A 128,462-nucleotide genomic window follows, 5' to 3' on the forward strand; every position below is an offset into this window, starting at 1 on the left:
GACATGAAATGCAGACTGGCAGGCAGAGGGAGGGAGACCTGAATGGAATATCCTGGGAAGGGAATGGCTGGTTGAAGACAAGCACTTGGCACTGAAACATTTTGATGCAATTTGGATATATCTAAGAGGGCGCTGTTGGGGAGGAATTGTTCCCTTTCATGGCTGGTGTATGAGCTTCTCAGGCATATTTTAAGGACCACCTGAGGCTCAGTCTCTGAGAGAATCCAGATGAGTGTTGCTCGTTGTCCTGTGTGTTACAGCAGACTAACTGGCCTCTGCTAGAAGCTGGGCCCCTAGTCCTCCTGGTCCCATGCTGTGGAACACACTTCCAGCAAAGATGCAGCAATAATAACACAGTGGTACCTTGGGTTACATACGCTTCAGGTTACAGACTCCGCTAACCCAGAAATAGTGCTTCAGGTTAAGAACTTTGCTTCAGGATGAGAACAGAAATTGTGCTCCGGCAGCGCGGCAGCAGCAGGAGGCCCCATTAGCTAAAGTGGTGCTTCAGGTTAAGAACAGTTTCGGGTTAAGAACGGACCTCCAGAACGAATTAAGCACTTAACCCAAGGTACCACTGTAATAATAATAATAATAATAATAATAATAATAATAATAATACTTTATTATTTGTACCCCGCCCATCTGGCTGGGTTTCCCCAGCCACTCTGGGGGGCTTCCAACAAAGATTAAAAATACATTAAAATGTCACACATTAAAAACTTCCCTGAACAGGGCTGCCTTCAGATGTCTTCTAAATGTCAGATTTATCTCTTTGACATCTGATGGGAGGGCCTTCCACAGGGCGGGCGCCACTACCGAGAAGGTCCTCTGCCTGGTTCCCTGTAGCATCCTCGTTTTTGCTCACTGGGGAAATATGCTTTACACCAATCCTGACCTGACTGCACCAGCTGCCGATTCATTTCTGGGCCCAATTGAAAGTGCTGGTTTTGACCTATAAAGCCTTAGACGGCTCAGGACTGCAATACCTCAAGCACCACCTCTCTCCACATGAGACCTGGACCCTGAGATCATCTTCTGAGGCCCTTCTTCTTGTGCCTCCTCCTATCTATTTGGGGTTTATTGTCTGCCTGTCTGTTGTTTGTAAGTCACTTTGAGTTAAAAGGTAAAGGTAAAGGGACCCCTGACCATTAGGTCCAGTCGTGACCGACTCTGGGGTTGCGGCGCTCATCTCGCTTTACTGGCCGAGGGAGCCGGCGTACAACTTCCGGGTCATGTGGCCAGCATGACTAAGCCGCTTCTGGCGAACCAGAGCAGCACATGGAAACGCCGTTTACCTTCCCGCTGGAGCGGTACCTATTTATCTACTTGCACTTTGATGTGCTTTCGAACTGCTAGGTTGGCAGGAACAGGGACCGAGTAACGGGAGCTCACCCTGTCACGGGGATTCGAACTGCCGACCTTCTGATTGGCAAGTCCTAGGCTCTGTGGTTTAACCCACAGCGCCACCCGTGTCCCTTTGAGTTACCTTGGGCAAAATAAAGCAATTAATTTAATCAGTGGTTTTCCCCCCCTTTTTTTAAAAAATGTTTAGGGGCACTCTCATTTTGGCTCAAGAAAACCACCATTTTATAGTTCAAATCGGGGGAAATAAATACCATCAATGGGCAAAAGTACAAAGAACATGCCTTGCCTCATATTACACAGCTTGACAGCTCACAGTGATTTTCCTACTCATATTGAAATACTGCCCCTCAATGAGGCCAAACTTTCATCAGCAAAACACCACACATCCACATTCCACACTGCTTCACACATTAAACGCTCGCTTCCGTCTGAGACTCAGGAAATGCCATGAGAGGAAATGAGGACGCCATCGGGGGTAGCGACGGAACTGACGATTCACCGTGCTAGCGAAGAAACTAAAAATGTTTAAAATTTTAGATTCACAAAATGTTTAGGGGTATGCGTACCCCTGTGTCCCCCCAGAAAAAGCACTGAATTATTATTATTATTATTAATAATAATAATAATAATAATAGACTGTCAGACACTCCTTGAATTATGTCTTTCTATGTCCACAGGTCTATGCAGCTATATAAATTGATGAGCCGATACAGATGGAATAATCTATCAATTTCAGTCTCTCTCTCGGGTCGCTGGGAAAAGAGACAACTCTGGAAATTATAGCTCTGTGAACGAATGGAGGGGGCCTCCTGTCAACTCTCAGCACCCTTAACAAATGACAGCTTCCAGGATACTTTAGGGGAAGCCATGACTGCTGAATGTGTTAGTCTACTGCTTTAGATGCACAGGGAAGATGGGGCCTGATTCTCATTTTCCAGTTCTCCACATTTCCACATCAGTTTGCAAATTCTTTTCTTAAAATAACATGAAAATTCACCAGCATTTTAATGCAAATTTTGCCTAATTTGTGCAAGACAAGTTTTTTGCAAGCCACCCCCCCAAAACATAATGCATTTTCATACATTCTTTTAATAAAAGTATGCATTTCCCAACATGCAAACTTTACCCAGCGTATACATTTTCATACCTACAACTTGGTTGAAGAACTGCGTTGCAAAATTCAGGGCAGTTTGGATTTTGAAGGATGGCTGAGTTTCGCTTCGTGTTTTGCTTCAGGAAGTGCAAATGAGAGCAGCTGGCCTTTGAATGCAAACTGAATTGGATTTTGCCTCTGTCCCTATTTGACCGGTCACTTTTATGATTATTTGTATTATATTTCATGGTGGTTGCTTCGTTTGCATTGTTATGACTGTTTATTAAATTTATTCGCTGCTTTTTTTTGCCACAGCAATTTTACACTAACATTTATATCCCACCTTTCCTACTCAAGGGTGGCTTACATACCATATTTTTCCGTGTATAAGATCCCCCCCGTGTATAAGTTGATCCCTATCATTTTTAACCCAAATAAAGAAATCAATAATTATTGATCTTTTGAGGGGTTTTTAAAAGTTTTTTTGGGGGAGGTCCCCCACTGCCAATCTCTCACCTGCCTGCCCAATTGTCGCCACTGATCACCTGCCCCCCCTGCATTCACAATCTGTGAATAAGATGGCCCCCATTTTTTGCCTAACAAATTTAAGCAAAAAACATTGTCTTATACACGAAAAAATACGACAGCCCTCCTCCTCACTGTTTTGACCTCGCAATAACCTGGTGAGATAGTTTAAGCTGAGCAAAAACTATAAATTATTAAGCTACCACTTGCCACCTGCCGCTATACTTCAAATCCTGCCTACGTTTGAACACAACCATGATATTTCTTTTTCAAATATTCTACAAAAAACTAACCAATTTGAACTGGATTTCGAATAAATGTGCAATGAATCAGGGGGTTGCGCAAACCGCTATTCTGAACAATGCTTTTATAGGTAAGAGTAAAGGGTAAAGGACCCCTGGACGGTTAAAAGGTAAAGGTACCCCTGCCCGTACGGGCCAGTCGTGTCCAACTCTGGGGTTGCGCACCCATCTCGCTTAAGAGGCCTGGGGCCAGCGCTGTCCGAAGACACTTCCGGGTCACGTGGCCAGCGTGACAAGCTGCATCTGGCGAGCCAGCGCAGCACACGGAAACGCCGTTTACCTTCCCGCTCGTAAGCGGTCCCTATTTATCTACTTGCACCTGGGTGTGCTTTCGAACTGCTAGGTTGGCAGGCGCTGGGACCGAGCAACGGGAGCGCACCCCGCCGCGGGGATTCGAACCGCCCACCTGACGATCGGCAAGTCCTAGGCGCTGAGGTTTTACCCACAGCGCCACCCGCGTCCCCACCACCACCCACGTCCCCCCCTGGACAGTTAAGTCCAGTCAAAGGCGCCTATGGGGTTGTGGCGCTCATCTCACTTTCAGGCCGAGGGAGCCAGCGTTTGTCCGCAGACAGTTTTCCAGGTCATGTGGCCAGCAGGACTAAACCACTTCTGGCACAACGGAACACCATGACAGAAACCAGAGTGCATGGAAACACTTTTTACCTTCCCGCCGGAGCAGTACCTATTTATCTACTTGCACTGGTGTGCTTTCGAACTGCTAGGTTGGCAGGAGCTGGGACAGAGCGACGGGAGCTCACTCCATCGCGGGGATTCAAACTGCCGACCTTCCGATCAGCAAGCCCAAGAGGCTCAGTGGTTTAGACCACAGTGCCACCCACACCCCTTCTTTTAGAGGGGGGTGCTGGAGATGAGTTTATGGAATCCATAAGGTGTGGCAGCAAAAAAATTGGGAGCCACGGATGTACATTCTTAGATCCTTAATGTTTGGCGATCACTGGGATAGAGCACGAGATGAGGAAAGCCGGCGAGTTTGATAAACTGGAGGGGGCGGGGAGGGGAAAGAAGAGTCACGTAAACTGGCCTCCTGTCATACCAATTGCTCACCCGCCACACCGTGACTAAAAAATTAGGAAATGGGTGGCGCTGGAGTTCCACGCTGGCAGGATGCCAGGCGTCGCAGGGAGATGCCTTGCGCCACCACCGCCTCCTGGTATCTCCCGAAGGTGTCTCTTACACCCGCCTTCTTGAGATATAAAACCGTGGCAGGAGAGGCAGTTCTATCCAGCACAGCTGATCCCTTCGAGCAGGTAAGCAGGACTTCTCTCCTTTGTGACTCCTCCGGGACTCCCATCCCAAAACAGAAGGGGTGCAAGGGGTGTTTGCTGTTTGGGATAGTAGTGGCAATGGGCTTTTCCCTTCTTCCGGACTCCCACCCCTTCCCCATGAACTCCAATCCTTTTCTCGCTCAGCGGCGTGCCTCGTCGCTCAGGACACGTTCAGGCAGAGCTCAACAATTTGCCTTCCCAAACATGCTCAGACTAGGGTGGGGGAGTGGGGAAATAAAAGAGGCAGGATCTGATGGAAAGCTAAAAGTCTCCGTTCTTCCCTTCTGTTGGCCGCACGTAGGAAAAACAGCCGTTTGTTGGATTTCTAAGAGCCTCTTTGTGGGAACTACCCAGCGGATCTCAAGGAACCAACTCTCCACAACTTGCTCCGGAAAAGGGGATTTTTGCCGAACCGAACGAACCAAACCGAATCAACAATGGGCTTTGGTTGCTGCAAGAAGAGAAAGGTCAATTGGAGTGGGGAAATGGGACTGTCTTTCGGTTTTCTGGGGAAGGGAGAGGAGAAATTGTGGATTCATTCTGTGTTGGAAGGGGGGATGCGCGTAGGGTTTTTGGGGGGTGTGTGTGTGGAAAGGATGCCCTCTTGGAACATCTGTGGATCTTAAACTCAGCAAAGCTTCTGGGAGAAACAGAGAAACCCAGGTCATAGGGAGCCAGATTGGGTTGGCTAAAATACAGGAGTCAGTTTCCTCCATTAATATTCCAGGGATCATAGGAAGCTGTCATACGCTGTGTCAAACCATTGCTCCATCTACTTCAATGTGGCCTGCACTGACTGGCAGCAGCTCTCCTGCATACGGAGTGTGTACTTTGTAACTTGGCTACATATCTTGCCCATAGCTGTCAAGTGTCCCTTATTTGGCGGGACAGTCCCTTAACCCAGCGCCATGTCCCGCTGCTGTCACTTATTGATGAGGCTTCATTTGGCTGCTGGCTGGGCTTTCTTCCTTTGGCTCAGAGGGGCTCAGAAGTTGAGCATACCTGTGCCCGGGAAATCCCTTATTTTGGCTGCTGATCCCTTATTTTCAAGGCTGCTGATCCCTTATTTTCAAATCTGTAAGTTGACAGCTATGATCTTGCCCCATAGCTAATGTCCTCATGATTCTGGAGAAAGGGTTGATGTGGTTAGGAACAGTGGCGTAGCGTGGGTTGTCAGCACCCGGGGCAAGGCAAGTAATTTGCGCCCCCTAACCCGTGGATTTGCGCCCCCTAACCCGTGGATTTGTGCCCCCTAACCCGTGGATTTGCGCCCCTAACCCTAACCCCCAGATGTTGCGCCCGGTGCGTCCGGCCCCCCCTGCACCCCCACGCTACGCCACTGGTTAGGAACACTCTGCCACCGAGACCCAGTCCTTCCCCAGGAGAGAGGGAGAGATCCTCTTGCGCAACCAACTCCCTCTAAGGAAATTTCGGGATCTCCTCGGCCAAACCAGCTCTTTCTAGTTGTGTGAGACACTGACTTTCTGGGGCCTAGAATAGACTTGTCTACCACCTTGGCAACGTTCTCATCTCCTCTGGAATGGTCCTCCTCGTGGGACACGTTGAAATGTTTTAAGGAAAAATGTCCTAATGAGAGGGGTTTGGTAGGTGGGGTGGGGGGGTTTTGGGGTGGGGGAGAATATCTTGGCAATATTTTTATTAGAAGCGGAGATGGTTGCCAAGTCTAGTGCTGAGTCAGAGTTCATTGTCCTCGCCTAGGATGCTGTTGGCTAGAAATGAGGAGAGAAGGTGGAAAATTTCATAGAAACATAGAGTTGGAAGGAACCCTGGGGTCATCTAGTCCAACCCCCTGAAATGCAGGAGTCTTTTGCCCAACGTGGGGCTCGTACCCACGACCCTGACATAAAGAGTCTCGTGCTCTGCCAACTGAGCATGGGCCATGGTTTGTGAAAGGGGAAATCAGATGGCAAAATTTGCAGACAGGGAATGCATAATCCAGCTTTCTCCCAAGCTGGTGCCCTCCGGGTGTTGCTGGACTACAACTCCCATCATTATCTCGGACCACTGGGCCATCCTGGCTGGGACTGATGGAGGTTGTAGTCCAACAAACAACCGGAGGTCAACAGGCTCCCCATTCTGCTCTATACCTCTGCAAGTGCGTTTAATATGTGGTCCCTGATTGGTTGGGACATGTGTATACAGCAGGGGTGGGAAGACCTGTGGCTCTCCAAATATTACTGGGCTACAGTTCCTATCACCCCTGCCTGTTGGCCATGTTGGCTGGGTGTGATGAGAGTTGGGACCCAACAACATCTGGAGAATCACAGGTTCCCTGTCCCTGAACTAAATCGTCATTTGCCTTCCTTCTAAAGCAGGGAAGGGGAATCCCTCCAGAGGTTGTTGGACTGCAACTCCCATTACCCCTGGTCTTGACCAGTACTGACTGGGGCTGATGGGAGTTGTAGTCCAACAACATAGGGGCTCCTCATCCCTGCTCTAGACCTCTGTAAGTGCATTTGATATGTGATCCCTGATTGGCTGGGACATTTGTCTAGGAAAGGGGCAGGCGGGCAGGCTTGTGGCCCTCCAAATGTTGCTGGACTACAACTCCCATCAGCCCTGACCGTTGTCCCATTTGGCTGGGGCTGATGGGAATTGCAGTCCACAAACATCTGGAGGTCACCAGACTGGGGAAGATTGGTGCAAACCCCGTATGTGCGTGTGCATGAAGGTGAAATAGCAGCAGAAGACGCAGATTAGAAAAGCAACCAAGGAGGTTCAGATCACCTCCTATCCCAGCAGCCCTGAATACGAATAGCACATTGGGTCCAGAATGACGTCAGCAGCCTCCACAAGTGACTTCTGTCATGGAGACCAGATCCCTCAGCTGATTTTAAATATATATTCTGGATCAACTAGCTTTGCGGTCGGAGAAAGACGTTCATCCAGGGAAACGCCCGAATGCTCTGGCTTCTCTCGACGTTCAAACAGGTTTTCCCTGCTGATTTTAAAACTATATATATTTTAACAAAACATTCAGTAAGCTCTCGACAGAATGCAGCACGGTGTAGAAGGAAGATTTCATATGGATTTTCAGGATTCAAAACGGGATTTCCTTTCATTTCATTAAAAAAGATGCTGGCGCAGCACAGTCCTATACAGGTCTACTCGGAAGTTGCTTCCAATGACTTCAGTGGGACTCAGTCCCCAAGTAAGGGTGGCAGTCGCAGGAAGCAAGAACCTTTTGTTATTTATGGGCTGTTGTCCTGCGCACACTTACTCAAGAGTAAGACCTATTGGACTGGGAATGCTCCTTGCCTGAAACCACTGGTGGTCAGCGCAGGCAATATCAGACAAGATCAGTGTTTCCCAAACTTGGGTCTCCAACTTGGACTACAGTCCCCATCATCCCTGATGGCTGGTCCTGCTAGCTAGGGACGATGGGAGTTGTAGTCCAAAAACAGTTTGGAGAACACTGATCTAGATGGACCGTGAGGTCTGACTCAATGCAGAACAGGCTCCCTCCATTCCTGTCTTAATCAGGGCCTTCTTCCAAACAATGAGGACTAGGGCCTTACTTTATTTATAGGGCAAAATAGCAGCACATCTGCTTTCCATGCCAAAGGTCTGGGGTTCAGTCCCTGGCACCCACAGTTAAAAGTATATCCGACAGCAGGGGAGGGCGATAGCTCAAGGGTAGAGAGTCTGCTTTGAATGCCAAAGGTCGCAGGTTCGATTCCCGGCAACTCCAGGTAGGGCTGGGAGAGGCCCCTGCCTGCAATCCTAGAGAGCAGCAGCTGCCAGTCCGTGTAAACAACACTGAGCTACATGGACCAGGGGTCTGACTCAGTACAAGGCAACTTCCTGTGTAATAAGTAGGAAAGGCAAGGGGTGGGAATGTTAAGGTGAGAGGCCACAAACTCTCTCTCAGGCTGGGTCTTGGTGGGCCTGGTGGTATGGTGCTCTTATGGCTGAAAACTGAGGGTCAGGATATGTCCCTAGACACCATGGTGTAAAAAGAGGCCCTGGGTCTTTCCCACTCCACTGTTAATCCTGTTTGCAGCTCACATGATCAGATGGATCAGTTGGCTTTGGAGATTTTTTTGAGCATCAAATAATCGTGGCTGTCAGGATGGGCAAATCATTTCCGTTTCTCTCTGTTCCTCATTTTCCCAGTCTGAAATTCAGCTCTCTGCATTTCCAGATCAGCTTGCAGGGTTTTTCCTTTTTTAAAAGTCCTCACAAAAATTCGTCAGCACCTCAGTGCGAATTTCTCTAACTATACAATTCTTTTTGAATGCAATTTCGCTGCGACCGACACATTTCTGCAAAGTCTCCAATATGAGACTTTTCTGCACACGATTTTTACCAATACCTGTGTTTTTGTACACCTTTACTTGGCCAGAAAAATGTGTTGCAAAATTCAGAATAGTGCGAAATTAGGAGGATGGCTGTCTTTCATGCTTGTATTTTGTTTCGTAATGCATCAGTTTGATCAATTTGCCTTTAAATGTGAACAGAATCAGATTTCTCATCCATCCTTTGAGGCTATAGAATGCCCACCTGACGCACATCTGACACCCACAGTATCATATCAGAGTGCTGATACCCCTCCAAATGTCATTGGACTGCAATTCCCATCATCCATTGCCATTAGCCTTGCTGGCTGGGGCTTATGGGAACTGGAGTGCAACTTTGGGGGAAGTACCCTTTGAGAATCTCAGTCCTCAACACAGACTCTCCATGCCCTTTTGACTTATTCTGCTTTAAACAGTCATGTCCCTCCTCCCAATGAATTCTGGGAACTGTAGTTTGTGAAATAGGATGACAGTTGTTAGGAGAATCCTGCACAGAACTACGATTCCCAGAGTTCCTTGGGAAGAGGGATTGATTGTTAAGCCACTCCTGGAATTGTTGCTCTGAGGGGGGAATAGGGGGTTGTCCTAACTACTCTCAGCAGCACCCTTAACAAACTAGAACTCCCAGGATTCCTTTTGGGGGAAGCCATGACTGTATAAATTGGGATCATGGTGCTTTAAATGTATGGTGCAGCTGTGGTAAAAAAACAACAACAACCAGGTCTTAAAATGATTTGGAATATGTCCAGCGGTTGAAGAAAGACTCTGGATATCTCCTGAAGTTTCAGAAGATTTGGGATGGATTTGACTTCAGTTTTCATTCATTCTAATGCAGGCAGAATGTGAGTCAGGAAATGAATGAGTTTCAACACAGGATACGGTAAACAAGGATATGATTCGTTCTGGACTGATATGTTTGTGGACAAGGGACACATCTTATCTAGTCTAGCACAGAAGAGGATGGGTGTTGTGGTTTCCTCTGTAATGGAGCTGAGCTGTTTGGTGCAAATGGAATGGATAATCATCTCCAGATTGCTCACCAGAGATGGTATGCAATCTTGGGAGTCTTAATGGAGTTTCGGGGAGGGTGTAACTGCGTAGGAGGGAGTCGGGCCGGTCTGACTGCCTTCTTTTGAGATCACAGACTTGTGCTGATGCTTTGCGTCTCGCAATAACTCCACCCCTTGTCTTTCTCCTTCCCCAGAACTCTCAAGAGCTCACTGATGTGGAAAGGGCCATCGAAATCGTCATCAACAACTTCCACTGCTACGCCGTCAAGGGCCGTAAAGAGTGCATCACCCCCAACGAGCTGAGGGACCTGGTGGGACAGAGGTTGCCACATTTAGCAGAGGTGAAGAGAATCTAGACCTAGAATCTAAGACAGGCGTCCGCCGGGGGGTGGCAGAGTTTTTTTTTGGGGGGGTGTTTCTGCGTTATGTCGGGGAACAATTCCAAACCAAAGGGATGCAATTCCTCTCTTCAGCCTAGATCAGCTTCCCTCAACCTGGGGCCTGACACGTGTCGTAGGGACTACAACTTCCACCAGCCCCTTCAGCTACAATGGCCAATGGCCAGGGATGATGGGAGTTGTAGTCCAACAATGTTCTTCGACGCCAGCTTCCATTAGACCTGGACAGCATGGCCAATTGTCAGGGGTGATGAGTGTTCAACAATACCTGCAGGGCCTCAGTTTGGGGTGGGGGGAGCAGAGGCCTAGATCCTTGTTGTGAGACACTCAGCTGTGGAAGTAATGGTAGGTCAATGTGTCCACATTCCTCCAACGTTGCTTTGATTGCAGCCTTGTTTCTCTTGTTCCATACAAGTTGGGAAGGAGGAATCTGTGCTCTTCCATGTTATTGGACTTCAGTTCCCACAGTACCTGGCTGTTGGCCTTGCTGGCTGGGGCTGATGGGAGTTAGAAGCTAATAATAATAATAATAATAATAATAATAATAATACCCATCTGGCTGGGTTGCCCCATTCCAACAATGTATGGAAGACTTGCTGCAGATTCCCCATCCCTGACACAAACGAATGGAACAGAAACATCCATTGAATGGAGCAGGGAAAGGGAGAGGTGCAGTTTTTCCAAGGAGTAGCGGAAAGGAGAAAGGACCCCCCCTCCAAAAAATAAAGGGGTACCGTATTTTTCACTCTATAAGATGCACCAGACCACAAGACGCACCTAGTTTTTGGAGGAGGAAAACAGGGGGGGAATTATTCTGAATCTCAGAAGCCAGAACAGCAAGAGAGATCACTACGCAGTGAAAGCAGTGATCCCTCTTGCTGTTCTGACTTCTGGGATAGCTGCGCAGCCTGCATTCGCTCCATAAGACGCACACAGATCCCCCCTTACTTTTTAGGAGGGAAAAAGTGAGTCTTATAGAGCAAAAAATACGGTATTTATCACTTGGCTAAAAATGAAAAAAGCAATGGAAGTGGTAGATTTCTAATGCAGGGCTAGAAAACCTCAGGTTCAGCCCTCCAGGCATCTCTAAGCCTTGCCCCTTCTCTCCAGGTCATGCCCTCTTCTTGCCCCTGCTTGGCATCCTCCCTGAGTGTTTTTGCCTGGCTGGAATATGTCCTTGAATTCTGACCATGCCTCTTAGCTTGCCAGGATACGGGGGGGGGGTGAGTACGGGCACAGAAACTGCCCTCCTGCGTGGAGGTGAAATTATTGACCTTTGCTGCCCCGCCCACTTTTCTCTCTGGGCCCCTCTAGTCCAACCCCCCAAGTCTGGAAAAGAATCCGCAAACTGTAGATCCAAGCTCCGGTTTCCCTGCTGGGTTTTGACAGCTTCTTCCTCTTCTTCAAACAGAGCGTTGGCACTTTGGACGATAAGATTGAATGCCATGGCGACGGCGACGAGGCCAAACTGCAATTCGGCGAGTACTGGAGCGTTATGGGAGACGCAGCAAAGGGGTGCCGAGTCACAAAGAGTAAGAAGTAACGCGCACCTCAGAGGATCAGAACCACAAGGCCTCGGACCGTTTACACAGGAAGAACGAGAGACTGTCCGCCATGATGTCAATGCGTTGTCAATGCAGTGTTAATATTTTGGGGTGCTCTCCATCCCCTCCCCTTGCTCGGTTCTGGGATATCAAAGTCTAGAGCTTGATCGCCTTTAAGTCGGGAACTTTTAATTCCCAGCCCAGGTTCCCACCCTAACCACTCCAGTCCACTCTAGAATGGCATTGTTGTAAGCTTTCTAGGTACACTGACGTTCTCGGTTCCTGACCGCTCAACTCGAGAACCTTCAAACGGAGGAGCTCTGGACCCTTAAGAGGTCATTTTAGCTCACCGTCTGCATGCTTTCTCGAATTTCCTATTTTCTGGTTTTGATAATTCAGGCCGACCCCCCCAAACTCCTCCATACTGTGGGGGAGGAAGGGAAAGGAGAATGTTAGCCGCTTTGAGACTCCTTCGGGTAGTGATAAAGCGGGATATCAAATCCAAACTCTTCTTCTTCTGCATGTCTGTTTGTTTGAGATCTTCCAGATTTGATCCAGAACTCTTTAGAGATTTACTTTTAAAATAAATTAGTAGCCCTTGCCTCTAGATTTGTTATGTTTCAGTTCTCTCACCCCTGGATCTAGAATGCCCAGAGCACCATGTTTCCCTCCTCTCTCTAGATCCGGAATCCAGAATACTATTTGCTCCAGACCTTGGAAATGTTATTATTATTTTTAAAAATAAACCTATACATTCAATCCAAAGTTTTGATCTCGGTGGTGGAATTCGTTCCCTGCGTGGCCAGTCCATCTTGGTTCGCCCGCTTCCATAGCATTGATGATGCTTCTTCCATTAGCTGTGTTTTCAAGCTCCTGGTCTCCTCCTTGGGTGTTATTTTAGTCTTCTAAATTCACAAAGCAAAGAAGCTATGGAGTTTGAATTAAATGGATTGGATTTGGCTAGATCAGGTGGGCGGAAGAAGATGAGAAGCTATGGAGATTGGACCTAGGCAAGCACTCAACCCGAATTTACGACCACTGGAGAAATGCAAATCTTGGCCCAACCAACTACAACTGTGGCAACATGGGTTGTGATTGAACCAGCTTGGAGAGACTGGATTTATATAGGCTCCGCCCATAACCCACCAATTCCTGCACTGGCTCCACCCCTTGATCTGCCAGAGTTCCAACGTGGCCCCATCCTCTAGCCTCCAACATCAGGTCTAGCTGTGTTGAATGCAGTCCTTAATCTCAATGCATTTGAAATACATGAGTGGTCTTCCCTTCACCTCCTGATAAGCCACCAGGGGGTGAATTCTTGGAAGATCCAGTTCCCTCTTCCCAATACTTACTGTGGCCCTTCAACTCGTCTCTGCACAATTTACTGGGGGCCTAAGGGAGAGGGTGCAAAGCTCAGGGGTAATGGCTTTCAATTTCCTGCCCTAGAAAGGGAAGCAGAGGCTAGCGGTTAGAGCAAGAGGCTAGGAGTTGGGTCTGTGTGTGATTCTTGAGTTGGAGAGAGCAGAGGTTGGGTAGCAAAGGGCATTCTGGGTTGGGGTTGACGTCGCCGCTGGACAAATAAAACAGGTCTGAGACCTAAACACTCGCCAAATGGGAACCGCCGTCAAATGCTTTGAAGAAACCCTTCCCTGCAGCCGAATCTGGTCCACTGTGGTCATCACGAAGCCATCCACCGAGTGTCCAAGTAAGGTCTGGATCCGTCCCATTCCTTTCCACCTCATCTGGCAAGAATTATCCTCGGTTTCCAAAGTCTGGGCTGGGCGGATGGCCAAACGTTTTGACCTCTTGTGTTGCTTGCCATATTATTATTATTATTATTATTATTTTGTATAAATCCATGAAATAAAGAAATAAGAAAAGAAAGATTGCAAGGGGCTTGTTGTCTTTCCTTCATCACATCTCGTTTAAGGGACAGGATCTTTAAGGACGGATCCATGTTGTTGCTAGCCTGGCAGGATCCTGCCTTGCTGAAATGATTCTAGATCTCTACTCTAACGGTAAAGGTAAAGGGACCCCTGACCATTAGGTCCAGTCGTGACCGACTCTGGGGTTGCGGCGCTCATCTCGCTTTATTGGCCAAGGGAGCTGGTGTACAGCTTCTGGGTCATGTGGCCAGCATGACTAAGACGCTTCTGGAGAACCAGAGCAGTGCACGGAAATGCCGTTTACCTTCCCACCAGAGCGGTACCTATTTCTCTACTTACACTTTGATGTTTTTTCAAACTGCTAGGTTGGCAGGAGCAGGGACCGAGCAACGGGAGCTCACACCGTCGCGGGGATTCGAACTGCCGACCTTCTGATCGGCAAGTCCTAGGCTCTGTGGTTTAACCCACAGCGCCACCCATGTCCCTACTGGACCTTTTATTTCCAGTCCAAGAGTCACATTCCCTTCTGAGCAATCTTTTGGGGGCTGCATGCTACAGGTGGGTGAGGCCACTGACAAAACTGGCAGAGCAACAGATATAGAGTTTACTGTTCTACAGCAAGCTAGTTTTTCCAACACACTCACCCTTCCTTCTGTATCCCGGGAAGCAAGAGGCATGATCAGAGGTCAGGGAGACATTCCAGCCAGCCAGAAACACCCAAGGGGGATGCAAAGCAGGGCCGGCTAGCGTTGCTACTTAGGGAGAGTTCTGAGGGCCATCTACAAAGCCTTGGAGGGCCACATTTTGTCCTACAGACTGAGGATTGCCACTTCGCTCTATTCGTCTAAGCAGTGATGTTTTGATGCCACGAGGAAGTCACTCTCCCTCGTGCTCAGTCAGCCTGTTAATGACCTCCCTCGCAGGGACACTGTGAGAGTGGAAATTACCATACATAGAATCGTAGAATCGTCGAGTCGGAAGGGACCTCGAGGGTCATCTAGTCCAACCCCCTGCGATTCAGGAATCTCAACTAAATCCAACCTCTGCTTAAAAAACTCCAGTATTCCAGGTCTCATATTCCAGATGGGAACTGAGTACAGTATTGGAAATAGAGATTTCCCCTCTTTCCTCCCCACACAAAGCTTTTCCTGATGTAGCCAAAGATGTCCTGTTACATTTTGTTATGTTACTGCTATGCATTGCTTGTAAGCTGCTTTGAGATTTGAGCAGCTCAGGAGTACATTAAATCAAATACAATGAATCAAATAAAGACAGGAAGCACCACTACAGACAAAGGCTACACACACACACACAGACACAATATGATAATCTTTATTGTCATTGTCCCATACAAATCAACGAAATTGAAAAAAATCTACATAAGACATTCAAAAACCAACAAGCCTGCTATCCCAGCTATCCCAACCTGGTTAGCCCCCTAAAAACTCTGATACCCCATTTTTAAATACAATATACTCCCATAGAGACTCCTTACACTGCATTTAAAACCAAAATCACATTTGGATAGAAACTGTTTCTTCTCAGGCGGCTAGTCTTAGTCTTTATAACCCTGTACCTTCTTCCAGAAGAACCATACTCTCTCTCTCTCTCTCTTTTTCCCTGGTTTTCACCTCTTGTCACAGCCCCTCAGAAATGATGAACAAAATCCATCCACCTTGAAAATTAGTGCAGCCAAGATTGTTAAAATCATACAAACGGATAACACAACAGTAACTACAAACACAGGAATATATCCATGCAACTCAGAGTTTAAAAACATAAACACACCATATCATGATGCAATCATTTTTCATGTTTTTACGGTATTGTAAAGTTACTTCCAATATAGGGGTGCCCTTTCTGTCTGGATGTTTACATTTTGAAATATGGTGACCCTATTCCCAAATGATTTCTACGAAATTAAGTCAGTTATAGGGAGTGAGTAGCTCCCTTGATACAACAGCTCCCTTGGCTTCTGGTCTGTTTCCGGGCATGATTCAAAGCGCTGGTTATGACTTCTAAGCCCTATACAGCTTAGGCCCATGTGAAAGACCTTCGGAGGAGGCCCCTCTCTTAGTCCCACTGCCCTCACAGCCCTGCTTGGTGGGGATGCAGGTCAGGGCCTTCTCGGTGGCTGCCTCCAAGCTGCGGAACTCCCTTCCTTGAGAAGCTAGACTGGCTCCCTCCTTGCTTGCTTTCTACTGGCAGGTGAAGACTGTCTTATTCTAGCAGACCTTTGGGAACTAACTGTTTTTAAAGGAAAGAGCTTTTAATGGCACTGTGCTGTTTATACTGCCTGTGTTTAATAAGATTTGTGGTTTTTTTATATATTGCTGTAATTTTATGAGAGTTTAATTGCTCTTTCATGATGATCTTTTATATGCTTTTAGCCTTTTCTACTTTGCCTGTGTTGTTTTTAATTTGTGTAAGCTGCCCTGAGTCCTGGTTCTGAGAGAAAGGCAGGGTAATAATAATAATAATAATAATAATAGTGATAAAAACAACAACAACAACAATAATAACTGATGAAACTAGGGGAACAATTCTGGCACAGCTCTGCCTTTCAGGCCACAACCTTCCCATCAATTTAAAACAGTTTTATACCACTTCAAGAGTCATGATGGAATCTTGGGAACTGTAGCTTGTTGAAGGTGCTGGGAATGGTCGTTTAGCAAGCTCAGCAGCCTTAAGAAACTACAGTTCCCAAGATTCTCTATGACTCTTAATGTGCTATTTTACTTTTAATGTATGGTGCACGAGTATCCTGCCTTGGCCCAGTATACCTGAAGGAGCGTCTCCACCCCCATCGTTCTGCCCGGACACTGAGGTCCAGCGCCAAGGGCCTTCTGGCGGTTCCCTCCCTGTGAGAAGCCAAGTTACAGGGAACCAGGCAAAGGGCCTTCTCGGCAGTGGCACCCGCCCTGTGGAATGCCCTGCCATCAGATGTCAAAGAAATAAACAACTATCAGACTTTTAGAAGACATTTGAAGGCAGCCCTGTTTAGGGAAGCTTTTAATATTTGATGAATCATTGTATTTTAATATTCCGCTGGAAGCCGCCCAGAGTGGCTGGAGAAACCCAGCCAGATGGGCAGGGCATAAATAATAAATTATTCTTATTCTTATTCTGTCTGAAAACACTTAAGAAGAGCCTGTTGGGCCAACCAGCTGTCTCAACAGGAAACTCTCAAGCTGAGCACCAGAGCAACTTTTTCCTCCTGAGGTTTCCAGCAAGTGGTATAAATGTCCCAACCTATCAGGGATCACATATTAAATTGGACTTAAAGAGGTGTAAAGCCTGTGAGCTTTGAGAGAATGTTTGAGAACATAAGAAGAGCCCAATGGATCAGGCCAATGACCCATCTGGTCCAGCTTTCTGTTCTCACTGTGGCCATCTAGACACCTGTGGGAAATTTGCAAGCAGGACCCGAGTTCAAGATCCCCGTACAATTCACTGGGAGTTGGTTCGCATACGCGGCCAAGAGCCAAGGAACCAGATGGCCTCAGCCGAGCTTCGGAGGCAGGGCTGCGTCGTCACCTGCCGAGGTTCTTCTGCCCGAGGGGCGGTTTCATAATGGAGTTGCCAAGTTGCTCAGCCTCCATGGGAACTGGTAAATAGACATTGCGATGCAAAGGTGTGGAGTGTGACTAATTAGATGGGCAGGGAGTGTGTCACAGGATGAGAGGAGGTGAGGGGGCTGGGAACCTGGTTGGGAGAAAAGGTTGTCGAGGGACCCATCTGAGCGGAACAAGGTCTCTGGAAGGGGCTCGGAAGGAGAGGGCATTGCATCCATGAGGCAGACGGAGGTAGCCATCTTGGGTGGTGGAATTTAAGGGCAAGCACCTCACCAGCAAGGACACGGGTGGCGCTGTGGGTTAAACCACAGAGCCTAGGACTTGCTGATCAGAAGGTCGGTGGTTCGAATCCCTGCGACAGGGTGAGCTCCCGTTGCTTGGTCCCTGCTCCTGCCAACCTAGCAGTTCGAAAGCACCTCAAAGTGCAAGTAGGTAAATAGGTACCGCTCTGACGGGAAGGTAAACGGCGTTTCCGTGCACTGCTCTGGTTCGCCAGAAGCGACTTAGTCATGCTGGCCACATGACCCAGAAGCTGTACGCCAGCTCTCTCGGCCAATAAAGCGAGATGAGCACCACAACCCCAGAATCGGCCATGACTGGGCCTAATGGTCAGCGGTCCCTTTACCCTTTACCTCACCAGCAACCAGAGAAGCAAGGAGAAGTGTCCGTTTCCAGGTTCTGGCGAGATCCAGTGAGAGCCCCACCTGAGATCTTGCAAGGCTCTTTCTGAAAGCCGCCTCTGCTTCTGTTTTTCCTCACTTCTCCAGAGTAGCCAGGGGTCCCCTCCACCCCGTGATAAGTGAGAAGAGGCGGCTGAGGATGTCAGAGAGATCTCGTGTTGTTGTTGTTTAGTCGTTTAATTGGGTCCGACTCTTCATGGCCCCCTGGACCAGAGCACGCCAAGCACTCCTGTCTTCCACTGCTTCCCGCAGTTTGGTCAAACTCATGCTAGTAGCTTCGAGAACACTGTCCAACCATCTCATCCTCTGTCGTCCCCTTCTCCTTGTGCCCTCCATCTTTCTCAACATCAGGGTCTTTTCCAGGGAGTCTTCTCTTCTCATGAGGTGGCCAAACTCTATGGACAAGGACAACAGAGATCTCGTGCGAATCTTGCAAAAATCTCACAGGGGAAAAGCAGCCGCTTCTCCCCGCTTCTCTGCTGCCACCAGAAAAGCCAGAAGAAGCAGTGGCTTCTGGGTTCTGGCGAGATCTCGCAGACCTCTGGAGAGATCTTCTCCCTGGAAGTCACAGGCACAGCCGCACAAGACTGGCAAGTGAGTCTTTGAGCCCACAGCCATGAGCTGACTTCAGGCCAGTCACTCACTCTCAGACTAGCCTACCCCAAAGGGTTGTTGTGGGGCTCAAACGGGGAGAAGGAGAACTATGTACGCCACCTTGACCTTCTTGGAGAAATGTGGGATATAAACGTAAGAAACAAATAATAAAAATTGTCCTTCACTCAGCCCACTTGAAAAGATGGCCTTAAAATGTTGTTTTGGCCCAATTGGATGGCATTTGATGAAACCCAGTGTTTAAAACAGTGGCCAGCCACCTGTTTGTTGTTGTTGTTGTTGTTGTTGTTGTTGTTGTTGTTGTTGTTGTTACTACTACTGCTATTACTTACCTACCTTTCTCCCTAAGGCTCCAGGGCAGGTTGCAACATTAAAGTCCAATATTAAGAACAGCTTAAAACAACCTACAATCACAGAAACAAATGGGTTCTCAAAATATGCACCAAGGGGTTGGACTAGATGATCCTATGCCCCCCCCCTCCAATTCTGTGATCCTGTGATTCTATTATCAAGCCAGCGTCAAGGTCTAAAGGGAAAGAATGCTTTTGACCAGGGGTCAGCAACCTTTTTCAGCCGTGGGCCGGTCCACCGTCCCTCAGAGCATGTGGGGGGCTGGACCATATTTTGGGGGAAAAATTGAACGAATTCTTATGCCCCACAAATAACCCAGAGAGGCATTTTAAATAAAAGCACACATTCTGCTCATGTAAAAACACCAGGCAGGCCCCACAAATAACCAAAAGATGCATTTTAAATAAAAGGACACATTCTACTCGTGTAAAAACACGTTGATTCCTGGACCGTCCGAGGGCCAGATCAAGAAGGCGATTGGGCCGCATCCGGCCCATGGGTCTTAGGTTGCCTACCCCTGCTTTTGACTGTATTGAAGATCGGCACTTGGAAAATGGTACTCAACAGTCACACAATAATCGTCGAGCCTCAATGTTCAGGGGCAGTTTACCTCTGACTTCCACCTGCTGGAGGCAAAACAACAGGGAAGGGCTGGTGCCTCCATGTCTCGCCCGCAGGCTTCCCAGAGGCTGTCCTATTTCGGAATCGGGGATGGCAAAAGAGTGGGAGGGAATTGGTTTGTCACCAGCCTATGTGTCAGAACAGGGAAGCCCGGACTCAGGAGGAGACAACAATCCTTTTATGGTGCTTCATTCCTTGTATCAACACACACGCACACACAATGTGAAAACTCCTGGAGGAAAAAAAGAAAACATTCCAAGGCAATACTGATGCATATTGATGAGCTAGGATAACGAGGGTGTGCCGTGATACTTTGCTTAGATATTTTGTGTTAGCCAGCTGAGTCGTTTGAGTTTTAGTTCATTGGCTTTGTTGCTTTTTCTTGTGCTTTGCCTGGCTGGGGCCACTCAGGGCGGCTTCCAAAGTATATACAGTGGTCCCTCGGGTTAAGAACTTAATTCGTTCTGGAGGTCTGTTCTTAACCTGAAACGGTTCTTAACCTGAAGCACCACTTTAGCTAATGGGGCCTCCCGCTGCCACAGGGCGATTTCTGTTCTCATCCTGAAGCAAAGTTCTTAACCCGAGGTACTATTTCTGGGTTAGCGGAGTCTGTAACCTGAAGCGTCTGTAACCTGAAGCGTATGTAACCCAAGGCACCACTGTAATAGGGATGCCCTACATCTGGAATTTCCTGGACATCTGGGAGTCGGAAACAGTGTCCGGACGGATTTCATTAAAAATAGCTCAGAGAAGTTCGACAACTTTGGGCAAAACTATGAAAAGCTCAACAACATTTGAAATATGGCAACCAAAATATATAAAAACATGTTAAAATTTCAAACATTAAAAAATTCCTTAAACAGGGCTGCATTCCAAAGTCTTCTAAAAGTCAGATAGTTGTTTATTTCCTTGACATCTGATGGGAGGCCGTTCCACAGGGCGGGTGCCACTACCGAGAAGGCCTTCTTCCTGTTTCCCTGTGCCTTCACTTCTCGCAGTGAGGGAATTGCCAGAAGGCCCTTGGAGCTGGACCTCAGTGTCTGCACAAAGGCGCAGTTCAATACATTGTATAAATTGCACAAAGTTGGCGGTTGTTGCCCTGCCCACTGTTTCCCCTGGCCCCGCCCAAGTAGTCCCCAGGAAGTTGAGAAGCAGGGAATGCTCCCCTCAGGTTGAAAAAGGTTCCCTGTCCTTGTCTTAGCAACCCTTGTGTCATCCTTATGCAATGAAAAGCTGGATCGGTTGTCTGCTTCTAAGAAATGATGTAGCCACTCAGATATGTGACCAGAAACTAGGACGAAGGAACTCTGGAATTCCTCGCATGAAGGCAATGACTTGTTCTACGGCTGAGCCAACCGTTCCCTAATCCCTGCAACTAGTTTCTCCCTTTATCATCAAGGCATCCCGCTCCATCATTGTTGAGGAGGGGATGGAAACATTCCAGGAATGTTTACCGAAGATTCTCGCCATGTCACAGGAGAAGGACAGAGGATAAAATATTGCGGTGGTGATGAATCTTTTCGGATTGTTGCACATTCCAAGGAGTTTGGGGCAACATCTTCCCTGCCATGCCTTCGCTCTTAAGGGAGCATCTCCATCCCCATCGTTCTGCCCGGACACTGAGGTCCAGCGCCGAGGGCCTTCTGGTGGTTCCCTCACTGTGAGAAGCAAAGTTACTAGGAACCAGGCAGAGGGCCTTCTCGGTGGTGGCGCCCGCCCTGTGGAACGCCCTCCCACCAGATGTCAAAGAGAACAACAACTACCAGACTTTTAGAAAACATCTGAAGGCAGCCCTGTTTAGGGAAGCTTTTAATGTTTAATAGATTATTGTATTGCTGGCCACATGACCCAGAAGCTGTACGCTGGCTCCCTCGGCCAGTAAAGCGAGATGAGCGCCGCAACTCCAGTCTCATCCACGACTGGACCTAATGGTCAGGGGTCCCTTTACCTTTACCTTTAGTCATGAGAAGAAAAGTGTCATTAATTTTGCTTTCACATAAAGAATATTAGCCTTTTCTGGTTACCAAGTCTAGTTCAAGATCAGCCAGGCCTGTGGCGAGGATTGTCTAAAACAGGCCTGTGCAACCGGTCGATCACGGGCTGTCCCTGGTCGATCCTGGTCGATCGCATGATCTTCAGCGATCGAGCGCACCACCCCCGAAAAAAGAAGAAAGCACAACCACTTTGTTCTCTCCCCCTAAAAAAAGCTTAACAACGGTGGCCAACCCAATGGGTAGATCACTGCCAGGTTATTTATAGTAGGAGTAGATCTCTTGGACGTTGGACACCCCTGGTCTAAAACATGGTGACATGTGATAAAGGAATGCCAAATCATATAAAAAGTGTCTGGGTGGTTCTAGCCCTTGTCAAAATCTCAGGTTGCGAGTAATTTTATCCATTATAGTGAAATTTGTGGATTTATTTATTTTTAATTAAAAGTCTGCAACAAAATTCTACTGCATTTCAGTCATATTTCTCCCAATATATACATGCTTGCATGCAGGTTGTGCCTAATATATGCATTTCGCAAAGCGATCTCCCCTAAAATACTACTCTTTTGTATTTTAGGGTTAGGGTTCGCTTCGCCCTCTCTCACACACATACACACACATCTGTATATACTGAACACTTTTCACAGAAATTCCAGTATGTTTAATATTTTGCTGCTCCTTTCAGATCATCCCTTCCTTTTGTGTCGCTGAATGTAAATCTCACCAGGGAGTGGTTTTAGTAAACTTTCCATTTTGTTACTTGTGCCTGGAGTCTTTTAGTATGACGCAATTATTAGTAATTATCACTGTGATGATTCTCTGTTTTGATTAGTACTATTTTATATATTTGAACAACGCGTCTTTTCGAATATTGGCCGTTGACCATAATAAAGAGATACATAGAAAGAAAGCCAAGAATGTTACTTGCCCAAATATGGAAAGAAGTAGAAGTCCCAGCAAATGAAGAATGGATACAAAAACTTATGGAATATGCAGAAATGGCAAAACTTACCAGAAGAATAAGAAATCAATATAACAATCTTTTCACAAAAGAATGGAAATGGTTTATTGAATATTTACAGATAAGTTGTAAACAGATAAGAACATTGGCAGGATTATTGTAATCACCTGCAGTTTTATAAGAGTATATATTGAATAAATGAGCAAATTAAGTTAATTTGGATATGCAGAAGATATTTTTTAAAAAATAAATGGACCACAGAAAGAGGGGGAAGGAAGCCAAGTTTTGAAATGTTAAAATGATTGTAAAATTAGTGAAATGTATAAAACTGAAAAGCACAAAAAAAGATACATAGAAAGGTACATTTCAGAATAAGTAAAGGTAAAGGGACCCCTGACCATTAGGTCCAGTCGTGGCCGACTCTGGGGTTGCGGCGCTCATCTCGCTTTATTGGCTGAGGGAGCCGGCGTACAGCTTCCGGGTCATGTGGCCAGCATGACTAAGCCATTTCTGGCGAACCAGAGCAGCGCACAGAAACGCCGTTTACCTTCCCGCTGGAGCGGTACCTATTTATCTACTTGCACTTTGATGTGCTTTTGAACTGCTAGGTTGGCAGGAGCAGGGACCGAGCAACGGGACCTCACCCCGTCGCGGGGATTCGAACCGCCGACCTTCTGATCGGCAATTCCTAGGCTCTGTGGTTTAACCCACAGCGCCACCCTACATTTCAGAATACTGCAGCACAATTGTTGAAAGGAGTGAAGCCTTGTCAGCACAAAAATCCTGCTCTCAGAGATCTGTACTGGTTGCCCATTTGCCACTGGGCCAAGTTCAAGTTGTTACTATTACTATACCAAGCCCTTAGCAACTTGGGGCCAGCTGACCTGCAAGATCGCCTTATTCCATTGATGCCTACTCAACCGCGAAACACCCATTCCGCATTTGTAAGAAAACAATCTTTTAGTGTGGCTGCACCCACACTTTGGAACTCCCTGGCTATTGACATCATACGGGCACCTTCGCTGAACTCTTTTTTTTGGCACCTGATAAAAACATGTTTGTTTAGGCAACACCTACTCAGACGTGGGTGGCGCTTTGGGTTAAACCACAGAGCCTAGGACTTGCCGATCAGAAGGTCAGCGGTTTGAATCCCCGCGACGGGGTGAGCTCCCGTTGCTCGGTCCCTGCTCCTGCCAACCTAGCAGTTCGAAAGCACGCCAAAGTGCAAGTAGATAAATAGGTACCGCTCCAGCGGGAAGGTAAACGGCGTTTCCGTGCGCTGCTCTGGTTCACCAGAAGTGGCTTAGTCATGCTGGCCACATGACCCGGAAGCTGTTCCCCGGCTCCCTCGGCCAATAAAGCGAGATGAGCACCGCAACCCCAGAGTCGGCCACGACTGGACCTAACGGTCAGGGGTCCCTTTACTTTTATCTTACTTACACGCATAGGGCACTGATGTGCGCTTTGATCTCTTTTTAGTGTATCACTGATTTTATTTGTTTTAAATATTTGTTTTTGACTGTTTTTAAATTTTATTTTGACAAAGTAATAATAATAAATGAATAAGAATAAAAACGTGCACCCCACCATTCCGTTGTAACTATCCAGCCTCCCAAAATTTCAACACCTCTTGCGATGGCTTGACCCCTTCCCGTTTTAACAGTACAAATTCAACAAACACCCTCCATAACTCCTTAAAATCATTTCTCCTGCATATTCCCCCTCTTACCTTAATGGCACATGTTAATTTATCATTAATAGTTATATCCCACACCTCTTTATACCATTTTCCCATTTTATATTCTGCTTGCCCCTTCCGCTTCCTAGCTATCATAATTTGTGCAGCTGTCAATACATTTGTGAGCAAGTCCTTCATAGCCTGTGATCCTTCCACCCCATCGTAAATTGATAATAACGCTACCTCTGGACTTTCGGTCAACTTTAACCCGGTGATTTCTGTTATATCCTTAAACACCCTTTGCCCCCACTCCCAAAGTACATATTTACACCCTCACCACATGTGAACATAACCCCCTGTTTCCTGGCATCCTTGACTGGTTTTCTTGATCGTTTTTTAATTCTTTTTTCCGGAAATAGCTTTGAGTTTGTTTGTTTGTTTGTTTGTTTGTTTGTTTGTTTGTTTACAATAAAGCAGTGTATAAATCTTATGATATAAATAGATACAGTGGTACCTCGTGTTAAGTACTTAATTCGTTCCGGAGGTCTGTTCTTAACCTGAAACTGTTCTTAACTGAAGCACCACTTTGGCTAATGGGGCCTCCTGCTGCTACCACGCCGCCGAAGCGCAATTTCTGTTCTCATCCTGAAGCAAAGTTCTTAACCCGAGGTACTATTTCTGGGTTAGCGGAGTCTGTAACCTGAAGCGTCTGTAACCTGAAGTGTCTGTAACCTGAGGTACCACTGTATATGATTAACAAAACAGTGTTGTTTTTTAAAATAATAATAATAATAATAATAATAATAATAATAATAATAATGTGGCAAAATGTTTCCTTCACCAGCTGCTCTGATCAAAACGAGGGAATGCTGTTTCCAAGGGGACATTTATAGAACGTTGAGGATGGAATGTTCAGAAGGGCTTCATTCATTCACAGGGTCATTCATTCACAGAAGCTCTATCATCTAGGCTGAGGCCATGTGGTGTTACTACACCCGATGTCAACATGCTGTTTCCCTTTCTCGCTTATTTTCTTTCTTTGTTTTCATCAGCTCATTTCCTGCTAATTAAAAACCCACCTTTCCATCCCCATCAAGGTGATGTCATCTGTTGTCTGCTACTAATGATGAGAGGGTTGATGGGACCACATTCCAGACTTACGAAAAGGAAGTGCTTTTTTTTTTTTAATCAGACAAACGTGACAATTACACTGTGGAACTCTCCGCCACAGGATGTGGGTGCCTGAGAGGCCAGGAATCTGGGAAGCCTCCAGATGGAGACATGCCAAGGTGACGCCAGAAATATTTCATGCCTTGAATAGTTTCAAAGATGGAATGCAAAGGATCCAATTTTCTGAGGCTCAAACCAAAGGCTGTTTATCACCAGCTGCCATCATTCGGCATGCAAAGTGCTTTATTATTCTAATCTTATTTATCTGCGCTGTGATAATTTGGCTGAGATCTGGAACCTACCTAAGGCCATCCAGGGAGCCTTGCAAGTGACAAAGCTCTTCCCTCGTATGCACTCTAACCACTGCTCAATACTGCCCTCCAGCTCATCTTGACACTCTTTAGGGCTACATAGGAATGAAGCAGTTTGTTATAATGAAGTTCACTGGGCTAGTTTAAAAAAGATCCCTAGTCCTGGGAAGACTGAATTGATTGGCAGTGATTATAGGGTACAAGAAGGCATCCTTCTCCATTCTGCCCTGCATTTTCCACACGCAGCCTTGCTTCTCTTCTGCCGCAGTTCGTCTTCCACCAAAAACGACATTACAGTGGTACCTTGGGTTACATACGCTTCAGGTTACAGACTCCGCTAACCCAGAAATAGTACCTCAGGTTAAGAACTTTGCTTCAGGATGAGAACAGAAATCGTGCTCCGGCAGCAGCAGGAGGCCCCATTAGCTAAAGTGGTGCTTCAGGTTAAGAACAGTTTCAGGTTAAGAATGGACCTCCAGAACGAATTAAGTTCTTAACCAGAGGTACCACTGTATTTGTCTTGCTGTTCTGTGATACAAAATCATGTGACTTATCTAACCTACGCAATTTAAATACATACAGAAGTATCCAAGAAAGTCGAAAGCAAGGATTCCTGCTGAATCTTGGAACTTCTGGACTCTGAAACATGGGGGACAACTAGCCATTCCCCATATAAGAACTCATTATTTTAGTGTGGCAGCACCTTGGGAACTCCCTGCCTCTTGACATCAAGCAAATGCCTTCACTGAACTCTTTTCAGCACCTGCTATAAACATTTTTGGTTAGTCGAGTCTATCCAGACAGTCAGGTTTCCGGTTCCTATCTGCCTTAATGGAGGCAGCCCCCACGACATCGCGGGGATCGAAGGAGGAGAAAAACAAGAACGACAGAGGGTAAATCATTCTTGGAAATTCCTCCCAGGGAAGGGGGGAACGGGCTTCACTCGCAGACCATCTTGGTACCTGGCTCTCGCTCTGGCATGGACTGCGCGGGGCAGGGAGGCGCTGAGTGCAAAAGCACTTTGCCTGGCGAAAACCCTCCAACGCTACCATTAAGAAGCAGAGGTTCTCCTGTTAACTGGATCTTTAATTGGCCCTAAAGTCAGGCAGTCTCCTAGAGAAGATGCGGTCTACCCTCTCCTCTGTATCACCCTGGTGTGACGCTGGTGTTAACCTTTGGACAGCTTCCCACACACTATGTTAAAAGGATTTCCTGATGCGCTTGGAATAAGGGCATTTCCCCCCCCTTTCCTTCTGTTGACAGCAATGAGTCTGATTAGGTTCAGACAAGGACTGGGATCCCTGTTATACAAAGGAGGCTTGTCTCACAGGTGCCACACCTGCCCAACCTTGAGCTCCTTGTCAGAATTGCAGACTGAAGCACAGAAGCTCAACGCGGTCATGACAGCAAGGCCTTCCTTGCCAGCCAAACTGGAGTGATGACACACACATCCCATAATGATCCAGGGTGTGAGCTGTTCCCCGGAGGGTGGCTTGATCGGAAATATCCCACACTCCCCCCTCACACTTTCTTTTTTTTACAATAGGATAGTTTCATGTTTTGATCCTGCGTTTTATTCTGTGAACCGCCCTGAGGATCTTATAATGGAGGGCGGGATGTGAATCTCATAAATAAGCAAAATAAGCAAATAAATAAAAATAAATATTTAAGGCTCAGAGCTGATAAATCGGGGAAACTCCTGCATTAAGAACCTCGGGAAGGACATCCTCATGGACTGGGCGGCGAGTCCTTTGATTCCCTTGAAAACACAAGACATGAATTATTTAACCTTTCATTTGTTGCATTTCAGTTCTGACTTTTCCTCCTCACCATTGACTCCCCCCAAACAACCCTGTGAGGTACATCAGGCTGAGAGTGAGAGACTGCCCCAAGGTCACCCAGTCCGCTCCATGGCCAAGTGGGAGGGATTTGAACCCTGGTCTCCCAGATCATGGTCCTGGGAACTGTAGTTTACCCCTAACAGAACTAAAGCCAAGACCTACACTGGCTCCCAGTACGTTTCCGAGCACAATTCAAAGTGTTGGTGCTGACCTTTAAAGCCCTAAACGGCTTCAATCCAGTATACCTGAAGGAGCGTCTCCACGTCCATTGTTCTGCCCAGACACTGAGGTCCAGTGCCAAGGGCCTTCTGGCTGTTCCCTCACTGCGAGAAGCCAAGTTACAGGGAACCAGGCAGAGGGCCTTCTAGGTGGTGGCACCTGCCCTGTGGAATGCCCTCCCACCAGATGTCAAAGAGAACAACAACTACCAGACTTTTAGAAGACTTCCGAAGGCAGCCCTGTTTAGGGAAGCTTTTAATGTTTAACAGACCACTGTACTTTAATACTTTGTTGGAAGCCGCCCAGGGTGGCTGGGGAGACCCAGCCAGATGAACGGGGTATAAAAAATAAATTATTATTATTATTATTATTATTATTATTGTTATTATTATTATTATTATTATACCAGGCACTCTAATCACTACAATACATTAACCCTCTACCATATCTCTTAATCCAACGTCGTCATCCAGAGTTGTCTTCCCCAGCCTGGTGTCCTCTGATTGTTGCAGGAACTCTGACTCCCATCAGCCCTTGCTGCCAGAATGGTCAATGCTCAATGACGATGGAAGTCGTAGTTCCACAATGTTCTTGAACTCCGAACTCACATCAGGCTGAATGAGCATGCCCAGTGGACGGGGATTATGGGAGGTGTAGTTCAGCGATGTCCTCGGGCTCCAGCTCCTATCAGACTCAGTCAGCATGGCCAAAGGGCAGAGATGATGGAAGTTGTAGCTCCAGTAGGGAACATCTGGTTTCCTGTAGCTTAAAGCACATAAGTTCTCTTAAATGTACAGGGATTTAGTATAGGTCAATAAAAGTAAAATTGATTCTAATTCTATTTGTACCTGGGTTATTTTTTTCATTCCATCTTTTATTTGTGTTCTGAAACGTCCCTGCCATTTTTATTTTTATTTTGCGCTTTTCACACGAGGAAAATAAAATCTATGGCTTCATTCATACCCTCAGTGCTGGCGTCTAAATTTATACTGATCTTGTGGAGCCTTTCTGCTGCCCTGAACCATTTGGTCATTACAGTGGTACCTCGGGTTAAGTACTTAATTTGTTCTGGAGGTCCGTTCTTAACCTGAAACTGTTCTTAACCTGAAGCACCACTTTAGCTAATGGGGCCTCCTGATGCCGCTGTGCCGCCACTGCATGATTTATGTTCTCATCCTGAAGCAAAGTTCTTAACCCGAGGTACTATTTCTGGGTTAGCAGAGTCTGTAACCTGAAGCATCTGTAACCTGAAGTGTATGTAACCCGAGGTACCACTGTACTTCAGAATGGTTTTCTCATGTATGAAAAGCTATGCCTCACATCCCATAAACTCCCAGATGCCAAGCATCATTCAAAAATCCAAGAGGAACATCTCTCCTAAAATGGTACAGACTGTAATCTGTCTATTTACTTATTTTTTTATTCAGAGCATTCCTGCTCTTTGGCCAGAGAAGCTCCCGGAACAGCTTACAGATCAATAAAAAGAACAGAGTCCCTGCTCTGGGGCTTGCCTGTTAAAAAGACACAACACAAAAGGAAAATGCAATGGGAAGGGAAAAGGAAAACATGTGAAGCCAGGCACCGAATACTTACATTGCAAGGTTCTTAGATATGCGTACCTTGATTTAAAAGCAAAACCTCAAATTCTTCTCCGACCTCAGGATTAATTTAGCATTCCTCTTTCTTTCTCACACACAGCAGGAAATGCCTCTTCTATTAAAGATAAGGCCTTCAGCGATGCATACTTAATCACCTTTAAAAATGAAGGGAAATCCTTCTTGCTTCAGCACTATTGCAATATTCCTACTCTATGACAATGCTTTAATTGATTGATCAATTCAGACGATGTCGACTCTACAAAGATTTCTTTAATTGCAATGTCACATCTAGACAGCCAAACACTGTGGGGCACTGCCCCCCCCCCCAGTATGTAAACTAGCAAACATGTACATAAAATACATATCGTTTTAAGTCTAGGAAAACTGCGGAAAGTGGGGGGGAGCTGATTGAAATGCAAGGCTGTTCCCCACAACCAGTGCCGGATTTATGTATAAGCTAAACAAGCTATAGCTTAATGCCCCACTCTCTTGGTGCCCCCCCAAAAAAAATTAAAGGAAAAAAACCCTGGATTTACATTTCCAAAATATAAGATAAAAAACAAATAAAATAAAACCTACATACAGCAACAGTGTTTTGTTTTGTGTTGTGTTGTTGTTTAGTCGCTTAGTCGTGTCCGACTCTTCGTGACCCCCTGGACCAGAGCACGCCAGGCACTCCTGTCTTCCACTGCCTCCCGCAGTTTGGTCAAACTCATGTTTGTAGCTTCGAGAACACTGTCCAACCATCTCCTCCTCTGTCGTCCCCTTCTCCTTGTGCCCTCCATCTTTCCCAACATCAGAGTCTTTTCCAGGGAGTCTTCTCTTCTCATGAGGTGGCCAAAGTATTGGAGCCTCAGCTTCAGGATCTGTCCTTCCAGTGAGCACTCAGGGCTGATTTCCTTCAGAATGGAGAGGTTTGATCTTCTTGCAGTCCATGGGACTCTCCAGAGTCTCCTTCAGCACCATAATTCAAAAGCATCAATTCTTCGGCGATCAGCCTTCTTTATGGTCCAGCTCTCACTTCCATACATCACTACTGGGAAAACAAAACTACGGACCTTTGTTGGCAAGGTGATATCTCTGCTTTTTAAGATGCTGTGTTGTGTAGGCTCCTATTTTGTTATGTGCAAATGGCTTTAGATACCTATCAGGTCCATAAATTACCATATAGCATATATTCAACACAAAAAAACAGTGGCAATTTGTTGTTGACAAAGGACAGCTGGACATAAAAAGGGCCCCATTTGCTTCAGTAGCTTAGGGCCTCATCGAACCTAAATCCGGCACTGCCCACAATATAATGCATTTTTGTATGTCGTGTTCCTGAACGTAAGCATTTTGGGGGCATAATTTTCCCCCAGCAGAAGCATTTTTTGTAGACAAAAATTGGCTGCACTCCAGAAATCTGGAGAAGTGTGGATATCTGTGCAAAATTAAGGCGGTTCGCCTACAGATCAAGGTAAACAATAATACCACTCTAATCACCATGAAGGTGATTTATCAAGTCACCATCATCTGTGGCCTTGATAATGTCAGGTAACTGATAGTTGGATGGCCGCACCTCCCTGCCAGATTTCCCCCACAGGAAGTGCACCACCCTGCAGGATTGAACTCTCTGCTCATCAGCTGATGAGTGGGGGTTAAGTCTTGCTGCTTTAGTTGCATACCAGTTTTCTGGGGAAGGAGGAGGAAGGGGCAATTTCAGCCCATGCCCAATCTAATTCTTCCCCCTGTGCGTCAAGTTGATATCGATGCCAGTGACGTCAAATGATTGACATGGGGATGTGGTCTGGGGATGTGGTCTGGGGGAAGGTGCCACTGGAATTATTAAAAAAGATTTTTCCATCTTTCACCTTGTTATTTTTATGACTATGACAGATCAACACACTGCTATCCACCTGTATATCTAATATACCCAGTTTGGCCTAAAAGGCCATTTCCCCCAATCCACACCCCCATGTCAATCATTTGGCGTCACTGGCATCGATATCAACTTGATGGACAGGGGGAAGGATTAGATTGTGCATGGACTGAAATTGCACCTTTTGCCTCCCTCCCCAGAAATCGCACGACGGTGGCGCGGTGACAGCGGGAGGCCCCATTAGCTAAAGTGGTACCTCAGGTTAAGAACAGTTTCAGGTTAAGAACGGACCTTCAGAACGAATTAAGTTCTTAACCTGAGGTACCACTGTATCTTGGTTCAGACCAGAGGTCCATCTATGCCAAACATCCTCTTTGCACCCAGCTGTCTCCCAAAAGCCCATCAGCCCTGGCAGTGCAATGAATCACCAAGACCGTGGTTCAGATCAACGGTCCAGTTATACTCAGCAATTTTGTTCCCACCAGAGGTCCATCTATATACTAACATCCCTCTTTTTCTGCTCGCCAAATGTCTCCACTGACAATGGAGTTAACCATTGAGGCTTTGGCACCGCTGTGCACTTTGTAATATCTGGTACTGCTGCCCCCTCTTGGAGGCAAGATACTGGGTTAATGCTTTTTTGTTTAAAGTATAGTTGGTGTGTAAGGTTTTTTTTAATACACCCTGGCCGCTCTGGCTGCCCATACCTTGGGCCTTACACACCAGCGCAGAGCGTGGGCGATGCTTTGCATCACCAGCAGGAAGAACGAGAAGGACCATGAGGCGCATCCTCTGGTTTTGCAATGGCTTGCCTGCTGATGCCAGGTGAGTTGCAGAGGAGGAACGCCCCAAAAAGAGCGTCTGAGCCACAGGAGGGGAGGGAATGTTTCTCTCTAAAAGGAAGTTGGGACTGGCCTCGTGACACAGGCATTGGGCGGATTCAAGAGGTGGGTGGTGTCTAATCTCATATAGCCCAACTCCTGCCAGCGCCAGGACGAAACAGGCAGACGGACTCAGAAGTCTTTGGTCGACGAGAGACACACAGCCCACAACACAGCCATGCCAGGTAAGGAATATCCCAACACATCACCGTCTGTTTGTTTATCGCATGGGGGAAAGGGCTTCTTTCTAAGGACCCTACGGCGAGACGCTGGTCTTCTTTCAACCTGGAATGTAGCTAGGAAGTTTCTGAGGACATGTCTCTACAGGTCTTGGTGGAGCAAGTGCCGTCGTCTGACTGGCGTGCCAACGAAATGTCCCTGGGAAGCAAAAAGATCTGGGATGAAAGAGATGTGGGGGTTGGGGGGTTGGGATCAGAATCGGGGAAAGGAATAAAGAACCCAGAGGTGGTATTAGGGTCTCACCAAACCACTGGGTCTTGACTTGGGTTGGGCTACGCTGAAAGTCTTGTGCGATCTCCTTCGTTTACTGGATTCCAGAAGCCCACCCATGTGTGCTAAAGTTATGCAGAGCTCGGATCTAAATCCTAACCAATCTGCGTCTGATGATACCTTCGGACTATAGGGAGATGTCTTCTACTGAGTCAGACCAAAGGTCCATCTAGGACCAAAACTGTCCACAGTTCCCAGCTTGGGGAAGGGAATCTGTTCCTCCCATCCCTTCCTGGAGATGTCTGCGATTAAATTGAGGACATTCTCCATGAAAATCATCCCATCTACCCCTTAGCTACAGCCTTTCCCCTGAACAAGTGCGCAAGTCCTGTTTGTGAGCACCTCTTGGCTGGATCACGTCACGTCCAGCATTCTTAGCAAGAATCCATCCACTATGTGGTCAGCCGATGGCCCATGAGTGATGTGCTCTGGTACAAGGCAGCTTCCTAACTTTTAAAGCTTTGGTATAAGAGAGACTGAGCAGCTTCTGAATACCAGTTACTGGGATCCACAGGTGGGGCTTGTGTTCGAATCCTGGTTGTGGGTTACCTGCAGGCCTCTGGCCGGCCACTGTTTGAACAGGATGCTGGACTAGATGGGCTCTTGGCCTGATCCAGCAACCGGCTCTTAAGGACAGGCGTTCTGCGCAGAGAACTTGCACTTCTCCACATTTTGCGGTGCAGCGATGTGTCTGAAAAACACACCCGTCAGGGTGAAGCAAGTATATAAATGTGCATAGCACATCTGCGAAGCTGGCTTGACAAAGATGGCTTGACGAAAAAAAATGTGTGTATTGGGAGAAATCTTTAGGAAATGGCTGGTGAGTTTTCAAGAGGATTTTAAAAGGAAGCTTCAACCACATGTGGAAATATGGAGAACTTTAATACTGGGGAAATGAGAAATTGAGAAACAGTGAAGCCGACATGTTTGCTTATCCATGGCTAACCGCTTTTTGAAAACATGGATTTCCATAGGGTCTAAGTGCAACTTGTTTGGTCTGAGCCCAACCCATTGCTCTTGACCACCTGTCTGAGATGATGATGATGATGATGATTGAAAGGGCACGTTGGTTTAGGTGCCCCCTTCCCAAGGATGAAAGGCAGCTGCCTGTCTATATCAGATTAGGTTTAATGGTCCTAGTAAAGGTAAAGGGACCCCTGACCATTGTGTCCAGTCGTGGCTGACTCTGGGGTTGCAGCGCTCATCTCGCTTTAGTGGCCGAGGGAGCCGGCGTACAGTTTCCGGGTCATGTGGCCAGCATGACTAAGCCGCTTCTGGCGAACCAGAGCAGTGCACGGAAATGCCGTTTACCTTCCCGCCAGAGCGGTACCTATTTATCTACTTGCACTGGTGTGCTTTCGAATTGCTAGGTTGGCAGGAGCAGGGACTGAGCAACGGGAGCTCACCTCGTCACAGGGATTCAAACCGCCAACCTTCTGATCAGCAAGTCCTAGGCTCTGTGGTTTAACCCACAGCGCCACCCGCGTCCCTTAATGGTCCTAGGACAGCTTAAAAAAGGAATGACTTTTAAGCCACTTGGATGACTTTTAAGACATCTGAAGGCAGCCCTGTGTGGAGAAGTCTTTCAATGTGTACTGTTTTATTATGTTTTTATGTATGTTGGAAGCCACCCAGAGTGGCTGGGACAACCCAGTCAGACAGGCAGGGTATTATTATTATTATTATTATTATTATTATTATTATTACACATTGACCTAAGTCCCACAGAACAGAGCTGGATTTTTTCCCAAGTAAGCATGCCCAGAATCGTTGCAGAATAATTGAATTGGTCCATCTAGCTGAGGGCTTTCCCCACCATGGTGGCCTTCAGACATTTTGGACTACAACTCCCATTAGCCTCAGACAACAGTCAGGACAGATGATAGCGGAAGTTCAACACCACCTGGAGGATGCAGTCCGACCTTAAGATGCCAGATTTTGAACTCGGGACCTTCGACATGCAAGGCAGATGTCCGACTACTGGGTACAACTCTCTTGCCCACAAAAGGTGCCAGGATCAATACCCCATGGCTTTTTCAGGTGGGGCTGGGAATGTCTCCTCCCCGAAGCCTTGGTGGGCAATTGCCAGACAATACTGAACAAGATAGATCAATGGTCTGCCTCTGTATGAACATACCATCCTATGTTCAAAGGAGCACACACTTTTCAGAAAGAGCCTCAGATCGTGACGAACTGTCGAAACAGCCAACGGGAGGGAAGGAAGGGTAAAAAACTACGACAAGTTTCAGCTTGATTGACCAAATACGAACAATCACAGCCCAGCAATAATACTTAGAGACTTCTCTGTGGAGGGTGTGTCTGAAGGACACAGCCTCTCCTCTAAGAAAGTTTGCCCACCCCTCTGTACTGAATGAATCTGTTTCAATGTGGGTCTGCCAATAGCTCTGTGGGACATTTCATGTAAGTTCTGAAAGCTGACGTCTTTACGGCCAGGAAGGAAGCTTCTATGCAGATGTCCACATCTGGATATGCATCCGACCATCCTAAAATAAATAGCCAACACCATCTAGAGATCCCCATGTTTCAGGAAGCAGTGTCAGAAGTATAGCTTCCATAAGCGAGTTTGTTTCTCAGCTCTTGACCATCTCCAAATTGGGATTTTCAAAAAGACAGGGCAAAGGCGTGGGAAAGGTCCACTGGGAAAACAAGGAGCTTCCATAACTCAGTGGAAGAGGATGTTCTTTGGAACTGGAATGATGAGGAGTAGACATGGGTGGTGGTGGTGGTTTCCAATTCAGTTCAAGTTTAAAGGCAAGCTGATCAGGTTTGCGGCTGCTGAAATGATCTGAGAATTGAAATGGAGCCATCTTTCGCAATTGAAGTTTCTCTGAATTTTGCAACGCAGTTCTCCCAAAAACCAAGGTTGACAAAAAGAAATCTTCTATTAGGGCAAAGTGTGCATGAAAGTTGACGCCTTGATGAAAATAACTTAGAAGAATGCATTCTATTAGGGGAAAGGCTTACAAAAATATGTAGCATTGTCAAAACTGTATATGGGGAAAAATGTAATTATTAGGTGAAATCCACTCTGAAATGCTGGTGGGTTTTCACGTGGGTTTTTTAAAAACTGAAAATTGCTGCAGAAATGTGGAGGCTCAAATTTCAAATTGGAAAAATGAGGATTCCAAAAATGAGTAACTTAAACTGATAAATCCTTCCGTTCCTAGTTGGGCAAAAGTATCAATTTCAGTTCTTGCTTTCTCCCATTTCCAATAGCTACTGCCCTTCCTCTCATTAATTCATTGATTTTTTTCCACGATCATTTATTACCCCAGAAAGTTGCCTTGAGCCCCAATCATGAAGATGTGGTGTACAAATATTTAAAATAAATGAATTCTCATTTTAAAAAAAGAATGAGTCAGGGACGGATAAGTGCGTAGGCAGCCACCAAATTTGCGATGGGTCTTCAGCCACAGAATAAAAAGCCAGGATGACACAACTTTGGGGGGTCTATTATTATTTATTTTTAAAAATGATTGCTTTTATCATCAGGCAGTACACCCCCAAAAGTAAGGTTAAGGGTTCGGGTTGGAACACAGCCCATTTGCTCCTAGCTGGGATGAATTGGAAGCAGTAATTAAAACGTTCCCAGGCCCGCAGGAATCCAGCCTGTTATACTGCCTCAGCAACCTGGTTAAAATTGCTGATGAGCTCTAAATAATAAACTGGAATTTGGAAGAGGGCTTCCCTGGCATGCTGTGACTTAGACCGGGCAGCAACGTGCCAGGAAATACAGATTCATAGGAAAGAGGAAGGCACCTTTAAGCATGTGCAGAGTGCTGAACCCTCTTCCTTTGAGGAGAGAGGACTCCCACCCATCACAGGTAGCGATGGCAGGAAGCTTCCAGGTTAGGAAGAACTCTTGCTATGTTCAGAAGAGAACCTCCATGTTCTAAGGCAGTCTACCGCTGAACGCTAAACACTGGAAACAACCAAGGCTCCAACACATGTGTCCTTTGGAATTGCAAGCGGGGAGCATTGCTGTCATGCGCCCTGCATTGGCTTCCCATCTGGTTGGCTGCTTCGAGGACAGGGTGCTGTTCTAGATGGGCCTTTGGCCTGATCCTGCTGCCAGGCTCTCCTGGTGTTCTTGAAAATCAAATCAACCTTGTGAGAGCTTGCCAGACCAGGTGGGAAGGAACGGAGAAACCCATCGAGGGTGTGACATGGGCAAGCCCTTTCTTGCTCAGTCTGCTAGGTACAAAATGCCTTTGAAACCTCACACACCTGGGCTTCACCTCCTCACCCGGCTTATCTGTGGGAGAAAACATTTCCTGCGTCTCTCTGATCCATTTGAAATGTCGGTGTACCAAATTCTGCCCTAAGCAGGTGCTTTTGTGCCAGCAGCCGGTGCCCAGAGACATCCAGGCGGTTCCATGTTGGCTAACCCCCCTGTTGCTAGAATTAAAGGAGACAACTTGTTTCTGTTTCCTCTCGCGCATGTGCGGCTAATTTGCAGGATGCCGTCATCTGCATCGAAACATTCCTCCGCCGAGTCAGGATGGGCCGGAGAGACCAGATCCCTGGCAGTTGGGCAAGAGTTTTAGGAACCTGTCCTGGTTCCCTATCGTGGTGGGTGGGGACGGCCTCCCACGCTTTCCTGCCTTATCACCCCAGAGCAATGCTGCTGGCAGTGACGTGTCACATATATGCACTTGCAAGTGGGGTGGCATCTAAGGACAGGAGGAATTCCAAGGATGGGGCAGAAAGGGCTGCAAGGCACCTGTTGTTGTTGTTGTTTAGTCGCTTAGTCGTGTCCGACTCTTTGTGACCCCCTGGACCAGAGCACGCCAGGCACTCCTGTCTTCCACTACCTCCCGCAGTTTAGTCAAACTCATGCTGGTAGCTTCAAGAACACTATCCAACCATCTCGTCCTCTGTCGTCCCCTTCTCCTTGTGCCCTCCATCTTTCCCAACATCAGGGTCTCTTCCAGGGAGTCTTCTCTTCTCATGAGGTGGCCAAAGTATTGGAGCCTCAGCTTCAGGATCTGTCCTTCCAGTGAGCACTCAGGGCTTTCCTTAAGAATGGATAGGTTTGATCTTCTTGCAGTCCATGGGACTCTCAAGAGTCTCCTCCGGCACCATAATTCAAAAGCATCAATTCTTCGGCGATCAGCCTTCTATATGGTCCAGCTTTCAGCCTTTTTATGGTCCAGGACACCTGGATGGGGTCAATTTGACGGCGAAAAATCTCCATGAGAAGCTTGGCCAATAGGGTGGAATACCCACCCCAAAGCAGAACATCCCTGCCAGGGAGACGAGTGGGAAATGATCGCATTCAGAATTTCTGCCATGTTTTGCAATGGTTATTTTATGAATGCATCCCAGGTTATTTTATGAATGAATCGCCGTGGTCATTATGTGAACGAATCCCTGTGGCTCATTTATGAATGAATCCCTACAATGTCCTAGGATACTTTTTTGTAATGGTAACAAAAATGCTGGAGAGACCTGCTAAGAGTTCTTCGCTCACCCCTTCTTCAGGTTATTCTGCTGATGGGACCTTTGGGACGGAGTGATATTGAAATCTTCCGCAAATGTCTAAGCATTGTTTTGGATTGGAACTGTAGGCCGGAAGAGTTTAATTTGAGGAGGGCGGGGGACCAAATTGCTAAACAGGTGGTGACCCAGAAATGTCATCCCGCCTTTAATTTAATCAGCATTTTGTTACTTTTAAAATAATAATAATAAGATAAGAATCATATCCCAAGAAACATCTGATTAAGACTGTTCCTGCCACCAGGCCAGGACCTTTTTCAAAGCCTGAGGGCCACCTTCACTTCTGGGCAACTTTTGAGGGGCCACATGTCAGTGTTGGGTGGAGCCACAGGCAAAGTGGGTGGAGCAATGGGTGCAAATTTTACCTCTGTAAAATAGACTAGAATCTACTCAATTTTCTATCTGGGCAAGCAAGAAGCAATTGCTGTTTTTATGATGTTTATATTAATGCTTTTAAAATGTAATTCACTTGAAGACCTCTGGGTAACAATAACTATCACGTCTAATTAATACTAATACTTTTAGTACTATACTATATTAATACTATGCCTGGATTGCTCTGGTCCATGGGGTCGCGAAGAGTCGGACACGGCTAAATGACTAAATACTATACTATACTATACTATACTATACTATACTATACTATACTATACTGGTACCTTGGAAGCTGAATGCCTTAGCTCCCAAACAAATCAGCTCCCGAATGATCAAAACCTGGAAGTGAGTGTTCCAGTTTTTGAACGATTTTCGGAAGCCTAACGTCCGGCGTGGCTTCCGTGGCTTCTGATTGGCTGCAGGACACTCCTGCAGCCAATCGGAAGCCATGCTTTGGTTTTAGAACAGTTCCGGGAGTCGAACAGACTCTCAGAACACATTCTGTTCGAGAACCAAATACGACTGTACAATACAATACAATACAATACAATACAATACAATACAATACAGCTGCTGTTGTATTACTGCTATTACTGCTAATAGGAATATACCGTATTTTTCGCTCTATAAGACGCACCAAACCATAGGACGCACCTAGTTTTTGGAGGAGGAAAACAAGAAAAAAAATATTCTGAATCCCAGAAGCCAGAACAGCAAGAGGGATCTGGCTTCTGGGATAGCCGCGCAGCCTGCACTCGCTCCATAAGACACACACACATTTCCCCTTACTTTTTAGGAGGGAAAAAGTGCGTCTTATAGAGCGAAAAATACGGTAAGTATCAGAGTTCAAGGACTGATTCCAGCCAGGAAAAGACACTCAGGGTGTGAGACAATGAGGGACGTGGCTTGGATCGAAGGCATGTGGCCTAGGGAGCATTCCAAGGAGGCCACATAGAGACAACTGGAGGGCCACTTTAGGTTCCTGGAGCAGAGGTTCATTCCTCTAGATCTTTTGCCTCTGCTAGAGACCAGAGCTGGTTGAGATCCCTGCAGCCTGTCATGTTGCTCTGATTCTCACCCGCTCCAAACTCCACTTAGGGGCAACAGAGAATTTGTTTCCCATTCCTGGTGCTTGAAGGAAAATTCAAGATGCCTGTCCCTTCGGGCAGAATTTGCCCTGATTTCCACAATGAACAGGATGTCACTTACGGAGGAGATCTGAGTAAACAACTGTATCATTATGATTAAAAATAAATAAATCATCCAGACATCCAGATCAGGAAAGGTAAAACAACTAGGCCAACTCCCACCTTCTTATTCTGTATTTTGTGGGAGGTTTTTTTCCTTCTTCTTCCTGGATGTTGGGACATCCTGTGACGTCAGCCCATCCTGAAAAGTGGGGAAACACTTAATGAGGCTTTTATTGCTTAACGACTTTGAGCACTTCAGGCTCCTCCCTTTTTCCTGGGAAAAGCAGCTCTGGACTTTGAATCTTTTCCAAAGGGCGTGCAATAAATCTAGTCAATTTGATAACTGTGAATAGCCATGCTGTATGGATTATTGAGCCTAGAAGAAAGCATAATTCCTAGCAACTCTACAAATGTGGCCCTCTGTGTCTCTCTGACTGGCCCTCAGAACTCTCTCTCCAGCACTGGCCTATGTCCATGCTTCAGTTTTTGAAGTGGGATAATGTAGGGCTACCATACATCTGGAATTATCCCCGACATATCCAGGATTAGTCCTTCGAAAATAGCGCAGAATTTCAGGAAATTGGGGGGAAATGTCCGGTAAATCCCAGGTGTATGGCCGCTCATGTCGGAAGTGTTCATTTTTTGGCGAATTTACTGGGAAATGGCTCAAAATCTTCTCTCTCTTTTTTGGAGATTTTGAATAAAAAAGTTCAACAACTCTGCCCAAAAAACAAGATGTGCATTCAGAAACCTCCCGCAGTTTCTAAAGGAAACTGACAATTCTCTTGCCCTGCCCACTGTTGGCCCAGCCCCGGTCTGATGCTGGCATCATGTGTGGCCCCTGAAAGGTTACTTTGAAGGCAATGTGGCCCTCATATTGAAATGTGGTCCCTACATCTAGGGAAGTTGCACTGAGTGCAGGATGATGCAGCGCAATCGCTGGCAAAAGCGAGTCCTTGTTGTCGGATCACACTTTTGCTCAGGGATCGGTGCTGGTTGCCCCTTTGCTACTGGGCTGAGTTCACCTTGGAACTCCCTGCCGATTGACACCAGGCAAGTTCTTTCACTGCATTCTTTTCGGCGCCTGCTAAAATCATTCTTGTTCAGCAAGCCTATTACTATTACTATTAGAAATATATTTATCTACACTCCACCTGACAAGGACTCAGGGCAGATAAAAATAAGTCTACTCCAATGTTTGGAAAGTTGATGAGAGTTTTAATATATATTTTTAGCCTGTTGGCATTTTAACTTTCTGAAAGTCTTAAATTGTGGCTGCCGATTCTTCCTATCTTTTTTATAACTAACACAGAGAGGGGGGGGGGAGAGATCTGTACCCATTACAAAGTATATTTTTATAATATACAGAAATAAAACAGATACTTAATCTAAAAAAAGAACAGAGGCAGGAAGAATGAATGAAAGAAAGAAAGAAAGAAAGAAAGAAAGAAAGAAAGGAAGGAAGGAAGGAAGGAAGGAGAGAGAGAGATAAGGTTAAAAACAGATAAAAATACTTTCAGTTCTCTGTCCTGCAGTTAAAGAAAGTACAGTATTCAGTTATTAGCATCCAAACATTCTGTATTTTATGAACCAAGCTGTCTGCCAATTCTTCTTAGCGATAATAGCATTGTTTTATCTTCTTTGCAAACCACTGAGGGTTTCCGTTTTAACAATCAATTGGTGTGTAAATTTTACCAAATAAAATAAAATAAATAAACAGGCTCCCTTGGTGGGAGCCCTGGGCTTAAAGCACCTGTCTTCCCCCAAAGATTCCTGGAGCTTCACCTGTCGCAGAGCTGCAAATCCCTGGGCATTCTGGGGGAATCCGCATGGGATCTGCAGCTCCCAGAATTCCTTGGGTGAAAGGGCAGCGGAGAGCCATTTGCATCAAATGTGCTTTAGATGTACGGTGCAATCGCTTCAGTTTTCCCAGCCTTTCCCAGGCAGCTTCCACACCCAAGGATGGGATAGAATGAGCGATAGGAAGGTGAGATTTCAGGACACGGCAGATTCCAACACGGCGGGTGCCTTTTTATCAACCCTGTGCTGCTGATGTGCCTTGCAAGGATAGCCCATAATTGCGGCTTTTGCCTGGCCCCACTCCTCCTTCTCGCCCTCCTACACCCGCTCTGATTGGCTGGGAGGGAGCGGCATTCCATTCCAACAAAGGCCTGGCGACTGGTTCGGCAGATTTCGCTCCCGGCACCCGCCTCACTGGGGCTAGGCAGAGTGCCTGCCAAAATATAATTATCGTTAATCGCCTGTGCTGGAGTGTGGGTGTTGCGACCTGGAGGGTCGGAAGGAAGGAAGGAAGGAAAGACAGGCAGATTGCAGGGCAGAAGGATGGATCCTGCAAACCGGTTGGCTTGCATTCCTAGGAGCAGCCACTGGAGGTCGCTGTGCAGGAAAGACGGGAGACCATTGGGAAGGCAAGGCTCTGTGCAAACTCAGTGGTTGAACATTTCCTTTGCATGCCAGGGGGTGACTTGGGGAGACTTATGGAGGCCAGTTTAAGAGACTTAGAGGGCCGCATTCGACAACCTGGCCTGAAATTCCCTGACCCTGATCTAGATACCTATTTGAGGAGACAGTGTCAGATTTGGGCCATCATTTCAGGAACATTCAATGGCCATAAAGAAACAAAGGAGGGTATGAAACTAATACAGGGAATATTGCCACACATCAAAGTGCTGCGGGTTCCACGCTCTCACTCAGATTCTGTGTTTCCTTTTGGGAATCGGGCACAGCAAAGACTGGTGTCTTTATGATATATGGGTTATTCACACATATGTACAACCTGAACCTATGATGGAGGGGCTTACAGAATTAATACCCCCAAAAAGGTCCTTCTGTGTCGCCTAACTCCTCATTCTCTACTCTAAGCTCTGTTGTGGGAGAGGGACCCCACCCATTTGCCGTCTCATACCAACTCCCCTTGATCCCTTTGTTCTCCTAATGACCCGTCACCCAGGGGATTAACAAACGAGGAAGGTAACCTGATTTAATACAATGTTAACACTTGCTGATTCCAGGGATTAGAAGTGCCTAGCACACAGTTTAGCACCTTAAGTCCTAAGACTTAATTAGATTCTAACACTAGCTAGAGCCAAGGATTATAGTCTGGCACTCACAAACTCATAACAATATGTTGGTTGCTCAAGGATCTTCCAGCCAGGAAGTGACTTCCACCACTGGAGACATCCATCTCCCTGCAGAATGATGCAACGTCAGGTCACCCTGAGATAACCCTGGTTGCTATGAGTCATCATTCCTTCCCCGTCCTCTTTCCAGCTCCAGCTAAAAACATTTTTGTTTCAACAGGCCTACCCAGACATGTTGGATGATGATTCATGTCAACATGTTTTTAATTTATTCTTGGTTACTTAATGTTCCACATAGTTGTTCTTACTGTTTTTACTCATAATGTTATCGTTTTATTCTCTTTGTGAACTGCACTGCGGGTTGGTTTTCTTTACGATCAAGTAGTCTGAAATGAATAAGATAAATAATCATCCCCTGCAATGTTAGTACAGTTGTCAGTGGTGTTAACAATGCCAAGGTGGCAGTTTCGAGACAGCTGCATATTCCAATCCTGGTCCAACTGCACTGGCTATCGATTAGTTTCCGGGCCCAATTCCAAGTGCTGGTTTTGACCTATAAAGCCTTAAACGGCTCAGGACTGCAATACCTCAAGGACCACCTCTTTCAGTATGAACCTACCCAGACCCTGAGATCATCTTTTGAGGCCCTTCTTCATGTGCCTCCTCCTCAAGAGGTCAGGAGGGTGGCAACACGAGAACAGGGCCTTCTCTGCAGTGGCTCCCCGTCTGTGGAATGCTCTCCCCAGGGAAGTTCGCCTGGTGTCTTCATTATACACCTTTAGGCGCCAGGCAAAAACATTCCTTTTTAACCAGTCCTTTGCTTAACCAATCAACATCCTGGTTCCTTATCCCTCCTGCCTTTACAGCAGTAGCTACTTATATTCATGCAAGAAAGTCAGGAATGCATTTTTTGCTTCAGTTATGTACACATAATTATGTACTATATTTTGTCACAAACAACTACATTTTATTACAAAGGGGAAGAGATCTATTTTAGTGATACTTAAGACAACAACCTGTGGTGTACCTAAAGATTGGTGAGAATAAAAGCAGTTTTTTAATACTTACTGTTTCACTAAAGGACTTTCGACTTTGTGCGCTCATTTACCAAAGACGCGCCATGCCAGCGGCGGCACTTGTCATTCACAATGGCGCCGTGCACGCGAAATTACCGTATTTTTTCGCTCTATAGGACGCACTTTTCCCCCTACAAAAATTAAGGGGAAATGTGTGTGCATCCTATGGAGCGAATGCAGGCTCCTTGGCTTCAGCGATAGCAACGCGAAGCCTCCAAAGTGCAGAGGGAGCGCTCCCTCCGCGCTCCGGAGGCTTCGCGTTGCTTTCGCTGAAGCCTGGAGGGTGAGAGGGGTCTCCCGGCTTCAGCAAAAGGAACCCGAAGCCTCCAGAGCGCAGCGGGAACTCACGCTGCGCTCCAAAGGCTTCGGGTTCCTTTTGCTGAAGCCGGGAGAGCAAGACTCTCCTGGCTTCAGCAGAGAGGGAGAGCTGCGCAGCGCCCCTTCAGCCAAGCGGGAGGAGAAATGGAAGGGGCTCCGTTTCTCCTGCCGCTTCGCTGAAGGGGCGCTGAGCAGAGAGGAGGAGAATTTTTTTTCTTGTTTTCCCGCTGTAAAACAAGGTGCGTCCTATGGTCGGATGCGTCCTATAGAGCGAAAAATACGGTAACTAAATTTGGGGGCCCTGGGCGGATCTTTGCACCCTGGCGGCACATATGTTAAAGACTGCCCTGTGTGAAATGCTTTAAAGAATGGCTTATGCACTAAATATTATGCATTGTATAAGGTACAGGGTATCTTTGGGTTCCCAGATATTGCTGGAACAGATCTCCTATTTCCCCTGGCATTCTGAGCTACATCTGGAGGCCCCAAGCTTCCCCACACCTGGGGAATATGTCCTGTCCATGAATTGGGGAGGGATGCTTATCGATGACGCACTTCCGTTTTCCCTCTAGGATGCAAGGGAGGAGGAACCAAAGGAGGAGACATCATGGGCGGCGACCCCTCTGAGCTGGAGTGGGCCATCCAGACGCTGTCGAAGAACTACGATAAGTACGCCGGCAAAGGGTGCTGTTGCAGCAAGAAGCGGGGGATCAGCCAGGGTGGCTTCCGGAAGATGCTCAAGCATGAACTCAACCACATGTTGACGGTGAGATGAAGGATGGAGGGAGATTCAGAGGGCGCTGCTACCTATTGCCAGATCAAACCGTCAGTCCATCTAGCCAGTGCTGGATTTACGTACAAGCTAAACAAGCTATAGCTTAGGGCCCCACTCTCTTGCCCCCCCCCCCAATTCACTATTAATATAAAGGTAAAGGTAAAGAGGCCCCTGACCATTAGGTCCAGTCATGACTGACTCGGGTTGTGGCGCTCATCTCGCTTTATTGGCCGAGGGAGCCGGCGTACAGCTTCCGGGTCATGTGGCCAGAGCAGCTCACGGAAACGCCGTTTACCTTCCCACCAGAGCAATACGTATTTATCTACTTGCACTTTGATGTGCTTTCAAACTGCTAGGTTGGCAGGAGCTGGGACCGAGCAACGGGAGCTCACCCCGTCACGGGGATTTGAACTGCTGACCTTCTGATCGGCAAGTCCTAGGCTCTGTTGTTTAACCCACAGCGCCACCTGTGTCCCTACTATTAATATACTTCTTCTTAATTGTATTTCAGTTCAACAATTGCTTTGATAAAATATGTATTTTGTTATGTGCAAATGGCTTTAGATACCTATTAGGTCCACAAATTACCATATAGCATATATTCAACACACAAAAACAGTGACAATTTATTGTTGACAAAGGACAGATGGACATATAAAGTGTCAGGAGGTCAGCCTACACTCAAGTAGGACACATGCCCAACTGGCTTGCTCTCTCCCTCCTGGTCTTTTGTTCGGGAGCTTCAAAAGCTTTCTTCAGCCTGAACATCACAGCGACCGATGCCAACCGACACACTTAGGGATCCGCAGAGTCTTTGTAGCTTGTGTAACAGACCTCAGCAACTCAGCATTTTGGCTAATCTACTTTATTACATATAAACACACACGGAGCACTGCAACATGGCTCCTTTTCTCTCCACCATCAGACAGCAAAGAGAAAGAACAAAGGACAATAGTCCCACTTCACTGCACACAGTAACACAAACATCCTGTCTCCGTCACTTCCCACTCTGTGGAATGAAAACATACACAGTCATGTGATAGACAACAATCCCATGACTGCAGATACGGGGAATGAATCTTCAACATTACCTTCAGTAGCTTAGGGCCTCATCAAACCTAAATCTGGCCTTGTGTCTAGCCCAGGTTTTCCGACACGGGTTGGCAATGACTCTCTCTCAGCACCAGCAGTGTGCGGTGAAATTTTGTGTAGGGCGACAGATAGGGCTAGAGGCGCCAGCTTGTGAGGGGGTGACATTATGATGTCCCAACCTCGCACATGTGAGCATCATGCTTCCTTCCTGAAGCTGGGCAGAAGATTCTTGGGCTTTGGGAAGGAGGCACCAGGGGAATATCAAACGGACTAGCCTAGTCCCCCTAGTCCATTGACCGCATGCCGCTGGTCAGCACAGTAACAATTTGATCTGCAAGTTGATTGGAAAGTGGGTGCAATATTTAGTCCAAGTGGCACTTAGAGGCTGGAATGTGGGGGGCGACAGAAAGCCAGGCAGCCTCCACTCTAGATGGGAAACCAACGAGAAGCAAGAATCGGGCATTTTCCCCAGTGGCAAGCAGGTCAGCACTGAGATGGGGAGAAATGATAGGAATAACGTTTCATGGTGCCACAGCAACTCAGGCAGGACTTGAATGGGGAAGCCTTAAAGGGGTACAAGCTGCACAGCAATTAGATGGAAAGCAATGATAAGCAATAGAACGGTCACAAAAAGAATAACCTGGACTATTTCACACTTAGGCTGTGTTGCAAACTTAAGGACTCGGCTACATTAGTGAAACAACGTTTTGAATGCGTTATCAACATGCAACACAAGATGGCGCTGGAGAGCAAAAAAAATTCTATGCAATTTTACATAGCGATTTTTTTCTTATAACGATTCAATTTCTGAATTACTTATAGTGATTTTTTCCTGCGTGTAGGTCCAACCCTAAGATGTGAGTAGCAACAAGCGGTAGCATAGCATCAAAAGGCAATAGTACCAAAAGTAGTCTGAAGGGGGACTATTGAACCCTTGGACTAGGAGATGAATGGAGACGTGGGCAGTGAAAAGCTATTGCATGGTGCTTCTAAATGAAATAAGTTAGGTGGTGAGAAGAGGGTCTATTGCACTCCTTGGCTAGGAGTCAAGCTCACCTGTGACCCACCGATTAAAGGGAGCAATTCGACTTTCCATATCCACTTTTGCAGAGAGGTGTCCCAAGTGTGTCTTGAGACGACATCTAGTAAGGCGGACCTCTGCTTCCCCATGTGGTGGAAGTGTCTACGCTCTTAGGCTCCAGGTCTTCCAGTCCCACTTTTCTGACTCATTTCATTCCCCCTCTTCCCCCATCCAGGACACCAAGAACAAGCAAGCCGCCAACAAACTGATCTGTGACCTGGATGAGAATCAGGACGGACTCATCAGCTTCCACGAGTACTGGAACCTGATTGGCGGCATCGCCAGCCCAATCTCCTGCCTGATCCGACAGCAGGAGGAGAGCGTGAAGTTCACCAAGTAGAGAGAGAGAGAGAGAGAACGTCAGCTGCTCGCACCACCCCGAGCCCCTTCTATCTCTCCCCCCACATTCCGACTCCCTGCCTTAACCTTGCCGTCATTCCAGCTCCCCCTGCTGGCTGGGCTGCACATCACACGGCCCATCGCCATTTGGGCCTGAAAGCTGAACTCTACCATTCCTTTGGAAAATATCCGTCCACTTATTTAATTCTTTTCGACACCTGCAATTGGGGTATCGCGTCTGGGAGGGTGACGGGTGGTTGTGGGGAGGGGGTGGCCCTGTTCCGTGGGGATCCAGCCGGCTGTGTCAGACTGTGAAGAGCGTTGCAATAAAGCCTTGAGTCGGATCAGAGTGTCAGAGTCATGCGATTGCCTCTCCCTTTTGGGGGTAACCTTTCTCGAGCAAGCTTCCGGTGCTCATTGAGGACACTGAATTCCCAATGAAACTTTTCTAGTTGCTGCATTCTACTCCTGGGTGCTCCTATGCCAGGCAGACCCGAAGAGCCTATCCCTGCCCTTTGTCACCAGCTGACATATGCAGTCCCTCAACCTGGAGGCTCCATGTAGCTAGTCTTCCAATGAGCTCCTCTTCCAATGAGAGCAGTGTGGTGTAGTGGTTAAGAGCGGTAGACTCGTAATCTGGGGAACCGGGATCGCTTCCCTGCTCCTCCACATGCAGCTGCTGGGTGACCTTGGGCCAGTCACACTTCTCTGAAGTCTCTCAGCCTCACTCACCTCACAGACTGTTTGTTCTGGGGGAGGAAGGGAAAGGAGAATGTTAGCCGCTTTGAGACTCCTTTGGGATATCAAATCCAAACTCCTCCTCCTCCTCCTCCTCCTCCTCCTCCTCCTCCTCCTCCTCCTCCTCTTCTTCTTCTTCTTCTTCTTCTTCTTCTTCTTCTTCTTCTTCTTCTTCTTCCCCCATACATTTCCTTGGCTCTCTCTCTCTTAAATAGAGCCATCTGTGATCATGGCGATCGGCAACAGAGTGCGTTGGAGCCGTGGGCAGACTCAAGCCTCCCCCTAAAACAGCCAGGGAATTCAGGGAGACGAGTTCCCATGCTCTGCTGGACCCCTAGCACCCCCACTCCTCCAAGGCTCTATTTGCCCTGAAGCGTCTCGCCCTTAAGCGGACGACACAGAGCTCACCGCCATTAGCCTCCGCAGCGAACCAGAAGTCCCAGCGACCAGCACATCTTGTGCCAATGAGTCCCGCAGACTAACCATGGGTTGGGTGAAGCATTTTCTTCTGTCTGACTTGGCAGAAGTCAGAGCATCTTCATCAAGTGAATCCAAGTTCTTGTAGTATGAAAGCAGGTGCCGGGGGGAGAAATCTCTACAAACCTATCTCTCTTGTTGCGTTCTGAAGGCAAAGGAAGGACTGGACCCTGATTAATACAATAGACACGTTTGACCAGCAAGACCCTGGGAGAAAGTGTGCATCCCACTCCCTGGCCCAGGTAGTTTTTATTAACAAAAGAACTTTAACACAGCGTTTGTAAGAACCAATCAGATTTCCTCTGAGCATTTCAAAAAATCCCCAGGTGGGGACAAAGTCAGATCAGAGGAAGCCTCTTAACGACAAAGAACTATTTACTATTTGAGCATGCATACATGTTTAGGCTAAATAAACAGGAACCAAGTAAGAATGCATTTAGCAAACCCTGAACGTAATAACCCATAGGAAAGGAAAGACGAGCATTTTACCACCTCCATGTGAACTCTGTTCCTGGCCCAAAGACCTGCCTAAAGATTAACAAAAGCTACATCAAAGTTAACAGATTGAGGTTGAATCCTGACAAGACAGAAGTACTGTTTTGGGGGGAGAGGAGGCGGGCAGGTGTGGAGGATTCCCTGGTCCTGAATGGGGTAACTGTGCCCCTGAAGGACCAGGTGTGCAGCCTGGGAGTCATTCTGGACTCACAGCTGTCCATGGAGGCACAGGTCAAATCTGTGTCCAGGGCAGCTGTTATCAGCTCCATCTGGTACGCAGGCTGAGACCCTGTCTGCCCGTGGACTGCCTAGCCAGAGTGGTGCATGCTCTGGTTATCTCTCGCTTGGACTACTGCAATGCGCTCTACGTGGGGCTACCTTTGAAGGTGACTCGGAAACTACAACTAATCCAGAACGCGGCAGCTAGACTGATGACTGGGAGCAGCCGCCAAGACCATATAACACCGATCTTGAAAGACCTACACTGGCTCACAGTACATTTCCGAGCACAATTCAAAGTGTTGGTGCTGACCTTTAAAGCCCTAAACGGCCTTGGTCCAGTATATCTGAAGGAGCGTCTCCACCCCCATCGCTCTACCCAGACACTGAGGTCCAGCGCTGAGGGCCTTCTGGCGGTTCCCTCACTGCGAGAAGCCAAGTTACAGGGAACCAGGCAGAGGGCCTTCTCGGTAGTGGCGCCTTCCCTGTGGAACGCCCTCCCACAAGATGTCAAAGAGAACAACAACTACCAGACTTTTAGAAGACATCTGAAGGCAGCCCTGTTTAGGGAAGCTTTTAATGTTTGATGTATTACAGTATTTTAATATTGTGTTGGAAGCCGCCCAGAGTGGCTGGGGAAGCCCAGCCAGATGGGCGGGGTATAAATAATAAATTATTATTATTATTACCTCCTTATCTTTATGGCCCAGGATGCCTGGTAAGCAACTGATCTGTGTTAGAATGCTTCGCACGTGACTGTCAGGCGTAGAGAAAACAGGGCAGAGATGCAGAGGCTTATGGGATCGATCAGAAATCATGTCAGTGACCCAAACCCAGTCAAAGCGATGCTTTCACCACTGACACAATGGCTTGCTTCATTTTTCATAATTCCTCATAGCAACCCTAAAAGGTAAAGGTAAAGGGACTCCTGATCATTAGATCCAGTCGTGGCCGACTCTGGGGTTGCGGCGCTCATCTCGCTTTATTGGCCAAGGGCGCTGGCGTACAGCTTCCGGGTCCTGTGGCCAGCATGACTAAGCCACTTCTGGCGAACCAGAGCAGCGCACGGAAACACCGTTTACCTTCCCGCCGGACTGGTACCTATTTATCTACTTGTACTGGTGTGCTTTCGAACTGCTAGGTTGGCAGGATCAGGGACCGAGCAACGGGAGCTCACCGCGTAGCGGGGATTCGAACCGCCAACCTTCTGATCGGCGAGTCTGAGGCTCTGTGGTTTAACCCACAGTGCCACCTGCGCCCCTATAGCAACCCTACATGACCACTACACTCTCTGTTGATTTGTAAACTGTAGGGGAGATCCAGAGAAACTTGAAAACCAGATTGGCCTAGAGGTTTTGTCTGTGTATTCACGCCGGTCTGTTTTCCTGGAGGGAGTCGCAAGGAGTCCATGCCTTGGGCCCTGCAAACACACTCCCCATGTGAAGGCGCACACTCCCTTTAAATTGGGCCCCTGCCCTCTCACCGCGCCCCTTATAAGAAAGAATAAAGTCAGATCAGCCTCTCCCTCCTGCTTTGTCTCGGGAGCACACAATTTTTTTTCCTTCCCAAAAGGACATGGGCAGATATCAGGATGTTGGTGGTTTATAGCCAATTAACTTATAAGGATGTGGGAAGAAATTCCATTCAGTTTGCGGTTGAACCTGATTCGCACTTTGAAATTCACATTGAACCAAGGTGGAGGTTTGTGCAGTTCTGCGCCCTGAGCACCAGAGGGCAGCAGGGAGTACAGTGGCCTCTCTAATGAATAGTTACAGGTAGGTAGCCGTGTTGGCCAGCCAAAGTCAAAACAAAATTTAAAAATTCCTTCCAGTAGCACCTTAGAGACCAACTAAGTTTGTTATTGGTATGAGCTTTCGTGCCACCAAGCAAGCAACAGGCAGCAGCTTCTCAGAGCAAAGGCTTTTATTCGAATTGTTGCAACTGGCCAAGAGATTGATTGATATGTCGTAGTATTTTCATCCTCCTGCAAGTCCTAGGATCAGTATTTCCTGGTCCCACCCACTCACCTCTCTCTTACCCACACCCAGAAACATGACCGTATACCCCAAATTTCACTTTATATTCCCCAATTCCCCCTCCTTAAGCTTCTTGGATATCTCCGTCATCAGTTTCCAGTACGACGTAAATTCCAGCTCCCCGTCACTGTCGGTCCCCAAGCTTCTCATCTTCTCTTCGAGATCGCCAGCATCCTACAGAAGAGGCAAGAGGAACAGAAAGCTCAGAAACAGTCAGTGAGAGATTGTCTCTCTCTGGATGGATTTAACTGAATAAGAATAAGAATTTTATTATTTACGTATTCCCTGCCCGTCTGGCTGGGTTGCCCCAGTTTCCAACACATATCAAAACATAATAAAACATCGAACATTAAAAACATCCCGATACAGGGCTGCTTTCAGATGTCCTCTAAAAGGCCCTCTGCCTGGTTCTCAGAGTAGACCTACTGAAATGAATGAGCTTAAGTTAATCTTCAGTGGGTCTCCTCTAAGTTAGGATGAGCATTGGCTACCACCCTATGAAAGTGCTTGCACAATTATTCCTGCCACTTTCCACGTTCGTGAGGCATGTGCGACAAAAATGGCAAGAGATTGAGGTATTGGCAGACTCAGGGATACCCCAAGGTTTGCAGAACAACAACCAAAAGCCCTGAAAACACCCCCTGAGGACTGAGCATGCTCCGTGGCGATGGAATGCTGGCTGACCGTATAGAAGGGAAAGTTGTGGAATTGGAATGGAATATCTTTCAGAAGGGCGTGGCTGGCTGGCTGGCTGGCTGGCAGGAGCAGCAAACAGGAGCAGTTCCCACTGCTGCCATTTTGTCGCAGGAGCCATTTGTAAGATCATGCAAGACATGGAGAAAAAGGAGAGGGATTTATTTACCCTCTCTCTTCTCCTCCTCCTTGAGCTCAGCATCTGAGCATCCTATTCTCCGCCCACTGTTGCCTCTGGCCCCGCCCACCACAGTGATTTTGTTGTTGTTGTTTAGTCGTTTAGTTGTGTCTGACTCTTCGTGACCCCCTGGACCAGAACACCCCAGGCACTCCTGTCTTCCACTGCCTCCCGCAGTTTGGTCAAACTCATGCTGGTAGTTTCGAGAACACTGTCCAACCATCTCGTCCTCTGTCATCCCCTTCTCCTTGTGCCCTCCATCTTTCCCAACATCAGGGTCTTTTCCAGGGAGTCTTCTCTTCTCATGAGGTGGCCAAAGTACTGGAGCCTCAGCTTCAGGATCTGTCCTTCCAGTGAGCACCCAGGGCTGATTTCCCTAAGAATGGATAGGTTTGATTTTCTTGCAGTCCATGGGACTCTCAAGAGTCTCCTCCAGCACCATAATTCAAAAGCATCAATTCTTCGGTGATCAGCCTTCTTTATGGTCCAGCTCTCACTTCCATACATCACTACTGGGAAAACCATAGATCTAACTATACGGACCTTTGTTGGCAAGGTGATGTCTCTGCTTTTTAAGATGCTGTCTAGGTTTGTCGTTGCTTTTCTCCCAAGAAGCAGGCGTCTATTAATTTTGTGACTGCTGTGACAGTGATACAGCCCCCCAAAAGTTGACTGGAAGGAAATGTGGCCCTAATTCAGAAAAAAGGTTCCCTGGTCTACAAAGCTTCTGAAATGAGAAGTCAACGGTCCCCATCTTTTTCTTTGTCTTAAACAGCAAAATACCTTTGCTTGCACTGCTTTTGACCTAAAAAAATAGCCTCCCTTCGCCCTCCTGCCCTCTGCCCTTTGACCCCACTCTACCTTCATGAAGTTAGGGAGCTGCTTGTTCACAAGCGCCTTGAACTGGCCGGCCGTCAGTGTCTCCTTCTTGCCCTCGGCGGCCGTATGGACCAATAAGATGCTGGCAATTTTATCGATGGCCATCTTCATCTCTGACACATCCTCACTGGCCATCTTGTGACTGAGCGCTGTTGGGCTCCTTCCTCCCTCCCTCGATGAGGCTATCGGTCAAGGGATGGGGATTGTGTGTGGGTGACCCTGTTGTGTAAGACAGGCTCTGAGAACAGGGGGAGGGAATGCGAGGGAAGAGAAGAAGAGGGGAAAATGCAGGGAGAGCAGCAAAATGCAGGGGCGGCGAGTTACTGGCTGCTTTTGTGGGATCAGAGGATTGCTGAGTTGGAAAGGTTAATCTAGCCCAAACGTCTGCGAACACAGGAATCAGAGCTTTCGACAGCTTTTCAGAAGAATTTGCCACATTCCCCCACACACATAAAGATAAAGGGACCCCTGACCATTAGGTCCAGTCATGACCGACTCTGCGGTTGCGGCGCTCATCTCACTTTACAGGCCGAGGGAGCCGGCGTACAGCTTCCGGATCATGTGGCCAGCATGACTAAGCCGCTTCTGGCGAACCAGAGCAGCACATGGAAATGCCGTTTACCTTCCTGCCCGAGCGGTACCTATTTATCTACTTGCACTGCCGTGCTTTCGAACTGCTAGGTTGGCAGGAGCAGGGACTGAGCAACGGGAGCTCACCCCGTCGCGGGGATTCGAACCGCCGACCTTCTGATCGGCAAGTCCTAGGCTCTGTGGTTTAACCCACAGCGCCACCCACATCCCTTCACACACACATGCACACTCCCTATAGCAAAGCAGGGGAGATCAGCCTTTGTCACAAGCTGAAATCTTGCCCCCTCCCCTCCAAAAGGGTTGCCACTTACCCCAAAGATGGTCACTTGCAAGCTTTGAATACCAGCGAGGGAGCAATGTGTTGGTTCTCATACAGATGAGGGCAGCTTGAATCAGAAGGAGAGCGAAGGGTGTTTTGTGTGTTGAAAGGTTCTGGGCCAACTGCCTTTTTCCTTGCCAACAGCCATAAAGCCCAACATCCACGCTGCCAGGCTAGCCACACACACACACACACACACACACACACACACAAAAACACACACACCATTTATTTGTGTGCCAGTTTAGGGACCCAACCAAGCGAGAGGGGGCCCCAGCAAAAAGAGCACAGGATCTCTTGTGTGCAAGGGCTGGTCATCGCCCACGTTTCAAAAATCTTAAATTCTCGCTGTTAGTTAAAAAACCAGAAGCTTTCTCGTCAGGTATTTTGGGACAAGAGCTGCCAAAAGAAAAACAGACATTATTTATGTATGCCACAACAGCAGCAAGAATGTTAATAGCACAAAACTGGAAGACTGGAGAAGTACCATCCAAAGAGCAACGGCAAGAAAAGTTGATGAACTATGCAGAATTCGCAAAATTAACGGACAAGTCGCGTGAAAAGGACAATAGTGACTTTGAAAAAGAATGGGAACCCTTTACAGCATATTTGCAGAAACAACAAAAAACACGGACTCACTGGCAGGATTTAAATAAACATTTACGACTTTATTTACAGAGAGCAAGAAATAGAACAATGGGAAAACGTAGTATTATGTACAAATAGTAGATTGTATCATTTGATGTATAAATGATACATACAACAATAAATAAACCAGAAATGGAGGTTGAGGGAAGTCAACAGGGAGGGGGGAAATTGGAAAATGAATGTATAGTAATGATGATGGATATTTGTTGCAAGAAAGAAAATCAATAATTTTTTTTTTAAAAAAAAAACATCCTCGCTGTTAATTCTTCTTATCCATAACTTTATAGTTTCAGCTTTTTCGTAAACTGCTTTGAGGGAAAGGCTTTCCTTCCTTTCTTTTTGCAATCAAGTGGTGTACAATTTATTTGTTTTTTGAAAGAAAGTCAGTAAATAGTTCCAGTCCTCTGAACATTGGCCAGCTGCCAGGGGCTGAAGTGATTTGGAGTCCAAGCATGTCTGAAGTTCCACAGCTACCCTGTCCCTATTCTGGGGAATCAGAGAGAAAATATTTTAAGATCCTGGAAACCTATCAAGGACAAAAGCTCCCCAAACTACTGACTGAAGGCTAAGTTGATGGGTTTTGTTGTTTTTTAGGTGGTGTAAAATATGCTTTTTTTAAAAAAATGAATCCAATACACCCTGACTGCTTTTTCTATCCACAGACCCTCCAAATGTCCCTATTTTCCAGGGACATCCCTGATTTAGAGAAGCCGTCCTGTTTTCTGATTTGATCCCAGAATGTCCCGCTTTTCCTTAGGACGTCCCTATTTTCATTGGAGAATTGTTGGAGGGTATGGAGTTATCTTATCCCCAAAGCCAAGGAGATAAGTAACTATACAACCTGTAGAAGACATCAGAAGGCAACCCTGTATAGGGAAGTTTTTTTAAAGTTTGACGTTTTATTATGTTTTTTATATATGTCGGAAGCTGCCCAGAGTGGCTGGAGCAACCCAGTCAGATGGGTGGGGTATAATTAGTAAAGTTACCTTTATGGAATGGGATGCCCCTATTTTCATTATTAATTTTAATTGGAAATTTTATTTACAACATAACATAACCCCCCCACCCCCCAATACAGAAACACAATAAACATAACATACAACAATACAAACAACCAAATAAAAGACTTCCTTTATTCTGTATCTGGCCTCGTTATTTACTTCTTATAAGCTGTTTCCTTTATGAATAATTATTAAGATTTTCCTAATTATAACTTAAACATCCACAAAGTCTCCTGCAGACATTAATATAAACAAGTCCAGGTATGTATTTTATTTTTATTTTTTATTATTTATTTATTTTTATAAATGATTTTTATTAAGGTTTCAATAAAAAGTTGGACAGAAAGACATAAAAAAGAAATACACAAATACACAATACATAATCCAAAAAAAGGAAGATAAACACAAAAGAAAAACAAAAAGCAGAGGGGGGGGGGGGGAAACCAGAACAATTAAAAACAATATCACTTTTTTGTTTCCGTTTTTAAATTTACTTATTTTCTGGACTTCCTCATACCTCCCTCTTTTGTATTCCAGTCCAAATTGTTTGTCCAGCAATTTCTTTTCCACTTTTTTAATCCCAGTCTTTAATCTTAATATAATATAACATCAAAGTTTTACCTCTTAAGTACCAAATTTCCATTTCCTTAGACTTCTTTAATCCTAATCTTTAATCTCACTGTAATATAACGTTAAAATTTTACCTCTTCAGTACCAGGTATGTATTTTAGGGCACTGTTTTGTGAAGTATTCTCTGCATTTCCCCCATGCTTTTTGAAACTCTTGCCTAGTGTGGTCTCTAATTGCCTCTGCTAATGCAGCCAATTCAATATACTCTTTAACGGTTTGTCTTGCCATTCCCTTTTTGTTGGCACAATTTCTTTTTTCCAGTTTTTAGCAATTAGGATCCATGCCGCTCCTGTGGCATAGAGGAATATTTTCTGATCTTCTCTTGCTATACCTGTGTCTGTTATCCCTGGTAGAAAAGCTTCTGTATTTTTCATAAAGTTATACTTAAACATTTTTTTAAGCTCATCATACACTATATTCCAGAAGCTTTTGATTTTTTCACAGGTCCACCAAACATGTATAAGTGTCCTCTCTGTTTTACCACACCTCCAGCACAGATTTGTTTTTGTCTTATACATTTTAGCTATTTTTATCGGAGAAAGGTTGGAGGGTAGGCAGCCATACTTTTCACCTTGCACTCTGTCACGGAGCGATACTCCGTCTCTCCTGCAAGAATTACAAGATTCTCTGATTTTGCAACTTTATGGCTTTCTTCATTGCTCCCTGATTCCAGTGTCAAGTGAGTTGCAGAGATTAACCTGGAGGAACGCCCCTGGAACAAAGAGCAGGGAGGGAATTTTTCTCTTTCAAAGGAAGTTGGAGCCAGCCTCATGGTACAAATGCTGGGTGAGAGGTCTTAGGCGCCCAATCTTCTCTAGCCTTCCTCTAGCAAACGCTGACGAGACAGACAGACAGGGAGACGGGTGCAGGAGTCTTTGGCCGGCGTAACGCACACCGCACAAACCGCCGTTCTACAAGGTAAGGGAACATCCAGGAGGTGGCAGCCCATTTGCTTATCAGGTAGGTGGGGAAAGGCTTCCTTTAGAGGACCCTATGACAAAATGCTAGGGAGGCAAGTGGCGCTGTAGTCTAAACCACAGAGCCTAGGGCTTGCCGATCAGAAGGTGGGCAGTTCAAATCCCCGCGACAGGGTGAGCTCCCGTTGCTCGGTCCCTGCTCCTGCCAACCTAGCAGTTCGAAAGCACGCCAAAGTGCAAGTAGATAAATAGGTACCGCTCTGGCGGAAAGGTAAACGGCGTTTCCGTGCACTGCTCTGGTTCGCCAGAAGCGGCTTAGTCATGCTGGCCACATGACCCGGAAGCTGTACGCCGGCTCCCTCGGCCAATAAAGTGAGATGAGCGCCACAACCCCAGAGTCGGCCACGACTGGACCTAATGGTCAGGGGTCCCTTTACCTTTACCTTTACCTTTATGACAAAGTGCTAGTCTTCTTTCCATTTAGTACATAGCTAGGTACCTCCTGAGCAGTAGGATGCGCCTCCCTAGGCTTTGGAGGAGCAAGCTCACATAGTTGGATCTCTCCACAGCTAAAGTCCAACTGATCTCTGTCTGATAATACTGATGGGATCAGGGCTGGATTTAGGTTCAATAAGGCCCTAAGCTACAGTAGGTAATGGGGCCCTTTATATGTCCAGCTGTCCTTTGTCAACAACAAATTGTCAACAACTGTTTTTTTGTGTTGAATATACAGTGGTACCTCGGGTTAAGCACTTAATTCGTTCCGGAGGTCTGTTCTTAACCTGAAACGGTTCTTAACCTGAAGCACCACTTTAGCTAATGGGGCCTCCTGCTGCTGCTGCCGCACCACCGGAGCACGATTTCTGTTCTCATCCTGAAGCAAAGTTCTTAACCCGAGGTTTTTAAAGATGCAGTTGGAGGGCTATCTCTCATGGATGCTTTAGCTGAGATTCCTTACTCTCTATCTCCTGCAGGAAGAATGAGAAAGCCCATCCTGCTTTATTTGTTTGTTTCGCAAAAATTTATTCACCACTTGACTGTTAAAAAAAGAAGTCAAAGCGGTTTACAAAAAAAAAAAATCACCAATAATAATTAACGGCGATAATTTAAAACTTCAACAAATTAAACCCAGGTCAAAATTTGCACCAGCTTTCTTAACATGTAGGTAGGCTTGTCAAAAGATCAGCATGATTTCAGCAGGTGCCAAAAACAGAATTCAGAGATAGCAATAGGCACACTAAAATATTGATTTCTTCCAAAGATGGAATGGTTCTTATGTGGCCCCACTTGCCTGCCGTGGGGCAAGGCGATCTCTCGGGTGAACTTGTCCCAAGTTGTTAAGGGCTTTATTTACTAACAGCAACACCTTGAACTTGTCCCAGCTTGTAGCAAATCAGCAGCCAGTGCAGTTGCCTTTGAGCACAGGATATTCTGATTTTGCAACGGCCTTGGTCTCTGACTTGCTTCCTGATCCCAGTGCCAGGTGGGCCGTACAGTGCTATTCAGAGGAAAAGTCCCGAAGGGAGTGTCTGGGGAAAGGGGGGGGTGGGAGGGAATGTTCCTCTTTAAAAGGAAATGGGAGCCGGCCTCGTGACGTAGGTACCTAAACTGGAGCTGGGAGGTGCCTAATCTCATAGAACCCCCCACTCTGACAAAGCACTGGGGGAACAGGACTGAGACAGACAGACAGACCCAGATTTCTTTGGCCAACACGCCACACACTTGGCAATTCTGCGAGGTAAGGAATGTTCAACATGCCGCTGTCTGTTTGCTTATCGGACGGTCCGGAAAGGGTGAAATGCAAAACTTTCTTTCAAACTCTGAGCTAAAGGACGTGCCTCTGCAGGCCATTGTCCCGCTGGCATGCCAAAGAAATGACTCCACAGAAGGGAAAACATCTGGTATAAAAGAGGCGGGAGGGAGGGGGAAGGAATCGGGAATGAAGAACTCAGATCTGGTGTTTGGGGAAGGGTCTTGCCAAGCCAGGGACGCGGGTGGCGCTGTGGGTTAAACCACAGAGCCTAGGACTTGCCGATCAGAAGGTTGGCGGTTTGAATCCCCGCCACGGGGTGAGCTCCCGTTGCTCGGTCCCTGCTCCTGCCAACCTAGCAGTTCCAAAGCACGTCAAAGTGCAAGTAAATAAATAGGTACCGCTCTGGCGGGAAGGTAAACGGCATTTCCGTGCGCTGCTCTGGTTCGCCAGAGGCGGCTTAGTCATGCTGGCCACATGACCCGGAAGCTGTACGCCGCCTCCCTCGGCCAATAAAGCGAGATGAGTGCCGCAACCCCAGAGTCGGTCACGACTGGACCTAATGGTCAGGGGTCCCTTTACCTTGCCAAGCCACTAGGTCTTGACCTGAGCTGGGCTGACGCCAGTCTCATATAATTGCCTCATTGGTATTCCCTAGGCCCACCAAGGTGAGTTAAGTTGACACAAGGCGAAGGATTCCCCACTAACTCATCTCTGTCTGACATTGGTCTGTCTAGTTCAGTGAGTCCTACATGGGCTGGCAGCTGCACTCCAGGGTCTCTGGAAGTTAGTCTCGCTCCCTCTCCCAGCCCTGCCTGGAGATTCTGGGGATCCAACCTTCCACACGGGAAGGATGTGATCTGCAAATTAGCCACAGCCACCTTGCAGGGCTGTTGTACAGATAAAACAAGGAGCGGAGAACCAGGAACACCATTTTGAGCTCCTTGGAGGAAAAGGTGGTATGTATATACAGTTGTATCTTGGAAGTCGAACGGAATCCCTTCCGGAAGTCCGTTCGACTTCCAAAACGTTCGGAAACCAAAGCGCAGCTTCCAATTGGCTGTAGGAAGCTCCTGCAGCCAATCGGAAACCATGGAAGCCATGCCAGACGTTAGGCTTCTGAAAATTGTTCGGAAACTGGAACACTCACTTCCAGGTTTCAATCGTTCGTGAGCCAATTTGTTTGGGAGCCAAGGCGTTTGAGATACGAGCTACGACTGTACATGTAATAAAAAGAAAAGAGAATTGCCCTATTGATAAAGTAAGGCGCCAGTCCTCATGGTTGTGAAGAAAGGGCTGGATAAGATAGGAACAGAGCAAGCTGCCAAATACTTGAGTCAGGGCATTAGTGCTGTCCACACTGATTTCAGGCAGGATTCGCTCTCGTGCCTACTTGGATATTCAAGGAGTTGAATCTAGACCCTTCTGCGTGCAAAACACGTGATTCACCACTAGGCTGCGCTCTTTCCACTTCTCCACTTTGGTTAAGAGCATCGAAAGTGCTCTCAGCTGATGGGAAAAGACCCGCCAAAGAAATTTAAAAATATCTTTATGTATGCGACAACGGTTCAAATGCTGTTGAACAGCTCTTACTGTCAAAGAGTCTTAACAGCACAAGGATGGAAGATTGAGGAAATCCTGATGAAAGAACTGTGGCAAGAAAAATTGATGGATTATGCGGAATTGGCAAAACTGACACACAGACTACGTGATAAGGATAACTGTGACTTCAAAGATGAATGGGAACCTTTTATGAAATATTTGAAGAAACAAAAAAATGAACTGGACTCTTTGGCAGGTTTTGAATAAACATTCACAAACTATTTATTGTAATATAGAGATAGACAACTTGAGGATTTTTACAGTTTTGTAACATGCAGATAGAAATATGTGTTGAGAAACCGGAGAAAGGAGCTGAGGGAAGTCTGGGGGTGGGAGGTTGGAATTTTTTTTTTGTTTGGAGGGGGGGAATAGAGGGAAAAAATAATAACAATGTGGATGATGTATTTTTGATAAAACCATTGTGTTGAAATTTCCAATAAAAAAAAAAATTTAAAAAGGGAAAAAAGAAAGTGCTCTCAGCTGGATCCCACCATGGCACACTTAGTTCTACATTCCTAGCAAGAATACCACCACTGGGTGGTCGGTCAACGGTTTGCGAGCCACCTAGTTCGGTAGCCGTTCTTCCGAATTCTCACATCTCTGAATTTTGCAGTGTGCCAAGGGACAAGTGCAGAAGGGTGTAGCCGAAGGCATCAACTTGCAAAAACGAACCCCCATCGCTCTGCAGAAATGTGCGTGCACCAGGCACACGATTCCATCTCAAACCTGTACCTAGCGGGAGAAATTCGCACGGAAACGCAAGGACTTTAAAGAAATACATTGCAAACTGATGTTGAGAACTGGACTTAAGATTGGAAAAAGGAGAACCTCGACGTGAGAGATTTTCCCTGTCCTAGCTCAAGGGAAGGGTCTGGCAGCTTAGCTTCCTTCAGTTTCTCGTTCCCTCTCCCCCCAAACTTAAATCCAGTTCTCCAAATTTCTGCAGAAATTTGCATTTTTAAAAAATCCTCATGAAAAATTCCTAAGTCTTGCTTCCTGCAGAGATCCAGACCCCACGTGCATTAAACTTAGAGGTATGTCCAAGTGGGTGGGTGGGAAGAAGTAAGGGCGACTTCACAGCAAAAGGGTAACCTTGCATACCCTCCAAAATTCTCCCGATGTCCCATTCCATAATAATATATATTTTTTATTTATAAGAGCATTTCAACAGAGGAATGGTCTCCTATAAGAGATGGTGGGCTCTCTTTCCTTGGAGGTCTTTAACCAGAGCTTGGCTGACCACCTGTCATGTATGATCTAGTCAAGATTCCTGCATTGCCTGGGGTTGGGCTAGATGACCGTCGGGGTCCCTTCCAACTCTACAATTCCGTGATTCTATTATTTATATTCCCTTTTTCTCCAAAGAGATCAGGACGGACTATAGGCTTCTCTTCTTCTCCATTTTATTCTCACAACAGCCCTGCGAAGTACCGTATTTTTCGCTCTATAAGATGCACTTCCCCCTCCTAAAAAGTAAGGGGAAATGTGTGTGCGTCTTATGGAGCGAATGCAGGTTCCTTGGCTTCAGCAATAGCAACGCGAAGCCTCCGAAGCGCAGAGGGAGAGCTCCCCCCGTGCCCTGGAGGCTTTGCGTTGCTTTCACTGAAGCCGCCTGAAGCCCCCGGAGCACAGCGGGAAATTCCGCTGCACTCCGTTGGCTTCAGGCAGCTATCCGCAAGCCTTTGGACCCCCCGCTGCGCTCCGAAGGCTTGCGGATAGCTGCCTGAAGCTTGGAGAGCGAGAGGGGTCGGTGCACACCGATCCCTCTTGCTCTTCAGGCTTCGCTTCGCTGGAGAGGCGCTGCACAGTTTTCCCTCTCTGCGCAGCACCCCTTCAGCGAAGCGGGAGGAGAAATGGAAGGGGCTCCGTTTCTCCTGCCGCTTCGCTGAAGGGGCGCTGAGCAGAGAGGGGGAGAATTCCCCCCCCCGTTCTCCCCCTCCTATGGTCCGGTGCGTCCTATGGTCTGGTGCATCCTATAGAGCGAAAAATACGGTAGGTGCATCTTATGGTCTGGTGCGTCTTATGGAGCAAAGAATACGGTAGGTTAGGCGGAGAGAATGCAGTTGGCCCAAGGGCAGCCAAGCAACTTCATGGCCACAAAGAGGATTCGAACCCAGGTCTCTCCCAGGTCCTACGCCGACCCTCCAGCCGCTACACCACACATGAACTGGGGAGGGATGCTGCTGGTGAGTGACGCACCTCCGCTCTTCTTCTAGGAGCCAAGGGAGGAGAGGCCATGGCCAGCAACCTCTCTGAGCTGGAGGAGGCCCTCCTGACGCTGGTGAGGAACTACGACAAATACGCCGAGAAGTCCTTTTTCCTCAGATACTTTTTCGGGAAACAGGGCAAGATCAGCAAGGAGAATTTTGGGAAGATGCTCAACGAGGAGCTCAGCCACGTGCTGTCGGTGAGGCGAAGGGCAGTGGTGGTGGTGGTGGTGGTGGTGGTGGTGGCTACAGAACATGCTTCCTCATCTAGCTATGTATTTCCAGCACTGACTGGCAACAGCTTGCCAGGATTTGAGGCAGAGAGATCTAGGAGTATGGCTGACAGCAAAGGACCCCAATATATTCCAAGACAACTATGTTAAAGTATGGAAAGAATTTTTTTAAAGATTTGGGAATATGGGGGGGTGGGGAGCGAAACTCTCTTTGTTGGGAAGAATTTCAGTCATGAAAACAAATGTATTACCAAAAATGTTTTCATTTCAAACTGCGCCAACTGTTAATAACACGGGCTGCTTTAAAGAATGGCAAAAAGAAATCTCTAGATCTGTCTGGCAGGGGAAGAAATGGAGAATACAGTATAAAATTTTGATAGATGCTAAAGGAAGAGGTGGCTTTTCCCGACCAGACTTTCATTTATATTATGAAGCAGCCTGTCTATGTTGGTTAAAAGAATGGATTGTGTTGGAAAACACTCAGTTGTTGGACTTGGAGGGCTATGGTATTAAGTTTGGTTGGCATGCAGGTCTATAGTATGACAATGCTAGAATACATAAGAACATTTGAGCCATGTTATTAGAAAGAATTTCCTTTTGGAAAGTAAAACACCTCTATGGCTCTCAGCTATAGAAGCAATCTCGTTGAAAAAACTTAATATTTTGGACGTTTTGGACTTTACCAACCAAGAAGTAAAACTGAAGAAACTAGAGGAAGTCAGAAACTATGTGATGGGTTGAACGAAGTGTTTAAAGGCAACAAGGAACACAGGCTTATGGACCAAAGTTCCCAGTTTGAGAGGGAACTAGTAGAAAATAGAGAAAAACTAATTTCTAGGATGTATAAGATACTGTTAGACTGGGAAACAAAAGATGAAATGGTTAAATCTGCCATGATTCCGTGGGCTAGAGGTGTGGATCACAACACAGATTTAGATCTATGGGAGAAATTGTGGAAAACAGGTATGAAGTTTACGGCATGGCTTTGAGAGAAAAATTAATGAAATGATTTATAGATGGTACCTGACACCAAGTAAATTGGCTAAAATGTATAAGTCAGCATCAGGTACATGTTGGAAATGTAAAGAAACAGAAGGTACATTTTATCATATGTGGTGGACTTGTAAAGTCGCCATGGGATATTGGGAGACGATATACAATGAGATAAAAATAGTAATTAAGAGATCTCTCCCCCAAAAGACCGGAATCTTTTCTTTTAGGGTTAACCGCATCAGATGTACCAAAGAGCAGTTGAAATGGATGGAATATGCAGAATTAGCAAGTTGTAACTGGTAAAATCAGAGAAAAATATGAAACAGCTTTCAAGGAGGATTGGAAAATGTTTGTAGATTGTTAAAAAAAAAATGTAAACACGTTATCACACTAGCAGGTTTGAAGTAAGTTCAGCGGCAAAAGTTACTTTGAGAATACAGTCGTACCTTGGTTTTGGAACAGCTTAGTTCCCGAACGTTTGGGCTCCCAAAGGCCGCAAACCCGGAAGTCAGTATTCCAGTTTGCAAACTATTTTCAGAAGCCAAACGTCCAGCATGGTTTCCGCAGCTTCTGGTTGGCTGCAGGAGCTTCCTGCAGCCAATCAGAAGCCACGCTTTTGGTTTCCAAACGTTTTGGAAGTCGAACGGACTTCCGGAACGGATTCCGTTCGCCTTCCAGGGTACGACTGGAAGAAGTTATAATTATAATATACAGCAGCTGAAGATAACCAGGACAAAACCATGGGAGGGAGGGAGGAAAGTCAACTTTTAACAGTGAATGTATGCTGGAAAGTATTTGATTACAGTGGACGCTCAGGTTGCGAACGTGATCCGTGTGGGATGCATGTTCGCAACCCGCAGTGTTCACAACCTGCAGCAGCGCATCTGTGCACACCCGGGTTGCGATTTGGCGCTTCTGCGCATGCGCAACCTGAAGCGTTCTGGTACTTCTGGGCTTCGGCAGTCCGTAACCTGAAAGAACACAACCTGAAGCGTCTGTAACCCAAGGTATGACTGTAATTGTATTTTATTTGTGGCAGGGAGTGGGAGGTTTTCCAAACCCTTAGGCGTTAGGTCTTTCATTCCTGCCAGTGTGGTGTGGTGGTTAAGAGCGGTAGTCTCATAGTCTGGGGAACCGGGTTCGCGTCTCCTCTCCTCCACATGCAGCTGCTGGCTGACCTTGGGCTAGTCACACTTCTTTGAAGTCTCTCAGCCTCACTCACCTCACAGAGTGTCTATTGTAGGGGAGGAAGGGAAAGGAGATTGTTAGCCGCTTTGAGACTCCTTAAAAGGGAGTGAAAGGCGGGATATCAAATCCAAACTCTTCTTCTTCATCTTCTTTTCTCACTAGTTCCATTCCTTCTCCTCCCTGCTCCTTCCCTGTCACTCCCATCCAGAACACCGACAGCAAGACTGCTGCCCAAGAAATGTTTGCTGACATGGATTTGGATGAGGACGGGAAGATGAGCTTTGATGAATATTGGAGGCTGATCGGTGGCATCATCAACCAACTTTTGCACGTGAAGCAACAGGTTCAGGAGCGTGACGGATGATGGAGAATGGGAGCCCGCAGGAGAGAACATGTCAGCTGCTCCCCACCCCACCCCAAGTCCCACCCTGCCCCATTCCTGCCTTAACTCTGCCATCGTTCCAGCTCTCCCTACTGGCCGGGCTGCACAGGACATTTCCCAATGGAAGATCTTCTGGAAGCCGAACTCTACAGAAGATCGGGAACATGGACCTGTCCGTGGAAACTGCCTGTCCGTCTGTTCAATGCCTCTTGACGGCTGCACTCGGGACGCCATGTCTAGGAGGGTGGTGGGCAGTTGGAGGGAGGGGCTGGCCGCGCCTCGGGGAGTTGCAGCCAGACTGTCAGACTGTGACAATAAAGACTGGACTCTGAGTGTCAGAGTCGTGTGACTTCCTCTCTGATCAGCTCAGAGTTAAGCTCGATGTCCTAGGGTTAGAGGAGAAGAAGGGCATGCACAACCTCCATGGTCAGAGGCAGCAAAGTTTCTGAATACCAGTTTATGGAAACCTCAGGAGGAGAGGAGGCCCTTGCGCTTGGATCCTGCTCGCCGCTCTCCTCCCACAGGCATCTGGTTGGCCCCCGTGAGAACAGAATGCTGGCCTGATCCAGCAGCCTCTTCTTATGTTCTTATCCTCTTTTAAGGTCATCCACAGCTGTGTCTTGTGGCAGTGAGTTCCATAGTTCAGGCACTTAAAAAACAACAACACCATTTACAGTGGTACCTCGGGTTACAGACACTTCAAGTTACAGACGCTTCAGGCTACAGACTCCACTAACCCAGAAATAGTACCTCGGTTAAGAACTTTGCTTCAGGATGAGAACAGAAATTGTGTGGCGGGAGTGAGAGGCCCCATTAGCTAAAGTGGTGCCTCAGGTTAAGAACAATTTCAGGTAAGAACGGACCTCCGGAATGAATTAAGTACTTAACCCGAGGTACTACTGTATTACAACAGAGCCTTGCGCATGAAAATCCAAGTTGGTGTATTGGTTCGCTTTGTTAAAAGCAGCGCCAACTGCTGGAGTTTCCCATTCCTTCAGAAGCAGTACATTCCCTAACATCGTGGCCTGCACAGGCCAGGATGGAAGACTCTCTCTCCAACCTTCTAAACTTACTCTCCTTGGGCTTGCCAACCTGATAACTTGCATGTACAGTGGTTCCTCAGTTTAAGAACAGCCGTGTTTACAAACGATTCGGTTTACGAACTCCGCAAAACCAGAAGTAGTGTCACGGTTTGAGAACTTTACCTCGGTCTAAGAACGGAATCTGAACAGAGGAAGGGCACCGGCGGCGGGAGACCTCTTTAGGGAAAGCGTGCCTCGGTTTAAGAATGGTTTTGGTTTAAGAACGGACTTGCGGAACAGATTAAGTTCGTAAACTGAGGTACCACTGTACAAGCAATGAAAGAAAGAAAGAAAGAAAGAAAGAAAGAAAGAAAGAAAGAAAGAAAGAAAGCATCTTTCTTTCCGGCCACTGCAGGCATGTTCTGCATTCCAGGACCTTTTTTCGGTTGCAATTCAGTCCCAGTGCAGAACTGAAGGATCTGTTGCCCTATGCCTCCTCTAGCAGGGCCTGCCTCTCATAGGAGGGTCCACAGCTGTTTGATGCTCTCAGGATTTGTGCCTTGCTGCTAGCAAACATCTTAGAGCTAAGCCCCAGGGGTGGACGTGCAACAGAAAAAATATCACCTTCTCATGAGGCCCTTTTCTTTTATCTGTGTCTAATCTTCCAACAATGGGACGCAGGTGGCGCTGTGGGTTAAACCACAGAGCCTAGGACTTGCTGATCAGAAGGTCGGCGGTTCGAATCCCCGCAACGGGGTGAGCTCCTGTTGCTCGGTCCCCGCTCCTGCCAACCTAGCAGTTCAAAAGCACCTCAAAGTGCAAGTAGATAAATAGGTACCGCTCCGGCGGGAAGGTAAACGGCATTTCCGTGCGCTGCTCTGGTTCGCCAGAAGCAGCTTAGTCATGCTGGCCACATGACCCGGAAGCTGTACGCCGGCTCCCTCGACCAATAAAGCGAGATGAGCGCTGCAACCCCAGAGTTGGCCACAACTGGACCAAATGTAGTGCAGCGGGAGTTCCCAATGCGCTCCGGGGGCTTCAGGCGGCTTCAGCAAAAGCAACGCAAAGCCTCCGGAGCGTGGGGGGAGCGCTCCCTCTGCAAGTCGGAGGCTTCGCGTTGCTATCGCTGAAGCCAAGGAGCCTGCATTTGCTCCATAAGACACACACACATTTCCCCTTAATTTTTGAAGGGGGAAAGGTGCGTCTTATAGAGCAAAAAATACGGTAATTAACCTAGGTAAATGTCCTAAGTTTGTACCATTCTTTAATCCTAGTCTTAATCCTTAATCTTTAATCAACAAGGGTCGCGTAGTGATTTCAGGCTCTTTATTGCAGCTCGTAAAACAGTGAATGAAATTCCCCCCCAAACCTCATGATTTATACAATGAGTCCCGTCTGATTGGCTGATTCTGCTTCCCTCCTAGAGCCTGATTGGGCTGCTCCTGCAGGCCAATCAGTTGCTGCATTCTAGGATCCTGCCGGCCTAATAGGCTGATTAACTTCCTCCTGGGGTCTGATTGGGCTGCTCCTGCAGGCCAATCAGGTTGTTGCATTCTAGGATCCTACCTGCCTATTGTTCAACTTTCCAAGCTTAGTACATAATATCAGGTTAGCTAATACCTGGGGGGATTAAATTAGTACTTAAAAGCATCCAAAGAATGGACCATTAAATGAAACGGAATAAAGGAGATTAGGAGATGTCTTGGACTGAAGTGCTACACTACTGTGAGGAACAAACCCCTCTTGAGATGACCATGCTGTAAGATCTGGACCCCCTCCGTGCAGACTGGAGGTGTAAATCTGTGAATTAACCGTATTTCTTAAAGCCACAACAGTCTCCGCTGTGTCTCAGTTTCCCATCATTCAGCCCAGACACTGAGGTCCAGCTCCGAGGACCTTCTGGTGGTTCCCTCACTGCAAGAAGTGAAGCTACAGGGAACCAGGCAGAGAGCCTTCTTGGTAGTGGCACCCTCCCATCAGATCTCCAGTAAATAAACAACTACCTGATTTTTAGAAGACACCTGAAGGCAGCCCTGTTTAGGGAAGTTTTTAATGTTTGGCGTTTTATTGTGTTTTTAATATTCTGTTGGGAGCTGCCCAGAGTGGCTGGGGAAACCCAGGCAGATGGGAGGGGTATAAATAATATATTATTATTATTATTATTATTATTATTATTATTATTATTACACAGACCCTATGTGTGTGCCCAGAACCCCATGGGGTCTTGCGGCAGAGAGAGGGGCAGGCACCCGACTGTTGTAACAATAATTTTTATATACAGTGGTACCTTGGGTTACATACGCTTCAGGTTACACACTCCACCAAGCCAGAAATAGCTTCAGGTTAAGAACTTTGCTTCAGGATAAGAACAGAAATCGGGCTCCGGCGGCGCAGCAGCAGCAGGAGGCCCAATTAGCTAAAGTGGTGCTTCAGGTTAAGTACAGTTTCAGGTTAAGTACGGAACGAATTAAGTACTTAACCCGAGGTAGCACTGTACTTCTGTCATGCCACCTCTTGCTCATCATTTCTCTAAGCTAAGAAGTCCCAAAAGGTCAACAACATCTGGGGAGGGACACAGGTTCCCCATCCCACATCTGTAACCTTTTTTTCACACAATTGCTAACTAATAGATGGACAAAACTGTGACTCTCCTGGTGCTGTTTGACTCCCATCTGACCCATCAGCCAGGATGGCCTGTGACTGGGGATGTGGCCCCACAACACCTGAAGGGCCATCCCTTTCCTAAGCCCTGTTAAGAGAGCCGAAATGACGAGCTTTCCAGAACGACAGCTGCATTTAACAGAAATGCATGTTCATGCGCTTCTGCGTCCTGAGCACCAGAGGGCAGCAGAGGGAGCTGGCAAAAAAACACAGGGCCTCCCCTGTGGAATGTGCAAAACACACAAACACACACACACAAAACACAAACACACAACTCCTGCAGTGGACGATGGTCAACGCAAGGTGGTAGCACAGGCCAACCGATCGCTCCCTCTGTGATGCTCATTCCAAAGTCGGTTCTGAAATGGCTTCCAGCATTGGAACAACTCTTAAAATGAGAGCTAGACGCTTGCACCCTTTCAAATTCGTTTGTTTGTTTGCTTATTTATTAAATTTCTATACCGCCCTTCATCCAAGGATCACAGGGTGTGGTTTGCAGTATTAAAAAAAAACAAATAATAGGCGAAAGATTTATACGATCTGAAGAGAAACCAGAGTACAACAAAGCGAACTGGACTCCTTGGCTGGTTTTGAATAAACATTCACAAACTTTTTATTGATAATTATCAGCTAGATAGTTTGAGGATCTATACAACTGTGTAACATGCAGAAAACAGCATTTTTAGAGAAATCAAAGACTGGAACTAAGGGAAGTCAGGGGTGGGGGTGGGTGGGTTTTGTGGGGGGAGGGAGGAAAAATGGGGGGGGGATAAGGATGATATGTTTCTGGATAATATGTTTTGTTTTAATTTTGAATAAAAAGCTATTAAAAAGAAACAAATAATAATAAACTGCCTAAAAACAAACAAAACAAGAACTCCGCCAACACAGTTTTAACAAGCTATATAGATTAGCCAAAGGCCTGGGAGAAGAGGAATGTTTTCTCCTGGTGTGCTCTCTGTTACATGCTCAGAGGCTTCCCTGTCACCTCCTGAGCTAAGCAGGGATTTGAACTCGACTCCCAGAGGTGATGTTGAGGGAGCTGTAAAAAGCCCCCAATCTTTCTCTCTACATCTTGGGCAATTGGGACAACCCAATTCCCTCCATCTGTACTACAGTTCCCATCAGCCAGTGCCAGTCCCGAGACTCGGCGCATCGTAATATATACATCACCATCATCATAAAAGAAGACCATGATGGGGGAGTTGCTAATAAACTTTGCTGCATGGAGTCTCTCTGTTTAGGGTTACCAGACAAACACACACATTCTTTCCTGTGATACTCCGATCCTTCCTGCTCCCACCAGCCAGCTCTTCCATCCCATTCCTGTCAACCATAAATCAGTCAGCCCTGCCCACTGAGTGTGCTCAGCCCTCAAAGAGCTGCTATTTGAGGGTTTTTCCTCACTGGAAATTCTTATTTTCCCCAAAGCTTTATTTCTTTCGACAGAGAGGCATTACTTCAAACTTTTGGGGTTCCCCCAGACGTGCTGCTTGTCAATCAGGTCAACCAAAGGCCTGGTTAAAAAGGAACGTTTTTGCCTGGTGCCTAAAGGTGTATAATGAAGGCACCAGGCGAAGTTCCCTGGGGAGAGCATTCCACAGAGGGAGAGCCACTGCAGAGAAGGCCCCGTTCTCGTGTTGCCACCCTCCGAACCTTTCAAGGAGCATCTCCACCCCCATCGTTCTGCCCGGACAATGAGGTCCAGTGCCAAGGGCCTTCTGGCGGTTCCCTCACTGCGAGAAGCCAAGTTACAAGGAACCAGGCAGAGGGCCTTCTCGGTAGTGGCACCTGCCCTGTGGAACGCCATCCCACCAGATGTCAAAGAGAACAACACCTACCAGACTTTTAGAAGACATCTGAAGGCAGCCCTGTTTAGGGAAGCTTTTAATGTTTGATGCATTACTGTATTTTAATATTTTGTTGGAAGCTGCCCAGAGTGGCTGGGGAAGCCCAGCCAGATGGGCGGGGTATAAATAATAAATTATTTTACTTTTGTCCTGGCTAGCGGCGAGGGACCAAATAAATCCCCTTTCTTGTTTGCAAATAAAACGAGTGAGGTGGGGAGGAGCCTCCCACTGGTCTCCTGGCAACGTGAGGAGGGTGCGTGTTTACCGAGTGAGTCATTCCCTCTCCCCAGGCATCCTGCTCTCCTTCCGAACACTGCTGCGTTGAGCTGACTCACTTGGCGGAAGAGTGGAGGGATTGGACCAGACTATGCAGAGGGAGGGACGCAAGGGGCACTGTGGGTTAAACCACAGAGCCTAGGGCTTGCCGATCAGAAGGTCGGCGGTTCAAATCCCCGCAATGGGGTGAGTTCCCATTGCTCTGGCCCTGCTCCTGCCCACCTAGCAGTTCGAAAGCACGTCAAAGTGCAAGTAGATAAGTAGGTACCGCTCCGGCGGGAAGGTAAACGGTGTTTCCGTGCACTGCTCTGGTTCGCCAGAAGCGGCTTAGTCATGCTGGCCACATGACCCGGAAGCTGTACGCCGGCTCTCTTGGCCAATAAAGCGAGATGAGCGCCGCAACCCCAGAGTTGGCCACGACTGGACCTAGTGGTCAGGGGTCCCTTTACCTATGCAGAGGGAAGAGACAGGCAGCTGACTGGGATGGTGACTCTGAGAGAACTGAGGAACATGCTTCTGAGGATAAGTGTGTGTGTGTGGATGAGGAGATACACGAATCCTCTTGGCCATGGTGGCCGACGTTCTAAGAAACCAAAGGCAAGACCTTGTTCATACCAGAGACGTCAATCCCTATGTTACCACCTTAAACAGTTATAGAGTCTCATGCTCTACCGACTGAGCTGTAGTTGAAAACAGCTGGAAGGCACCAGCTTGGGGAAAGGCATCCCATAAATACACTTGAGCCCCAACTGAACTTGGTGGGGCTTCCTTGTGAGTAAACGTTAGAGGATCACGCTGTAAGCATTCAAATGCAGCGGAGGTGAACTTTCCCCCAGCTTCAGCCCCTGGATCAATTATTTTCTAATTGCCGTTTGGCTGCCCATTTCCTGACCCCAAATGCAAGATCTAGCTGGCCTGATTTAAGACCGTAAACGAGAAATGGGAACGCGCCCATAAATTTGCATGCATGCGTGACAGATGTAAGGAAATAAGAAAAAGCCGCAGGTTTGTTTCCTCTTAGCCCTGAGAAGTTCTTTTATGGATTAGACTAACTGAAATCTTCAAACATCAAGGGACTGAAGGGTTTGCAGCTGTGGGGAGTCAGCGTCTAACAATGTCTGGGGAGAGAAGGTGGGGGGTGAATGTGGATGAGATGCACATTTAAAGGCAATTTTACCTAATTTGTGCTTTCTGAAACCCTAGGCAAACTAAAAAGCAGCCACCCTCCGAAGATTTCAGTTACTCGAATTTTGCCACGCCCCATCATGCGTACATAAATGCATATATCTGGGTAACGTTAAAGGTAAAGGTAAAGGTAAAGGGACCCCTGACCATTAGGTCCAGTCGTGGCCGACTCTGGGGTTGCGGCGCTCATCTCGCTTTATTGGCCAAGGGAGCCGGCGTACAGCTTCCGGTTCATGTGGCCAGCATGACTAATCCGCTTCTGGCGAACCAGAGCAGCGCACGGAAACGCCGTTTACCTTCCTGCCGGAGTGGTACCTATTTATCTACTTGCACTTTGATGTGCTTTCAAACTGCTAGATTGGCAGGAGCAGGGACCGAGCAACGGGAGCTCACCCTGTCATGGGGATTCGAACCGCCGACCTTCTTATCGGCAAGCCCTAGGCTCTGTAGTTTAACGCACAGCGCCACCCGCGTCCCTTGGGTAATGTTACTTGTGCATTAAAAAATGGGCTTGCCAGTGAAAACGACACAGAAGAATCCATTATTTTAGGGGAAATGTTACTGGAATAATGTACATCTTAAGGAAAACTGCACACAAATGGCAAAAAAGCAAAACAATACTCCACGAGTTTTCAGGAGGAAGAGGCACTGAGACGATGGTGAATTTTCATGAGGATTGGTTATTATTAATAATAATAATAATAGCAGCAGCAGCAGCAGAAATAACAATAACAACAGACAGATGTGGAAATGTGGAGAAAAGACCAGAATGCGGGGGGGGGGGGTGAAAAACTGAGAAAAAACAAAATTAAAAGATTCATCCAACCCTCTTCTTCACTAAGTCCTGCCAGATAATCACTATCATCATAATTTTATTATCAAAGGCTGCTCTTGAACTCGGATCCTGCTTACGGGCTTTTTCATAACGGCTTCTGGTTAGCCACCGTGAGAACAGATGCTGGACTAGATAGGCCCTGACCCAGCAGGGCTCTTACTCTTTATGTTCTTACTCAGAGTAGACCAAACAGCTGCTTTATTTGTTTTTATATATATATAAATAATCCACCATGCCATTTGGGGATTTAAAAAAAAAGATATCAAAGCTCTTTACAGCAATAAAAGGTACAATCTGTGCAGTATGAAAACCATAAAAACAGGCATTAATTCACCATTTGTAGAATGTATGCATTCTTAACCGGCAGAACGAAGTTGCAGAATAGAAAAAGTTTCCGCCGGGTATTGAAAAGCTGGCACAGAAATCTCTAGTGGCAGAGAGTTCCGCAGGACTGTGCCGACCGACACTGAAAGCTCGGCTTCTCGCCTGTTGTCAAATGAGCCTTGCCGACTTGATTTTGTCGTGCCCGTTGCCCCTATTAGGTCTACTCTGAGCAGGGCTCAGACAAGGTTCCAGAAGGTGGGTGGTTTCCCACCAGGCTGTGTTTGCTTGTTTCGGGAGTCACCGCTCTGTGCTGCTGAAATCGGGGCCTGTTTTACGGGTGACTGGCCATCAGACAATGCAGGGGCTTATTCAGATGTGCTGGGCGACGGGAAAGGCAGAGAGGATTCGAGAGCCGGGCACGGGACAGAGTGTGACAAGAAGACAAAAGGGGTTGTGTGCCTGCGTGCGCAGCTAAATAAATGGCTAGCTGCCTGTGTCACGTGCGCAGCTCAGAGAACTAAGGTCTGCAAGTTTGTGCAGGCAGCCTTGATCCAGGGGTAAAATACACTCCGGCCCTAAACTGCGCTCTTGAGAAGACGCAAGTATTGATTCATTTAAGCTGCATAAAAAATGTAGCTTCGAATGGCAAAAGATTCAAAAGGCATAAAATTGCAGCGTTGACTTATGGAGCGGCCCGGCGCTGTAAGACACCGGCAGGAATTCCTGCATCGCAGGGGGCTGGACTAGATAACTCTTGGTGTCCCTTCCTATGGTTCTGTGAAAAGAAGCAGAAGATCAATAGGTGGAGATGGTCAGTACCTCCGTCCTGAGGCTTGAACTCAAGATCAATTGTTGAATTCGAGCAGCCGTGAGATTTAGGACTAGGCCAGAATTCCATCCCCATCTCACCCCTAGAGTTAATCCTGTTGACTTGTGGAACTCACCGCCACAAGACCTGGGGTGGTCAATAGCTTTAAAAGACGATGGCGCCTGTTATTATTACTGCTCATCAGGAGGTAGTGCAAATACAATTACCAGACACAATTGTTAAATGAACCCTCCGTGGACAGTGGCACTCTACCTTTGAAGACCCATCACTGGGGGACAATAGCAGGAGAAGCTGATTGCTCGCATGCTTAAGCCACTTCCGCCTAAAGAGGAGGTGGGGTTGCGGCCCCTCCTCATGCGGGTGGGCAGAGGCCAGCCCCATGCGATTGGGGGGATTCCCGGCCTTGTCATCCCCTGGTCGGCCAATCAGCTGGCTCGGGGGGCGTGGCCTGCCCTATTTAAGGCAGGACGCGGCCGGGGAGCTCCCTCTTTGCCGCCCGCCAGCTGTTCCTGCTTTTTCCCACCCTCCCACCCTATAAGGTTTTCGTTCCTTGACCTTGCTATGGACCTTGGTTGGTTGCCAATTGAGGGGCCTGGTAGGAATTTTCCCATTTGGCAAATTGGCACCAGCCATGTGGTTTTCGCCTAGGGTAAAGATAAAGAGACCAAATGACCATTAGGTCCAGTCGTGGCCGACTCTGGGGTTGCGGCGCTCATCTCGCTTTATTGGCTGAGGGAGCCGGCGTACAGCTTCCGGGTCATGTGGCCAGCATGACTAAGCAGCTTCTGGCGAACCAGAGCAGCGCATGGAAACGCCGTTTACCTTCCCACCAGAATGGTACCTATTTATCTACTTGCACTTTGACGTGCTTTCAAACTGCTAGGCTGGCAGGAGCAGGGATCGAGCAACAGGAGCTCACCCCATCGCAGGGATTCGAACCGCCGACCTTCTGATCAGCAAGTCCTAGGCTCTGTGGTTTAACCCACAGCGCCACCCACGACCCTCGTAGCAAATCGTCACAACTTTCTGGGTATTGGCGGTTAGGCATTGGTATTGTTCTGTAGTTGGAAGAGGGGAGGAAGCGCCATCACCTGCCGCACATATTGAAGGGTAGTCTGTTAAAGGATTCCGGGGGGCGCAGCCCTGTCTGAAGCCTAGGGAGGTGAGGGTACAAGGCACACCCCCAATCGGTGACCCTGAGGGGGTTCCTAGTTGATGTGCATCAGCAGGACTCCCCCTACTGGTGGTTCAAGCTCCCGGACTTCAAGCAGACGGGCTGGAGTCGGATATAGTCAGTTCGGACCAATGCCTAAGCCAATACCGCTCATCACCTGTAACCAATAAAGTTGTGGCCTCTTTTAGCCCATTAACCTTAATAATTGTGTCATGTGTCATTATTTCCACCTGGGGGGTCGGGAACTCGCCACGCAATGGGCTTCCCACTAGGGTATATGTCTCGCTGCTGTGGGTAACAGATGCCGGATTAGTTGGGCCTTTGGTCTGACCCAGCAGAGCTCTGCTTAGGCTAATAGCCCAGCTAGTTAGGGACAAAGCCTCCAGGAGCAGGGGCAGTCTACCTTTGAATAAGAGGCCCTCTAAGCTGGGACAAGGGACACGGGTGGCGCTGTGGGTTAAACCACAGAGCCTAGGACTTGCCAATCAGGTCGGCGGTTCGAATCCCTGCGATGGGGTGAGCTCCCGTTGCTCAGTCCCTGCTCCTGCCAACCTAGCAGTTCGAAAGCACGTCAAAGTGCAAGTAGATAAATAGGTACCGCTCCTGCGGAAAGATAAACGGCGTTTCCGTGCGCTGCTCTGGTTCACCAGAAGCGGCTTAGTCATGACCCGGAAGCTGTATGCCGGCTCCCTCGGCCAGTAAAGCGAGATGAGCGCTGCAACCCCAGAGTCGGCCACAACTGGACCTAATGGTCAGGGGTCCCTTTACCTTTAAGCTGGGACAGGGACTCAGAACCCAGATAAAGGAACTCAAGTAAAGTTAAATTAAACTTCCTCCTCATCTACTAACACAAGGATAAGGGAGCTCAGGCACAAGGGGGTGGGTGTTGAAGGGGGCCCAGACCTCTCTGCCTGGTCCTCAGGACTCTTCCCAGGCCACCCCCCCCCCCTCAGTGGTCTTCCTCATCACCCTCCTCAAGTATCTCTGCCTTGCTGGGGCGTGTCCTTGAAATCTGACCGTGCCTCTTGTGTGGATGGACGGAGGGCAGCAAGGTGCACGTAGAAACATAAGCAACATTTACAGCCTTTGCCCCTGGATCCATCTGCCACTGACAGGTGGCCCCTGGAATGTTCCTTTGGAAGAAATCCGGCCCTTGAATGGGAAAAGGCTCCCTGTCTCTTTATCGGGCTGAAGGGACAGAGGAATCTGTGCAGTCCACCCACTGACAGAACCTTTGCAAAGAAAGCTGGTTTCAGTTTTTCCTGGCCAGGCAGGAAATCCATTCAGAGCTTCTGAAGCTTGTGAGTTTCAGGTCCAGTTTTCTGCCTCTTTCCAGATGGCAGCTGCTTTGTTGCTTTTCCCCGTGGCAGGCCAGGCCCCAGGCAGCTGGGATGGGCACTGCGATTACTCTGTGTGTGTGTGTGTGTGTGTGTGTGTGTGTGTGTGTGTGTTCCTCCGAGCGGTTCCTCCAGTCTCCGCTGCCCGAAGTTTTGCAAGGCTGAGTCATCTCCTCATGATGGAGCTACTCCCTTTGCCCCGAGGCGCCGCGCCCTGGCATGGAGACCGAATGCCAGGCTGTGAGGGAAGTGGCGTGGAAGGAAGTCTTGCTTGCCGCTTGCAAAAAGGGATGCAGCTCTCAGTTGTGGGTTCCTAGGCAGCTGTCTTGTACTGAGTCAGACCATTGGGTCCATCTAGCCCAGCACTGTCTGATCTGACTGGCAGAAGCTCTGCAAGATTTCAGTCTGGGACCTTCTGCTTACAAGACAAAGACTCTGCCGCTGAGCTATGACCCTTACTATGATGATTCATCCCGCCTTACTGGTTTTTTGAACACGTGGAGACTCATGGTTTCGTGTGCACTGGGGAATAATAATAATTATTATTTATTTATTTATTTATTTCCCGCCCATCTGGCTGGGTTTCCCCAGCCACTCTGGGCGGCTTCCAACAGAATACAGTGGTACCTCGGGTTAAGAACTTAATTCGTTCTGGAGGTCCGTTCTTAACCTGAAACTGTTCTTAACCTGAAGCACCACTTTAGCTAATGGGGCCTCCCGCTGCCGCCACTGTGCCGCCGCCGCACGATTTCTGTTCTCACCCTGAAGCAAAGTTCTTAACCCAAGGTACTAATTCTGGGTTAGTGGAGTCTGTAACCTGAAGTGTCTGTAACCTGAAGCATCTGTAACCCGAGGTACCGCTGTATTAAAATACAATCGTCTATTAAACATTAAAAGCTTCCCTAAACAGGGCTGCCTTCAGATGTCTTCTAAAAGTCTGGTAGTTGTTTTCCTCTTTGACATCTGGTGGGAGGGCGTTTCACAGGGCGGGCACCACTACCGAGAAGGCCCTCTGCTTGGTTCCCTGTAACTTTGCTTCTCACAGTGAGGGAACCGCCAGAAGGCCCTTGGAGCTGGACCTCAGTGTCCGGGCAGAACGATGGGGGTGGAGACGCTCCTTCAGGTATACTGGACCGAGGCCGTTTAGGGCTTTAAAGATCAGCACCGACACTTTGAATTGTGCTCAGAAATGTACTGGGAGCCAATGTAGGTCTTTCAAGACCGGTGTTACGTGGTCTCGGTGGCCGCCCCCAGTCACCAGTCTAGCTGCCGCATTCTGGATTAGTTGTAGTTTCCCAGTCACCTTCAAAGGTAGCCCCACGTAGAGCGCATTGCCGTAGTCCAAGCGGGAGCTAACCAGAGCATGCAACACTCTGGCAAGACAGTCCGTGGGCAGGTAGGGTCTCATCCTGCGTACCACATGGAGCTGGTAGACAGCTGCCCTGGACACAGAATTGACGTGCGCCTCCATGGACAGCTGTGAGTCCAGAATGACTCCCAGGCTGCGCACAGGACTGGCATAGTACCAACTCCAGACTTCTGAATCCAAAGAAGGGGAACATGAATTTGAATCCTTGATTTGCATTCTTGGACAGCTCCTTTGCTTTCTTACGCAAGGGTTTTCTGCAATCATTTCCATTTGCATTGAGGTTTCCACAGAAAGTGAGCGAGCTTTTATCCCTCCATGCAAAACTGCCCCCCTGCCCTTTGCGGTAAATCACAAGATTTAAACAGGAAGGGGCAAAGCAGTGGAAATATCTGGGATGCAAAAAGGTACCAACACTGGTTTGTAGGTATAGATGCAAATTCCAGGATTAAAATGTGACAGGTGGCAAGACAACCGAGACCTCCATCCAAATCAATTAACCCGCCGCACACCTCAGATCACCACAAAACCAGTTCTTCAATTCATTGGATTAATTTTCAGTCCAGAAATTAACATTCCGTCCAGATTAATTTTGGAACAGATCCTGCTTCAGATCAAATCTCCCCCCCTCCCCTCAATTATATCCATTCATTATCTGAAATGAATTTTTACTATATCTTGCTTTTGGGAGTGGTTTAGCTCGGTGATTTGCTAGCTCAGTGACAGAGAACAAGGCGGTGAGGATTAGATCTGTTCTTTAAGGCATGTGGGTCAATTAAAAAAAAAAAGAATGTTCGCTGAAAGCTAGAACAATCAGAAAAATTAGGCACGGTTATACAAGGCGGGGGCGGGGAGGAAAAATATTAGTTCACAAAGAGCTCTCACGCCACCGTCACCTTCGCAAAATCAATAGAAAACCTCGCATGAAAATGTTGAGACTCGCCACTGTGGCCCCACCCACTTTTGTGGCCTCTGGCCCTGCCCACCCCTGTCTTGCAGTCCTCAGAAGGTCCCGTATGAAGGTTTGTGGGGTGCAGAAAAAAGTGACCCTCCTGTTAAGGAGCAGCCGATCCATCAGGCTGTAGCAAATGGAGCAAGAGGGGAGATTCAGGATCTGTCCATCATCTCTGCTAGAAGGCAGCTCCAATGGCCTCCTTTCTCCATCAGCTGTCACCTACTAGCAGTCTTTAACATCAGCAGTAACATCTAGACCATGGGAGCGTTTCAGCCCTGGTCTTGAGTTTAAAATCTAAAACAGCTTTATCCTGTATTCTTTTCTTTGAATTTGTGCCACTTAGGTTTTTAAACCTTTTTGTAAAAGCAGCACTGGAATTTTCACAGTTGAGTCCTCAACCCTCTATTACTGCGCTTTGCTTTCTTCAAGTTGAGCTTTGTTTAAAACTTGCTGTTTAGGTTTTCGAACCTTTTTTTGTAAATTCAGTATTAGAAATTGTAGTTGTGAGTCCTCAGTCCTTTATTACTGCACTTTGCTTTATCTAGGTTGAGCTAGGATCATAATACATCAGAATTTGGGGGGTTCTACCCTTCTTTGAATTTTGGTCATTTAAAGTTTATGATTTTTCTATTTCCTTCTGATGAAACTGAATAGTTCAGTGAAATGAGGTTTGTAGCCGACATCCCGTTAAGGCTTCATTATATTTTAGATTTTCCTAATTTTTCCCCTTAAGCTTTTTGATTTTTATTGATTTTTAATAATTAGTTGGTTTCCACAAAATAATATTTATAGTCGATTGCTTCTCGTTTCAGGGATTTTCACGGCATTTTGTGCAATTTCTCAGTTCCTTGACTGTCTTTTTTCTACTGATCCATCAGGCTGTAGCAGATGGAGCGAGAGGGGAGAAGCAGGATCTCTCCATCATCTCCGCTAGAAGGCAGCTCCAATGGCCTCCTTTCTCCATCAGCTGTCACCTGCCAGCGGCCGCTCAATCAGTCAGCAGATACTGGGAGGGAAGGGAAAGAGGGACATTCTATCAGCTCTCCTGAGATACCAGTGACCTTTGCTTCCTCCTTGCCTTGAAATGCCCCACCCCAGCTGCTCATGAGAAGACCTTGTAAACTCAGATCTTGCTATTTCCTCCGCCCTCCCAATCCATTTTCCTTTTGTGCCGTGTCTGTTTGAGGATTGTAAACCCCAGGGCAGGGCACTGTCTTCTTTGTGTTGATCTGTAGGTTGTTCTAGGAGCCTTGTTTGGCAGAAAGGTGGGATAACGATTCTTCAAATAATTTTTTTGTTTAGTGGGGTTTTTTCCCCACCCCTTGTCTCTTCCGGGATGAAATGCCGGCTACGCCTCCCTGTTATAAACTGGATCGGTGCAGAGTGATTCACCCAGCCTGCCACCTCCTTATCAAACAAACTCACATTTTTTTCACCTAATGCAAACAGGAGGTAACAATTTGTGCAAATCTCTCCCCCCCCCGCCCCTTCTTACAAACACAATAAACTCTGGCTGCTGAACCAAGGAGATATTCTACGCATAAGCCCTCCGTGATCCTGTTCCAAAAATTAACCAAGAATTGGAAAAAAATATATAGATTACTTTAAAGAACACTGTAAATACATTAAAACGTTAGCAGGATTTATGTAACATTTATGAAGTCGTAATGGAATTAGGATTGGAAAAGGAGTTGAAATTATTTGGAGAAATATAATTATATGCAAGGAGAAGGGGAAAAATTGTAAACCAGTGGGAGGGGGGGGGAGTCAAACAATGCAAATTGGGATTGGATATGTATGTATAAGAAGAAGAAGAATGTTGTCATACTCAAAAATTGAAACATATTTTAAAAAAAAACACACAGCCCAGTTTCCAAGAGAAATTGATAACGCAGATGTAAAATCATGGTTGGGAGACCAAATGAAATTATCTGTATCACACAAAGTTTCTAGAAATCACAAGAGGGAAGAGTGCTCTTGTTCTTGGGTCCTGCAGATGTTGTACAATGGCAATAAAAGTATTATTATTATTATTATTATTATTATTATTATTATTATTATTTTAGAACAGGATGCCAGACTAGACGGGCCTTTGGCCTGATCCAGCACACTCCTCTTATATTGTTTACAGTGGTACCTCGGCTTAAGCACTTAATTCGTTCCGGAGGTCCATTCTTAACCTGAAACTGTTCTTAAGCTGAAGCACCACTTTAGCTAATGGGGCCTCCTGCTGCCGCCGTGCCGGCGGAGCACGATTTCTGTTCTCATCCTGAAGCAAAGTTCTTAACCCGAGGTACTATTTCTGGGTTAGCAGAGTCTTTAACCTGAAGCGTATGCAACCTGAAGCGAATGTAACCCGAGGTACCACTGTCCAGTCATACCTCGGAAGTCGAACAGAATCCGTTCCGGAAGTCTGTTCGACTTCCAAAATGTTCGAAAACCAAAGCACGGCTTCTGATTGGCTGCAGGAAGCTCCTGCAGCCAGTCAGAAGCCGTGGAAGCCCTGTCAGACATTTGGCTTCCAAAAGAATGTTCGAAAACCGGAACACTCCCAGTTTTCGATTGTTCAGGAGCTGGAACGTTCGACTCCCAAGGTGTTCGGGAGCCGAGGTACGACTATATGTGCATTTTGGGACATGTTTCATTGCAGGAGAACTACACTACAAAATTCAGAGGAGTGGGGCTATCAAAGGAGAGCTATGTTTCAATTCATATATTGTTTCGGAATACGCGGGTCCTGTTCTCCCTGTTTGGGGCAGCCGCCAAGATTGCCAAACTTAGCCTGGGACATAAGAACAGAAACTGATCCTTCCTGAACCAGGCCAGTGGCCCATCCAGGGTTCCTAGAAACCACAGGAAGAGGACGTCCTTTTGTCCCAGGTCGCAAGGTGGTTAGATTGGTCTCAACTAGGGCCAGGGCCTTTTCAGTACTGGCCCCAACTTGGTGGAACGCTCTGTCACAAGAGACCAGGGCCCTGTGGGACTTGACACCTTTCCGCAGGGCCTGCAAGACAGAGCTGTTCCGCCTGGCCTTTGGTTTGGACTCAGTCTGACCCTTATGTTTCCCTCCCCTTATGGTCTTGATCTATTGGCTACTTTTAAAATGAGGCTGCATTTTTAATTGCATTTTAACCTGTATTTTGGTTCCCCCGCCCCCCATTATGTTTTTACTGTGATTTTATTGGTGTTAGCCGCCCTGAGCCCGGCTCTGGCCGGGGAGGGCGGGGTATAAATAAAATTTATTATTATTATTGTACTTGAATTCTTCTTACTGATTTCCCAGGGACAACTGGTTGGCCACTATGAGAAGAGGATGCCGGACTAGACACACCACCGGCCTGATCCAGCAGCCAGCTCTTCCGATGTTCTTACTCATGGTTCCCCCAATCAGAAGGGGTTAAGCGAGGCGACTGAACCATCAGATTCCATGCGCCTCGCGGGATCTGCTCAAGTGTCAGATTGCATCTCGGGGTGGCACATCAGCAGCCTGAGACCTGTCAGGATGCGAGGCCAGTGGCCCATGTATGGAGCCTGATGAGGTTACACACCTGGCTGGGCAAAAATGGGGCGGCGGTGGGCAATGCGGGATGGGCGAGGGACAGGCTGGTTGGTTGGTTTGCTGTGTCCAGAGAACCCCACGAGCCAATCAGCTGTTGGGCAGGGAAAACACTCCACAGATTATGTGCTTTGTTATTGGCCAATACAGAATCAATCAGGTCTGGTGGTGCCTTGGGAGGTTGGACCAGGAGAAGGTATAAGGGCCTCCATCGACTGTACTCAGACAACGTCCCTCTACTTTGGCTCCAGAATCCGTGCTGCCGTTCTTCTTGGTAAGTCTCTTCCTGTCCTCCCTTCCATCAGCAACTCAAAACAGCTGGTGGTGTGTGTGCTTTTGTGAAGTCCTGAGAGGAGATGTCCCTGATAGAGCCCTCCAGGGCTTTGGAACGAAGTCGAGAGACAGATGTTCGCAAATCCTGTAGAATTCCTCTTTGTGGCTCAAATTCTCATGTCTTTTCATGAGGCTCAGCCAGAAATGGGACTCTGTATTTTGGTAAGGGAAAGGTGGTGAAGGATGCTAGGATGTTCTGGAGATGTTGGCATTGGGGGCCCATCCCATTAGAGCAGGACAGAGGGACATACGGCTCTGCCAGGTTTTATGGACTCCCAAGTTCCTCTAGCCCCATCATCCCTGGCCAATGGCCAGAGTTGTGGCCTGACAACATCTGGAGAACCGTGTGTCCTCTAGGCTTGCTTTAGGAGAGGACCATACCTCAATGGTAGAGCGCTTCCCTTCCATGTGGAAAGATCTCCCAAGCTCAAACCACTGCCCACCTCCAACCTTTAACAAGAGGATCGGGTAGGAAGGAAAGAAGAGGACCGTTAATGGTTAGACTGCTAAAAGCTAGGTGGATCAATGGTCTGTCTCGGTGCAAACCATGTTCATCCTACCCAGAGCAGACCCACTGAAATCCATGAGCGAGACGAACTGAGGTCCATTAATGTTAGTAGGTCTCCTCTGAGTATACCCCACGGTGCCCATCCTTTCTGTTTATAAGATATACTGATAGCAAATTCATTCTACCAATTATGGGTCCTTGTGTAGCCAGAACAGGAGCAGCCATGCACAAGAAGGATGTGTCGGTGTGGTGGGGGGAACCTTGCGGTTTGCAGAGATACAAAACTTTAGGATGGGGGGATCCTAATGGGGGGGAAAGCCACCCCAAACAACCCGCAGAAGATACAGGATATGCAGTGGTCACAGAATCTTGACCGGCTGTTGGGAGATGGAATGAGGGTGTTGAAAACCAGGAGAGAAATGGAATGGAGTATCCTGCAAGAGGGTATGGCTGACAGGCTAGAATCATGGAACTGGAAGGGACCCCAGAGGTTATGTAGTCCAAGTCCCTGCAATGCAGGAAACAGCGCTAAATAATTCCCAGCAGGTGGCCACCCAACCTCTCCTGATAAACCTCCCAAGATGTAGAGTCCAGCACCTTCCAAGGTAGTCTGTCAAACATCTCTTACTGTCAGAAAGTTCTTCCTGATGTTTAGGTGGAATCTCATTTCTTATAATTTGGGTCTTACCCTCTGGAGCAGCAGAAATCGAGTTTGTTTGTTTTTTTCCAAAAAAAATGTATTGATTTTCAAAAAAAAATTAAACAAACAAACATAAATCTCCATCGTATTTAAACTAATCTTAGTAACATTGTCAAGTGACTTCCTCGTATCCCCCTGGTTGAATTTCAGTGTACATCATTTTAACGGTTTTCCAAAACCGATATTATTATAAAATTAACTTAATCACTTAACATCTTTTTTTCCCTTTCCAATTCGGTATTAAACCTATTGATTCATCACATTACATGTTTAAATCCTAAGCCTATCTGATATTTGCAAGCTTTTCCAATTAAGTTAACTTAACATGTTTAACTAAATAGTCTTTAAATTTCATCCATTTCTGCTGATAATCCTCCTCCTTCTGGTCACAGACTCTTCCAGTCAGGTCGGCTAGCTCAAGAAATCGAGTTTGCCCTATCCTCCATCTGAAAGCCCTTCAGAGATTTGAAGGTGACTATTGTGTGACCTCCAAGTCTTCTCCAGGCTAAATCCACCCAGCTCCTTCAACCGCTCCTCACAAGGCTTGGTTTCCAGACCCTTGATCATCTTAGTCAGCCTTCTCTTCAACCATCTGTCTGTCTACCCTACAGATTTGTCTGTCCATTCCCCTAAACACACGCTCCTTGGTTCTTTTCCCCTTGGATGTTCCCACTTTGCTCTTCCCTTCGTCTTTTTCAGGTTCACCATGGCAACTCCTTTGGAAAAGTGCTTGGCCACCATCGTCGCGACCTTCCACAAATATTCCGGGAAGGAGGGGGATAAGTACAAGCTCAACAAGTCGGAGATGAAAGAGCTCCTGATGAACGAACTCCCCGCCTTCCATGGCGTAAGTCCTTCCATCAGAAAAAACCCTGGGATGTTAAGTCATCGTTTGCGCAAAAACATTCGGATTAACTGGGAAGCGTGTAGTGCATGTCTAGTGATGTCAAAGTTCAACAAAAAAATCAAAAGACCCAGTGGATCCATTCTCTAATCAGTTCATGCATAAGGTCCATATATGTGTAAGTGTCTATTCCACCTGTCTGTTCATAGAGTCCCAAAATCCACACAAAAGGTTGTTAAAGTTCCACAGAACCCTTTCACAGAGTCCAAGACAAGGATTTCCGGAATATTAGCCTTGTTTCGCCGTCCTGGGCTTCGTCAGTAGTACAAACTCATATATAATGTCATAGGACACCAGATACTACTATGCTATAAGATCCACTGTCCTATGATATCATATATGAGTTTGTACTACTGATTCCTGCCAACCTAGCAGTTCGAAAACATGTCAAAGTACAAGTAGATAAATAGGTACCACTCCAGCGGGAAGGTAAATGGCGTTTCCATGCGCTGCTCTGGTTCGCCACAAGCGGCTTAGTCCTGCTGGCCACATGACCCGGAAGCTGTACAGCGGCTCCCTCGGCCAATAAAGCGAGATGAGCACCGCAACCCCAGAGTCGGCCACGACTGGACCTAATGGTCCCTTTACCTTGTACTACTGATGAAGCCCAGGATGGCGAAACAAGGCTAATATTCCAGAAATCCTTGTCTTAGACTCTGTGAAAGGATTCTGTGGAACTGTAACAACCTTTCGTGTGGATTATTGGATTCTATGAACAGACAGGTGGAATAGATACTTGTATGGACCTTATGCATGAACTGACTAGAGAATGAACTGATCCACTGGGTCTTCTGCTTTTTTTGTTGAACTTTATGAGCTACTTCTGTTGAAATCTACAATTTAATACAATGAATAGTGTGCCTTATTTATTCAAACGTACAGCCGGTTACGTCTTGTGTGTTTATTGAATATGCTTCACGTAACCAGAGGTTTGTTGTTGTTTAGTGATGTCAAAGGACGTGGTGAGAGGCCTCTGTACCGCATCTCGAATCCAGACCCTGCTGATTAGCTTGAAACTGTAATACCCAGAAGGCAGTTCGTGAAAAGGGTAGGGCAGATGATATTTTGAATTAGTGGATCTGGATGTCTTTAAATGGACAATTAAGATAGTTGCCTGCTTTATCTTTGGGGGTGGGGGAAATGATGGGGTGTTTTACAGCCCCAATCCGCTAACATTGGTCTTTTACCTGTCTCAGGAAAGAGGAAAGAAAGTACATTTTCACACAGCGCATTGTTAAACTTTGGAACACCCTCTGATAGGAGGCGGGGTGGCTACCAAAATACAGTGGAACCTTGGTTCTCGAACTTAATCCGTTCCAGAAGTCCGTACGACTCCCAAAACGTTCGAAAACCAAGGTACGGCTTCTGATTGGTGCAGGCGCCCCGGAAACAATAGCTGACAGACGCAACGGACGTTCAGCTTCTGGAAAATGTTCAAAAACCGGAACACTTACTTCTGGGTTTTCGGTGTTCGGGAACGATTTGTTCATCAACTAAGCCGTTTGAGAACCAAGGTTCCACTGTAGGTAACTTTGAAAGAGGATGGCTAGGCTTTTGAATCCCAGTTGCTAGAAACCACTGGAAGGGAGACAGGGCTTTTGCGCTTGAATCCTGCTTGCATTGGCCACTGTGGGAACAGGATTCTGAGCTAGATGGGCTGTTGGCCTGATCCAAAAGGCTCTTATGTTTTATAAACACCCCCCAATGCATTTCTGGGGCATTTTATGCTGAAGATGTGTTTTTTTGCTTTCAGATGGAAAACGGTAAGTGGTAAGTGGCTGAAATTTGAGGATGTACTGGTGGCAATTTGTGGTCATATCCTAGAGCAGGGGTCAGCAAACTTTTCCAGCAGGGGGCCGGTCCACTGTCCCTCAGCCCTTGTGGGGGGCCGGATTATATTTTGAAAAACAAAATAAAAAATGAACAAATTCCTATGCCCCACAAATACTACAGAGATGCATTTTAAAGAAAAGGACACATTCTACTCATGTAAAAACATGCTGATTCCTGGACCGTCTGCGGGACAGATTTAGAAGGCAATTGGGCCGGATCTGGCCCCCGGGCCTTAGTTTGCCTACCCATGTCCTAGAGGGATGAACCCAAAGGCCTATGTATATGTAAACTGCCCAATGCAGAGGCATCTAAGGTAAATTCTGGATGAAGTTTAAGATTTGTGCGCTACTGATCACTATAACCACAATGTGACCTGATGGCAGTCTGTGTAATACTGTTTGTGTCTTATTATATATCATTCGTATTTTTTCTCTTCTCTATTTTTCTTCTTTAGGTTCTGTTTCATCTTTTCTTCCTTTCCCTTCTCATTAAATTCACAAATTAAATAAAATTAAAAGGCTTGTAACAGGGGAATGTCCAAGGAAGAAGTGCAAAGGAACTTGGGCTTACAGTGGTGCCTCGGGTTACAGACGCTTCAGGTTACAGACTCTGCTAACCCAGAAATAGTGCTTCAGGTTAAGAACTTTGCTTCAGGATAAGAACAGAAATCAGGCTCCGGCGGCACGGCAGCAGCAGGAGGCCCCATTAGCTAAAGTGGTGCTTCAGGTTAAGAACAGTTTCAGGTTAAATACAGACCTCTGGAACAAATTAAGTACTTAACCTGAGGTACCACTGTATTTAGTTGCCTGCCTTCTCAGTGTACCTGTTGCTTGGCCTGTTTGAGTGGATCTTTATTTAAAATGGTTATTATTATTATTATTATTATTGTTGTTGTTGTTGTTATAAAAACACCTCCACTCTTTGGCAAAAAGGATCCCAGAGTTGATCTCATAAGATTATTATTTTTTAAAATCTCAATGCAATCCCAACCCTCCTTTTTACAACCAAAAAAGAAAGAAAGAAAAGACACGGCATGAAAGGAAACGGTGAAGAGGAAGGAAGAGAAAAACAGGCTCTGAATTATTGAAGCTAATGGTTTACTTTTTTCTTTCCAATGCTCCCAGAAACGGATGGACGGGGCAGAATTCCAGAAGATCATGAACGACCTGGACCACAACCGGGACCAGGAAATAGACTTCCAGGAGTTCTTGTGCTTCCTGGCTTGTGTGGCGATGGGATTCGACGAATTCTTTCGGGGTTGCCCCAAATGCCCACTCCCCAAAAAATAAGCCCTGGTGGATCTCACTCGCAGTGTGTTCCAATTTCAATTCAAAACAATAAAATTTTCTTTTTAATATTAACCCTGACCTTCCTGTCCTTTTTCCCCTTGCTGATTATTTGTCAGGGCACCTTACGCAGAGGATTCCGCAATTCACAGAAAAGTGGACTGTGGCAAAAAAAATTCTCATAGGGACTAGTAGCATGGATTGAGAAAGGGATGGTGGGGGCACAGCAGTTAGCTCCACCCACTGTGCAAGTCAGGTCTCAGGTGACAGGGCAAGGTGCTATTTAACCCCTCTCTTGCTGTGAACGGTGATGAGGCATTGGCAGAGTTGTCCGTTTATAGCAGCCTTTCTCAACCTGTGTGTCCCCAGATGTTGATGAACTACAACTCCCATCACCCCTAGCTAGCAAGGCCAGAGCTCAGGGATGATGGGAGTTGTAGTCCAACAACATCTGGGGAGCCACAGGTTGAGAACCGCTGGTTTATAGGCTTTCACTGTTGAATGGCACATTGGAGAACCTTTGGCTCTGCTGCCATGTGGGAGATGAAGATCCCATTCTGCCCGTTCCTGTGGAACGCCCTCCCACCAGATTTCAAGGAGATAAAGGAACTACACAACTTTTAGAAGACATCTGAAGGCAGCCCTGTATCAGGAAGTTTTTAATGTTTGACATTTTATTATGTTTTTATAAGTTCTGGAAGCCGCCCAGAGTGGCTAGGGAAACCCAGCCAGGTGGGTGGGGTATAAATAATAAAATTATTGTTGTTCTATTCCTAGCCGTGATTCCAGAAAAAGAAAACTTTGATTACCAGATAATCCATTCCAGATTTTCTACCGGATTTAGTAGGTTGGGATGGAGGCAGTAATGAGTATTTGAGTTGTACGTCTGTGTGGATCGGGGGGGGGGGGGGGGGACACAGGAGATGCTTGCTGTTCACTCTTATTTGGTGTCTACAATTAAAGCAGGGGGTGAGGTTGGAAGGTGACCATCTCAGTGCATATAGGCAGGCAACAGACCACAGCAAGGCAGGAAATGAACCACCCAAGGCACGAAGCAGCCTGGCAACCTGAGAACAGTCCAGATACCTGGGCGGGCCTCTTTTCACACACCTGTTCGGCAGGTTTCGACTCAAAGGCCTGAGGCTGTGTCTCCAGCTGGGACTGGGGGTTGAGGGAACAGCGCTCAGATATGCTCTCTTAATTGCAAGAAACTGGAAAAGTGACAAAACACCTATGATAAATGAGTGGCAGGTCCAAATGATAGAATATTTACAGATGGCCACGATGACAGGGAGAATTAGCGGTTAATCCAAAACAGAAAGTACAGAAAGAATGGCAAATCTTTAAAGAGTATCTGGAAAAACATTACAATAACAAGTATCTCCTGGCAGAAATAGAATGAACCTTGTAAAAGAACAAATATAATGTTTTTTGATATATGACGAAAACAAAGAAAGCAGTACAATAATTTGGAACTGTGTGTGAAAAAATAGTAGAAATAATAACACAATGAGTCTACCTGGAAGTCAAATGTGTTTGTTTTGTTTTGTTTTGTTTTTCCTTCCCCACCCCTTTTCTCCCCCTCTTCTTCTTCCTCTTCTTTTTTTCTTTTTTGTGCCTCCTTTCTTGGTCTTTCTCTCTTTGATTTGTTAAGAAAGAGATAAAGAGACAAAAGTGTAATATGAAAACTTCAGTAAGTTAAAAGTGATGTTGTGTAATTTTTCTATTACTATTTAGATATTGTTAAAATGGGTTAATTGTAATTAATTGATGTAGCAATTACTGTGGTTTTTTCCTTGGTTATTGTTGAATTCTAAATAAAGTATTATTCTTTAAAAAAGAAAGGAAAGAAAAGAAAAGGAAAGGGCTGCGGTTACTGGGTTTCTCAAGGAATCCAGACAGAAATCATTACTCACCATGAGTACAATGGCAGTCCTATCTGGAGGGACTGAACCTCACACCTTCTGTATGCAGAGTAGATGCTGAGGCCTTCCCCTACGACAGACCAGCGTAGGAAGCTGCCTTAACTGAGTCAGACCACTGGTCCACCTAGCTCAGTCTGCACTGGCCGGCAGTGGTTTTACAGGGCTTCAGGCTGGGCGGCATTCCTGGTCCCACCTAGAGCTCCTGGGGGGTAAAACCTGCATATGTGATAGGAATTTTATGGTTTTAGATATATGGCAACGTTCATAACCACACGTACATAGATCAGCACAGGAAAGCCAACCTGGAACCATTTTGATTCCTAAACTGAGCAAATGTTTCTCTGCAAGGTCAAAATGGAAAAGCCTCCCCATTGTCTCTTCCTTCACAAATCCTGTCTTAATCTGTGTTTGAATAAGGGTGTGAGCCTTATCATTACAAAAGACTGCCAAGGCTCCCCAAGAAATCCAATCAAGTAACCTGCCAGACAGGAAATAAACAAAGCGACAGGAGAAAACAACATGCAAATGTTCTGTTTTAGACCGCCTTTTCTGAGGGGTGGTCTTAGGTTACACCCCTTCTGTGATGTATGTATAATGTTTCTGGGGTGGTCTTGATCTAGAGGATGGGAATTTCAAAAGTCTTTATAAGCCCTTGCACAGCATTTTTGGGGGTCCTCCTCCTCTCCTGCGTGTGAGGGGAGCACCCTGTTGCAACAGATCAATAAAGATCAAGCTTACTAGCTGCTTTGCTTCTCAATATTCTCTGGTTGGCCTCTGTTATTCTCTCCTACCAATAGGGAACTTATGTAAGGACTCTATATGGGCTCTTGGATACCCCATAAGGGAAAAGGGCATATTTTTATTTACAACACATACAAAGCTCTACTTACCCAATGCAATACTTTGGAATGAACACAGCAGGCTCCCTTCTGGTGACCTCCAGATGAGGTTGGACTCCAACTCCCATCAGCCCCCAGGCAACATGGCCAACGGTCAGGGTCTCAGGGCTAATGGGAATTGTAGTCTATCTGTCCGGCAGCAGCTGTCCGTGGTTTCAGACAGAGCCTTCAGACCTTCCGAGTGTCCCTGTTTCCCAGGGATTTACAGAAGCCGTCCCAGTTTCTGATTTGATCCCGGAATGTCCCACTTTTCCTTAGGCCGTCCCTATTTTCACTGGAGAAATGTTGGAGGGTATGGAATTATGCGACCCCCACAAGCCAAGGAGATAAGTAACTATGCAACCTTTAGAAGACATCTGAAGGCACCCTGTATAGGGACGGTTTTTAAATGTTTAATGTTTTATTATGTTATATTTTTATTTACACACACACACACACACACACACACACATATCATTTTCAACAGTAATTAAACATACTTTTACATCTTATTCAATTTTTTTTACTTCCATCAGTCCTGTCTGAAAATTTTCCAATCTAATCTCTTAGTATGCATTTCTTATTTTCCCTATTACATTTCAAATTCATAACCAATATCTCTATCTTTTTCTACTTTGTAACACTTCGTATATTTCTCCTTACAAAACTGCTTGCAGTCCTACTAGCGTAATTTGTTCATTACAGCTGCTCTTCAAACAATTCATATACTTCTTCCAGTCTTCTGTAAATCTCTGGTCCTGCAGGTTTCGAATCCTTCCTGTCATTTTGTCCACTTCTGCATAGTCCATTAATTTCGTTTGCCATTCTTCTTTCGTCAGAATTTCTTCTTGCTTCCATTTCTGGGCTAACAATACTCTTGCCGTTTTATTATGTTTTTATATATGTTGGAAGCTGCCCAGAGTGGCTGTGGCAACCCACAGGGATGATGGGCAGAGTACCATCATCATCATCATCATCATCATCAACACCCTAGAGGTCCCAGGCCCTAAGGAAGTTAGCTTCAACCAGTGCCAGGGCCTTTTTAACACTGGCTCCGGCTTGGTGGAACGCTCTGCCTCATGAGACCAGGGCCCTGCAGGATCTGATTTCTTTCCGCAGGGCCGGTAAGACAGAGTTGTTCCGCCTGGCCTTTGGCTTGGAGCCAATTTGATTCCCTCCCCCTCTTTCTTTTTCCTTTTTCCTTTCTCCTCCTGTGATGAGGCTGCATTTTAATATTTTAATGTTGTATTTTAATCTTGTTTTTAAGTTGTATTCATTCAACTTGTTTTTATTATTGCTTGTTAGCCACCCTGAGCCCGGCCTTGGCTGGGGAGGGCGAGGTATAAATAAAAATTATTATTATTATTATTATTATCATCATCATCATCATCATCATCATCATCATTGAACAGGACATCCCTAGTTTCATCTGAAAAATGTTGGAAGGTATGGTCTTTCCCAGTCCAACCTGGAGGTGGCAGGGACCAAACCTGGAGCCATCTGCATGCAAAGGTTCTACCCTGTCGCTGAGCCCTTCCTTTGAGTCATGTTCCCACACGCACAGGCTGCCTACCCAGGCTTCAGAGACAGACTTTCGGCAGATCCAGTTTATTATTTCATAAGCACTGCAGGGATGGGAATAATAAACATGTCCCTGTTGAAATCTAGGCTTCTATCTACAACATTCCTAACATATGCTAGGCTGTTGGAGTCACTCTGACAGCAGAAGCGTTCGTTTTTTAAAAAGGGATATTTTCCCTCTCTCTGCTTCAGGCTCTGACAAGAGGAGCCTCGAACTCAGGGCTTGCTGGGAGCAAAGAGGTGGCTCAGAGTCAAGGGTTCTCGCTGCAGAACTGAGCACGAGACACAGGCATTTCTGGAAGCGGAGGCTATACAGAGCAGTTGTTTGCTGGGAGCCAGAAAAGAAACATTCAGCTGAGTTTACTGCATACTTTCATACGGCTGGGTTTCTCCCTCTACTTAGCTGGGTGAGTCATTCCCCCCCTTCTCTTCACCATCTTCTAAAAACAAACAGCTGTGCTGGCCAGGGTGGCAGGGAGATGGAATCCAACAAAATCTAGAAGGGCACAAGTTCCCCATCCTTGCATTCAATAGTGATCCCTGATTGGTTGGGACATGATTGGTCTAGGACAGTGGTGGAGGAAGTCTATGGGGCACCCCCAAATGTTGATAGACTACTGCTCCCATTGTCCCTTGGCTACCCGCTATGTTGTCTGGGGCTGGTGGGAGTTGCTTTTTTGGAAATACTTTAGGTACAGCGGGGCTAGTTCTCCTCTCTTCCTCCGAACGTCCAACACCACCTCCTTTGTCTTGCTTATATTAAGGTGCAAGTCGTTCCCTAGGCACCATGTAGATATTTTTTGGACCTTCCCTCTATACACTGATTGGTCTCCACCTGTTATTAAACCCATTATGGTGGTGTCATCTGCAAACTTAATAATTGCAGTAGACGGGTCAGATGATACACAATCGTATGTATACAATGAATACTGGTAGGGACTTAGCACACATCCCTGTGGTGTGCCAGTGCTGATTTTTAAGGAATTAGATGTTACACATCCAATCCTCACTGTTTGTGTCCAATCTATCAGAAAGTCTTTTTTTAAATATTTTGTATTAATTTTAACATATAAATTATAAAATGTACCACAAAACTTATACAATCTTTTTAGACTTCCATCAACACCTCTGATGATCCACCATTTTAGCCACTTCTTATGCATTTCTTAACTTTATATTGCCTTTACATTGCTTAACAAATCATCCTTCCCCTTCTCCATTTTTGCAATACTTCTAATAATACTCCTCACAAAACTTCTTGCAACCCTACAAACGTCGTCTGATCTTCACAAATGCTTTTCATATAGTCCGTAAATTTACTCCAGTCTTCCGTGAATTTCTGGTCTCGCAGGTTTCAAATCCTTCCTGTTAGTTTATCTAGTTCTGCATAGTCCATTAACTTCATCCTCCATTCTTCAATCGTTGGTAACTCTTCTTGCTTCCATTTTTGGGCCAATAATATTCTTGCTGCTGTTATTGCATATAAAAAGAGCTTACATTTCTTTCTATTTATGTCACTCCCCACAATGCCCAATAGAAATGCTTCTGGTTTCTTTATAAATGCATATTTCAACATTTTTTTTCAACTATCAGAAAGTCTTTAATCCAGTCATAGATGGTACAAGAAAGGTTCATGTCGGTCAGCTTTTTAATGAGGATGTCCGGAAGGATGGTATTAAAAGCCGAGCTATAATCAATAAACAACATCCTGACATAGTTCTCCGGTTTCTCTAGATGAGTTGGAGTTCAGCAACATCCCGGAGGCAGAACGTAGGAAACTGCCTTCTACTAAATCATATCATTGGTTCGCATAGCTCAGTGCTGTCAACACTGACTGGCAGCAGCTCTCTAGGGTTTTAGGCAGGGCACAGTCCTGGGGATTGAACCCAGAACATTCTTCATGCAAAGCAAGGGCTCAACCACCGAGCTAGAAGCCTTTCCTTGTTGCAAGGAGACTGGATCATCTTAGCTATCCACGTTTTATTTTGTTGCATAAGGACACAAGTCACAAAATTAAAAGACGCCTGCTTCTTGGGAGAAAAGCAATGACAAACCTAGGCAGCATCTTAAAAAGCAAGAGACATCACCTTGCCAACAAAGGTCCGTATAGTTAAAGCCATGGTTTTCCCAGTAGTGATGTATGGAAGTGAGAGCTGGACCATAAAGAAGGCTGATCGCCAAAGAATTGATGCTTTTGAATTATGGTGCTGGAGGAGACTGTTGAGAGTCCCATGGACTGCAAGAAGATCAAACCTATCCATTCTTAAGGAAATCAGCCCTGAGTGCTCACTGGAAGGACAGATCCTGAAGCTAAGGCTCCAAGACTTTGGCCACCTCATGAGAAGAGAAGACTCCCTGGAAAAGACCCTGATGTTGGGAAAGATGGAGGGCACAAGAAGAAGGGGACGACAGAGGACGAGATGGTGGGACAGTGTTCTCGAAGCTACCAGCATGAGTTTGACCAAACTGCGGGAGGCAGTGGAAGACAGGAGTGCCTGGCGTGCTCTGGTCCATGGGGTCACGAAGAGTCGGACACGACTAAACGACTAAACAACAAGGACACAAAAATCACCCTGCAGGATAAGGTCAGTGGCCCATCAAGTCCAGCATCCTGTTCTCACAGAGGCCAGCCAGATGTCTGTGGGAAACACTCAGCAGGACCCGAGTGCAAGAACACTCTCCCCTCGGCCCAGTATGCCTTGGCCCAGTATACCTGAAGGAGCATCTCCACCACCGTCATTCAGCCCAGACACTGAGGTCCAGCTCTGAGGGTCTTCTGGCAGTTCCCTCACTGTGAGAAGTGAGGTTACAGTGAACCAGGCAGAGGACCTTCTCTGTGGTGGCGCCTGCCCTGCAGAACACCCTCCCGTCAGATGTCAAGGAAATAAACAACTATCTGACTTTTAGAAGAAGACATCTGAAGGCAGCCCTGTTTAGGGAAGTTTTTCATCTTTTATCGTGTTTTTAATATTCTGTTGGGAGCCGCCCAGAGTGGCTGGGGAAATACAACCAGATGAGCGGGATATAAATAAATAAATAAATAAATAAATAAATAAATAAATAAATATTATTATTATTATTATTATTATTATTATTATTATTATTATTCCTGCAGTTTGCAGCAACAGAGGTTCAGAAGCATTACAGTGGTACCTTGGGTTAAGAACTTAATTTGTTCTGGAGGTCCGTTCTTAACCTGAAACTGTTCTTAACCTGAGGTACCACTTTAGCTAATGAGGCCTCCCACCGCTGCCGCGTGATTTCTGTTCTCATCCTGAAGCAAAGTTCTTAACCCAAGGTACTATTTCTGGGTTAGCAGAGTCTGTAACCTGAAGTGTCTGTAACCTGAGGTGCCACTGTACTGCCTCTGACCGTGGAGAAAAGGGCACAGTCATCATGACTGACAGCCGTTGACAGCCTCTTCCTCCATGAATTTATCTAGCCTGAAAGTCCAGTTTTCTAACCACTGAGGGCTGAGTTCTAATCCTACTCCTCTCTCTGCATCCTCTTTTTCCCCCCTTCTAGACATTGAGATGCAAGCTCCCCTTGAGGAGTGCCTGGGGGTTCTGGTGAACACCTTCCACAAATATTCCAGCAAGGAAGGAGACCGGCTTAAGCTCAACAAGGCTGAGATGAGGGAGCTGCTTCTCCACGAACTCCCCACCTTTGTCAGGGTGAGATCCTACGGCGATGGCATTTTACCATTGTACTGTGGAGAGTGTTTTAACTTGTGGTCTGTGTGTGTGGTTTGGGAGCTGAACGGTCAGGGGAAAAACAATGCTGTCCAGGGTTGTAAAGACTGCAGAAAGAATAACTGGGTGCACTCTTCCCACCTTGGATCAAATCTATGCTTCCAGGTGCCATAAGAAAGCTGCAGAGATAGCGCAGGATAGTGCCCACCCTGGAAATGATCTCTTTCAGCTTCTGCCTTCTGGAAGAAGGTACAGTGGTACCTCTGGTTGCGAACGGGATCCGTTCCGGAGCCCTGTTCACAACCTGAGCAGAACGCAACCTGCGTCTGCGCATGCACGTACCGTGATTCGCCGCTTCTGCGAATGCGCGTGACGTCATTTTGAGTGTTTGCCCATGCATGAGCGGCAAAACCCGGAAGTAAACCTTTCCGGTACTTCTGGGTCGCTGCTGGATGTAACCTGAAAACGCTCAACCTGAAGCAAACGCAACACGAGGTATGACTGTACAGGGTTATAAAGACTAGGACTAGCCACCTGAGAAACAGTTTCTATCCAAATGCGATTTTTGTTTTAAACGCAGTATAAGGTAGTCTTTACGGATGCAGGTGGCGCTGTGGGTTAAACCACAGAGCCTAGGACTTGCCGATCAGAAGGTTGGCGGCGAATCCCCGTGACGGTGTGAGCTCCCATTGCTCGGTCCCTGCTCCTGCCCACCTAGCAGTTCAAAAGCACAGCAAAGTGCAAGTAGATAAATAGGTACCGCTCCGGCGGGAAGGTAAACGGCATTTCGGTGCGCTGCTCTGGTTCGCCAGAAGCGGCTTAGTCATGCTGGCCACATGACCCGGAAGCTGTACGCCGGCTCCCTTGGCCAATAAAGCGAGATGAGCGCCGCAACCCCAGAGTCGGCCACGACTGGACCTAATGGTCAGGGGTCCCTTTACCTTTTAAGGTAGTCTTTATGTGAATATATTGTATTCAACTGTGGGGTATCAGAGTTTTTAGGGGCTAACCAGGCTGGGATAGCAGGCTTGTGGGTTTTTGAATGACTGGTGTAGATTTTTTCAATTTCGTTGTTCTGTATGGGACAATGACAATAAAGATTATTGTATCGTATCAAAGACTTCCCTTCCAAGGTGGTGGCGGGGGGTGAAGGGAGGTAGTGATAATTCTCATCATTTTATTCGTACGCCGCCTTTCCATAGCTAAAACCATGCTCAAGGCGGCTTACAACATAGAATCGTACAAGGGACCCGAGGGTCATCTAGTCCAACCCCGGCAATGCAGGAATCTTTTGCCCAACGTGGGGCTCGAACCCACAATCCTGAGAATAAGAGCCTCGTGCTCTACCGATTGAACTATCCCTGACGTGAAAAGATATACATAACTAGAAACATAGTAAAAGTAGCCACAGACAAGAAATAGAACGTATCACAAAGTGCAGGACCGTAATTGAACCATTTCCATGTGTATCGTTCTAAGATCTAAAAATAAAGATACAAAAGCTAATATCAGTAACAGCAGCAGCAACAAAATCCAACGAAACTCCCTAAACAATGGAAATAATGTTGCCATACATCTTTAGGGTCTAAGTCAAGGATAAGGGAACTGGATTGAGTACTTGGAACTCGCAAAGCTTTGGAGCACAGAAGCTTCCTTATACAGAGGCAGACCAACTAGTCCATCTATCTTAACATACTGACTGGCAGAAGTGGCTCTCTCTCAGTACTTCTCGAAGATGTATTGGGATTGAACCTGGAAGCCTCTGTGTGCAAAGGAGGTGCTTCACCCACCGAACCATGGCCCTTAGTCTCTCCGCACCATGAATTAATGGAACTGAAGGTAAGGAGAGCAAGTTCCCGGAGGGAAGCTTTTTCCAAGCGGACCACTCCCAGCGTCATTGCCAGGCATAGCTGAATAAAGTTTTTGTTTCAGATCTTTTGTTGAACCTTGCACTTTATGCCTTAAAACCTGAATTCAACACACACACACACACACACACGGGGCATCGGTACTATGCAAGGAAATCTGCTTTACTCTCATCTCTTTCCCGCAGGGCAAGATAGACGAACCCGGGTTCAAGAACTTGATGAAGAAACTAGATGAGAATGGAGATGAGGAACTGGATTTCCAGGAGTACGCTGTCTTCTTGGCTCTCACCGCTTCCCTGTGCAATGAGTTCTTCCAGGAGTGCTCAGATGAGAACAACCGGAAGAGATGAGGTCAGCGTTTCCAAGGGGACCTCTTTCACTGTTACACCAGCCTGACCAAAAACCTGCCAGGAGGGGCTAACCGTACAGTAATAAAGATTATTCAAATTGTGTGTGTGTGTGTGTGTGTGTGTGTGTGTGTGTGTGTGTTCTTTCGGCTGGCAATTTTTAAGCCAAGGCTGAGGGCCACATTCCCTTATGGGGGACGCAAGAGCCCTGAGAGATTCTTTTGTAGGTTCTCCATCGGTCGGAGAAAAGAACAGAGGCCAACCAGAGAATATTGAGAAGCAAGGCAGCTAGTAAGCCTGATCTTTATTGATCTGTTGCAACAAGGTGCTCCCCTCTCATGCAGGAAAGAAGGAGGACCCAGAACAAAGGCGTGTCCGCCTTTATATAGACATTTTAAATTGCCCGCCTTGGAGTCCAAGACCACCCCCCAGAAACATCACACCTACATCACAGAAAGGGCGGTCTACAGCAGAAATCTGAGTGCGTTGTTTACCTCCTGTTGTTGTTTATCTCCTGTCTGCCAGGTTACCTGTTTAATGGTCACTTGATTGGATTGCCTGGTTAGCCTGGCCAGTCTTTTGTAGTGACAAATACTTAGTTCCTGAGCCAGGTCACAGGCTCACCCTATTCATACACAGACATACCCTTAAGGCAGGTTTTGTGAAGGAAAAGACAATGGGGAGGCTTTTCCATTTTCCTTTGACCTTGCAGAGAAAACATTTGGTCAGTTTGGGAGCCAAAATATCTCCAGGACTGCTTTCCTGTGCTGCTTCAGACATGTGGCTTATATATTTATATACGTGTTTGCTTGGTATATTTATGAACATTTATTATATATAAGACCTTAATTTATTTATTTCGTGGGCAAATATCCAGGGGCCACGTGCCAGTGGTGGGCAGGGCCACAAGCAAAAGGGGCGGAGCTATTTTCTACAGCCCTCTCTATCCTCCACCCAGGCATGCAAGAGGCGAGATCAGAGTTCAGAGACACATCCCAGCCAGGCAGAAACATTCAAGGAGGGTGTGAAGCAGGGGTGGTGATGGGATGTGCCTTTGGGGGGGGTGGCCTGAGGAGAGTCCTGAGGGCCAGGTAGAGATGTTTAGAGGGCCGCGTTTGGCCCTCAAGCCTGAGCTTCTGCATCCATTTTAAGCTGTGTGTGAGAATTCAGACCTAGGGAATATCTGGCTTCCAGGTCTCCATATTTCATCATTACAGCATTTTCCTATCCTCGCCCCCAGCAAAACGCCACCTCCGCTTTGCAGAGCGGCAAAGGTAACATTTTTTAATGTCGTCAACGTTTGCTATGTCTTTTATTATATTCTTGTGAACCACTTTCATTTTTTCAAAATTATGCTATGTTGTTGCTTAGTCGTATCATATCAAACCATATCTTCATCAAATCAATTGTGTTGTTTAGTCGTTTAGTCGTGTCCGACTCTTCGTGACCCCCTGGACCAGAGCACGCCAGGCATTCCTGTCTTCTACTGCCTCCCACAGTTTGGTCAAACTCATGCTGGTAGCTTCAAGAACACTGTCCCACCATCTCGTCCTCTGTCCTCCCCTTCTCCTTGTGCCCTCCATCTTTCCCAACATCAGGGTCTTTTCCAGGGAGTCTTCTCTTCTCGTGAGGTGGCCAAAGTATTGGAGCCTCAGCTTCAGGATCTGTCCTTCCAGTGAGCACTCAGGGCTGATTTCCTTCAGAATGGATGCGTTTGATCTTCTTGCAGTCCATGGGACTCTCAAGAGTCTCCTCCAGCACCAGAATTCAAAAGCATCCGTTCTTCGGCGATCAGCCTTCTTTATGGTCCAGCTCTCACTTCCATACATCACTACTGGGAAAACCATGGCTTTAACCATACGGACCTTTGTTGGCAAGGTGCTGTCCCTGCTTTTTAATTTTTTAAAAAATTATGCTATAGTGGTATAGAAATACTTGTATGATGAATAAGCGCAAGCCCTCTCTCATGGATCTCTAGAAGGCAGCGAAAAGAGGTGAATGCCCATCGCTCATTGGCAATGGACGCTGGTTCATTGGCCCTGCATGCCACCTTCCTCCTCCTAAAACTCAGGGCAGTTTTTGAGCTATTTTTAAAGAAAAAACCATCACTTATGGGCTGCCATACACCTGGGACGAATCCCGGATAGTCTGGGAAATTCCGGGTGCATGGCAGCCCTAACGTTGGGGAGGGGCGGTACCTCTGGTGGGGGGGTACACATTGTGCTCCTTCTGTGGTACTTTGTCAACCTTTGGTCCCCACCCTGCACTCAGCTCTCAGCTGCGGCTCCTAGGAGAATGGGAAATGTGGAGGAAAGGACAGAACAAAACAGCTGGAATCTGACACAGAAGCAACTTCACCACGCTGCAACATTTGGTTGCAGGTCCCTGCATGTCCCCTCGTTTCATGCAGCTGTGATAAAAGAGCAGGTACAAATCAGATGTTAAATGTCTCCACCCTGCTTAGCTGCTTATCTGTATTTAAAAACAAAAACACAAAAACTTGCAAAGTGGATTTCAGTGGCACCAAGCGCAACAGCATGCATTGTGCAACGAAACATCCTGAAAGGGGTTTTTGCTTGTTTTTTCAAAGGAACCTCGTGACCGGCTTATTTATACCACACTTCCTCAGAAGCCACAACAGGGAACAGGTTTTGGCAGAGAAAAAGCGAGTTGCCCAGGGGTCTTCCTGTTTTCATCTCTGAAAATTGGAAGGGTAAGACCGCAGCCTGTTTCTTACAGGAGGAAGGACTGTAGATAATGGGTTTGCTTTGCATGCAGAGGGCCCCAGATTCGAAACCCGACATCTCCAGATAGGACTGGGAGAGACTCCCTGCCTGAAACCCTGGAGGGTGGCTGCCGGTCGGTGTTGACATCCCTAGCCCAGACCAATGGTCTGACTCAGTAGAAGGCAGCTAGCTAATTTCAAAAAGCAGCTGTTTATTATGAAGATGGCAATAACTTCTCTGTTCTTTAGGGGAAAGGCCCAGGGCTCAGGAGTGAATCTCATTCTTTGCACACAGAATGTACCAGCTTCAATGCCCATCATCTCCAGGCAGACCTGGGAAACTCTCCCTGCCTGAAACCCTGGAGGGAGGCTGCCAGTCAGAGCTGACAGCTCTAAGCCAGATGGATTCAATGGCGTGACCGGGTACGAAAGCAAGTTCCTCAACGTGAATTATCAGAGAGGGTATAATAGGTACCCCTCCCTGCTCCTTGTCATCAAGGAAGGTTAATTGTGGAAGGCATCTGACGCCACTTTGGTTTTATTAAGAGTTTTCAACATAGGATGCAATAAAAGCGCAACTAGTCTAAAATAATAATAAAAATTACAGAAAAAAAGAAGAGGAATAAAGAAAGAGAGAGAGAAAGGGGTCAGAGGAAAAGGAAAAAAGGGGGGACCCAACTAGTCTAAAATAATAATAATAAATAATGCAGAAAAAAAGAAGAGGTAGAAAGGAGGAAAGGAGGAAAGAAAGAGAAGGTGGGAGGAGAAGAAAAATGGGGGGGAAGGGGAAAATAATATAATAAAGCTCAAAGAGATAGATAGATAGATGATGGATGGATGGATGGATGGATGGATGGATAGATAGATAATGATGATAGATGATAGATAGAGGTAGGTAGATAGATAGAGGTAGATGATAGATAGATAGATAGATAGATAGATAGATAGATAGATAGATAGATAGATGATAGATAGATAGATAGATGATAGATAGATGATAGATAGATAGATAGATAGATAGATAGATAGATAGATAGATAATAGATAGATAGATGATAGATAGATATAGATAGATAGATAGATAGATAGATAGATAGATAGATAGATGATAGATAGATAGATAGATAGATAGATAGATAGATAGATAGATGATAGATAGATAGATAGATAGATAGATGATAGATAGATAGATAGATAGATAGATGATAGATAGGTGATAGATAGATCGATAATGATGATAGATAGATGGTAGATAGATAGATAGATAGATAGATGATAGATAATGATGATAGATGATAGATAATGATGATAGATGATAGATAGATAGATAGATAGATAGATAGATAGATAGATAGATAAATAATGATAGATAGATAGATGATAGATAGATAGATAGATAGATAGATAGATAGATAGATGATAGATAGATAGGTAGATAGATAGATAGATAGATAGATAGATAGATAGATAGATACCCCTCATGATATCTTAATTTTCAATCCACATTCAGAGAATTGAATTCTCCCAGCTCTCATCTGGGAGAGCTTCCCTCTTCCTCAGTCTCACGCCCTGAGAAAATCCACCCTGACCTGCCTCTCACTGGTCTCTTCTTCTGTTCCATCACCTCTCTGTATCCAGAAAGATCTGACATTTCTCGGTGCAGGATATAATACTGTGGAATCCCACCCCCCTCCCTCCTTAGGTTAGACACCCCGTATTTCCAAATAAAAATGTCACTTTCTCACACCACTGTGACACGGGGTTCCCATGAAAGGCAGCCTCTCTGCCCATGAAGAATTGGGAACTGTGTTTGTCTTGGATAGAACTTGCATGTTTCTTTAAAAAAAAACCCACTAACAAACTTTTGCCCAGTCTGAAGGCTGAGAAAGACACCCACAGAGCAGAACCACTGAGTTAGTTCCCATTTTTTTAAAAAAAGAAGAAAAGCCCTTGCTCAATTTTTCCATAGTTTTCCCCAAAACAAAACTGTTGACTCTCCTTCCTGCTTTCTCTTCTTATACAACCACCCAGCCTACTTCCTAGTTCCACAGCAGCACACAAAATCTCTCGGGAGGAGCCAATTCACTTTTCCAGGGCACTTAAAAACAAATTAGCTTTAGATTTTTACACATTTCTCATATAAAACTGCATTGCACTCAGGTGGGCATAATTCTGCTGCATTTATAACTCTGACGTGTTGTAATTGACAGAAAAGTTCATGAGCAGAAGCCAAAGAGAGAGAGAAGAGAAGCATATAATTTATCTTTGTCCAAAAATGACACGTTATATGCACACCGGACACTATTTTTAAGACAGAATGTTCTTGCTGCTTTCTTTAAGGGCGAAAGAGGGGAGGTGTTTTGTTTCCCCCCCTATTCTGATCTCATTCATGCTAGGTAGGCAGAGAGGGAAACATGCATGATCTTAACAGGCCTCCTGTGAGATTATTTAGAGCACAATCCTGTACACACACTTCCCTGGTAGTGGGTCCTACTGAAGTCAATGGGGCTTACTTCCGAGTAGACAATCCGGTGTAGGCTTGGGCTCTTTGTGCATGTGTGTGTGCATCACATAGTTGAACTATGGAACTCGCTGCCACAAGATAGGCAGTGGTGGCCATCAGCTTGAATGGCTTTCAAAGAAGATCAAACAAATTCACGGAGGAGAAGGTTGTCAATGGCTACTAGCCCATAGTGGAGCTTGTGCTCTCTCTCCCATGTGGCAGGCAGTAAATGTTTCCAAATACCAGTTGCTGGAAACCGCAGCAGGGGAGGTTGCTCTTGTGTTCAAATCCTCCTCCTCCTCCTCCTCCTCCTCCTCCTCCTCCTCCTCCTCCTCCTCCTCCTCCTTCTTCTTCTTCTTCTTCTTCTTCTTCTTCTTCTTCTTCTTTGTATACATTTTTATTGGTTTTTTAAACATATCATTTCCAACAATCATATAACATAATTTCTTATCTTACACAATATTTTAGACTTCTGTCAACACCTCTGATGATTTTCCATTCTTTATCACTTATTCTGCATTTCTTAATTTCTCTATTACTCCTAATTATCATTCACTAATAATTCTCCTCATAGTCTTTCTTGCAATATTTCAAATAGTCCTCCTTACAAAACTTCTTGCAGTCCTACTAGCGTAATTTGTTGATTACAGTTGCTCTTCAAATAATTCATATACTTCTTCCAATCTTCTGTAAATCTCTGGTCCTGCAGGTTTCAAATCCTTTCTGTTAATTTATCTAATTCTGCATAGTCCATCAATTTCATCTGCCATTCTTCTTCCGTCAGTAATTCTTCAAATCCTGCTTCTTAAGATCTTACAAATTTACCTGGCAGTAAATCCTACCAAGTTCAATGGGGCTTACATCTGCGTAGATATGTATACTGGTATATGACTGTACTGCTTGAAGACACTCGAACTCAGGACACAAGGGAGAAACGTGCAAAGAGGAAGGCACGCTTGGCAAACCTACACCATGATCGACTCCCACGCAGAAACCTATGTCCCCACTGTGGAAGGATGTGTGGGTCCAGAATTGGCCTCCACAGTCACCTACAGACACACTGTTAAAACCGTGTTCATGGAAGACAATCTTACTCGGCTACGAGTGATCGCCGAAGAAGAAGAAGAAGAAGAAGAAGAAGAAGAAGAAGAAGAAGACTGTACCATCAAGGGATCTTGTTTAAAGTACCTATGTACCACTCTTCATACATACGTAGCCCAATAAGAATTTACATTTTTTTAAAAAGCAGTTCCATAATTAAAAGACTCCACACACCCGCACAAAACCCCCTCTGTGTTTAAAACAGAAGCACTTTCAGAATTCACCCCAGTGAAAACACACATTCAGGCAGAAGAAGTGATAGCCCGGTCGCACTGCCCAGACTTTTCTGATATAGGTGGACTTCCAGCCTGTCGCATGGCTGCTGACCAGGTGATTGTCCTAGTGAGCCTGCTCAGTCCAGCGGAGACTCACCGATTAGGGAAAGCGGGGCATTGCCCCGCTGCCCACAGTTTGCCCTCAACCAGCCCCCACCATACTTCCTCCTCCTTAGTCTTGGGCCACATTCATGCCTGATTTCTAAAGCACTACGATATGACTTTAAGCAGTCACGGCTCCCCCAAAGGATTCTGGGAGCTGTAGCTTAAATAAGGTGCTGTGAGTTGTTAGGAGACACCCCTGTTCCCCTCCTGAAACCGCTCTGGGAATGGTAGCTCAGTGAAGGGAATAAGGACCTCCAAACAACTTCCAGCATCCTTAACCAACTGCAGCCCCCAGGATTCCTTGGGGCAAAGGTGTCACTGTGCATCCTAGGACCCACGTACCTACAGGACCGCCTCTCCTGGTATGCCCCGCAGAGGACCTTAAGGTCCACAAATGACAACACTTTGGAGGTCCCAAGTCGCAAGGTGGTTAGATTGGTCTCAACTAGGGCCAGGGCCTTTTCAGTACTGGCCCCGACTTGGTGGAACGCTCTATCACAAGAGACTAGGGCCCTGCGGGACCTGACATCTTTCCGCAGGGCCTGCAAGGCAGAGCTGTTCCACCTGGCCTTTGGTTTGGATTCAGTCTGACCCTTATGTTTCCCTCCCCTTATGGTTTTGATCTATGGGCTACTATTAAAATTGTATTTTAACCCGTATTTTAAATTTGTCTCCCCCCCCCCCCATTGGGACGCGGGTGGCGCTGTGGGTTAAACTACAGAGCCTAGGGCTTGCCAATCAGAAGGTCAGCGGTTCAATTCCCCATGATGGGGTGAGCTCCCATTGCTCGGTCCCTGCTCCTGCCAACCTAGCAGTTCGAAAGCACGTCAAAGTGCAAATAGATAAACAGGTACGGCTCCGGCGGGAAGGTAAACGGCGTTTCCGTGCGCTGCTCTGGTTCGCCAGAAGCAGCTTAGTCATGCTGGCCACATGACCCGGAAGCTGTACACCGGCTCCCTCGGCCAATAAAGCAAGATGAGCGCCACAACCCCAGAGTCGGCCACGACTGGACCTAATGGTCAGGGGTCCCTTTACTTTAACACACACACCCCAATTATGTTTTTATTGTAATTATACTGGTGTTAGCTGCCCTGAGCCCGGCTCTGGCCGGGAAGGCGGGGTATAAATAAAAATGTATTATAATTATAATTATTATTATTATTATTATTATTATTTGCGTATGATGCTGCTTTAAATGTGTGGTGCAGATGGGCAGAAACAGACTGAAAATGACAAAGGAATTTGAAACTGCAGGCAGGGAGATGTACCCGGTACCTCCCGGGCAGAAAACCATTTTGAGAAAACGAGGTGCTGGGTGGAAGAGTGATTTGAGAAATGAGCTTGGGGCTTTGAGGGTGCCAGACAAAAGCAGTATATCTTCTCCTGAAGCAAGGCAGGGTGTGGATCAGGATCAGGTGGTGTGATGCAACTGATGGGTGGGTCACCTCTGTTCCCAAGGCCTGCCTGTCTGGGCGCAGGAGAGCTTGGCGGCATTGATAGGAGCAGCAGAAGGCAATTCTGGACAGGTTGGGAGACTTGAAGCTCAGCCTTCCTCCTGAACAAGGGAACTTGAGACTTGGGAGATCTCGGTGGGTATTATGCTGCTACCTGTTTTTGTGTGTGGAGGGGGGAGAGTTGCTGATGCTTTTGTTACATGTCGGTGTCGTGTCTTGCTATGTCTAATGTGGCTCAGCCAGAGGGGAGGAGAGACAGTCTCTGGAAGAAGAAGTCTTCAAGGATTCACTCAACAACCCAAAGGTCTATCCACCTCTGATGGCTATGGCCTACCTCCAATGTTGAGGTTCTCTGCTTCTGAACACCAGTGGCTGGAAACCACAGGACCGGAAGAGCTGCTGTTTTGCTCAAGTCCCACTTTGGGGCTTCCCTTGGGTGGCCACTGTGAGAAAGCCACTTCCGCCTTAAAAGGAGGTGGTGTTGAGAGCTTCACACCCCCACCACGTGCGTGGTGGCTGGCTCTCAACCGCCGCGCAATTGAGGGAATCCCCGGCCGCGTCGGTTGGTCGCCATTAAGGGGCCTGGTAGGATTTTTTCCACTTGGGAAATTGGCACCAGCCACTTGGTTTTTCGCCTACCTCGTAGCAAATCGTCACAACTTCCTTGGTATTGGCGGTTAGGCATTGGTATTGTTCTATAGATGGAAGAGGGGAGGTAGTGCCATCACCTGCCCCACATATTGAAGGGTAGTCTGTTAAAGGATTCCGGGGGGCGCAGCCCTGTCCGAAGCCTAGGGAGGTGAGCGCCTAAGGCACACCCCCGGGCGGTGACCCCGGGGGAGTTCCTAGTTGATGTGCATCAGCAGGACTCCCCCTACTGGTGGTTAACCCTTCCGGACTTCAAGCGGATGGGCTGAAGTCGGATAGTCAGTTAAGACCAATGCCTAAGCCAATACCGCTCATCACCTGTAACCAATAAAGTTGTGGCCATATTTAGCCTATTAACCTTAAATAGCTGTGTCATGTGTCTTTATTTCCACTGGGGGGGGCAGGAACTTGCCACACAACAGGATGCTGGACTAGATGGGCCATTGGTGTGATCCAAGCAACACTCTCCTTATGTAGCCTGTAAATGGTTGACGTTGCTGTGATGGCCACCAGCCTAGATGGCTTTAAAAGGGGATAAGACTAAATGATGGAAGCTCACAAGGCTCTCAGAGGCTACTAACCCTGATGGTCATGTTCTGCTTTCTCTGCTGGAGGCAATATGCTGGGAATTGCAAGAAGGGAGAATCACATAGATGGTGGACTTCAGGTCTGGAGATGAACACAGTCCTCCAGGCCTCTCCATCTGGTCCCTAGGTTTCTTCCCAGGTCATACTTCTCTCCTTGCCGTGCCCGTTCTGTCTAGGACACACACCTTCCCACCTTCCATCAGTGTTTTCTTTTTATATATATATAAATATTTTTATTGGTTTTTAACATACAAAATTATAAAACATACCATACAATTTATCACAAATACATTCTTATTGGACTTCCATCAGCACCTCTGATAATCCTCCGTCTTAATCACTTCTTATGCATTTCCTAACTTAATATTGCCTTTACATCTCTTAACTTATTGTCTCTCCTTCTCCATTTTTACAATATTTCTAATATCATTCCTCACAGAACTTCTTGCAAACCTACAAACGTCGTCTGTTCATCACAAATACTTTTCAAATAATCCGTAAATTTACTCCAGTCTTCGGTAAATTTCTGGTCCCACCGGTTTCGGATCCTTCCCGTTAGTTTGTCAAGTTCCGCATAGTCCATTAATTTCATCCTCCATCAGTGTTTTCAACTGGCTAGAAGGTATCCTCTTGCTTGCCTTGGTGGAGGGGGATGATATGTGAAGGTTGATATTATTCTGCTCACTTTCTTTTGCTTATGCCTCCGCCCACCTCCGGCATGCCAAAGGTTGCCAAAAAGGAAATTTGGTACTTGGACTTGAAAAGTTTCCCCATCCCTGTGGTAGATCCCTAGCAGGGAACCTGTGGCCTTCCAGATGTTGCTGGACTTCAACTCCCATCATCCCCAGCCCTGTCCTGGACACATGTCCCAACCAATCAGGGACTGCCTATTAAACGCACTACTGACCTCCCTTTGTTTACGGTTTTTATTTCTACATGGCTTTGGGAAACGTCGTTTGAGAAGTGGTGCAAACGTTTTGTCCTTAATCAATGCATAAAAATGGCAAGCCCCTTCATCCACCCGTCTCCTTGCCTTGCAGGGCTGTTGGCCAACGGAACCGGCGATGGAGCAGTATCAGACTCTGGAGCAGGCCCTGGGAGGGCTGGTTTGCACGTTCCAGCGCTATTGCCGGAAGGAAGGCGACAGACGCGCACTCAGCAAAGAGGAACTGAAGGAACTCTTGGAAAACGAGCTTCCCAGCCTGAAAACCGTAGGTCTCCTTCCGACCCCATTCTCAGTCTCCTGAGCATTATGGGTTGTGGATGGAATTTGTTCCGATCCATTCTCCACATTTTTGCAGCAGTATGTGTGTGAAAATCCTTATGAAAATTCATCAGAAGTCTGCCTGTTTTGGAGGGGAATTCTGAATGCCACCAGTATTCTTTCTGTGAAATGTGTTTTTTTGAGAAATGAAGATTGAAAACGTAAAAAAGGAAAGAAGAAAAATGGTATTTTGAGGTGCCTGGGACAGTTTTGTAGATTTCCAAATTAGCCCTGCAAAGGAGACTTAGTTGATAGGTGGTATATAAATAGTTGTTTTATTATTATTATTATTGTTATTATTATTATTATTATTATTATTATTAGCAGCAGCAGCAGCAGCAACAACAACAACAACAGCATCACAATCATCATTACATCACCACACAGGATAGCTCAGTTGGTGGAAGATGTGGTGTGTTTTTAAAAGATTTGTTTATTTGGTTTTACAAATCAAAGTTTTACAGTCACATACCGAACATACAGCATAAAAACAAAATTCCAAGGAATTTCTTGGACTTTCCCCCTCCCCTTAGTGGGTCCTACTGTTAATCATTTCCTCCTTTCTCTTTTATGATAATCCAAATCCTTTACATCTCCATTACATCCAAAATTCACCATTAAACTACAAGTGTTATTGCAGTCCTACTAACATTTTAAACTGTTTACAATGGTTTTTAAAATAAATTATATTTCCCCCCTCATTCCTTATTAAAATTCTGGTGTTCCTGATTTCTGATTCTTCTGGTCATTTTTGCCAGTTTGGCATAATCCATCAACTTGATCTGCCACTCTTCTCTGGTAGAGACTTTATCTTCTTTCCATCTGTGGGCCAATAACATTCGCATAGCCGTGGTTGCTTACACAAATAGACTTTTCTGCTCCCTTGGGATTTCAGCACCTAGAATTCCTAAAAGAAAAGCTTCAGGGTTTTTAGAAAAAGTCATTTAAAACTCCCCCCCCAACTCATTATAAGAACATGAGGTTCTTAATCTTAGGGTCACAGGTCTGAGCCCCATGTAAGGTTAAGAATAATTATAATTATACCCTGCCCATCTGGCTGGGTTGCCCCAGTCACTCTGCATTACAGGGAGGTTGGATAGACCTCGTGGTTGCTTCCAAGTCTACAATTCTATGATTCTATGATCATCTTGTTGTTGTTGTAAAGGTAAAGGGACCCCTGACCATTCGGTCCAGTCGTGGCCGACTCTGGGGTTGCGGTGCTCATCTCGCTTAACTGGCCGAGGGAGCCGGCGTACAGCTTCCAGGTCATGTGGCCAGCATGGCTAAGCCGCTTCTGGCGAACCAGAGCAGCACACGGAAATGCTGTTTACCTTCCCGCTGGAGTGGTACCTATTTATCTACTTGCACTTTGATGTGCTTTCGAACTGCTAAGTTGGCAGGAGCAGGGACCGAGCAACAGGAGCTCACCCCATCGCGGGGATTTGAACCGCCAACCTTCTGATCGGCAAGTCCTAGGCTGAGTGGTTTAACTCACAGCGCCACCCGCGTCCCGTTGTTGTTGTACCATGCTGATAATTCTTAAAGGGCCCATCAGTCAAGACTAAAAATAGAGGCTGCTGGGACTGCTGGCCAACCCACCTACCTTTTTGCCAACCACCATTCCCCCACATCTGACTAGCCTCCTTTCCTTTACACCTCGCCCACCCCCTTTGCATATCCTCCCACAGTTCTCCCCAAGTTCCTCCTCCTTTCTAAACCACAAACACCTCATCCGGACTACATTGCTTCCTCACCCTCCTGCCTGCCTGCTATGCATCATGCTGCAGTTGGCGGCCACCTGAACTTCAGCATGATGACAAACTTACATTTCTATGTATATAGGGGTGATATTACAATAATAATAATTCTTTAATGATCCCTCATTCACTGACGGTGATGATTAGGCTGATAATTCTGAAAGGGACCCTCAGTCCCCGATCATTTCTCTCCATTCTCAACCATTCATTTCTTTTCCTTTCCTAGCTTCAAATAAAAGACGGTGCTTTCGAAGAGTTGATGGCATTGCTGGATACAAACAAGGACAACCAAGTGGACTTTGAAGAGTACATCCGCTTCATCGCGGCGGCCTGCACCTTCTTCCACGACTTCTTCCGGGACAGCCCTCCGGTCCAGCCCCGACTGCTATGAAAACCAAGATGGCTCCCCAACTCACCAAAGGTTGCAAAGCAAGTTCCTCACCCCGGTTGGAAAAACCGTGCCAGGAAGTCCCCGTGTCCATCTCTGAAATCTCGAGACAAGTCTTCTTTCTCATCAACTATGTCTTTATTTCATTCTGTTACTTAAGTCGAGAAAGCAGTTTTGAGCCTCAAAAAAATTGGAAAATAAAACAAGAAAAAATGGCTTCTGAAAGGATAAAACGAAATGTAACAGCAACGCAGTGGAGCTACAAATCCTTAGCATCTCATACCTTTGAGGGAAAGAGCCGCAAAGTTAGAAGTGTAAAATGTCATAGAAATGTAATACAGTGGTACCTCGGTTTATGAACTTAATCCGTTCTGGAAGTCTGTTCTTAAACTGAAACTGTTCTTAAACCAAGGCACGCTTTCCCTAATGAAGCCTCCCACTGCCAGTGCTCTTCCACCTTCGGCTTCCATTCTTAGACTGAGGTAAAGTTCGCAAACCAGAACACTACTTCCGGTTTTGCAGAGTTCGTAAACCGAATAGTTCATTAACAGGGCTGTTCATAAACCAAGGTACCACTGTATATACCAAGGATCATGGGTGATTGCTGTCTTGAACTGTCTCCAAAAACCAAGCTGTGAGAGTGGAAGTTAATGTGTCAGGAGAGACTACTAGATACTTTCAGACTTATCAGTCTTGGACATTTATATAATAACAATAACAATAACAACAATAACTATTTTATTTTATTATTTCTATATCAGACCAGTTGCCCCAGTCACTCTGGGCAGCTTCCATCAAAATACAGTGGTACCTCAGGTTAAGTACTTAATTCGTTCCGGAGGTCCATACTTAACCTGAAAGTGTTCTTAACCTGAAGCACCACTTTAGCTAATGGGGCCTCCTCCTGCTGCTGCGCCACCAGAGCACGATTTCTGTTCTCATCCTGAAGCAAAGTTCTTAACCTGAAGCACTATTTCTGGGTTAGCGGAGTCTGTAACCTGAAGCGTATGTAACCTGAAGCGTATGTAACCCGAGGTACCACTGTATTAAAAAGCATAACCTCAAACATTAAAACAAAACCCTCCCTGCCTTCAGATGTTTTCTAAAAGTCAGATAGATGTTTATTTCCTTGACATCTGATGGGAGGGCGTTCCACAGGGCAGGCTCGACTACCAAGAATAAAAATAATTTTACCAGCGGACCTGGTGCATTAAAGATGCATTTGTCATCATTTCCCATTGCTTATTCTTTTCCCTTCTTCTGACTTGCCAGCCTTGCTTTCCCTCCCGCTCCTGTTTTCTGGAACTTCTACGCTGGCCTTTCCAAAGCTGGCATTTCAAGGCCGTTCTTTGCCAGACAGATGGAAAGAATCGGTCTGGGAATTTGGAGAGAGGGCTGCGGGGATGAGTGCAAAAGAGAGGGGCGAGGCAGCAATCACAAAGGCCTTCGCATCCTCACCAGCCTCCCCCCCAAAAAAACACACCCTGGGGAGATCCTTATTGGTCTCTTTCTGAACCCGGTGGGTGTACACTTTTCGCAACCGAAATAAAAGGGTGGATTTGCCGAGGCTTTAAATATGGCTCGAGTTGCCACAAGCCCTCATATCCTGCCCTGTAGCCTCCTCGATCGCTTCGGTGTTTGGTTGCTGTGGTAAGTCTTGTTTGTTATTTTTACGTGCCTAGTCTGCTTTTCTAAAAAAATTAAATTAAATTAAATAGAACAAGGATGAGGCCATCAGTTTCAGCCTAATGTTGTGCAGAGGCTGACATGACTGACCAGAGTCCAGATGCCGTTTCAGAAGTGCAGAACTTCCTTGTGGCTTGGGAGTAGTAGCCAAATATGCCCTACTTAGAGTAGACCCACAGGAATCAGTGGTTTTTTAGGGTGGTCACCCAACTAAATTCTACTTAGAGCAGACGCGGTGAAGTTAAGGGACCAAAATTCGCCGTTGAGCTGTAGTCAGTGGTAGCCCTACTCAGAGTAGACCCACTGAAGTTAATCGACACGAACTTAGGTTTGTTAATTGCAATGGCCCTGAGCAGAATGTGGTTGGATACAACCCCATGCTGATTAACTTCTGTGGGTCTGCTGTGAGGAGGAGTGACACCGGCTGCAACTCAATGTTACGTAAGTCCATTGATTTCAATATGTCCATTTCGGAGCATGAGTCTTGATGTGGGATCTCGCCCACACACAAGAAATCTTCCCCAGATCTTAAAGCTACCAGCCCTGGAAAGGAGCTTCAAGTCCCCAGATGTTCTTCAGTGTTACACCGGTATTCGAAAGATGTAAGAACGACTGTTTTCATCCAAAGCGGACCTATTTTGCAGAGGTGCAATTTGTTTCTCCAGTGTGTGTCATGCACGGCAATCTGCTAGCAGTCGCTGAGGAAATGGGCGTCGTGTCCCTCCACTCCCTTCAGCCAGTCTTACCACAGGTAGCAACAGAGAGCAGAACAGCGACTCTACAAGACGCCCCTGATTCCTACGCAATCCAATATGCTTGCAAAGGGCTGTTATTCAGCAAACAGAAAGGGCCAAACTCTGCGTGCACTCAGGTTCCCAGCAGCTAATGGCTGTGGGTTTGATTTTTATAGCAGGCAGGGCTTTCTCTCCCCATTCCCAAGCAGCACTCTGCACATGCTCAGTGAATAAAGGGTGTGGCTGCCTAGGTATCTATCTGCCTGTCTGTCTATTCATCTATCTATACAGTCATACCTAGGAAGTCAAACGGAATCCGTTCCAGAAGTCCGTTCGACTTCCGAAACGTTCGTAAACCAAAGCGCGGCTTCTGGTCGGCTGCAGGAAGCTCCTGCAGCCAATTGGAAGACGCAGAAGCCCCGTCGGATGTTCGGCTTCCAAAAAAACATTCCAAAACCGGAACATTCACTTCCAGTTTCCGATCGTTTGGGAGCCAGAACATTGGAGGTACGACTGTATAACAGGACTTTCCTACCAAGAATAGCATTCTGTGCATGCTCAGTTTCCCAGTGGCTAAAGGGTGTGGCTTTTTAAAGTAGGAGGCATTGCTCCCACGCCCTTCCACAACCCATGATCAGATTCTGGACAACTAGAAGGCACTGATTCTTTTGGAACCTGATAGCTGGTCCTCACCTTTCATTTCAAATGAGGAGTGTGTCTCTGTATGTGACAGCAAATATTCCCCTCACAGAGCTGCAATTGCCAGTTTCACAGGGAGAGAGATGGATAGACTCTGGAAATTGGGGCTCTGTGTGGAGAATTTTGGGGGGGGTGTCACCTAAGAACTTTCAGCACTCCAACAAACGATGTTTCCCAAGATTTTTGTGGTGGTGGGGGACCACTTAAATAAAGAAGGGTGCTTCAAATGCTCAGTACAGATGGGACCTCAGGGTTTTGTGTGCGCAATTCTCAGCGCAATCCTGTTTGTGTCTATCCTGCCCTATCTCAGACTGCGCATTCAGCTGATCACGAAGCGACTTTTCTCCTCTGGATCACAATCAGCTAAGTAGTGAAGGGGAGGGCGGATTCAGCTCAGTTTGTATTTAAAGGTAAACAAACCTATATACCCCACTCTCTCCAAAATAGCACAAAAACAGCCAACCTTTGGAAATTCGAACATCTTTGAATTTTGCTAGGCGGTTCTCCAGCCAAGTAATGTGTACCCCCCCCCAAAAAAGGCATAGACTAGGGGAATGTGTGCCTTAAAATGTGTTAATCTGTGAAAATAGAATGTATTATATTAGGCAAAATTACTTCCAAGGATGTGTCTATTAGGGGAAATATTGCAATAAGTTGCTGACGAATTTTCATGAGGGGGAAGCAAGCTCAGGGGTCAATTCTTAAAGTTTTTTTTAAATGGTTTTTAATCGGGGATCAAGGCAGAAAGCTGATGTGGAAATGTGGAGTGCTGAACTTAAAGTTGGCAAAATAAGGAACTGAGGGAAACTGAAATGGGCTGATTTTCTCATCCCGAAAACGGCCCCTCCCTCCAGATAGAACTCCCTAGTCATGAGGACTGGCCTCTTGACACTTAACTCTAAAAGGTGTGCCAGAACATGCACACAATGTGCTTTCCTCAACTCCTGCCCTCCAAAACCAGCGATTGACTGCAACTAAACTCATCTGGGATCAAGAGGAAGAACCATCAGTTTAGGGGACAGACGTATCACCTCCACCCCAATAAGTACAGATCCCTTTCTGGCGTTTCCCCCCTCCCATCTGTTTTACTCAAGCCTCCCCCGACTTTGCCACCAAATTCTACTACCGATTCTTTCATCGTGACTCAGAGTTTCCTCTTTCATTTTTTTACCATCTCCAGATTCTGTGGTTGACTAAAGCCGGGTGTGGTCTCCCTCCAGCAAACCTCAGTCTGGAGGCGATGAAAAATAAAAATATAGACTCTGATGCCATCCACCTCATAAGTTTCTTGTTCTAGACAAAGGCTTGCGTTAAGCAATAGAGTTAAGAAAATAATACAGAACGTACACCCATAACGTAAAAATCCATAATATAAAAAAGACTTTCCTCAGCGTTAAAACACAGTTTCCCTTGCGCATCTCTGACAGCAGCAGTTCTAATATTACCTTGCCTTTTTAAAATCCAATTTGCCAACCTCCATGATGTAAGAGAGAATGGTTACCAGAGACACCAACAAACTCAAATCCATCTTGACTCCAGATGAAGCCTCCAAATCACCACAACGATTTATAGTGATTTTCTTTAACTCCTTTTTCCTGATTTTTCCCCCGCAGCCAGTGCATAAAGGGCCACTCTGTATGTTACAAAGGTCTTATTGTCACTCTAAAGAAACCAAACCATTTCTGCCAGGGTGGGACTGCTTGCTTATATGTGCAAAGATTTCAGAAAGCGATCTCTTGGGTCTCTCTATACAAGGGACAGGCTAACAGATAATGAGTGATATCTTCTACCGGAGGCAAACCAAAAAGTCTGTTTGAATGATGGATCTTGTTGAAGTGACCATCCACGACTGCAGCGGGCATCACTTGGGAGATGCAGCGCAAGCAAAACATTTCTTGTCTGGCGAGAGTGTGGTCAGAAAATTAGCTCTAGAATGCTCTTTTCTGGAGAGCGGATACCAAGGGGGAAATTGGTTGTGGGCAGTTCCTTCTGGATTCTATCCAGAAAAGGCAATCCCTTAGTTCACACTTACTCCTCATCGAAGCAGAGCTCAGTTCTGGGAAATAATAATAGTCCAAATCACCTTTTGATGATGGCTCAATATGCATAGGAGCCATTTTTAAAAGGTAGTTTAATTGAGTGCCATCTGCTCTTGCCTTGAATGTTGGTCACATGGATTCTTTACTAAGAAGAACTGCTAATATTCCTGATGGTAGAAAGTATAGCTTCCAAAAATATATCTTTTGCACCATTTACAAAATTTTAATAAGAATTCAAATCAGAGCCCCAGATTTACTCGAGTAAGTACTTTGCTACCAAATATATTTAGGACAGGTTCAATCACCTGCCCTCCGCCGTTGCAACAGAACTTCATCAATGCCCCTATGGTTTTCTGTGCTTTGATTTTCACTGTCTCCATATGACACTTCCAAGAGAGGGTTTTGCTAAAGAGTACACACAGGTTTCTAAATGAGCGCATTTGTCCCCTAGCTTGCTGATCTAAGCAGCAAAGGTAAAAAAGTAAAAGGTAAAGGACCCCTGGACAGTTAAGTCCAGTCAAAGGCAACCATAGGGTTGCGGCACACATCTCACTTTCAGGCCGAGGGAGCCGGCATTTGTCCACAGACAGCTTTCCGGGTCATGTGGCCAGCAGGACTAAACCGCTTCTGGCACAATGGGACACCATGACAGAAACCGGAGCACACGGAAACACTGTTTACCTTCCCGCCACAGTGGTACCTATTTATCTACTCGCACTGGTGTGCTTTCAAACTGCTAAGTTGGCAGGAGCTGGGGCAGAACAACAGGAGCTCACTCCATCGCGGGGATTCGAACCGCCGACCTTGTGATCGGCAAGCCCAAGAGGCTCAGTGGTTTAGACCACAGCGCTACCTGTGTCCCTTTCTAAAGAGCATTTATACCTAGGACTATGTTTGCCAAAAATCATACTGTTGGTCTTAATTTATGGATAGGCTTTCCTGCTTACAGTATGTGCTGAGCACCTCCAAGAGATTTTTTGACACCCAATCGGGAAAGAGAGAGGAGCCCTAAATCATCTGTTTACATCACTATTGAGATCTTTCTGTCCCTAATTACTGCAGCGGGGAAGTTTGCGTTGGCTAAATATGGCACCAAATCGTTAATATAGACGTTAAAAGAGCGGGAGCCAGAATGCAGCCTTGATTCATTCCTCGTGATGCTTTAAAGGCATCAGTCGTACCACCATTTAAACCTACTCTGACCCTCATTCCTGTATTGCTTCATAGCTCTTGGATCTATAGCAGACATCTGCAGTTGGTGTTGGCAATTTGAAATTTCTCCCACCACCTTATCTCACTTAATTTAAACCCTAGACCACCAGCTCCCAGAATTTGTCTCCATCCTCTCTTTTCCATTACAAGAAGTCCCAGTTCCTGCCACTGGGCTTTTGTATGTTCTGTTTCTTGTTGAGCAGACTCTTGTATCCCAAACTACTGTACGTTTGATCAAAATTTGCATGGAATCCTCCGATGGATTCTTACAAGAATCCCCAGTTGTCTTAGCCAGAACTTTCTTAGCTGCTTTGCATTGACTTGTCAATGAAGGATAGACTATAATGCGACTGACAGCACTTGCACCATGCTTCAAATGAGTACACTGACCCTGAGATATGTCTACATGACTCCCGTGTTGTTGATGTTGTTTAGTCGTTTAGTCGTGTCCGACTCTTCGTGACCCCCTGGACCAGAGCACACCAGGCCCTCCTGTCTTCCACTGCCTCCCGCAGTTTGGTCAAACTCATGTTAGTAGCTTCAAGAACACTGTCCAACCATCTCATCCTCTGTCATCCCCTTCTCCTTGTGCCCTCCATCTTTCCCAACATCAGGGTCTTTTCCAGGGAGTCTTCTCTTCTCATGAGGTGGCCAAAGTCTTGGAGCCTCAGCTTCAGGATCTGTCTTTCCAGTGAGCACTCAGGGCTGATTTCCTTAAGAATGGATAGATTTGATCTTCTTGCAGTCCATGGGACTCTCAAGAATCTCCTCCAATATATAAATTATATTGCAATACAGATTCCAAACATTTGGGGCTCTATGCGAGGCACAGAACTACAATTCCCAGAGTTCCCTGGGAAGAAAAGGGATTGCTTGTCAAACCACTCTGGGAATTGAAGTTCTGGGAGGGAGGCGGGGTGGGTCTCCTACCAATGCTCAGCACCCATAACAATCAGCAGCTCCCAGAATTCCTTGGGGCAAGCCATGAGTGTTTAAAGTGGTATCGTAGTGATTTAAATATCTGGTGCAAACATAGCCTTAGGGTTGCCTTTGCAGAAGAGAGGAGGAGGAGGAGGAGGATGGGGACAAAGGCGGAATTAGTTGGCTCCGCCTCTCCTTGGCTCTGGCTCCACCTCCCATTGGCTTCCCTGTTGTCTGCCCAGCCAGTCTCAATGGGCAAGCGCCACCACCGTCCACCACCTGACCGGCTTTCTCATTCCCAACCCGCTCTTCTGCCACCGCCAGGTTCCGAGAGCATCCGAAAATGGCGAGTCCCCTGGAGAAGGCCCTGGAGGTGATGGTCACAACTTTCCACAACTACTCCGGCAAGGAAGGAGACAAGTTCAAGTTGAACAAGGCGGAGCTGAAGGAGCTGCTCTTGAAGGAGCTGCCTGGGTTCCTCGGGGTAAGTCAAAGGAGGGAACCTCGATGGGGGAGAACATCTCCTTCTCAAGAAGGTCCCCTGCATCTCCAGGGAAGGCTGCAGAAGAATCCCTTCCTGAAATCCTGGAGAGCTACTGGACCATGAGGACTAGAAACTTACATTATTTTTCAGGGAAGGGGGGCAGCTCAGTGGTAGAACATCTGCTTTGTGCGCAGAAGGTTCGATCCCTGCCTTCTCCAGGTAGGGCTGCAACAGAATCTTTTCCTGAAACTCTGGAGACACACTGCCCTTTATTCTGAACCATGAGGACTAGAATCTCTGGGTGATCCCTGATTGGTTGGGACATGTGCCCAGGACAAGGGTGGGGAACGTCTGGCCCTCCAGATGGACTACAACTCTCATCATCACTGACTGATGGGTGATGGGGCTGATGGGAGCTGGAATACAGCAACATCTAGTGGGCCCAAAGACTCCCAATCCCTGAACTAGACTGGCAATTGCCTTTCCGACATCTATCCCAATTGCGTCTTCTAATGCAGAGCTCTCCAGTTGCTTCTGGACCACAACTCCCAGCATCCCTGACCATCAGCCAGTGGCTGATGGGAGTTGAAGTCCAACCACATCTGGAGGGCCACAGGCTCCCCATTCCTGCTTCACACCTTTGCATGTGCATTTAATGGGTGATCCCTGATTGGTTGGGACATGTGTCCGGGACAGGGGTGCGGGACCCTGCGGCCCTCCAGATATGGCCAGCTCCCTTCATCCCTGACCATTATGGCTGGGGCTGATGTGAGCTGGAGTCTGGAAGGCCACAGGCTCCCCGTCCCTGGGCAAGACCCAACTAGCAGACGGGTGTGCCTTGCGCTCCAGGCCATTGGAGCAGTCTGGTGGCTATGAGTGTCCATCGTCCTCCATCCATGTGCAGGCTATACAAAAGCCCAATGGGGAAGCAGGGCACATAAGCAAGTCAGAGAGACAGACGTAATTGAAAGGTGTGCATTTCAGCAAGGTGTGCATTTTACCAAGGCAGCAGATGGCACTACTTACCGCATTTTTCGCTCTATAAGACGCACCAGACCATAAGACGCACCTAGTTTTTGGAGGAGGAAAACAAGAAAAAAAAAAATTCTGAATCCCATAAACCAGAACAGCAAGAGGGATCTGGCTTCTGGGATAGCCTCTTGCTATCCTGGCTTATGGGATAGCTGCGCACAGCCTCTCCTGGGCAGGGGGATGAAGGCTCCCCCAAGAGCTGCACTCCCTTTAAAGAGTGCGTGGAGTGTGTGTGCGGCTCTTGGGGGCTTTTTCCCGAGGAGGGAGAAGGGCAGCCCTACTCCCTCCTCGGGGAAAAGCCCCCAAGAGCCTCACACATGCTCCACGGGGCTCTTTAAAGGGAGTGCTGAGCAGAGCCTCCCACCTGCATTCACTCCATAAGACGCACACACATTTCCCCTTACTTTTTAGGAGGGGGAAAGTGCGTCTTATAGAGAGAAAAATACGGTACCTCAATAATTAAAAACACGTACATGCAAAAAGGTTAGACCTTCTCTGGATCCTAGCCTCTGGGGCTAGAAGAAGCCCAGAGTGGCTGGGGCAACAGGGAACTACCCCCCAATGTTTACTGCTGAATCAGAATGAATGTCAATTGGGTTTTCTGCGAATCGGCATTCGTTCTGATTCAGCAATAAACAGCCAGTTTCCCCTGTAAAGCTGGTGAGGCAAAAGCTCTTGCACAACGCAGCAAGGGTTGGAAAGCCCCCCTTCCTTCCCGGCCACGTCGTGGCAACCCCAGATCTCTTTTTAAACCTCGCCCACCAATGAAATCCAACCTCCCTCCCGCAGAAAAAGAAGGACGAGACGAATTTCCAGAGGATCATGAGCAACTTAGACAACAACAAGGACAACGAGGTGGACTTCCAAGAGTACGCCGTCTTCCTGGCCTGCGTGGCCATGATGTGCAACGATTTCTTCCAGGGCTATCCCGACAAGATGCCCAGGGGCAAGTGATCTGGGGGGGGGGGGCAGAATCAAGGGCAATTGTGGTGTCTGTGCAGGCCGGAGACCTGAGAGCTCAGCCTCGCGCCTGTTCTCTCCTTCTCCCTCACAAAGGCCCCATCGACGACGCCTCTCTGATCTGGAGGCTCCGCCGTGATGGAGATTATTCCACGCCTCTTTCTCTTTCCACAATAAAGTTTGCTTTAAAACTTCATTGGGTTTGTTTCATTGCTGCTGCCTTCTCTTTTCGGAGGGGAGAGAAGGGAGGCAAGATTAGAAGCACAGACTCATACAAGGACATGGTTGAGAAACACCCTGAGGGTTTTCTTGTTGCCTATTTTGCAGATTAGTTGCTCTGCAAAAGGCGTGCTGGGGAGACCACACATTCCAGAAATGCAAAATAACTTTTGCTTGGTTTTAATAACAAAAACTCCTTTTACACTAAATTACAATATATCAGGGGACGCGGGTGGCGCTGTGGGTTAAACCACAGAGCCTAGGGCTTGCCGATCAGAAGGTCGGCGGTTCGAATCCCCACAACGGGGTGAGCTCCTGTCCCTGCTCCTGCCAACCTAGCAGTTCGAAAGCACGTCAAGTGCAAGTAGATAAATAGGTACCGCTCCTGCGGGAAGGTAAACAGCGTTTCCGTGTGCTGCTCTGGTTCGCCAGAAGCGGCTTAGTCATGCTGGCCACATGACCCGGAAGCTGTACGCCGGCTCCCTTGGCCAATAAAGCGAGATGAGCGCCGCAACCCCAGAGTCGGCCATGACTGGACCTAATGGTCAGGGGTCCCTTTACCTTTTTACAATATATCAATAAGCATGACCCATCCACCAGGGTACTGAGAGAGCTACTTGCTGCTCTTTATATACTATACCCAACAGCTTACTCAACATAACTTAACAGCACCTGCTATACTGCTTCACAGCTGTAAAACTTGATTACGTTATTTGCTCTGGCCTTTAAAGAAATACACATCTTGTGGAACAATAATGAACCTTCAGATTTAAAGAGACCATTCAACACTTCTAGTCGAATCACCTTGCAATGCAGGAATAGACAGCTGTCCCTTACGGGGATCGAACCTACAGCTGTGGCATTATCAACACCATGCTCTAGCCAACTATGTATTGTAGGCCCTCATTGGCCATCTGCTGTGGGTGCTTTAGCCGAGATTCCAGCATTGCAGGGGGTTGGACTAGATGACCCTTGGGTCCCTTCCAGCTCGGGGATTCTATGATTCTATGAATGTTTCCGTTGCATCATTCTAGGGCCAGGGGAACAAGTGGTATGGACGACCTCGGAAGGTGGTGGGCTCTCCTTCGTGGGATGCTTTTAAATAGAGGTTGGATGCTGTGATAGGAATTTGGGGGTCTTAGATATATGCTAAATGTTCATAAGTGTACCAACCAAGCACGTACATAGATCAACACAGGAAGACCAACCTGAAACCATTTTGATTCCCAAACTGAGCAAATGTTTTCTCTGCAAGGTCAAAGGAAAATGGAAAAGCCTCCCCGTTGTCTTTTCCTTCACAAATCCTGTTTTAAGGGCACATTTGACTCAGGAACTAAGTATTTATCATTACAAAAGACTGGCCAGGCTCCCCAGGCAATCCAGTCAAGTGACCATTAAACAGGTAACCTGGCAAACAGGAGGTAAACAAAGCACTCAGATTTCTGCTGTAGACCGCCCTTTCTGTGATGTAGGTATGATGTATCTGGGGGTGGTGGTCTTGAGCTACACCCCTTCTGTGATGTATGTATGATGTCTAGAGGGGTGGTCTTGAGCTTCATTAGCTGAGATTCACGCCTTGCACGGGGTTGGACTAGATGACCCTTGTGGGTCCCTTCCAAGTCTACAATTCTTTGATTCTGCTATTTTTCAGCCCAAGGGCCTTCCAGGGACCACATGCCAGAGGCAAAAGAGGGTGGAGCAGCCATGGAGCAGGCTATCGATGGCTACTAACCATGATTTTGAAAAACCAGCATTTCCTTGATATATCAGTCAGCAGCCTTGCCAAAAAAGCTCAACAACTTTGGGCAAAACTAAAATATTTCACTGTTTGAATTATGGCAGCCCTAGAACATCAGTTGCCGAAAACCACAGTGTTAGGATCAAGCCAGCAGTAAATCACACAAAGCAAGGGGAGTTAACTCTTTATTAGAAAAAAACAGGATTTGCACAAGGATGTCAGACCTAGTCAGCACAGCGAATGCTCATCGGTAGGTCTTGTGCCTATGAAGCAGTTGCAGAGATTGAATGTCCCTGCTTTAACACAGCTACCGAAGTCCCCGTTTCTCCAGGCATAGGACCTAACTTCTAGGGTCGAGGTCTCTTTGCTCCCCCCAATAAAATATTTGAGGGGTTTTTTTCTCCTTGAAATTTTTTTGGGGCCCTAAGCTATAGCTTGTTTAGCATATATGTAAATCCAGCACTGCTCCTCACACTTTGCTGAGCGATAGCAAGCTCCCAGGTGGTTCCAGGCAGTCTTCCAGGGTCTGTGCTCCTTTGGAGAACTGAGACACGGCGGAGACCGGTGTAGCTTTCAGAAATATGGTTTATTCACCTATTTACACCTTCAGTCTGCATGGAGCGAGTCCAGATCTTACAGCACGGTCGTTTCATGAGGGACTTGTCCCCCACAGCACTGCAAGCAGCCTCCGGCCAGCCTGCCAAAGATGGATCCCACTTTTCCTTCTCCTTCCAAAAACACCTCTTTTCCTGTCACCTCACACCCAGTTACCTTGACAACCTTCCCCAGTCTCTGTTCACACCTCAGGACCATGGTAGAAGAACAGTTCTCTTGCATTGTGCCCTCAATGGCCCTGCATTGCTTCTTAATAGCCCTGGCTTGGGCAGGTCATTTTTTTATTTTATTTTTTGCAGAGGCTAGCCCAGGAATTCCTCTGCAGCTGGCGTTTCTCCCTTCACATTCCAAATCATCAAAACCCCACCATTTATTAATTTATAGGGTTTAGTTGGGGGGGGGGAGTGTGCAAAACAGGGGCATGACCCTGGGGAGGTTTCTGAGGGCCGGGCTAAGAGCCTCGGAGGGCCGCATTTGACGTGCTGGCTTCAGGTGTAGTCAGCTTCAGGAAATCATTTCTGGAACTTACAGCAGCCATAAAGAGACAAAAGTGGTTATTAAGCTAAGGCAGATAATATGTTGAGTGTGTAAGAAGCAGGGCTGGTGAGGGGGCGTGGCCTGTGTTTAAGGGGCGTGGCTTGGGGAAAGTTACAAGGGCCAGACAGAGCAGCCTAGAGGTCCATACACCCCAATGGAAGAAATTCAAAGATTATTTAGCTAAATATTGTAATATAAGATAAGTCGAAGCTACTTGAATTTATCAATTTGGCTTAGGAATAGAATATGACTAAATTGTAAAACGTTGTGGGAGAAACTATGAAAAGAAGTAAAGGAAGTAATCTGAAAAAGTAAATTTTGTTAGAAAGAAGATATTGGAAAACTGTTACAAGGGGATACAATGGAATTCAGTTGGAGGGGTTGAGGAAGTCAGTTAACAATGAAAACTAAATTGGATTTTGGAAGGATTAAGTGTTTATTTGTATGTTCTTTTTTCTTTATTTTTCTTGTGTTAATTTTTTTATTTTTTGTATGTTATATTTGTTATAAACTTGCAAAACCAATAATTTTTTTTGAAAAAATAAATAAATAGAGGGCTATACACACCAACCCTGCCCATAGCAGCCACCCTCTCTCGCTTTAAAAGTTGGGAAAGAGTAGAAACTTCCAGTCGCGTGGCCTGATTTTCCGGCTACCAATTGAGCCCCAGCCCTGTCTAGCTCACGCTGAGCACCCGAGAGAGTTTTGCCTTTGAATGAAACTGCCAGGGCTGCATTTTCAACGGGACGCAAAGGTTTCTGCTGAGCGCAGGCGTTCTCGAGCCACCCCTGCTCCCCGCCTGCCCCACCGCTGCTCCCCTCAGGCCTGCAAGCCCAGACGGGACTCCACTGAGCCACCCAGGGCTTATTCCCAGCCGGCTCAGGGTGCTCTCTTGTCAAACAGGAGAAGTATCTTTGTGGTGGGCTGACTGGCGTCCAGGGCCTGGAGGGGTGGCTGGCGTGGCTTAGGGAGAATGTCTTTTTTTAAAAAAGATGATCTTTATTGGTTTTTTTATAATTACATACTATACATACACACACATAGACAGCATCTTTAAAAGCAGAGATATCACCTTGCCAACAAAGGTCCGTATAGTTAAAGGTATGGTTTTCCCAGTAGCGATGTATGGAAGTGAGAGCTGGACCATAGAATCATAGAATCATAGAATCATAGAGTTGGAAGAGACCACAAGGGCCATCGAGTCCAACCCCCTGCCTAGCAGGAAACACCATCAGAGCACTCCTGACATATGGTTGTCAAGCCTCTGCTTAAAGACCTCCAAGGAAGGAGACTCCACCACACTCCTTGGCAGCAAATTCCACTGTCGAACAGCTCTTACTGTAAAGAAGGCTGATCGCCAAAGAATGGATGCTTTTGAATTCTGGTGCTGGAGGAGACTCTTGAGAGTCCCATGGACTGCAAGAAGATCAAACCACTCCATTCTGAAGGAAATCAGCCCTGAGTGCTCACTGGAAGGACAGATCGTGAAGCTGAGGCTCCAATACTTTGGCCACCTCATGAGAAGAGAAAACTCCCTGGAAAAGAACCTGATGTTGGGAAAGATGGAGGGCACAAGGAGAAGGGGACAACAGAGGACGAGATGGTTGGATAGTGTTCTCAAAGCTACCAAGATGAGTTTGACCAAACTGCAGGAGACAGTGGAAGACAGGAGTGCCTGGTGTGCTCTGGTCCATGGGATCACGAAGAGTCGGACACGACTAAACAAAAATACATACACATATTATATTACATTTTACATTTATTCTTGCTCTCAAGAGCTGACTTCCCTCCTTCCTTCTTCCATCTTTTTTGTGTCGTCTTTATCTTTTCGCATTGTCTTTATCCATTTTGTATATAGTTGTTCTTTAATTTTTGTCCATGAAATGTCCATAAACAAATAAATATTTCTATATATACAATTCTTGTTGTTTGTCTATATTCATTTACAAATACTGTTCAACCTTGGTCATAATATACATTTTTAATTCATTTTGATATTATTGTCCAATAAATTTCTTTGTATTCTCCCGTTATGAGGTTTATTTCGGTTCTACTGATTTCCCTATTTCACATCATCTTCTCTATATATAACATAAATTTCCCCCATTCTTTTTGATATGTTTCATTACCCTGATGTCGAATTTTTGCCATTAGTTTGGCTATTTCTGCATACTCCATAAACTTGTACTGCCACTCTTCTACTGTTGGCAATTGTTGCTGTTTCCACACCTGGGCCAGCAAAAGCCTCGCGGCTGTTGTTGCGTATAAAAACAGTTTCTGGTCATTCTTATCAATATGGCTTGGGGAGAATGTCAGCGTACCAGAAGGACTGGCGGAGACAATTAAGAACATCAGAAAAGCCCAGTTCTTGAACAGGCCAATGGCCCATCATTTTCCAGCATCCTGTTCTCACAGTGGCCAAAATGCCCCTAAGAACTAGGGAACAAGATAGACTGTGCCTGGATATGGAGGCTCTGTAAGAATATCAAAAGGGCTTGGCTGCTGGAACTGGCAACGGAACTTAGCTAACAGTAAAAGGAAGCTAACCCAAAATGGATCCAAAGATAAGCAAAATCAGCAGCTCTGAAAAAACAAACATTATAAAATATAATTACCGGTCCAAATTACACGTCTGGTTAGGCCTGCTGAAAGCAATGCAGTCTTTAGACAGACGCCAGAAACAGCGAAGGCGCCTGCTAATATCAAGGGACAGGGAGTTCCAGAGATTAGGTCCTGCAACCCTGAAAGACGGATTCCTTGCAAGTGTGGAGTGAACTAAATGCACAGCTCTGTTCTGTAGAACAAAGTGGCTGGTCAGGCCTATACTCGGTGTAGATCTCGTTCAATTCCCAGTACAGTGGTACCCCGGGTTACATATGCTTCAGGTTACATACGCTTCAGGTTACAGACTCCGCTAACCCAGAAATAGTACCTCGGATTAAGAACTTTGCTTCAGGATGAGAACAGAAATCGTGCTCCGGAGGTGCAGCGGCAGCAGGAGGCCCCATTAGCTAAAGTGGTGCTTCAGGTTAAGAACAGTTTCAGGTTAAGAACTGACCTCTGGAACGAATTAACTACTTAACCCGAGGTACCACTGTAAAGGATTCAAAATTATTGCCTTTGCAGGGTCCCTTTCCAAACCCAACCCTGCCGCACCCTGAAAGGCCGAAGGGCCGGTTTTTCTCCCTTACCTCCCCTTAATTCTCTCTCTCTCTCTCCTGATCTCTCTCTGTGTATTTTGTACACAAAGAGGTTTATTGTTCGGCCTCCAAGAAAACAGCTGAAAACCAGCTCCATTCTCTGCTGGTTTTAAGGACGAAGTCAGGCATGCTGAACTTCAGAAGAAAAAAAGATACACACACACACACACACACACACACACACACGGCCAGAACTCCAGCATCTTTCCTAGTCCCGTCATCCCACTGAGCGGTCCCTGGCCTCTTGTTGCTTAGCAACAGATTCCCCACCTGTCCCCTGCATCCTGTTTGCCACACCTGGCTGAACAGAAGGGAGGGAGACTGAAAGCCAATGCAATTCTGGGCCTCATCAATAGGAGTATAGCATCTAGATCAAGGGAAGTAATAGTGCCACTGTATTCTGCTCTGGTCAGACCTCACCAGGAGTACTGTGTCCAGTTCTGGGCACCACAGTTCAAGAAGGACATTGACAAACTGGAACGTGTCCAGAGGAGGGCAACCAAAATGGTCAAAGGCCTGGAAATGATGCCTTATGAGGAACGGCTAAGAGAGCTGGGCATGTTTAGCCTGGAGAAGAGGAGGTTAAGGGGTGATATGATAGCCATGTTCAAATATATAAAAGGATGTCACATAGAGGAGGGAGAAAGGTTGTTTTCTGCTGCTCCAGAGAAGCGGACACGGAGCAATGGATCCAAACTACAAGAAAGAAGATTCCAC

At 46.6% G+C, this 128,462-nt stretch overlaps 7 protein-coding genes and 1 long non-coding RNA gene across 12 annotated transcripts; 7 read left to right on the forward strand and 1 right to left on the reverse strand.

The window, feature by feature from the left end:
• Positions 1-4,421: 4,421 nt before the first annotated feature.
• LOC308465101 (protein S100-A14-like) lies at positions 4,422-13,732 on the forward strand. Its single transcript, XM_080984946.1, has 4 exons — positions 4,422-4,559; positions 4,879-5,044; positions 10,101-10,247; positions 11,716-13,732. Exons 2-4 carry the CDS (start codon positions 5,015-5,017, stop codon positions 11,845-11,847), a joined length of 309 nt encoding a protein of 102 aa, XP_080841072.1. The 5' UTR covers positions 4,422-4,559; positions 4,879-5,014; the 3' UTR covers positions 11,848-13,732.
• An 18,383-nt stretch (positions 13,733-32,115) lies between these two features.
• LOC308465089 (protein S100-A16-like) lies at positions 32,116-47,805 on the forward strand. The gene is made up of 3 exons (XM_080984923.1): positions 32,116-32,269; positions 44,747-44,940; positions 47,298-47,805. Exons 1-3 carry the CDS (start codon positions 32,263-32,265, stop codon positions 47,460-47,462), a joined length of 366 nt encoding a protein of 121 aa, XP_080841049.1. The 5' UTR covers positions 32,116-32,262; the 3' UTR covers positions 47,463-47,805.
• Positions 47,806-51,295: 3,490 nt separating this feature from the next.
• On the reverse strand, positions 51,296-54,238 carry LOC308465104 (protein S100-A13-like). Of its 2 annotated transcripts, none has more exons than XM_080984949.1 (3): positions 54,079-54,238; positions 53,159-53,395; positions 51,296-51,600 (listed from the first exon to the last, which is right to left on the reverse strand). In XM_080984949.1, exons 2-3 carry the CDS (start codon positions 53,309-53,311, stop codon positions 51,463-51,465), a joined length of 291 nt encoding a protein of 96 aa, XP_080841075.1. In that variant the 5' UTR covers positions 53,312-53,395; positions 54,079-54,238; the 3' UTR covers positions 51,296-51,462. The 2 variants fall into 2 exon arrangements, with proteins under 2 accessions (XP_080841075.1, XP_080841074.1); XM_080984948.1 differs by having other exon boundaries at positions 53,159-53,414; positions 54,079-54,234.
• Positions 54,239-57,083: 2,845 nt separating this feature from the next.
• LOC308465091 (protein S100-A16-like) lies at positions 57,084-81,487 on the forward strand. Of its 4 annotated transcripts, none has more exons than XM_080984926.1 (3): positions 57,084-57,283; positions 62,851-63,041; positions 80,330-81,487. In XM_080984926.1, the coding sequence occupies exons 2-3, from the start codon at positions 62,871-62,873 to the stop codon at positions 80,498-80,500; spliced, it is 342 nt and encodes a 113-aa protein (XP_080841052.1). In that variant the 5' UTR covers positions 57,084-57,283; positions 62,851-62,870; the 3' UTR covers positions 80,501-81,487. The 4 variants fall into 4 exon arrangements, with proteins under 4 accessions (XP_080841052.1, XP_080841053.1, XP_080841051.1 ...); XM_080984927.1 differs by lacking the exon at positions 57,084-57,283 and adding an exon at positions 58,665-59,029 and having other exon boundaries at positions 62,859-63,041; XM_080984925.1 differs by lacking the exon at positions 57,084-57,283 and adding an exon at positions 58,833-59,020.
• Positions 81,488-83,132: 1,645 nt separating this feature from the next.
• On the forward strand, positions 83,133-98,967 carry LOC308464776 (uncharacterized protein). The gene is made up of 5 exons (XM_080984365.1): positions 83,133-83,281; positions 85,248-85,395; positions 88,410-88,560; positions 96,481-96,629; positions 98,701-98,967. The coding sequence occupies exons 2-5, from the start codon at positions 85,255-85,257 to the stop codon at positions 98,863-98,865; spliced, it is 606 nt and encodes a 201-aa protein (XP_080840491.1). The 5' UTR covers positions 83,133-83,281; positions 85,248-85,254; the 3' UTR covers positions 98,866-98,967.
• Positions 98,968-106,989: 8,022 nt separating this feature from the next.
• Positions 106,990-112,884, forward strand: LOC308465098 (protein S100-A3-like). The gene is made up of 3 exons (XM_080984939.1): positions 106,990-107,160; positions 109,301-109,471; positions 111,508-112,884. The coding sequence occupies exons 2-3, from the start codon at positions 109,325-109,327 to the stop codon at positions 111,670-111,672; spliced, it is 312 nt and encodes a 103-aa protein (XP_080841065.1). The 5' UTR covers positions 106,990-107,160; positions 109,301-109,324; the 3' UTR covers positions 111,673-112,884.
• Positions 112,885-113,161: 277 nt separating this feature from the next.
• On the forward strand, positions 113,162-121,632 carry LOC308465085 (protein S100-A4-like). Its single transcript, XM_080984920.1, has 3 exons — positions 113,162-113,319; positions 119,285-119,444; positions 121,266-121,632. Exons 1-3 carry the CDS (start codon positions 113,246-113,248, stop codon positions 121,428-121,430), a joined length of 399 nt encoding a protein of 132 aa, XP_080841046.1. The 5' UTR covers positions 113,162-113,245; the 3' UTR covers positions 121,431-121,632.
• On the forward strand, positions 114,421-115,116 carry LOC308465183. The gene is made up of 3 exons (XR_013980327.1): positions 114,421-114,440; positions 114,587-114,671; positions 114,743-115,116. It is a non-coding gene; the product is annotated as an uncharacterized lncRNA (long non-coding RNA).
• Positions 121,633-128,462: the final 6,830 nt, after the last annotated feature.

Source organism: Podarcis pityusensis (assembly GCF_964106645.2).
Source record: "Podarcis pityusensis genome assembly, chromosome: 16".
Classification (NCBI taxonomy): Eukaryota; Metazoa; Chordata; class Lepidosauria; order Squamata; family Lacertidae; genus Podarcis; species Podarcis pityusensis.

Bases quoted from the DNA above. Each gene is read 5' to 3' on its own strand.
- LOC308465101 (XM_080984946.1), top strand. From the start codon at position 5,015: ATGGGCTTTGGTTGCTGCAAGAAGAGAAAG. The intron at 5,045-10,100 runs GTCAATTGGAGT...CTCCTTCCCCAG, and splicing joins GTTGCTGCAAGAAGAGAAAG to AACTCTCAAGAGCTCACTGA. The intron at 10,248-11,715 runs GTGAAGAGAATC...TTCTTCAAACAG, and splicing joins GGTTGCCACATTTAGCAGAG to AGCGTTGGCACTTTGGACGA.
- LOC308465098 (XM_080984939.1), top strand. From the start codon at position 109,325: ATGGAGCAGTATCAGACTCTGGAGCAGGCCCTGGGAGGGCTGGTTTGC. The intron at 109,472-111,507 runs GTAGGTCTCCTT...TTCCTTTCCTAG, and splicing joins AGCTTCCCAGCCTGAAAACC to CTTCAAATAAAAGACGGTGC.
- LOC308465091 (XM_080984926.1), top strand. From the start codon at position 62,871: ATGGCCAGCAACCTCTCTGAGCTGGAGGAGGCCCTCCTGACGCTGGTG. The intron at 63,042-80,329 runs GTGAGGCGAAGG...CTGATCCATCAG, and splicing joins AGCTCAGCCACGTGCTGTCG to GCTGTAGCAGATGGAGCGAG.
- LOC308465104 (XM_080984949.1), bottom strand. From the start codon at position 53,311: ATGGCCAGTGAGGATGTGTCAGAGATGAAGATGGCCATCGATAAAATT. The intron at 51,601-53,158 runs GTAGAGTGGGGT...CCTCTTCTGTAG, and splicing joins AGCTCCCTAACTTCATGAAG to GATGCTGGCGATCTCGAAGA.
- LOC308465089 (XM_080984923.1), top strand. The intron at 44,941-47,297 runs GTGAGATGAAGG...TCCCCCATCCAG, and splicing joins AACTCAACCACATGTTGACG to GACACCAAGAACAAGCAAGC.
- LOC308465085 (XM_080984920.1), top strand. From the start codon at position 113,246: ATGGCTCGAGTTGCCACAAGCCCTCATATCCTGCCCTGTAGCCTCCTC. The intron at 113,320-119,284 runs GTAAGTCTTGTT...TGCCACCGCCAG, and splicing joins TTCGGTGTTTGGTTGCTGTG to GTTCCGAGAGCATCCGAAAA. The intron at 119,445-121,265 runs GTAAGTCAAAGG...TCCCTCCCGCAG, and splicing joins AGCTGCCTGGGTTCCTCGGG to AAAAAGAAGGACGAGACGAA.
- LOC308464776 (XM_080984365.1), top strand. From the start codon at position 85,255: ATGGCAACTCCTTTGGAAAAGTGCTTGGCCACCATCGTCGCGACCTTC. The intron at 85,396-88,409 runs GTAAGTCCTTCC...CAATGCTCCCAG, and splicing joins AACTCCCCGCCTTCCATGGC to AAACGGATGGACGGGGCAGA. The intron at 96,630-98,700 runs GTGAGATCCTAC...TCTTTCCCGCAG, and splicing joins AACTCCCCACCTTTGTCAGG to GGCAAGATAGACGAACCCGG.